A 132,587-nucleotide genomic window follows, 5' to 3' on the forward strand; every position below is an offset into this window, starting at 1 on the left:
CATCTTCCATGCTGTATTGGAGGCCAAAAAATCCCCTAGCCACATCAAAGATTTTGCTGGACTTCACAGGAGAAGCTGGTTTTTCTTCTCCAAAGCCATAGAATCTTAGCCCTTCTTCCATGGATTCTTCACTACTGGTTTTTATTGTGGTTAAATTTCTCCAAGCTGCAACACTCAATTGAGTGCTCACCGAGTGACTTGAACCAACACTTCTTTGGTAGGAAGAACTTGGGTGATTTGATGCACTGTCATCAGGGGGCAAGGTTGTCTCTAATGAGTTTCCCTAACCTCAAGTGCATGAGAAGATGATTTAACAGGCTAAATCACTACTCCAACCATTATGCTTGGTTTTCTGTTGAGCTGACTCTTCTCGTTCGTAAATTAGCAAATCTCCGTGAAGTAGTAGACTACAATTCACGTCATGAACTAGCAATTTGTGTTTCATATCGTGAACTGTGTTTCACGTTGTGAACTGTGTTTCACGCCGAGAACTGTTTTTGTTGCATGCTTTGAAATTTTAGTTTAGAATTACGTTAATCCGAGTCGTAGAGACTCCTATAGTGCAAATATGGTCCTCTCTTAACTCTACTCTCCATGAAATAACAGACTATAGCTCACGTTCGTGAAGTAGTAGTCTGTGTTTCACGTCATGAACTAGAATATGGTTCATGCCGTAAACTATTTCCCTGCTCTTTCATGAGATAAGATTTTCCGTTTCTTTGTGTTATACGTGTCAGTATAAGGCGCCCTAACTTTAGTGAGGTAATCCTGAAAGTTTCAGCGTTGATGGTAGATAGTGTTTCACGTCGTGAACTCCGTTTCTCACCGCCGTGAACTGCATTCCTACACTTTCACGTGTTTAACAATCGAGCCAACATAATGACGTTTTGATTGAATTAGAGTGTGATTTCCCTGCCCAAAAGATCCAAAAAGGTTGTGCCTAGCAAAATTGGAATGCAATGCAAGTCACCAACACAACCAATGGCTCCTTGTTTTTATAATTTTCGTGATTTTTTAGAAAAAACAGAACAAAGTGTGTCACCACTGCTAGCTCACGGTAGCGAAATTGGTGATGAAAACAACCAAATTGAAAGGAAATCCCAATGTAGCTTTCCTCTAGGCAATACCAAGTACTCACACACACTTCCAAACACACAATTTTCCTCAACTACTCTAATTTCTTCTTTTCCACACAAACCTTATCTACACAGTTTTTCACAATGCATCTTCAAAATGCAAAGACAATAGTGAATCTTGCATAATGGAAGTTGGAGCTCTAAGAGGATGGAAGAAATAATGGTTGTTTCTTTGGCAGTGGCGCCAAAAATGTTATGGGCTACCGCACCTCCCAAGAGGGAACTCCACACATCCACAATTGAAAGAAGCAATAGACAACAACTATCGTCAGGTACTTACCAATACTTCAAGAGTCACTCACACCATAATGCAAGCAATCTTCCTCTCACTGTCCCACACACATGCATAGAAGAGGAACATGCACTAGAGTACACTTTCTCTGTCTTTGTCTCTTTCTCTCACACACACACACAAGACAAAGCAAGAGCTCTCATAGCACAAAGGGGGTTTGTGTGTTTCCATTATGAGAAATTACCTTTCATAAATCAATCTAAGATTTCATTATACATGTAATCATCGTCATTTCTCTCTCTTGAGCATTCTCTGTCTCTGTCTCTCTCACACTCTCTCTCTCTCTCTCTCTCACACACACACACACACACACACCCCTTTGCACCCAAGTCTATGCAGCAGGAGCACCACGAGGGGCAAAGACTTCTCGAATGTAGGAGAACGAGGAAGAAACGGTGGGGAGTGAGAGTTAGCCATGCAAAAGACTACGTGTCACTGAAACCTTAGTCCAAATAAAGAACTAAAACCACATTCTGGCTGGAGGAGGAGTTGAGAAGTTCAATGGTACCTGGTGTAAAGAGACCCCCAACGCAACAAACAAGTTAGGTTTTTTTTTTTTTTTCCCCAGAATGAGTTAGGGTTTTTGTGTAAGACAGGCGGAGGTTTTACTGTAGTACCCCGAATCCTAACGCCTCACGCTGCAGGCTACTCTTTGTAAACCATGGATTCGAACAAGAAGAGGAAGCTTGAGGATGCAGAAGAGGAAGAGGTAGAAGAAGAAGAGGTGGAGGAAGAAGAAGAAGAAGAGGAAGATCAGGAAGAAGAAGAAGAACAGAAGAATGGCGAAGCAGGGAAGGGGGCGGTCTCTGCAGGTGACGTGCGAGCCCTAATCGAGCCATTTTCGAAGGAGCAGATCATCGACCTTCTCCAGGAGGCGGCTAGGGCTGATCCGAAGGTTTTGGCCAAGATCAGGAAGCTTGCAGACAAGGATCCCGCCCACAGGAAGCTGTTCGTCCGGGGCCTGGGCTGGGATATTACGGCGGACGCCCTCAAGGCCGTCTTCTCCCAGTATGGCGACGTCAACGAATGTTCCGTCATCAAAGACAAGCAAACAGGTAAGAGTAAGGGCTACGGCTTTGTCACTTTCACACACATGGACGCAGCTCGCCGTGCCCTCAAAGATCCCAGTAAGAAAATAGAGGGCCGCGTGACGGTGGCCCAATTGGCCTCCGTTGGCCCTTCCCTTCCCTCCAATGACCATTCTGGCCGCAAAATCTATGTGGGCAATGTCCCCCATGACCTCTCCGCTGATAAGCTCCTCTCTGTGTTCTCTCAGTATGGTGACATTGAAGAAGGCCCCCTTGGGTTTGATAAACAAACAGGTAAATCCAAAGGTTATGCCCTCTTTATCTACAAATCTGCTGATTCTGCCAAAAAAGCCCTTAAAGAGCCTGCCAAAACCGTTGATGGCCATCAAGTTAATTGTAAAATGGCCACTTCTGATGGCGGCCAGAAGGCCAAGCTTGATGCATCAGATTTACCTTTGGCCCAGGCTGGGGGTATTGTTGGGGCAGCCCCACATTTGCCCTACTCCGCACTTTCTGGATTGCTCCCATTGAATCAAGGGATCTTGGGTCAGCATTCCCTTACCCCTGCCGTCCTTGCGGCACAAGGGCTGCTCACAGGCTTAAACCCAAACACCGGCCTTGCTAGTTTCAATCCATCGCTCCATCCTTCTGTTGCCCACCAGCTCGCCTTCAGCTCATCCTTAAATTCTTCACTCAACCCGACTTTGAACTCATCTCTTCCACCTTCATTAAATGCTTCCCTCTCACAGGGAGGTTCTCAGAGTCTGTCGCAGGCGTCTCTTGCCTCATATGGGCTGCATGGTCTTGGCATGTATGGATCTCAGATTGCAGGTTTTGGTGGCGCAAGTGCGACTTCTCTGTATGGTGCACCGGCAAGCTCAGTGAGCTCTCAGACTGGCATTCTGCAGGGGACGGGACAAGGCTATCCATCTTCTCAACTTGGACAAGGCTCTACTGCTCGCTCGCAGTCTCTTTCTGGCTACTATGGCAACTGAGTAAGTCTACGATGTGTTTCTTGGCTGCATTGTCTTGTGTCTCATGTGCGTGATGGTATGTGCACGTTGCCATATGTTGTTTGGGTGTGGAATCAAAAGCGACACATGTTTGTGATGGTACGGTTGTTTTAGTGCACAAATAACTTGCCATATATGGCTATACAACTAGTTAATTGTTTTATAGGTCGTGAAAATGTTCACTTGGATTATATTTGCTTGAATAAAATTCTAGGTGCAGGTTATTGAGTCAGTAATTTTTGCAGCTGTATTGGACACTTCTACGAAGATGATAGTTCTGATTTTTCCTTCAACAATACTGCGCATTGCTTGCTTCCTCCAAGGCAGACATAATGTTAGGCTTTCAGCCTATTTTGAGACGTCTTTCCTGACTGCAGTACACTTTTGGATTTGCAGTTGTGAGATGCACAGCCTCTTTGTTTTTGGCCACTGAAAGCTTTCTTACATGGACTGGATGTTATCTGCTGGCCCCAGGCCTCATTTTCTGTTGTTGCAAGATTACGCAGCTCCTTTAGGAACAATGGTTTTGATTACTTCTCGAAACAGTGCCCAAGAAGGCTATGCCCTACTTCTTGGCTTTCTTTTCTTTTCGCATCTAAATTGTTGTGGTAGGTCCACGACAAGTCCTTATAAAGGGTTTGTTTCTAAGTGGTGATGGGAGCTTCTACATTTGGACTAGCTGTATTTCTATTGGCATTTGCTGCCTATTCTGGAGAGCGGTTGATCCTTTCAGACACATAATTGATCTTTCTGAAGCCTTTATTTCGAGTTGTGGTTTATGTTTCGTGTCTGATTTTTGACGCTCTTTCGAGATTGTTTTTTGCATTTTCCTATTCAACCTTCTTTCCAGGAGGATCTCGTTGTTCGTTTGTATTGGATTTCTTCTTACTGCTGGGCACTTCTCAGTCTTCTTCTGGATGGAGTCTTTTTCGTGGATTTTTCCATTAAACAGTTTCTTTGGCTTTTCTATTTTGGTGCAATTGGTGCAGGTGCTTTGTTCTCGATGTGATTAAGAGAGTGGGTTACCAATGGACCTTGCTTTTGTTGCAGACTAGGCCTTAATGCACTTTTAGCCTCTGGGTCTTTGGTAACAATGCCAAGAGAAAGGATATAAAAGGAATGTGTTTAGTGCATTTGACATGGCTTTTAGACATGTGTGGTGTTTTAACAGTCTGTTTGACAGGGATGTGGTGCCTGCGCTTGCACATACGTGCAGTCATGCTTTGGTTCTTGGGGTTCTGAAGGTTTTCTTTTCAGGAGTTTGCAGTTTGCATTTGGTTTGTGGTATAGAAAGTTTAGAGACCGATTGAGGTGCTATGATCTTTTACATAGCACCAGTGTTCACGTGGCAGTATAGTGTGTGTACATATTTTGCCTCTCAAGTTCTTGGTTCTAGCTGGACCTTTTAAAGCTTGGTAACTTAGGTACTCAGATGCATTGTCAGCCCTAGCACGACATTTGAAATGTGACAAGTAGGTGCCTTCCGTGTCATGCCAGTTTTGTGTGCTTGTAGAGACAAGATAGCTGGATAGAAGTAAAACTTGGTTTCAGCTGCATCTTTCCAACTTGGTGCCTCTATATCAAGCCTTAATATACTTTGCTCAATCCATTTTCAGCACTAGCAGGACCTCTGAAGTGTGACAAGTTGGTGCCTTTCGTGTCATGCCAGTCTTGCCTGCTTGTAGACAATTTAGCTGGCCGCTAGAAATAAAAGTCTCTTTTGAAACATGTCAACGATTTTCTAGCACGGCACATGACTGGTGGGGCAAAAGGAAGTAAAGAGGAAGCTTTTGTTTAACTGACTTAAGGCAGTCTTGTCAGAGACTAGTTTGCTTGGATACTTGATCGAGGGCAGTGGTTTTGTCAAAGGAACAGTCTACTGGATTACTGCCCAAAGATTTGACTGACGGCAGTAGTACTGTCCAAGTACTGATGTGGCTAGTGTTCTTTTGCCATGTGAAATGACCTTCACATGTGGCTAGTGTTCTTTTGCCATGTGGCTAGTGTTCTTTTGCCATGTGAAATGACCTTCACACATCCTCATTATCTTCACTCTGTTAGAATCATGACAATGGGTAACCATCCATGGTTTGGAAGTTCTTATGGGGGATGTGCATAAAATGAGGGGGCCCTTTTCTCATGTACTTCACAGTAAGACTACCCCAAAAAATTGCAAAAACTTGTTACACCTTGATTTAGATATCTCTGTGCAAATGTTAATAAAATTTGTTTTCTTTCTTCCTCCCCCCCCTCTTGCCCCAAAAAACACCCTAGAAAATTTTCATTGGACCCCAAGTTCACTTTCTGGATACTTGTAGACTTAGTCCTTCAGTGTCAAAATTTGGACTCTGCTTGCTGCAGAGCGTTTTTCCAAGCAATGTAAAGACAGTTGAAATAATGCAAGAGCCTACCACTTCTGTATTTGCCAAGCTTTTGAATGTCATATTACAGCTTCTTCAGTTCAGTAGTGCCATGCCCTACTGGGAGTTTTTGACACATCTGCTCTTCTGCCATTTTAAGCTCCATAGATGAAATGAGGTGAATTTTGTGCACATTGTCAAGCTGGCAAAATATTTTTTAGTTTTTGGGCATAATGAACAAATTATACATGTCTGTTGGCTCAATTGCCACAGGCTGTCGTGTACATGTTTTTCCAATTTGAAGTGATGAAAGTAAATGGAAAAGATGTATGTGTAATACTTGGAGAAGTAGGTAATTGGAAGAAAGTGCCTTGACTTTATTGTATGTATATGTGGCATTTGCATTTTAGAACATGTGTAAAACCATGCCAAGATCAAGACTTGTCCTTGCAAGATGTACCTTTTTATACCTTGTTCACACATGTACTTTAAGAAATGTAAGCCACCATATAGATGTCTACTTGGATGGATTTATGAAAACATCTTACTTGGATGGAGGTATGAAAACATCTCAAGGGAACTTCTCACAACAAAACCCCTCTTTACTTCTCTTTGAATCAATGAGCCTACCCATCGTGGTCCTCATAATGCAAAAGTTAGCTGAATACATACCAAGCTTCAACATGTGCCCGTGGCCTAAGATTGCATGAGAAGTGAGTTGCAAGGCTTTCCAGACTAACATAGATTAGGGTGAATGAAGAGAACAATTATGGTTTGCTACATGGGATGTCCCACACCTTATTTAATTCCTCCTAATTTGCTTCTCTATGAATGTTTGTCTACTATATTGGAAAGGTAAAATGAATCCAAGTACTAGCACAACACTTATATCATTCGACAATCATAGAAAGAAGTTTATTGCCCCACCATGTGAGAACTAGTTGTTCCGGTACGATGAGTGATTATGATTCTAGTGGAAAACATGAACTGAAGGCTAAGAGATGAAAAAGATGGTTTAGTCAAGGGAATTATGCATCTACATCAAATGATGAGGACAGAGGAGCATGTCTTTGCCATGTAACATATGGTTGGTGTTATGATTGAAGAGCCGTTTGATGATAAGTGGTACATTGACTTAGGATGCTCTAACTATATGACTTCACATGAAGAGTAGTTTGTAAGCAAAGAAGTCAAGATTTTGTTCGTTGCGTCCACTCAAGATGATTTTGGGCATCTTGCTACTTATCTAGGTGATGTCCATGTTGTGTTTCCAAACAATGAAGTGCTCGCGTGATGCTTTATGTGTGCTATGGATTACTAAGAATCTTGTGTGAGTTGGTCAAATTGTTGAAAGGAATTTATAGGTCGTTTTCAATCTAGTTGCTTGTATGATTCAAGAGTACAACAAGGTTGCAAATTTTTCACCAGAGGTAAGTAAGAACATAGAATGTTTGTTTTGGATGCTGTATCTAAGAAAGAGGGGTGTTCTAATGCAAAGAGCACTAGTTTTCAAGACATTGTGGCGCCTTTCGTGTGCAATAATCATCAATTAGATTAACATAGTATAGCATTCATACTTCATTGACTTCCGAGCAAATTTGGCTCACACATGCATCACAAATAGTAGACATATCCTTATCTTTGAAGTCAAGTAGACCTTCTACCAAATCTTTGGTAGACATCTCTTTGAGCCTTCTCACAACATTACGTAGTCTCTTATATGAATTAATTTTCATAAGCACACATGCGAAGCTTTCAGAAAGCTTGTTGAATTCAAAGCATTGGTGGAGAACTAGTGTAACTACACGAACAAAGCCTTGAGAAGTGATGGAGGTGGTGAGTACATGCCTTGGAAATTTGATAAGAGTCTCATGGAAGCAACTAACAATCATATATTCTCTTGAATGGTGTTCGAGAAAGAAGGAATTGGCACATTGGCGAGATTGCTAGAGCCATCTAGACAGAGAAGTCTATGTTTGATCATTATTGGACAGAAGCTTGCATTTATGCTATGTTTTTAATTAATAGGTTTCTAACTCCACTGGTGCATGATGTCACACGAGAAGAGAAGTTCACTCATAGAAAGCACAATGTTTACAAAGGGTAATAGAAATCGTAGGATGGTTACTTTGGACTTTAACACGCTTGAGGTGAAGGCAACCATGCTTGCACATGGGATAGGTGTTACTGTAGATATTGATGTATGGCACAAGTGTATTGGTCATGTGAATATATAACGGCTAAAGTCTATGTTGGCCCAAAATATTATTGTAAGTTTGATAAAGTTTAAGGTTGATGATATACACAAAGTTTACAAAGGGTAATAGAAATGGTAGGATGGTTACTTTGGACGTTAACACGCTTGAGGTGAAGGCAACCATGCTTGCACATGGGATAGGTGTTATTGTAGATATTGACATATGGCACAAGCGCTTTGGTCATGTGAATATATAACGGCTAAAGTCTATGTAGACCTAAAATATTATTGTAAGTTTGTTGAAGTTTAAGGTTGATGATATACATGCTAGCTTGGTAAGTAGGCCAAACATGCTTTATTACATGAAAAGCATGTCAGTGCAAGGCTATTGTATATTATACATTCTAAGGTATGGGGATTGTCCAAGACTGCAAACAATTGCAGATTGTAGGTACTATGCTACAATCGTCGAATGATCACAATAGGAAAAGTTTGGATTTACTTGATGAAGGAGAAAAGTGAGGTGTTTGCTCACTTTCAAAGATTTAAATCCTTGGTCGAGAAGGAAAAAAATATGTAGATCAAATACCTAAGATCAAATGGTTGGAAAAAATATTTATTCAATGAGTCAGTGATTTCTTAAGAAAGCACGGAATCAAGAGGCAATTCACATGATGCAGGTACACTCTGTAATAGAATGATATTGCAAAAAGAAAAAATAAGCACATTGCAAAGGTTGCTCGTGCTTTGATGTCTGAGAAGAATGTCATATTATTTTTGGGCTGAAGCAACAACATCAATTATTGTTTGCATTATGAACATGACCTCACTACAACTGTTCATGGCATGATGCTTAAACATAAGTTTACAGTCGTTAAACTAGATGTGTCTCACATGAAAGTGTTTGGATATGTATTGCTTATGTTCATGTTCTTGATAAAGTGAGAACCAAGTTGGATCCAAAGGCTTAGAAATGCATCTTCATTGGTTATGCTTTGGAGCAGAAAGGTTATAGATGCTATACTCTTACCACTTGAAAGTGTTTGGATGTATTGCTTATGTGCATGTTCTTGATAAAGTGAGAACCAAGTTGGATCCAAAGGCATAGAAATGTATCTTCATTGGTTATGCTTTAGAGTAAAAAGGTTATAAATGCTATCTATACTCCTACCACTTGTGAGATGTGAGTAAACAAAGATGTTGTCTTTGATGAGGTGTGTAGTTGGTATACACCAGTGAAGGCAACCAAAGAGACATATGTAAGAAGTAATGCTACTATCCCACATGTAGAGCAGTAATTACTTAGTGAACCTGGAGAGTCCTCTAGCACTAGATCTAGTGTCAGTCTAGGTCCACTAGATCTAGTGTCAGTCTATGAACACGTAGGTTAAGGATAGATGCAAGGAATGTAGATGTATCTCATGGTACTACAGGTACTAGTACACATATATCACACAAAGGGAAGGAAAAGGTAGATCAATTGTTTATGTGTGATCTGTCAGTAGGTCACGCTTATGTGGATGGTGACTCTAGTGGCTTTGAGCTAAGCCTTGATGAGGATCTTGGCATTCCATTAGTGGTTACTCTTGGTGTTGGTACAAATGTATCACACAAAGGGAAGGAAAAGGTAGATCAATTGTTTATGTGTGATCTGTTAGTACTCACTCTTATGTGGATGGTGACTCTAGTGGCTTTGAGCTAAGCCTTGATGAGGAGCTTGGCATTCCATCATCAGTGTGTTACTCTTGGTGCACGGAGAACCAGGGTTGTTTTGAGGTGTACGTAGGACTCTGCTCGGATTAGATATTCTGAGAAGAAGAAAGCTTTGCACTTGAGAAATGTTTGATTCCCCCCCATTCACATTATCAAAAGTTGTATATATACACAAAACGGCTTTGCTCGATCGCCCAATTTAAGTGGGTGCCCATTGCTTATCTCTACTCATATATACAAGGCTTATGGCTAGCTTTTGCTACATCATTGGGACCCACAACCATCCATAATGTGAAATAGTCTTAGGCTAGAGGTGGGGATTTCAAATGTACATAATATGTGAACACCTTCAACATCCCAAGTCTCGTCCTCCAGTTATAGCAATCATCTTAGGTAACCCCTGAGAAGAATGTGGGAGAGGAGCTCCTTGCAAGCAAACGCACAGGGACAAGAGTAAACCAGCACACAAGAAAGTACTCTCCTACTATAACATATATTGGTCAGTCTATAGTGTAAACTACTTTTATGATGTGTATGCTTGTGTGATTGATTAAAGTGTGTTGAGTGTGCATGCTTCATAGCTTGAGTGAGGAGAGTGGAGATGAGAGTAGTTCAAGCTTTCCAGATTAACCATTGCCTTTTGTAAGGATTCCCTTACAAGATTGAGAGTAGAGGGAAGGGCTTAAACAAGAGGGATTGACACACCTCGGCCTCTTTTACCTCTCCTATTGGGATTTTCACGATCCAAGGTAATTGATTTGGCCACCATCACTATGATTCCTTGCACAAGAGGACAAGAAGGTTCATGTTAAGAACCTTCTTGCCCTTTTGCAAGGAATCATAGTGATAGTGGACAAACCGCTTAAACTTGATTGTGGAAGTACCAATAGGAGAGGTGAAAGGCTAATCGGTGTGTCAATCGCTCTTGTTTTGAGCCCTTACTCTACTCTCAATTCTCTACGGTAATCATTCCAAACAATAATGATTAAGCTAGACATCTTGAACCACTCTCCTCTCCACTCTAGCTTAAGAACTCCCTCACTTAAGCTACACCAAGATGCGCACTTAACCACAATCCAAGAAATCATACAAGCATGCACATCACAAGTAAGAACCATGTAAGAGAACAAGAGAAATATTTGTCTATCTCTAACTCTTGGCGGCCTAACTTAAGTGGGTGCCCGTTGTCTATCTCTACTCATATATACAAGGCTTATGGATGGCTTTTGTTACATCATTGGGGTCCATGGTCATACAAAGTGTGAAATGCTCTTAGGCTAGAGGTGGGGAATTCAGATGTACAGAATGTGTGAAAAACCTCCCCTACCTAGACCTCATTCCGTCCTCAGAGGCTATAAATGACAGGCTCCATCCGTAATAGCATCTTTGGGTTTATCTTCATGATGGCCTCATCATGTGAAAATGTTGCACCGCCTTTAATCACTGTGGATAGGTTTTCCATTATTGTGAGTGAACACAAAGTTATAGCCCGAGAGAGGATGCACTCAAATGAGATCATCTGTTCGAAGGCTCGTAACTCGTAAGGCTTCTAAGAATTGGATGCAGGCGAACAACCCGTATATTTGCTTGAGAGTGGGCTCAATGTTGATGTTCAGAAGGCGAGGCCTTGCACATGGGATTCATCATGCTTGTGCCAAGGTATGTGGCCTTTCTCTTCATTGAAATCCTGTATGTAAAAACTTAATGGATGCTTGGATTTTGATGTTGGGGACTTCTTAATAGGAAGTGATAAATTGTATAATCTACCCACACATCCAATCCTCAGTTGGGATCATGATAAAAGATGGGGATTCAAATTTTGGGAATTTAGGTAGCAAAGGATTGATCTTGTTTTTACTTTGTACTCTTCCACCTCATGCACCTACCAAAGGCATGTGCATGGGATTAATCCTTTGGTTTGCACAATATGTTGCCCAACAATATGGGTTCGTAAGGGTAACAGAGCTGCCATCTTGGTTGGTTCTTCATCTCAGCAGCATTGAAAACTCTATCATCGATCAGCCTCCTATATCCACCTCTTTCTTGGTTGGTTCTTCATTTCAACACTATTGAAGGCCTTATTATCAACCAATCTCTTGTATCCACCTCTTTCTTCTACTAGGATACTTTTTAGCCACTTCTTGAAAGGTTGTTCTAGGCATAGCCTCATCAATTGGGGCCTTGAGTCTATGTATACTATGGATTGGCTCTCTGCGCACGGAAGGTTCTTTGCCGTACCATAAATGGTACCATCATAATCATGGATAGCTAGTAGGTGCGAGAGGTTCCTTGTTTGGGATGTCCTCTGGCATCCTCCTTTCTTCTGCTTCATATATTAGATTAGGGGGGTTGAAAGATCCTGGTAGGGCGTCTCACACTCATTGTAGTATGGCTCTTCTAGCATCCTTTCTTCTACTTCAAAGAATAGGCAAGGGGAGTAGAAAGATCTTGGTAGCAGTCTTGCATCCTTTCTTCTACTTCAAAGAATAGGCAAGGGGAGTAGAAAGATCTTGGTAGCAGTCTTGCATTGTAGAGGCCTCATCTTCTTCTTGGCAGCTTTGCGGTGGTTCATCAAAGGCATCGGCATTAAGGTCAGGGAAGTCCGCACCTTAGGGCTCCTCTCCTTGTTCCTTTTTAGTTCTCTCGGATGTCTCGGCATCTTTCGGTTGTTCTTCAATGATTGTCGGAGGGCGGCTCTCCTTGTTCCCTTCTTTTGTTTATGAGAATTACTCTTGTTCAATGGGAATTATATTTCTTATTTTATATTGGGGACACCTGTGTGTGCCATGCTTGGTTGGTACGTGTAATTTGATATTATGGTTGCCTATATTCTCATGACGATGTTGGGATTAATTGATGTGTTCAATTAATTATTCAACTAACGTGGATTGTGTCCATGAGTATAGGTACCAAGATGTGCGAGCGTACCGATTGAGATGTCACACTATACGAGGATACCGATTGTGGTGTCGTATGGATGGTGGATTGAGTAGTGGCATGAAGATGGAGATCATTTGCTAATTATGTATTAGAATTTCATTAATCATTCATAGCCTTTCATGTGGCTAGGTGATTTTATGTCATCTATAGCGTTTCATGTTGCTAGGCTATTTTATGTGGCTAGGTTATTTTATGTGCGAGTGTTTCATGTGGCTAGGTTATTTTAGGTGCGAGTGTGCATAAAATTATTTTGTGTGTAAAGGCCCATTAGTATTTATGATTAGGAAAACGTTTTGATATGTACAAACCTTAGGAACCTTGATATGGTTATTAATATGTAAAGCAAAGCCCAAAATTGGGAAAGCAAACCCAAAATTGTATGCATAACTATTATTAGCTCCTTGGAATATTTTTATTGAATACAATTCTCTAAATACTCAAGTCGTGGAAGGGGGAGCTACTTGCTGGAGGGGGGAGATTGCACCGAGTATTGGTCTTTTATGTGGTGAAGTACTTTCTATTCTATCTCTTGTTGCTATTTTATTTTATGCACAATCTAGTTAATTTGTATTCAATTGTATGGTTATATTTTTGTGTTATTTGAGTTTTGTATTATTCTTCATCAAGTATTTAAAGATCTTGTGACAGTGGTATCATGGTATCAGAGCTTGGGATACTTGGAATTGAATAGGGAGAAAATCATTAAAACCCAAAGGGTAGAGTAGTGAAAGAGTGGAGAACCCATGGATAAAAGCATGGGAATTTTCTGAGCCCTTGGCCGGGATCAAGGTAGGTGTAGGACTGAATGTTATCTTTTTAATCAAAACCACTTTTGTGAAACCAAAACCACTCTTCTTCTTCCCCCAAAACCACCTTTAAGAATCTTAATCCTCTCTAGTCCATATGTATGGATGGAAACAACAAGATGAGGAGATGAAGATCCTATTCTCAAAATTGCTAAGCCCAAATTCCATAATCAATGGTGGAAAATTGCCCATAAATCCATGGAGGGAAAAAGTGCATATTTTGCAGGGAAAAGAAAATAAAAAAATAGTGGATTAAAAGCTTTAATCAAAGGGGAAAATTAAGTATTGGGATTATATATATATATATTTTCTTCCCTCTTTGGCCTACGGTGACGGGCGATGCCATGGGTACGAATTTTCTCCTTTCGTTTTTCTATCAGCGTTGCGCGCTGCTAAACCCATGGGGGGAAAGGCTTGTTTGAAAGCTGTTAAGCTTTAGTTAAAGCTTAATGTGTGTATATGTATATGTATATGTATATATATATATATATATATATAAAGCCCTATTATAAGCTTTGTTACAAGCTTATAAGCTTATAAGCTTTAGTGAAGCTTTGATTTAAAGCTTATTTTAAAAGCTAAAGTCCTTGTTGTTATGAGACTTATAAAAGCTTTAAAATAAAGCTTTTATATACTTTCTGAGAGGATTCACAAATGTTTGAGATTTCCACTCTCATGGACTTAAACATTGAAGTTTATAGAATCCTTTAGAAAAACTTTCCGTTTTGAACCCTTTCGAATTTCTTTTGTATTGGGAAATTAAAACTTTGTTCTTATACAAAATTAGTAGAAGTGTGCATAGACTTATATTAAAATTATTTAGAGACCATAGTTTCTTATAGATACATGCACATATTTATGCATAAAATTTTAGACCCTATTAGTGTAGGTTTTTATTTCTTAAAAGGTGATATTTTAATATAACCTTAGTTAGGTTTAGAAGAATTCATAAATAAATAACCTTAATAGGGTTATGTTTACAAGTTGAAATTATATTTATAGTCTTAGTTTAAAGTTTTCAAATACAAGGTTGGAGTCATTTAAAGATGAGTCATTCAAAGATACTTCATAACTTAGTTATATATATATAGGCCTTATATATGTATATAAACTCATGCTCTCTCTTATGGCTCCTACAAGGAGACTTTTATTTAAAAGCTTCTAAAAAGACTTAATTCAAATTTTAGTTCAGCTTTAGTTTTCTTTAAGCCAAAGCTTCAGTTTGAGCTTCCTTCTCTATTATCTTCGTAAAAACTTAAATATTAAACCTTTAATATAGCTATATAGTTTGTTCTCTTAAGTAGCCTAAGACTAAACCTTGGATATATTGAAGCGTTATATCATAAAGCTTACAATATAAGATTTTCAACCCTTATCGTAAACTACAAACTTCAAATACCTACTCTCACCTTCACACCTTGCTAAAAGGTTTGGAAGAAGAAAAAGAAAATAAAATATAGTCTTACTTTAAAGCTTAAAGCGTGATTTCCTATGGAGAACTTTTGATTAGAAGGTTTTAGATTGAAAGCTTAAAATCAAGTCTTGTTCTAAGTTTTAAAAATAGGCAAGACCAAATTCAAATTTTATCCTTTCTTTATTCTATCATCTTTGGGTGTTATACAACCACCCTTAAATTTTGACCAAATCAAGCCAAATTAGTTAGAGCTTAAAGCATAGCATAAAAAAAGAATTTAACTTAAATTTATGTTTCTTATTTAGTCAAGTTTCATATTCAATCTTTTGAACTTTTCTAGGTTATGTGATTGAAACATTTATGAGAACATTACCTTGATTTTTCGACAATATACTTTTGATCACAAGTAAATTTGCTAAGAATTTGATAGGAAGCTTTTATTACCTTGTCTTGGAGTTTATATCGATAATGGCTAATACATCTTCGATCCGGACAATTCTTTTGGCCCAAACACATCTGGACCTCACATTTATCTCTTAGTGGAGAAGCTCATCAACCATGAATCTCCTCCTTGGACTTTCCTTGTTGGATGGGGACCTCTTATCTTATATGGACACGTGGAATCGCTTGGGATTCGGCTACAAAAGTTATGGACTTTGACATCACAGCTGCCCCCGTGACCCATAACGCTTTCCCAAATGCCTTATCCAATGTCACGTGTATCCCGCACTTGATGCCACGTAGACATATCTGTACAGAAGGTGGACCTGGGATGGTGAATTGGTCCCATGTGAGCCTAGTCGAGTCAGCCAGGGATCCATCTCAGTTGTCCGAGGCCAGGTGTGCATTGTCTTACACATGAGTAAGGTTAGGTGTGCACTGTCCTCCTGCACATGAAACAGTGCCAGTCTCGGTGCGCTGCTGTGAGTCTCCCTCTGGAATGATGTCAGTGATTCTGTGTATCTGGTATGGTATCGGATGCCACATCATTGAGTAGTTAGTTAGGGTTTGCGTTTAGAACAAGGGGTCAGCCCATAGGGCTACCCTGGGTCTTTGTGTGGGCATGGGGGTAGTGTGGAACCACCCCCATGAGGGCCAGGAAGGCCCTGGCTGAACCCACCAGCCATGGAGGGGCTATAGGACAGCCCTAGTAGGGACAGGCTAAAGGCAGACATGCAAGAGATGCAGCCTTCGTATGGCTGTAGGGCAGGTATGGGGTAGCCCATACAGGCTACCCAGCTCTCAAGATGTTTGCAAAAGCACTGTCCAGCCATCCAGAATCAAGCGCATGATGCCCAGCCAATTAGGGAAAATAACGCAGCATTTTATGTGATTTTTTTCCAGCATTAAATGCTGAAAAACTCAATCGTGGGACATTTTATGCTGGCCGTCTGGTTTAGAACTGGCCAACTGCTCTAGATGGAGTAGTATAAGAGGAGCTCCCTCTCCTTGCACACTCAAAATTAGCCCAAACCCTTCTAGCCCAACATAGTCAACACGCTTGAGCCCATCAAGAAAAATCTGCAAATCGCCAGCGCAAGCTCCCGTTTTTCGCTGATTAGTGGGTGCCGTTTTTTTGCAGCAAATCAAAGATCTCTACTTCATCTAATCAAATTGGTCTAATTTCTCATAGCTCCAGGGGTTTTCAAGCATGCTCTATAAGCTGGTGAAGTCAGAAATTGATTTGATCAAGTCTACAGTGAGATCCAAGCTCTTCATCAAATCTGCAGGTGACTTTGGTAAAACAGAGATTAAGCATTCAATATTTGGTCAAATCTCGTGTTTCTTGGCTTAATTCTCTACTAGACAAATTGCTATTGATGGCCTTGAAAGGTTTTGAGCTCATTTGAAGTCTAAGGCCCTAGATCTGGGCTCCCCGCATACTCTGTTTTTTACACACAAAACAGAGGATTAATTTGCTAATCAGTGATTAATCAGTGCTAATCACTATATTTTGGTACAATTGAGGGTTCAAATTAGCCATTAGGTATCTGATATAGATCCCTATAACTCAGATTGTAATTCGGAGTTGGTTTGATACTCCAACCATTCCGTACAAATTGGTTACCCTTGATTTAATGTAATTTCTGGTAAAATTATGCTGATAAAATTATGGTAATCATCATTTTGCATTTAACCCTTGGTTAATGCCTGTAAATCACATTCAAATTCAAGATTATTCACAGCCAGAGTTGCATTTGGGAATGTGCATAAGAATGAATGCTATATGCATTATGTATTGGGCACGTTACATCAGTGTAAAAATGGGATCAGATACTGCTCTTGTCCAGAATAAGGCAAGAGGTAAGACCTCCCACATAGATTTGGGTTTGCATTGCATAATGACACAAGATAAACATTAAAAGCCCAAAAGAATTGTCGACAAAACATTTAAACATGTTGCTCACATGGAGCAAGAACTGACGGACAAGCTCATAGCCCCAGCCATGAAAGAAGAAGAACATCTCTTTCCAAGAGAAAGATCCACACCGAGAAGAAGATCTAGAGGAAGCATTGAAGGAAGACATGGACACGAGAAGAGAAGCTGCCACAACAAGAAATTGAAAGAAGAGAAAGACATGGACACGTGAAGAGAAGCTGCCACGACGACAAGAAGAGAAAGACATGGACGCATGAAGAGAAGCTGCCCCACGACAAGAAGACTCAAGACAAGAGAAGATGTGAGGCTCCAAAGAGTGAGGAGCCATGTGAAAATCTGAGAGAGAGAGAGAGAGAGAGAGAGAGAGAGAGAGAGAGAGAGAGAGAGAGAGAGAGAGACCCCACAACCCAATGTAACCTTTCCCAAAGTAAAACCACCTCTGAGCCAGCGATGATGTGGTAGATGTATGTGTGAGCACTTTAGTCAAGGTCGCCGGCGGCGGGCACTTGTAGTAGCCTTGGACACATAAAGAGAGAGAGTGTCAAGGACTATAAGTTTAGGGACTTGAGGCACTGGTCGCGGACTATCAAGTAAGAGAGAAACTTGGTACAGGGTCCAGGTGTGCTAAGTTCACTTGAGGGGAGGTGTACTAGACACTGGTCGTGGACTATCAAGTAAGAGGGAAACTTGGTATAGGGTTTAGGTGTGCTAGGAGTATTCACTTGAGGGGAGGTGTTGAAATATACAAGTGAATAGGGTGTGTGCGAGAATAAGCTCTTGGCTAGAGGCTGTAAAAGAGAATTTGTAAATGTGAGAGAACTTGTGAAATATACAAGTGAATAGGGTGTGTGCGGGAACAAGCTCTTGGCTAGAGGCTGTAAAAGAGAATCTGTAAATGTGAGAGAACCTGTGAAAAGGTGAGAAGAATCTACTGGGAGAGAATAAAGGGTAGCATGAGAAGATTTAGGAGGTGTGGAGATATTCTGGGAGAGGTGGAGAGAATCAAGCAAAAGAGGTGGAGTGAATCAAGGAGAAATTAGTGGGATTAGATGCTTAGATGTAAACTCTATAAATTGAGGCATTGGCCTAATGAGAATTTGTTGGTTTTTGATTATCCATGCCTACATTAAGCTATTAGTCACTAATCACATCTTAATCTAATCACTTTGTTAATGATGTTGATTCTAGTATTTGATCCACCATAGCTCATCACATTGCTGTAATTTTAACACCACACAGATAGTGGATGGTCAAATTGCGTTCCGGAAAGGAAGTGCATTTTTCTACTATGGCGAGCTTCGACGACGAGAGACCAAGAACCATGGGACCAGAGTGCACCAGGCAGCCCCAGCTAGGGCACCAGGCTTGAGTGTTACAGACATGTTCCAGTAGATGATGCAAGCAATCGTAGAACAGACAACCAAGTTGTGGACGAGCAGAAGGTGCAGATCTCTTGAAGAGCATACCCGTTCTCCAGCATTGCGTTTTCCATCTCCTCCTTCCTCTCCTTCCGTATCCTAGATTCCAGATCCTCGACATAGGGACCCTCTCGCGGGGTCACAGCCGCCGTAGCCTGAGCTCTTTGCTTGAGTTGCAGATGCGTGCATTGGAGATCTGACAACGAGAAGACGAAGCCATGTGACGCGTGGAACATGAGCGTTACCTCAAAGCTTTGGATGCCAGATTGACATCGATGGTGCCCTCAAATCATTTTCCCGAGAAAATGAACTTCAGTAAGTATAATGGTAAACTTGATCCCATAACTCTTTATTCATGGTTGCATCAATTTGAAGCTTACTTTGCCGCAGTTAGAAAAACAGATAATGATAGAGTGATGTTAGCCAGTTGGTACTTGGAAGGTGAGGCCATTCCTTGGTAGACTCAGTGGGTTCATGCCCACATCAGATTAGGTATGGCGGGACGAGTTTGTCCGCGACCTTAAGCAGCAGTTTCTACCGCCCCACTACCTTGAGCGACTCCAAGACGAGTTCATGTTAGAACATGCAACCAATCCTTCAGTTTGCCAATAGAATTTTGACCTTATGTTTGCAATTAGATTTATCTGATTCATACAAGAAAGGGTAGTTTTTGTATGGCCTTGACACGTAAATCCAATGGGAGGTGCGTATGTTTAGGCCAGCCACCTTTGAAGACGTACTCTCGCTTGCGTAGAGTGCAGAAATGAAACATAATGGTGGCAAGCCCAAGACTTCCCAGCCGGCTTCTCCCAGGGCTACCACCTCGGGGGTGGCAAAGGCCAGAACCAGATGGGGTCTTCCCCAGGACGACAGAGCCCAGGAGCCTCTCGCTACAAGAACTTGAACAATGCATCTAAGCTTACTCCAGAGACCAGAAAGCGGAGGCAGGCAAGACAGGTGGCAAGTTGAGTGCTGAGGAGCTTTCTCAGTGTAGTACAAGAAGGAGGGTAGATGTTTCTTTTGTCATACAAAGGGACATACTTCTCAGGATTTTCCTAAGAAGCCTCCAAAGCCCGCCATTGTTGCCTCCACTGCTTTCGTGGTTGGTGAGCTCAACTCCCACACATAGACCCTAGTGGCTACCCCGAATTCTTCAAACCCAGGTGCTTCAGTTGGAGCAATTATTAGTCGGGAGCTCGAAGATAAGCAGAAGGGCGCCCATGACCAGGTTGATGAGCGCAACGAATTGCTCAAGTACTTTGGCTACATAGGTGGCCATAGAGTCATTGTCTTGTTTGACAATGGTAGCATGGAGGATGTGGTCACACGGAGCAGGCCGCTCGGCGTGCCCGTTTCGATTTGACTTCGGTGGACAAACAGGTTGAGGGTTTTAGCATAGGCATGACAACGAGTGTCAAGTATGAAGCTCTAGGTGCTAAGTTAGTTATTCAGGGCATAGAATTTGTGCGTGATTTTATGGGTTCCCCTCTTGTAGGAGCAGATATAATTTTGGGTATTCAGTGGTTTCACAAGTTTCTTCTAGATGTCAAGTGGGACAAGCACACGTTCCAGATCAATCGGAATGTGTCAAACGCCCCAGTGTACCATTAAGTGTGAGCCTAGAATTTCAAACTTTTCGCTCTCACCTGCAAGCTAAGCGAGCAGTCATCAGGAAAGGCACACAGAGTGCGATGATTTACATCCAGGCAGCCCCCAGACGGTGGCGAGTGCTTCCGAGAAGTACTCGGCTCTCCATGAAAAGTTCCAGAAGATTTTTCTTCGAGACAGCCTCCCTCCCCAGCTCCCCCCGTCCAGAGACTAGAGGACCACAAGATTGACCTCCTCCCAGGCTTGGAACCTCCTAGCAAGTTTCCGTATCGCCTTTCCAAAGCAATGGAATCAGAGCTGGACCTCCAACTCCAGGAATTGTTGCAATCTGGCTTCATCCGCCGCCCCAGCGTGTCGCCATTTGCAGCACCGATCTTATTTGTCCTCATCAAGAAGAAAGATGGGTCTTCCCGTTTGTGTGTCGATTATCGTGCACTCAACAAGCTGACTATCAAGAGCAGATTCTCGATGCCTCAAATTGATTATATTCTCAAGAGGCTGAATGGAGCAAAGGTGTTCTCGAAACTTGATCTAAAGAGTGGATACCACCACCAGGTACGGATTGTGGAGGGAGACATCCCCAAATCCCCAAGACAGCCTTCCGTAGGAATGGGCCCACTATGAATTTATGGTCATGCCATTTGGCTTGACGAACACCCCAGCTACATTTAACCGCATGATGATGCGTGTTTTCTGGGATTTGATTGGAAAGTGTGTGTTCATATTTGTGGACAACATACTCGTATTTTCAGCTACGGTTGAGCAGCATGACATTGATGTGGAGAAAGTCCTTAAGTTGCTGGAAAGTAACGAGCTCTACGTCAATGAAAAGAAGTCAGAATTTTATCTGTTCCAGGTGCATTACTTGGGATACATAATTAGTGCTAAAGGCATTTGACTTGATCCGGCTAAAGTGGCCGAGATTGTCAACTGGGAAGTACCTTAGACAGCCTATGACATCAGATCATTTGTGGGTATATGCCAGGCATATTCCACCCACATCGATAAGTCTTCTCACCTCTCGGCAGATCTCACCGATCTACCGCTAAAGGGAGTGAAGACAAGAAGGCAAAAGATTCGAATGACTCCACGAGCGTTGGAGGCATTCAAGAACCTCAAGGTGGCTTTATAAAAAAAAGTGCCTTGTTTAGCACTTGCCTCGTGGGATGAACCATTTCAGGTGACACCGATGCGAGTAACATCGCAATTGGAGGTGTATTGTAACAGAATGGTCATCCAGTAGCTTACATGTCTCGTAAGTTATTGCCCGCAGAGAAAAACTAAGTCTATGATCGTGAACTCCTAACAGTTATACAGGCCTTGAAACATTAGAAACATTTTTTGTATGGCCATGACTTTGAGGTTCGCATTGACCACCATATCAGGCATTACGCTGGATTCAGACAATGCCAAGTGCACAGTGGAGTGATTGACAACACCGATGGAGTCAGATATTCCAGCAATTTGGTGGTATGATTGAGTACCTTCCAGGAAAGGCCAATCCAGTGGTGTTGATGCTTTGAGCAGGAAGGGACAAGTGACTCTACGATTCAAACCACTAGACTTGATCTTGTTGGTATAGGACTAGATGACATGAAGCACACGTACGTGGATTTTGAGGAATTCGGTACATAGTGGAAACAGGCATTGGATGCCACAGGACCATGCCACTTTTTGATACGCGATGGTTGGCTTTTCTACAAAGGCTGACTGTGTGTCATGAAGTCGTTCAGGGTAGCTCTTCTCCATGATGCCCATGACGCCATTACAGGTGGTCATAGGGGCATGAATTCGACTCTGGAAAAATTGGAACGGCAATATTATTGGCCAAAGAGATGAGGCGAGATGTGTTCATGCATGTACAACGCTGTGATATTTGTCAAAAGGTGAAAGCTCCTCGTGGAAAGAAGATAGGGTTGTTACAACCCTTGCCAATTCTGGAGGGTCCTTTCCAAGACATTTCAATGGACTTTTGTTGAGAGGTAGCGATTACGGTTGTGCAATGCTACATTGATATGGGTGATGGATGATGGGTGAGTTGTGGAACACCTCGATTAAGAGGGGGTGTTGAGAGATGGGTGAGTTGTAGAACACCTCGATTAAGAGGGGGTGTTGAGAAATATAATCGTGGTGATGTGTGTATGTGGGAAAGCACCCTAGAGGTGCAAGATATTGTGGTGAGATAGGAATGCCACATGTAATATTGCATGGTGTGTGAGAGTTGACCAAAAGAAGTGGAGAAGGAGTTGCCACATGGATGATGACATGTAAAGTGGGATAAGGCTAGAGCCTATATCATTGTATGGTTCATTGTGATATGCAATACAAGGGAATAGTGTTGAGTGTGCAATCTCTCTCTCTCATGGAGTTTTTAGTGTGGTTTAATCCACCTTAATCTTATGCTTAATCTATGTCCTTCACCATGATCAATCCCATTTCTAGATTGTTAACATTTGTCACAAATCTGCCTCCTCCCAGTCCGAGTAAGCGTAATAAGCAGTGCTTAACTATTGTTGATAGATTTAGCAAATTTGTTATGCTTATTCCTTGCAGGGCCAATGTGACCGCCGAGGATGTTGCCCAGTTGTTCATTCGGCATTGGTACCTGATTGGCGGGATTCCTAGAACCATAGTGTCAGACCGAGATGCCAAGTTTACTAGTCATTTTTGGAGGGCATTGTTTGATAACTTTGGTACTAAGTTGAGTTTTTCCAGTGCTGCATTCCACCCCATAGACGGACAGCCAGACAGAGATATACAACCAGTTGGCCTTTGATTTGCTGAAGTGTTATGTCCACGATCAGCAAGGTAAGTGGGAATCATATTTGCATTTAGTTCAAGCTATTTTGAATGATTCTTTTTCTTCAACTATTGGGTGGCAGGACTCCATATGAGGCAGCATTTGGAAGACCTTTCCAGTCATTGTTGACCAGGACCTCGTCTTCAGTACCTGAACGAACAGAGTGACGGAGTCTTACCAGGAGATTTTAGAGTCAGTAAAAGATAGATTGGCTAAAGCGCAAGAGGCCTACACTCGACAGGCCAATAGAGACCGAAGGGATATATCGTTTTTGGAAGGGGATTGGGTTTATCTTCGGATTATGAAGCAAAGATTGAAACAGGTGGGCAAGCAATGCCCAAAGTTGTCTTTCAGGATCTTCGGACCTTTTCCCGCCAGGCAAAAGATTAATGAGGTGTCTATGCAGTTAAAGCTACCTCTGAGTTGGACTATGCACGCTGCGTTTCACGTCAGTTGGTTAAAGCCATATGCAGGTCCTATCCCTTCAAAAGTCAAAGATGAAGCGGAACCAGATATTGTTGATGAAGCAGAAGTTATGGTTCCAGAACAGATCCTTCTACACCATTTTAAGCATGGCTCAGGCCAAAGACTACGACAATTCCTCATAAAGTTTCAGGACACCGAAGGACCCATGAAGCGGTATGACTCGACAAAGAGATTTTCGAAGACTATCCCGCGTTATTGACGGATTATTTAGAGGCTATGCAGCTTCCATCAAGTTAAGCATAAGGGGATGTCATGTGTATCCCGCACTTGGATGCCACGTAAACATATCTGTAGAGAAAGTGCAAGACCTGGGATGGTGAACTGGTCCCATGTGAGCCCAATCTGGGAGGACGAGTCAGCCAAGGATCCATCTCAGTTGTTCGAGGTCAGGTGTGCATTGTCCTACAACACAGGAGTCTAAGGTCAGGTGTGCACTGTCCTCCTGCACATGAAACCGTGCGAGTCCACGCTGTGAGTCTCCCTCTGGAATCATGTTAGTGATTCTGTGTATCTGGTATGGTACCGGATGCCAGATCACTGAGTAGTTAGTTAGGGTTTGCGTTTAGAGAACAAGGGGCCAACCCATAGGGCTACCCCGGGTCTTTGTGTTGTGGGCATGGGGATAGTGTGGAACCATCCCCATGAGTGCCAGGAAGGCCCTGGGCTGAACCCACCAGCCATGGAGGGGCTGTAAGAGAGCCCTAGGGGGGGCAGGCTAAAGGTAGACATACAAGAGATGCAGCCTTTGTATGGCTGTAGGGCAGGTATGGGGAAGCCCATATAGGCTGCCCAGTCCTCAAGATGTTTGCAAAAGCACTATCCAGCCATCCATAATCAAGCGCATGATGCCCAACCAATTAGGGAAAAAAAGCAGCATTTTATGTGATTTTTTTCAGTATTAAATGCTAAAAAACTCAGTCGTGGGACATTTTATGCTGGCTGCTTGGTTTAGGACTAGTTGACTGCTCTAGATGGAGTAGTATAAATAGGAGAGTCCATAATCCCATTTGTTCATCTCATTTCTCACCAAGAGCTCAAGCATAAAGGGGCTAGACAAGCCAAGAAGGTGCTAAGGGGTGAAGGACTGCAGGTCAAGGGTAGGGAATTCCCAGCCAAGAAAAGTCAAGGATTTCTATATTTTCTTTTCAGATTCACATCATTCTAATAAAGCAAATACACCATCCGTGGGGGGGCTCTACAGAGGGAGGGTATTTGGGACCCAATACTGTGTCCTCTCCATCTCTCTCTCTCTCTCTCTCTCTCTCTCTCTCTCTCTCTCTCTCTCTCTCTCTCTCTCTCTCTCTCTCTCTCTCTCTCTCTCTCTCTCTCTCTCTCTTTTCTGCACATCTTCATTGTGCGTTAATTCCGTCGTCGATAAGAGTGCTGATTTCTGAGCATTGAAGTTACCAATTCTTCTCCGAAGCTTCCGCCTGTTACATCCAAATTACACATTTTATTCTTCTTTAATATGCTATTTGAAATACGCATCCACATCCCTAATTACTTAGCATCATTTCTGATAATAGCTATTACCCACCTTATGAAACAATTTTTCCCGTCACCTATTCAGATTGTATGAACAGGGCTCTTGGCACCCTTGGCCCTAGCTGAAAAATGTATACAAGTTTTGTTTGTTTAACTAGTTTGAATTACAGACTCTAGGAGATATGTTTCATTCTTTATCAATCAAGATTGTTAAATTGCTGCTAGTTTTTCATTATATTCATGTTTATATTTGTGTTTAAATTTTGGATACAATTGAAAACTCAAGTTTGTATATTGTTTATTTACAATCTCATACCCACTCAAAAACCTTCCGAATGAGACAAAAAATAGTTGTAAAATACTACACCAACCAAACTATAAATTCTCATAGATTATTTATTCTAAAAATTAAGAAGTTTTCACTACTACCAAATTTTTGGTGTCTATAGCATTATGTCTTGGCGATCTTCTCACAACCCTTATCCATCTTCAGAACTCCTACGTCTCATGGCATAGTGTAGTCGTCTAGCATATTTATCCAAACAGAATGGCACTCTATTTCAATATTTACTGCAAATCTTCAACATTCAACAACATGATGAATGGACGAAGATTTGGACATGTGATCATGAAGAATGCTTTGTCTTGATACCAATTGGTAATACTATAATTTTTGCTTCGAACATCCATTTTTGTCGCATCATGGAGCAAAAAAACATCATTCATGGATATAGCATAGAGGGTAACTCATCTATATCTGATGAGGAATTTATCACTCAACTTCTTTACCTTAAAATTAAGTTACCACCTAAGAAAATAATTGTACATGATCACATCCACATTATTAGAGGACTGTAAAGTTATTATTGAACTTGTTATAGTTACTGTTTTTATCCATTTCAAATTCCATTTTTTTAATAGCAAACAATTTCTCAACTCAAGCTAACTTTCTCCAACTTCTATATCAATAACCATAGTTTATTTTTATGATGTCAAGTACTACTTCAATTGTTGTTTCTGGTATTAGGGCAATAGCAAGTTTTTATTTGTAACTTTAATTATATTTTTTAATAATTCATTTTAAATTAAGAAGTTTATGTTTCCCATGCATAGAAAAGCATAAAGACTCACATATCTTTGGAGTGTTAAAATTGTTTTTGCCAGATGATTTCAACAACATTATAACAATAAGATATGTATTCTCGACCAATTTTTCTCATAAAAAATATTTGTTATTTCTTTAGTTTCAACAACTATGATAGATTTATCGCAATGCCCCCCACAATTTAAGAACAGATTGACTCTCTTTGTGTGTTCTTATATAAAGAACGTGAACTTCCAGAGAAATTTCAAATGAATTTTCTGAAATGACTAAGCAGGAACAATAAAAGAAAAATAACAAAAGTGAACGAAATCAAGAAAATAGACACCTATAGCTCCATTAATAACAAAAAGTACAAGAAGTCTTGTCATTATATGTTACAGATGTCATCAAAAAGGATATTACGCTAAAGACTGTCCGATGAAAAACAAGAACAAGATTTTATCTACATCCATAGTGAAACGACAAAGATCTCAAGTAAGAGAGTATCACCATCAATATTCTATCAAAAAGATGGAAGTATGTATATATTCACTTCTTTTTGTAAACTTTTCGCATTTGTTTTATATATCTTTAAGTATTTCTACAATATTTTTTTTAACAACTTAAGAACCAAATTAGTAAACCATAGATTAAACATTAAGATTAGTTCAATTTTTGTAACTTAAATAAAATTTAAGATAAAGAAAATTTATGTCAGAATTTAAGTTTCAGAGGGAACTCTCCACTCTATCTCAAACTTCTATTTTAAAGGAGTGATATGTGGAATTAATCTGGTGGTATGGGACATTAGATTCATGTCGTATACTTACACTAGATACATTTATGTCTTCTATCTTTTACCATATGTGGAATGCGCCTTTGTGGAATGAGACACTTAGACTCCTTTCACATATGTTCATTTGATTGGTTCATTACATATTTGCATTATGTGTTGATCTAGTTTTCCATACCAATCTCATGAAGCCATCCTGTCATGGATTAACGCAACTAAGGACAGTTGCAACCCCAACAAGAGGGAATGTTATGAGAATTACTCTTGCTTTAATGGGAATTATATCTCTTATTTTATATCGGGGATGCTCGTGTGTGCCGTGCATGTTGGTACATGTAATTTGATATTATGGTTACCTATATTCTCATGACAATGTTGTGATAAATTTATGTGTTCAATTAATTTTTTAACTAATGTGGATTATGTCTATGAGTATAGGTACCACGATGTGCGAGGGTATCGATTCAGGTGTCGCACTATACGAGGGTATCGATTGAGGTGTCGTATGACATGAGATGTGCGAGGGAACGGATTGAGGTGTTGCACTATACAAGGGTACCGATTGTGGTGTCGCATGGATGGTGGATTGAGTGGTGGCATGAAGATGGAGATCATTTGCTCATCATGTATTAGAATTTCATTAATCATTCATAGCCTTTCATGTGGCTAGGTTATTTTATGTCATCTATAGCCTTTCATGTGGCTAGGTTATTTTATGTGCAAGTGTGCACAAGACTATTTTATGTGTAAAGGCCCATTAGTATTTATCATAGAGTAAAGATTTTGATATGTACAAACCTTAGGAACCTTGATAAGGTTATTAATATGTAAAGCAAAGCCCAAAAGTAGGAAAGCAAGCCCAAAATTGTACGCACAACTATTATTAGCTCCTTGGCTATTTTTATTGAATACAATTCTCTAAAATACTCAAATCATGGAAGTGGGAGCTACACACTGGAGAGGGGAGATTGCACCCAGTATTGGTCTCTTGTGTGGTGAAGTACTTTCTATTCTATCTCTTGCTGCTATTTTATTTTATGCATAATCTAGTCACTTTGTATTCAATTGTATGGTTATATTTTTGTGTTATTTGAGTTTTGTATTATTCTTCATCAAGTATTTAAAGATCACGTGACATCTTCAATTCTTTGCCTTCATCCCCAATGTCTTTTCTTGAGCCTTTGAGGTCCTTTCCTCCTGACTTGTGATACTTATCAAAGTAAAATTTCTTGTTAAGTTCATCAATAAAGTCTAGGGTCTCATACCCTTCCATCCTCTTGTGTGAAGGTGTGTTAACCCATTTCTAGGGTTAATAAGAGCTACTGCCATTATCTTATATCAAGGAGTCAAGGTAGACACACCAAAAGGTCATACATTCAAGATATATTAAATAACATCTAGGGCCTCATACCCTTCCATCCTTTTGTAGAAGGTGTGTTAACCCATTTCTAAATTTAACAAGAGCTACTTCCATTATCTTACATCATCAAGGAGTCAAGGTAGACACACTAAAAGATCATACATTCAAGACATGAAGCAACGGTGTCCAAATCTACAACTTGGATGGGCAGCCATAATGGTATGACAGAATACTTATGGTGATTTCTGCCTCAAGAGTGTGTGGTAGCGAGTTAGGATGAAGTCCCAAGTGATATACTTCATGGATATATTATGAGAGTAGTCATTATGATAGCATTAGGCCTCTTATAAGCCTAAAGCACCCGGTCACATGAGCCCACAGTTTAAGTGACTGTGAACACTTATGGCCATGTATATAAGTGAAAATCTCTCATAATACAAAGAACTCTCCCATTGTGCAATTGAGTGTGGCTCTTGCTAATCCTCTTGCTAATCTCTCTCTAATGCATGCTAGTGAGTGTGAGTGAAGTGAGGTAAGTGGAGGGATGAGTGAACGTAGTGCAATGCGGCGGGGTGACAATGCACATGCGAGCACGGGATACACGAGAATTGCTACTCAAGGTGTGGTGGAGCTTGGAGACCTCAAGAGTTATGAGCGCAGCCATTGAAAAGATCCCCACGATAGTTATGGTTCACCAGGTAATCTTCTTGTTGGATGTGTTGCGACGAGGGTTTGGGCGAGCCATAACATTTTTGGCACCATTGCCAGGGAGCCATCCCTTGGCCTTTTTCGTCGTATTTCTCTAATCTATGCATTACGCATTTCCCATTGTCTTTAGTAATGGTTTACTGTGAAAAAGATGTGGTTTTGATGGTGATTTGATGAGGAATAGGTGTCTTTTTTTGTTTTTGTAAAGAATGCTTTTTTATTCAATTTTTAACTTAAATGATTGTTTTTATTTAGGTTGATCTCTAATCATATTTTTACACAACTAATTAGTGACTAATGAGCATTTAATATCAAGATGCCCAATGAGTTGTCAACTTGTCAATTTTGGGGGTCATTTATAAGGGTGTAAGGGAGTGTCATAAAACTGTTGACTTTTTTTTATTCCCACTTATCTTTTTGGAAAAATGCCCATATCTCCCCAATTTAAAATTTTAAAAATATTCCCTCATAATAAGAAAAGTCCAATCTCTCTCTAGACTCCAAAAAAAGTCCATTTCACGACGTGAAAAGATCCATGAAAAAAAAACTTCACAATGTGAAAAGGTCCCTCCATTTCACGGCGTGAAAAGGTTTGCGGTGAAAAAAAAACTTCATAGCGTGAAAAGGTCCCTCCATTTCACGGTGTGAAAAGATCCGTGAAAAAAAAACTTTAGGACATGAAAAGTTCCCTCCATTTCATAGTGTGAAAAAATCCCTCCACTTTGACGTGAAAAGGTCCCTCCATTTCACGACGTGAAAAGGTTAGGTAAAAAAAACTTCACAGCGTGAAAAGGTCCCTCCATTTCACGGCATGAAAAGGTCCATTAAGCTTTAAAAAAAAACTTCACGGCGTGAAAAGGTCCCTCTATTTCATGGCGTGAAAAGGTTCGTGGAGGTTTTTTTTTTTAAAAAGAGTATAAAAAATAGCCCTGTTTGGAGGCTCGTATCTCCTAAACTGTGAGACCAATGAAGACATTCTAGTGCTCATCAGAAAGCGCTAATCAAGCTCTTCAAAATTGGTTTGAGCATTCAAGGGAAAAATCCATTGTTTTGGCCTTCGGATAAAAATCTTGGACTCACGATGTGAGCCGTGGGAAAAAACTAAATGATGCTCAATTGAAGAGATGTTTCATGATGGGCACAAAGAATAACAGCTTACACAACTTGATCATTGTATCCAATCCAAAAACATTCGATCAATGTTATAAAGAAGCAATACATTTAGATGACAACATGATGGAGGATGATCATGATATGAGATGTTCCTCATCTAAACCAAGTGAAGCAAAGGTTAAAGAAAATTTGATCTCGAAATTGTCATTCCTTGAATTCTACACAACCTTACTTAAAAGCTTTGAACCAAAATCTCCAACAGAGAATAAGCTCCCTCAAGAAAAAACATCCTTGATGCCTCTCAAAGTGGTGGACCTAATGTCTTGTGCTCATTGCCACCACTACCACCCCAATCCCCAATGTGCATACCCTAAGCTTGTCTTTCAATTCTGCAAACATTGCAAAGCTTTGGGTCATGATACATCTCAATGTCCTGATTCACCTACAGTCAAATAAATACTATAACCGCCCTTGCCTCAAACAGAAATAGTGAAAAGGGCAGAAATTGCTCAGGAAGTAGTTAAGCAAACACTTCAGTGTTTCTATTGTCATGGACCACACAAAGTGGCAGATTGCACCGTTTGGAATACTTCCATACCCACGGTTCACTAACACTTTGCAACCCATATGTGAACGATGTGACATCGATCACATATTCCAAGATTGCCCAAGGCAGGTTTCTTCATTGCAACTTGTCTCGCAGAATACAACTGTTAACATCTTGAGTGTGCAAAACGGGCAATTGTCCATGGTATCCTTGAATATGCTTACATGCTTGCAAACCAAGGCACGAGAAATAGTAAAAAAGAATGCAAAAGAACACACTTCGAAATGGGTAAAAGAGCATGTTTTCAAACAGAAACCAAAAGAAAATGCAAAACCTTGTAAACCCAAGAAAAACAAGGGCCAAAAAACTGTTGAAAACCAAGGTTGAAATAAAGGACAAGGGAAAGGAACTTGTGGCAGTCCTAACCCCAAAAGAGCCAAAAGCTCCACATGATGTAGATGCATCCACCTCAAATGCTACCCTTGAATCCACAAAATCCACATGTGTGAAACATGAAACAAAAGCCCAAAAGCCTAAGTTCGTTCTTGTTGCATGAGCAAATATAATGAAAACCTGATGATCCAAGGAAAGTCAGAAGATGAAACAAGTTCTAGTACATCCCTTAGTGAGGATGAAAAAAGTTCTGACTTGTCACACTCAGTGCACCTCACAGTCCAATTAAGAAACTAGCACCTGAATTGTGGAACTTGAATTCCATGCAACCCCATATTCCCTTGAATATGATGTCATGTTTGGTGGCACTTGGGCCCGTGACTCGTAGTATTCACTTGACGAATCCATGAAAATAGTTGCCTTGAACACTCTTGCAGGCATTGTGAAATTTCTCCTACAGGAGGAAGAGACCTTGGAGGAGTTGGAACTCCCAACATATCTTTACTCAAAATATCCTAAGAGTTATGGTTGGATTTGAACTTTACAATACAATCAAAACAATCCAAGCAGAGCTTTATCCACCACAACAAGAACACAATCTCATGACCCTCGAGTTATGGGATTTGTTAGGTTAACCCCAACACTCAAGGCTCATCCTGAAAGAATTTCATTCACAAAAGACATGAACATGCCATGTTTGGGGTACTTTGAACAAACAATGTATATAGAATCTAATCCCCTTACTTGCAAGTTTTTTGTGGTTGAGTATGTGTTGGAAGCAGATTTGATCTTGGGGCATAAATGTACAATTGCTGCCCAAGCACCACTTTGCTTTGCTAGCAATAGGGTCATCATGATGGTCAACGACAAAAAGTCAACAATACCATACTTCAAGGAAGTGGCTCCAACACTGATGGATCTATATGATGCTAAGCGCAAAAAGCTACAAGCCTCTTCCTCAAAGGCCTCTCTAGTTAAAGACCTACCATCATCTACATCAATGACCAACTCTGACAAATCATCCACCCCTTAACCTCACCAACAAAGTCCAATGCCAAAACCTCGCAATCAACAACTATTCTTGACGAAGTCCCCAAAGTTCAACCATCTATCTCTAAAAAGAAACTCAAAGGAAAAGCCTTGACCTCGACAACTCTTCATCGACCAACCTCACCAAGGGAGAAAGCTGCATGCTCAAAAGCCTCAACATCAGTAGTTAGCCACCTTTCCACAAGAGACTCAAGCCTCATCATCAACAACACCCATGAATCTCAAACCTACAGCCTCAGCATCATTAACCAATGTGAAGGAGGATACTAAATCTTCCACATCATCCAGAAAGAAAACTCCACTATGACAACCAAAATCAAGGTATCTTAATGGTTTCAAAATGTGGGTGGAAAAGCAACTACTTGTAGCTCAAGGCTACTACGAAGGTGTCAATCCAATTTGGGTGCCTCGACAATCAAAGCCTCTTCCTCAATGCAAAACTCAAAGGCCAAAGAAGAGTAAAAGTACTCCGTAATGTCATCCACAAAAGCCTATGCGAGTTCCTCAAAGAACTCTAGCCATTTAAAAGGTGTGGGTACTACAAAGATTAGTGCAAGCTCAAGGTACTACCAAGGCAATAAAAAATATGGGATTCCTAAGCACATCAAGAAGTCACCTAAGCCTACACAAAGAAAGAAACCTCAACACTAAGAGTATCAGCCACCACCAATTCATAATGTTCATCAAAGATGGGTGCCTGTGCACATGCTTCAAGAACAAGGATATTATAATGGAAATCCCATCATATGGCTAAGATCGAACAAAATAAAGAAAGCGTCACCATTGAATTCAATTCCAAAAACTTCACCTAAAGTTCAACAAGAATGGAAGCCCAAGAAACACCGAGCAAGCGAGTCAACCCCTCTCACGCATACAACACATACATAAGAGTTTGTGTGTTCAGTCAACACCATTGGCAACTAACCTGAAGATGTACCTATCGCCTCGACAACACTTGAGCTACAAATTCAAGAATCAATCCCCACGTCTACCAAAATAAAGACTTATGAGAACATCAAGGACAAACTCACAATGCTCTTTGCATCCCACTGGATGAGAAGCATGAGTGCATAAGCTACGTGGTAGACATAAGAACCTATTCTCAAAAAAACAAGAGTAGCCACAAGAAACTTTTGCTCGCAAGGTGGTAACAAAAAAATAAAAAACAAAAAACAAGAAGAAGAAGAAGAAGAAGAAAAACAAAACAAAAAGAGAGAAAAAAAGACAAAAACACAAGGGAGTCACACAAATGGCCCACCTAAAAATGGTAGAATATCACAAGAAACTCCCAATCATCTTCAATAGCTAATACATTTTTGTTACGCTTATAGCTTACTATTCTTTTGGCTAAGTTAATGTAGTAGCTGCTCCATGAGTACATATCCATACTCATGCATTAGAGGACATTGGCACAAAAGCCTCATCATCAATGGTACAACCCATCGCCTAGAATATTCCTTCAAATTGCAAATCTCTCCAAATGAAAACTAGAGCCTTCATAACATATTGATCTCTATTTCTTAGTGAAGATGTCTATATTAGCCTCCCAAGTGGCCATGATTCTTTCACGCCTCACCAACAAGTGACTACTTCAACAAAAGCAGCATCTCAATAAGAGTCTATGTGCCTCATTTAATGTACTTCATGTTTATTTTCTTCATAGAGTACTTAAATATATATAAAATCATAAAAAAACTGAAAAGATGCAGGGGGGAAGAGAGCTTGAGCTCTTGCAAGCACACACACACTCACAAAACCCTAATAGAGAACACATAAGGTGAGAGGCTGAAAATCTTCTTCTTCTTCACTCAACACTCAACACACCATATACAAGATAAGAGTACACACAATATGAAAGGTACTCAACCAAATACATACAAGGGTTCTCTATAGTGTGAACCCAACTAAATGAGCTGGTGCTATAACTATGCCAGTCTCTAGAATGGCTGTCACACAGCCTGTCATCCCACTGGCCGCATATCACCCAAGATCTCACCAACCATGCCAGTGGTGTAAGTGTGGGGCCTATCCCCCTAGGCGAATCATCAGTGTCCACCGCCTCACTAGACGAGCTCGATATCTCAACACTCCCCCTCGAGCTCAAATCCATCTCATGTACACCAAGTGAAGCTCTGAATCTGTGGAGCTTCTCTGTACCCAATGCATTGGTGAACATGTCAGCTACTTGATCCTGTGTGCTGACATAAACAAGGTCAAGGTCTCCTGCCCCCACGACCTTCTCTTTGACAAAATGGTAGTGGACCTCTATATGCTTCGTGCGAGCATGAAAAACTGGGTTCCTGGCCAACTGTATACTGCTAATGTTGTCACAGAAAATGACAACTTGTCTATCCCCACTGATAGACCCAAATGCAAAGTAGCTTTCTCAACCAAGCTACCTCACATGCTGCCATCGCAGCTCCTCTGTACTGGATAGAGCAACCGTAGGCTGCTTCTTGCTACTCCAAGTCAGCCGATTAGTATGAATTGCAAGAGATACTGGACCTATCCTTATGCGGGTCAACTACCGAGACAAATGCAGCCTCCCAGGGTGGCAACTGAGGATGATAGGAGGATTTAAAAATAGACAAAAGAGGGCAGCCTTGGTCAGAGGAGGAGTGGCTGCCATGGTACTCTGGAGGTGGGGAAACAAAGGGCTACTCTCATAAGCCAAACGAAGATTGATGCAAGTAGAGAAGAACCCCAGAAGCAAAGGAGGTGCAAGGAGATGGGTAGAAAGAGAGGGTCAGTAGATTGTGGGGTGAAGTTGTTCAAGCGCAGCCACCCCAGGCTCTGTCGGGAGCCTGGGGTGGCTGGAGCAACAGGGGCAAGGGAGGCATCATGACCGGTTAAACCAGTCTCCTCCCCTACCTCCACCTCCACGTCGCCCTCTCCCTCACCATCACCGCCGCCACCAACATAGCCGCCACCTCCAACATAGTTGCAACCTTCTCCACCGCCTCCAGCGCCACCACCTCCATCTCGGCCGCCTCTGCCTCCAACGTTGTCGCGGTCTCTCAATTGACCTGGACAATGCCTCCCTTGCCCCCGTTGCTCTAGCCACCCCAGGCTCTCGGGCACAGCCTGGGGTGGCTGGAGCAACGGGGGGCATCATGACCAGTTAAACCGATCTCCTCCTCCACCTCCACCTCCACCTCACCCTCTCCCTCACCATCACCACTGCCACCAACATAGCCACAATCTTCTCCACCACCACCTCCAACATAGCCACCGGCTCTCAATTTAACAGAAAAAGAACAGCAGAGAGAACAGTACCTCTTTTCACAAATGCGTTTGCCTGCAGAGTTGAGAGTACCCTAAAATATGTGTACCATATATGTGTGTGTGTGGCCTAAAATATATATAGCCTAAAGATAGATACATACATATACACACACATATATGGCTAAAAATGTATTAAGCTATAGATAGACACACACACACACACACACATTTTTCAATGGTTCAATATATGTGTGGCATACTTTTTTAAAACTTTTCTATTATTTATGTTATTGAAATTGTGTGTGTGTGAGAGAGAGAGAGAGAGACACACACACACACACACACACAGAGAGAGAGAGAGAGAGAGAGAGAGAATATGTGATGCACAACAAAGAGAAAACTCATGCTCTTTTAAAACTTTTTTAAACATTTAGGCTCAAAAGAGAGAGAGAATATAGTTTAGTCTAGGTATTTATATATTGATGTATATATATATATATTTTAGTCGAGGTATTTATTAGGTTACACACACACACACACACACATTAAGCTATATGTATTTTAATAAATGTGTGCTTAATGTGTGTGTGTGTGTGTGTGTGTGTGTGTGTAGCCTAATAGATATATAGTCTAATATATCTATATATCCTAAAATAGATAAAAGGCTAGTCTCTTTGTAAATACACACACACACACACTAAAATATATATATCCTAATAGATTCTTAGCCTAAAATATATACAATATAATATATAAATATAGACATGTGTGTGTGTGTGTATTTACAAAGAGACTAGCCTTTTATAAAAATAATACTTACCAATAAATGTATATATTTGTATATATTTTTTATATATTTGTAGATACATATATATTTGTATATTTTTTATTAAAAAAAATTATCGTGACCATTCTCAATCGTGATTTCTCCACCTTGTTTTATCATTTCAACCGCCTTCATTCTCAATCGTGATTGCTCCACCTTGTATTATCATTTCAACCGCCTTCATTCTCAATCGTGATTGCTCCACCTAGATACCTGATCTTCTATTTTTGTTTCATAAAGTCCCACTTGTTCCTTCATTTTTATATTTTCATTTCACATTTTCGTCTCTCCTGTCCTTTCTGCATCTTCGTATTGATTTCCCTATGAACGCACTGTCACCTTTGAGTGGGAGCTTGATGGCTGCAGCAAAAAATCTCAAACTTTATTACTTCTCCACCAGACCACGCTTGTTAGTCATGGATATCTACAAGGGTTTCTGCCTTCATCACACGCCCTTTCTAGAGTGAAAGCTACTAGGACCAATGGAAGCCTGCAGGAAATCATCGCTCATTATGATATGGAGGGAAATAAAAACTACCTCGTAGATATTACTCAAAGTTAAACATATATGCTACAATGTAGTCCTCTCTGTGCAACTGATAGTCCTCTCTGTGCAACTGATAGTCTTGATTCTAGTGCTAATTACATTGCCCAAGATGTCCGACATTTGGAGACTTCAGTGGGGATAAAGAATTAGGGACACAAAACACCCATGTTCATATCTCAAGCTCCTCCTCTGAGAGTGACTTGAATGGCTCAGTAACTGTTTTGCAACCAGGTGAAGGCACGAGCAATCCAAAAGGTTCAAAGCACAATATCTCTGAAGATGAATGTATTGCTTCAGAGAGTATACTTTCAGTTCTTCGTAAGAAGGAGGAACCTTCTCTTCTACATTCATTGTTGGAAAAAGTTACTCGAGTCATCCAAGTCCAGGAGGTGCCAAGACATTGTGATGGTGATTCCATCCTAGAGTTTCCACCAACATATGGCAAAATAGGAAATATGGATGGAATGGAGCAAAAATATGATGGTCACCTATGGACACGTCCAGTAATATCAAACATGTCTGTAAGTTGTATCGTGTGTATTAGCTATTGTGTTGGTACTTTCGAGTGCCATAGGCTCAATTGTCCTTTTTACTTGAACAATAAAAGGTATAACAACACCTTCTTTCATGGACATCTGACAAAAAAGATTGCAGTTGGACTTCTGACAGAGGATGAGAAAACTAAATAGTTTGTCACTTTTGTCGCAACTACACACTGTGTGCAAGTGTGTAGATGTGTTGTGTATTACGTAATGCCTTGTGACACAACTATTACAAGAATGATGCTCCACACTGGGCTGCATGAACATCTAGTTCAGCCAGGAACTTCAAGGTCAATGTTGGAGCGCGTGAAAATGTTTGTTTCTCAAGTGTTGAAAGCCCAGAGAAGTGCAGGTCCTCGAAAAATACAGATGGATATTGTGAAGGATATGTTGTTTTCCTCCATGATGAATCAAAATGATGAGCTACCTACAAGTATTGGGCTCTATAATTTTTTGGAGGATTTGAGTCCTCTTGTAGAAAACCAAAGGTGTGTATTCATTATGTAACTTAATTATATTTGGATGTATTTTTCTACATTCGGTCCTCTCTTTATTGTGAAATTATGTTTTTTAGGTTTAGACGAATTGTATCCCAGGAGAGAAAAAAATTGATGCCGGCAAGAGAGGGCTTTGATAGCATCCTTCTTAGACAGAGAAGATCTCGCTATTCATTTATACAAGGTAGCAGTTTCCCAGGACAAGGTGGCCCTGATGACAAATGTTATGTCTAGCATCATCAGTGGACTTGGTGAATCGCATGCGGTGTGATAGTGGAGGTGACTTGTCAAAGTCCTGGGTCTTGTTTGATCACAGTCATCGAGTTTTTAGTTGGTCAACAATGGCTTGTCATGTTTACGACCCAAGGTGAGACTACGCACTTCAATTTTTTCCTTTCTTTCATTTACCTTGAATGATAAATGATTGAAAAAAATTCTCTCCAAAATCTTATAGTGTTTAAGAGCTGTTGACAATTGCCACATACGAAATGAAGGAGGAGGACACAAAAAGCCAAGTACTATTTTGGGAAATGCTGAATAGCACAATGGAGCAATGCGATTATGCACCCACACACTTCTATGGGTTTATGTGCTGATGAAGCAGGGTCAAATTGGTGTGCAGTTAGGAACGTTTTCAATGGGGGTCCGCACAACATTATGGAGGACAAGGAGCGAACGTGCTTATTCCATTGGAAACAAAGTTTGATGAAGCATGCTAAACAATGTGTGAAGGCAGAAAGTCGACAACACCATATTGACTTGTGTGAAGAATGGAGATTGGCAACCAATAAGGAGTCAGCTTTCTTAAAAAGTAAAGAGATTCGTGAGTGGTGGAGAAATGGACGTGTTCATGAGGGAAAACTATCAGTAATGGATACGTGGATGAGTTGGCGGGAAGTACGAATAGCACATTGGGGCAACCTCAAGGGTGAGAAATTTTATGAAGAAATGATATGTTGTATGGATGTATTTGCATTGGAGTCAATTTTGTGAATTTATGTATGAAACCTCTTGTGTGTAGGTGGTCTTAAGCTTGGTGGATTTAGCACAAACCCCTCGAACAAACTTATCTAAAAGTGTACATGGGAGTTGGCTTGCTGGTGAAGGATACAAGGAAAAGGTTAGCTTGTATGATGCATGCATTTCAGATATGGCAAACGCTTTACTACAAAGTGCAAAGCAATATACATATCAGATGGGGAAGCACAAAGGGAAGGTCAAGACCGACACCACCACAAGTGGCTCGCATGGTCCATGAAACTAGCTAATACTCCTATGTATGAGGAATCAAGGCCTCTACATGGAGATAAGGAGACTATTCAACGGAAGAGGGTGAGGACAACAGAAGAGGGTGAGGACAACGGAAGTAGACCAATGCTCACATCGTCTAGGTTATGTCATGCAGAGCAGACATCGTCAAAACCGGGGAACAGCAAGAAGAGTAAGTTTTGGAGATAGATCTAGAACAAACAGTGCAGCAAGTCACGCTTCAAGGGGAGGACCAAAAAGTCCAATGACTGGAGGAAACAAAGATGTCAGACATGAAGAGCCTAAACAACATTATGGCACAATGAGCAAAGGACAAATGCATGTAAAGAAAGAGGCCGTTGGACGCATAATGTGGGCCATTAGACGAACCCCATTGAACTCAAAAGTCAAATGTTTGGGAGGTATTGATGGAAGACTTAAGTGCAACTCATACATACAGGGAAGCTCTAGCTCTATTGGAGTTGTTGCCCCTAGCTTCTACTCAGAGCGACGACATCCTAGTCCGGGAGGGCCAAAGGCTCAAATGATGTGGTTTTGTCCTTTAGATGTTTCACACACAATGTTTCACACACATGGCATGTAGATCCAAACATAATATACAAGCCATCATACCCATATATGTGGAAAGTGGATGTTGGGACCCACATAACCAGCCAAGATGTAGAGAAATTAGTAAAGGCAGGGTTCAAGTTAGATGTTACTCATGAAGAACCTTTTGTGTCAGGGGTGGGAGAAACGTCCACACAAGCAGCGGGCAACAAAGAAAGTGACAAGAGGCCACATGATGCTACACAGAATACAAAGAGATCAACCAAGTGGCAACATTGGATTTCCAAAGAAGCAGAAAAGAGGATTGGTAGTGCCGAGGCCATGACAGCGACAGTCCTTAATGAGAGTGCAATGCAGCCGTCCCCCTACTCTATTTTTCATTTGGCCTGTGAGAGTGGAGAGGACTATTTTATACACATCAAGGTACAACCTTGGTGTACACATCCTGATTTCATGCAAAGAGAATCTAGAGGAAAGTCTTACGTTGCATATAAGCATATCTATTTTGTCTTCTTGCGAGTTTTGGGATTACATAAGAATGAGGATATGGTAATGCATCAACCGACACTATCACCAGAGGAAGTGGGCAATATACTATCACGTCCTCGAAGCAAGGATGTTTGTGCCTATACTTAAGCTTTAATCAAGCCTCTCATGTTCGTGCCTACTTAAGCTTGTAAGGAAATGTGAAGTCAATCTTTTTGTAAGAAAATTTAAACCCAATAGTTTTGTCTTACTTTGGGATGGAGTATACTATCACGTACTCTAAAGTCTTATTGTAGGTAACTTGCGACGCTATGGTAAAGGAGTTGTACCAACCATATATCTTCTTGTAAGGAAATATGAACTCAATCTTTTTGTAAGAAAATATGAGCCGGGTATACTTGTTTTTACTTGTGTTGAAATAAATATTGGAAGAAAGGTACAAAGATAGGTATGTTTGTGCCTATATTTAAATTTCTTTGACATAAAATGTGTGTTTATATGTAGGAAGGTTGGTAGGTAGGTAGGTAGGTATGTATATGTATGCATGCATGTATATGTTTGGGAGTATACATGCATGTATGTATGTATGTATTATACAAATGTGTGTATATATGTATGTATGTATATATGTAGGAAGGTAGGTAGGTAGGTAGGTAGGTGTGTTTGAGAATATGCATGTATATATGTATGTATGTATGTGAATGTATTTATTTCTCTTTCATAAATACTTACTATATAAAAGCTCACCAAAATGTATCATTTTTCTTACAAGCTTGCATAAAACTATCTTATCTCCAAAAAGCCCACCAAATAAAGCTCGCAAAAAAATCAAACCCCTTGTTTGGTAGTAATGCTCTTTAAGCATTGTCCATGCTTTGGAGATTTAATTACATGTTGTGTTTCCATTGTGTGTGGATCAATCTAAAGATAACGACATATACAAGATAAATTAATTTAATTAAAATAAAAAATTAACATAATTAATAAGGAAACAACATATATAGAAATACTTACGCAATCTCTTGCTAGCCATAAAATGATGTAGCCTTTGGTTTGATTTAATGTGGAGACATTACCATCTTTGAGAGAAAAAGGAAGCGATACTTCTCCTACTTCGACATCTTCTCAATCAACACATCAATATACTCAGACAATAAAGGAACTCCATGCACGATATATCGACATTAGACTTTATATGCAGCAACACAATGCCAACAGCTACTTTCGTATCGTTGAACGTTAAAAACATCGTGTCCCTTTTTCGAATTGAGGAGGCACCATATTGAGGGGAAGAGTAAGGAAAAAAAAAAAGAAAGAGATGAGAAACAAGAGGGAGAAGAGTTAGAGAAAGATAAATAAAATAGAAGGGAAGGAGATTGAAAGAGAAAGGAAAGAGGACAGGTAGAGAAAGTGAACAATAATAGGGAGATCAAGAAGAGAGAGGCAAGGAAAAGATATAAAAAAAGAAAGAGAGAGACAAATAAAAATTATAAAGGGAGAATAAAGAAATTAAGCAAGATAAACTTTTGGGGTTTAGAAAAAAAAAAGAGAAGAAAAGTGAGAGAAGAAAAAGTTACTTATATAGACAAAAGAAAGAAAAGAGAGAGAAAAAAAAGAGGAAGAGCGTTAGCCACAGAGAGAGAGAGAGAGAGAGAGAGAGAGAGAGAGAGAGAGAGAGAGAGAGAGAGAGAGAGAGAGAGAATCAGGGAAGGGATTTCGAGGGCACGCAAGAGGGGAAGGGAAGGCAAGAAGGCGGAGTGAGAGAGGAAGGGCAAGAGAGAGGCAAGAAGAAGGGAGGTGAGAGAGAGGGGGAAGCCCTTACGCAGTAAGGACGATCCACATGGGTCGTCCTTAGTAAGGGCAGTCGTCGGCACCCTTAGTGAGGGATGCCCTTACTAAGGGTGACCTTAGTGAGGGATGCCCTTACTAAGGGTGACCTTAGTAAGGGCATCGCCCTTAATGAGGGGGGCCCTTACCTGGTCACCCTTAGTAAGGTCGCTCTCACTAAGGGGGCGATCTTAGTAAGGTCGCCCTTTTTGTAAGGGCGCTTTTAATCCTATTAAGGTCACCCTTATTAGGATAACCTTAATCCTATTAAGGTCACCCTTATTAAGGATAACCTTAATCTTATTAAGGTCTTCTTTAGTGAGGGCGACCTTAATGATCTTCTTTTTTAATTTTTAATTTAACTTTAACTAATTAAAATTATTTAAATAAAATATGAATAAATTAAATAATTAAATAATTATTATTATAATTAAAATAATATATATATGGGAGTTTATTGTGTAAACATTTAATATCAAATATTTTCAATAAAAATAAAATTTGGACACTATTTATAATGATTGAAGAATGTTTTTATGATTGACAGAAATAATATATATTTATATATATGAAAAATGTATATATATTTTTGAATATTTTTAACATGTAAGGATTTAGTGTTTAAAACTCTCTTTTTTTAATAGTTCATTGTGCATTTATGGGTTATTTTGAATTGTGTTTTCTGAGACACATAGTACTTTACAAATAGAGATCTCTTTCTCTTCTATCTTCTTTTAGTCTGTGTTCTTGTTTTATTGAGATGGTAGAGAGTGATCCTATTGTTAACAACCGTGCAAGGACATTTTTATATATCTAAACTTGATGATTATGTTGGAATGTTATCCATTTTTCAATTGAAGGCACCCGCTATTCCTATAGCTACACAAGGTGGTCAACACAATGCATAGGGATTTGTAACTACAGCTAACGTGAAAGAAATTATGGAGAATGACATACATGAATAAATGTAAGCTATACATAGAACACCTCTACACAACAAGGTCACATGCCAAGGATGGTTAGGTGCCCAAGTGAGGCACATACCATCCTTGAATGATACCTTGAAGGGTTAGGGACACTAGGTTGCAAAACTCTAGTTCTGACACTACCTCATAACAATTGAGTTATAGAATTTCCTTATGAAACTTAATTGGAAATGTTCTCTACAAAGATTATCATGAGAGATTCTCAACCAAGGTTGGTTTGGTGACATTTCACTCGTAGGATAAGGCAAGCATCATTTTCAAGGGAGTGAAACCTTCTCACTTATGACATTTCACCTATAGGATAAGGCAAGTATCATTTCCAAGGTAGTGAAACTCAATTGTGAAAGTTTGGCTGAAAGATTTCACCTTGTTGTGAAACTTTGACCCATGAAACTATGTGGTGTAAAACTTTGTTGATGAAACATTTTCTAAGGATTTGGTAGGGTAACAAGTGTCCAAGAAAATACACAAATATTTTCAAGTTTTTTTACTTAAACTATGAATAAGATTAAGGTTAATTGACTCTTTGTGACGTCAAGTGTGTTTTTTGAGGGAGCTTGGTGGAAGGAGCTTTGGAGGGAGCTTTTACTGGCAACTCTTTTCTCTTAAAAATGTGGACATTCTCTCTCAGACCCTCCACTACTACCTCCAGCCTAGCCCACCACTACCTCCAGCCTAGCCCACCACTACCTCCTATAACCTACACCACCACCTCTCAACCCAGCCCACTTTCTCCCCTTGAGCCGCCCAGCTTAGCTCCTCCCTTCTCTCTCTCTCTCTCTCTCTCTCTCTCTCTCTCTCTCTCTCTCTATCTATCTATCTATCTATATATATATTTATATATATCTCTCAATCTCCCACCCTCCTTCCTCTCTCTCTCTCTCTTTTCCCTTATCCACCCTCCCTCTCACTCTCTCTCCTTCCTTCTACCCCCTCTCTCTCTCTCCCAACCTCTTCCCTTTCTCTCTCCCTCTCCCACCCTCTTCCCTCTCTCCTTCCTTGCCCTCTCCTCCCTCTTTCTCTCCTTCCTTTCCCTCTCCCTATCACTCTCCCACTCTCCTCTTTTACTCCCTCTCACTCTCACATCCTCCCTCTCTCTTTCTCCTTATCTTACTTCTCTCTCTCTCTCTCTCTCTCTCTCTCTCTCTCTCTCTCTCTCTCTCCCCCACATGCCAATGCATGTATGAGTCAATATAGTACATTGTATTGCATGGCATGGCATAGCATTAGGATGTTATTACATATGTATTTGATTGCATGGTAATACGTGTTGCATGTGATTTCATGTTATTGCATGCACTTATGGAGTATTGCACGTCATTGCATGCCTATGCATATCAATGCATGTCATTGGATGCCTTTGCATAATGTGACATGTCATTGTATGCCTTTTCATGTGACTTCATGTCATTACTTCGTGTTATAAAAAATAATGAACAATGAAATATTGAAAAGGATAATAGGATAATATTATAGCCAATCGGCAGCAAAAGATAATTTTATTCCCCACCAAAAGAAATTACATCATGATCACATACTGTTTCCTAAAAACAACAAACAGTATAAATTTGATAAGGTGAATAATAAAATTGACAAGGTGAATTATAGTTAAAAGAAAACTTTATTCTAGAAAGGTTGTTACATTATCCTTACATATGGTTTACTAAAAGATAACATGACACCCTCACGTAACTACATGAGGGTTCCTATAACTAAGTACTTGTAAGGGCTATAACCTTAAATATTATTTACTAAAGATAACATGGCATATCTACATAAGGGTTCTTACACCTATGTGCTTTTACGGGCTACTCTATTCTTCAACTCCTTTTGGAGGGGCTCCTCCTTTTCTTCACCAATCTAGCCATAACTCTGCCAAGTGCCAATGGTGGTTCCAAGCTTCATATTCCACACATATAGATCTTTGGAATTGATGGGCTCATTTGCTAAAAGCTTGCTCCAAATATTACGGGCCTCTTGTAATTTTGAGGTGTTCTTGCACATCTCCACCCAACTTCTTGCACAAATCCTTGCAAATAGCTCCAAGGGTATCCTTGAGAGTAGAGTTGGGGTGAAGACATGATGAGTCAGACAAAGATATAGAATAATGAGGGAGAAGGTGAGGGTAGGTGAGGTAGAGAATGATGGTGAGAGAGAGTGAAGGAAAGAAGGATACATAGGGAGGGAGAGAATGATAGTGACAGAGAGGGAGGCAATGAGATATGGGAGTCAAGGTTAGAGTAAGAGCCAGGGGATCATATATATAAATAAATTATGCTAAAAGAAAAAAGTGATTTGCATGGATATTTCTTAAATTTAGAAAATTAATTGCATGGATAAGTGCTTTGTGTAAGAAAAGTAATTGAATGAATAAATCCTATATTTAAGAAAATTGATTCCAATATTAAAAATATATAAAATGATGTTGACATCAACATTAAAAAAACCTAAAAATAATAAATGAAGATATTCCAACCACCATCGACATACAACCATATCGATTGTCCTACTAAGACATTAAAAAAATGAAAAGTAAATAGACCTTCATAGAGAGTTGATAGAACCATGATATAAAGGACATTTAATACTAGCAAAATCAAGGACATTTTCAAAACAATAGTACAATGTCATCAACCTAAAGGTCCTTTTCAGATTGTTCTCCTACTGCTGTTCATTAGGTCCTTCTTTTTTAGAGTGGGTTGATGTATAAACATATTATGGCTCGCATCTAACCCAAAAATATGCAAATATAAAATAAAGGTGCTTTCATGCGTAATATAGTCTACCAACCCCTAACCTGATTTGAAAATTGGGACATGTGCATGATGGATTCTTTCCCGTAGTCACCTTGTATTTTTCACTACGTAGTAGTGATTCCTCGGTCTCAATTACAAATGCTTCCATCTGCTCGGCTTTAATGACCAAATTATGCTCGAAGACCGTATCTATATTTGGAATTCCCAAATCTATTCTCTTAGCCACCATATCCAATATGTCACTTCTATACTTTGTTGACCAATGGGCTACATCATTTGCTTCTTGGTGTAGTCACTTTTGCAACACAAATCCACTGGCCTCCAATGCTCAGATCTCATCCACAATAAGGTTTTTACCGTATCTAACTGGCCATACTAGGGGTCTAGCATGTGATTAATAGATAGTATTACATAGTCTCCATGTATGCTCCACGTTGTTATTACAAAACCACATGAACTGATGTCTCTGGCCCCTGGACCACTCTCTCATACCATAAAACGTTGGAGTTGACTTCCTCTTTACCACAAAAATAATATTTACCATCATAATCCCATTCTAATCTCCTCGACACCAAAAGCAATAAAAAAAAATTCTCCTACTGGAACTTCAAACTAGCAAACTCACATTCCCACCATTCCCTAAACTTCCTCTTTACTAGTTTCTTTACTCACTCTTGATGCTAGTCTCTACTACTCACAAGCTCCATTCCTTTCCCATCCCTAGTTCCATTCCACTTAAGAAAGCGCTATATGCTAATTTTCTCAAGTATGCCTAAAACTTCAACCTCAGAACCATGGTGGCTATTTAGTCACAAAACCCACATTAAGTACAAAGCTAATGGACTCCCAAACTCCATGGAACATGATTTTTTTAATAACATATACCACAATAGCCATGAGAACTAACAATAAGAACATATACCACAATAGCCATGAGAACTCCATGGAACATGATTTTTTTTAATAACATATACTACAATAGATAGCCATGAGAACTAACAATAAGAAGGAAAGAAGGAGAATAGTTCTCAATATAATTTATGCATGTAAGTGAATTATATACAAAGTGAGAGGAATAGTTACACACTTTTCACATATGGTCTTAGTCTACTTTGTTCTCACACATTCTTTTATTCTCTATCAACTCTATCAATAGACAGCAAAAAGTATGAGCCTAGGCATATTTATAGATGGCATCTAAGTGTGGCAAACCTATCCATTACATATTTGTTGAAGCAACCCATGATGTAAATATGACTTTGTAGCTTGCCAAGATGGTTAAGGAAGGCTACTTGGTTAACATGTTATTAGGGTTAATACATGGACAACCAATTTGGGCTGACATAGACATACCATTTGAAGATTATTGGCAATCAAAGGGAACCCAACATGGACACCTAATATTTTTTAAGGCTAGCCAATATATGGGAGCTCTATTTTCTGGCATCCAAAATTAAGATTCTAAGAAATTTAAAAAATAATAATCTTATCTTCCACCCATGACCTTCGTATGCCACTTTTATGCTCTTACATATACTCTTTTATGCCACTTTTATGCTCTTACATATACTCGTTTCAGCCCTACAACCTTTGCTATGCCAATATGCAATTTGACTTCTCTATCTCTCCCTTCTCATTCTTCACAAGATCACTTTTATGCTCTTACATATACTCTTTCAGCCCTACAACCTTTGCTATGCCAATATGCAATTTGACTTCTCTATCTCTCCCTTCTCATTCTTCACAAGATCACTTTTATTCGCAATCACCCAATTCTCAATGTAATGCTCAAAATAAAGCTCATGCTTTCTACTCAAGGCTAGGACTGAATTTCAAATTCCCTATCTATGTCATTTGCTTATCTTCACAAACAATATCTCTACCTCCTTTTCTATTCTTCTAGAACAACATTAAGTCTTTTTTTGCTACTAGCTACACAACATTTCATCTTCCCTTTTAATGCTATTCTTCTAGAACAACATTAAGTCTTTTTTTTGCTACTAGCTACACAACATTTCATCTTCCCTTTTCTATTCTTCTAGAACAACATTAAGTCTTTTTTTTGCTACTAGCTACACAACATTTCATCTTCCCTTTTAATGCTATTCTTCTAGAACAACATTAAGTCTTTTTTGCTACTAGCTACACAACATTTCATCTTCCCTTTTAATGTGATTTCTTTTGGGGAAGACAAAGGAAAAATTAGTTGGGGCTATGAAATCTTGTATAAATTAGTGAGGTGCACATTTCAACCAACATCATTTATTCTCAAAATGGATGCAAGAGAACACCTATTAAAATGTATTTACAAAAGGTAAAACCTTCAATTAGCTATACTATTTTAAGAACAAGGCTAAATTATTAACACTTTTCAAAGGCTAAATTATTAACACTTTTCAAAGGCTATAGCTTTATTATTCATTCAACTAATTATAGAGAAGAATTTTATTTTATGTCGGCTACTTGTGAGATCCCTGTCCCCATCGTGCAACGGATTCGGGGGTGCTAGCAGCGGAAGTAGCACTTCATGCGTGGGATAGGGTCCCACACTCGGGGCCTCGCCCACGGATATCCGAACTAGAGACTAATCCATCGGTTTTTCCAAAACTAAACCCGGAAAACTTCCTTTGCCCGGAAAGCACAGGCGATTCCACCAGGATAACTTTTTCCTAACGTAGTCAAAAGCCTTAACTAGCTGAACTGATCTGACCGAACTCATAAGTTCCATAGTCAGATCAAGGGACAGATTGCACTTGGATCATAGAGACCAACGCTTTTTTCCTCATCGAGAGACACAGCCGTTGATCCTTTTTCCATAGAACAATTTTTGTCCGGGATTTACTTCATCTATCGAACTAAACAGAAATTGAGTCTCGATTTAAGGATCCATCAGTCCAGCCTAACTCCATCCAGTCCCATGGGTTAGCCAACCGCCCAACCACTGTAGTGATGGGATCCAATTAGGAATTTGGTTAGGTTTTGTCCCGGGTATACCAGGGAAAAGAGTTCCCAGGCCCCCTAGCCGGAAGTTCATGCAAACATAAAACTAGTCACACCACTTACACACCCAATATGAAATTGCCTTTTTCTCAGCATCAGCTAACTTTAAAACAATCCTTTAATGAAACCATTATGTCACTGATGACAATCCTCAAAATCTCTGGTTAAATCCATATTTCCAATCATACATTCATCGGTGCACTTATGGCATCATTGGCAACCAAAACGCTCACCACCTGTTCACTCAGGGGCCTTTTCAATAGTTCCTAGCTCTTATTACCGACAATATTTTCACATATAAAAATCAAGATGGAATCCTCGTTGAAAATCAGCAAGATCAATCAACAGATCCATATAAGAGAGCCATGGACTCATCCGTTGAGGACCAGCAAGGTCAATCAACCAGATCCATGCTCGGTTTCAGAAAACAACTCTTACTCCTTGTTCCAGTATCTTCCACGATGCACGTGTGGGTATCTTCGGCGACCCAGAGCCCGAGCACCATATGGTCAGCACCCTCTAGGATCCTTCGCAGGTCACCTAGCGCTTCACTCATAGGCCGCTTCCTTGGTCCCTCATCCACCGTACCAGAAGCTCACCATTTAAATCGAACCGAGGCTGGTCAAGACCTCGACCGACCTTGCTACGCGAGACGTCCTCCATTGACTTAGCAGTTGCAACTTTATTAGTTAGGTCTCCACGACCTTAATCACAAGATGGTCAAAATGCTTCCCCAGCATTCTTGACATAAAACAGTCATTTACAAACAGGTCACAAATACAGTTTCTATATTGAACTCTCGTCTTTCCATATTATTCCACATTAATCCATATTATTTAATCCAATTCCAATTCATATGTGTATCCATTCTTGACCAGATACATCATTTTCTATCCCATCATATAGGATTCATTCACTTCACATAACATCCATTCCTATCTTTCTTAATTTACATTACGTCTCCTCACATCCATTTCTCATTATATCTCATTCGTTCAGATCTTATATTATTCATTCTCATTCTGATTCACATGACATCTCATCTCATCCATTCGCTCATATCGACTTCATATCCATTCACATTCATATTTGCATTCATTATTCCACACACACATCCACATTCGTACATCCACATTCACATCTACATTTATACATCCATTTTCACATCCACATTCATACATCCACATCCAAATCCACATTCATACATCCACATCCACATCTACATTCATACATCTGTTGAAATATACAAGTGAATAGGGTGTGTGTGGGAACAAGCTCTTGGATAGAGGCTGTAAAAGAGAAGATGTAATTGTGAAAGAACCTGTGAAAAGGTGAGAAGAATCTACTGGGAGAGAATAAAGGGTAGCATGAGAGAATTTAGGAGTGTGGAGTTATTCTGGGAGATATTCAGAGAAAAGAGAAGAGGTGGAGAGAATCAGGCAAGAGGTGGAGATAATCAGGCAAGAGGTGGAGATATTCTGGGAGTAAATCATGGAGAAATCAATGGGATTTGATGCTTGATGTAAACTCTATAAATTGAGGCATAGTCCTAATGAGAATTTGCTGGTTTTTGAGTATCCATGCCTACATTAATCTATTTGCTAATTATTCACTAATTACGTCTTAATTACTTTATTAATGATGTTAATTCTAGTATTTGATCCACCATAGCTCATCATTATGCTCAAATTTCAACATGGTATCAGAGCCATGCCTATAATCAATTAGGTTTCTGAGCCTATTAGTTAATTAATTAGGATTAGTAAATAATTAGCAAATAATCAAATTTTTAGTTAGTTTTTCACTTCCCCCAGCCAGTGGAGGACTCCATTCAGCTTGCACACTCACAATTAGGGCACAAGCTTCTAGCATATGGTAGGTAACATCCTTGGCTTCAAGCTCATCAAGAAAACGCAACAAACCGCCGGCGCATTCAGGAGAATTCCACGTTTTTTTCAGCATAATTTTTTTTTAGTAAACTGCAGATTTCTCCTTCATCAAATCACATTTTCATGCATCCACATCCACATTCCATATCTACATCCATATCCACATTCACATTCACATACATCCATATTCACATTCACATATCCACATTCACATTCACATATATCCATATTCACATCCACATTCCATATCTACATCCATATTCACATTCACATTCTCATCCATACATCCATATCCACATTCCACATCTACATCATTTCTTTCACATACATATAACTACATCTATTCTTTCACATACATACATCTCCATCTATTCCTCGTTTATTTTCATCTAATTGATTCGTTTCACATCCTCATATCTATTTATAGAATACAAGAGAATTCTTATTTTCGATATAAGATTTCTTTACGCATTTATTTATGCATAAATTCCAATTTAAGGAGACTAACACTTTCAAAATAAAAATCAATCTTTTATGCATCTTCCTATGCATAAATTCATTTTAAATGAGAATGACACTTTTGAATAGAAAGTCAAATCTTTAATGCATCTTCCTATGCATAAAATCAAAATTGACGAAAATAACTCTTTTGAACTAAAAATAGATTTCTTTATGCATCTTTCCATGCATAAATCCAATTTAGTAGGAATTACACTTTTAGAATAAAAGAATTTTTCTTATGCATCCTATTTATGCCTAAAATCAATTATGATAAAAGTAACACTTTTACAATAAAATAATAATCTTTTATGCATACCTCTATGCATGAAAATCAATTATGATAAAAGTAACACTTTTACAATAAAATAATAATCTTTTATGCATACCTCTATGCATGAAAATCAATTATGATAAAAGTAACACTTTTACAATTAAAAAAAAATCTTTTATGCATACCTCTATGCATGAAAATCAATTATGATAAAAGTAACACTTTTACAATAAAATAATAATCTTTTATGCATACCTCTATGCATGAAAATCAAATATGATAAAAGTAACACTTTTACAATAAAATAATAATCTTTTATGCATACCTCTATGCATGAAAATCAATTATGATAAAAGTAACACTTTTACAATAAAATAATAATCTTTTATGCATACCTCTATGCATGAAAATCAATTATGATAAAAGTAACACTTTTACAATAAAATAATAATCTTTTATGCATACCTCTATGCATGAAAATCAAATATGATAAAAGTAACACTTTTACAATAAAATAATAATCTTTTATGCTTAAAAATCCATTTTGATGAAAGTAACACTTTCATAATAAAAAAAATTATTTCTTTATGCATAAAAATCTATTTTGATGAAAGTAACACTTTCATAATAAAAGAAAATTATTCCTTTATGCATAAGAATAATAATAATCAATATGCATCTTCTATGTATGAAAATGACACTTTTAGAGTATAGAATTGATAGGAATTACTCTTTTAGTATAATAAAAGATAATTCTTATTTCCAAAAATTTTGCCATAACCTCCTTTGTATGGCTGACCATTTTTTTAAATTTTCCTACTTAATTTTGTCTTAAAAATTAACTCTAATTGATTTAAAGTAATCTATACTAATCAAAATTCACCTATAAAAGAGAAAACATTATAAAAAGTTTAATTCTAATAATTTTTGCTTAACTAGGATAAAGAAGGGTTGATTCTAAGAAGAGAGAGGGGAAAAGCCTTTCGATCAAGGCATAACATCCATTTATCACTTCAAACAATCATAAACATTAGAAAAACATAAAATCAATAAAGAAAAATACAAGAATCTCTACTTACATAATTTCTTGGAGCTTTCCTTTGGCTTGATGGTTTGAGGGTTCAACTCTTGTTTGTAACAAGAGTGGCCACCAATCTTTGGAAGAGGGAAATGTCAAAAACTAGTGAATTATTAATAAATTCGCAGTTCTTGGCTTGGGAGGAGCAGAGTAACAGTGCATAAAACACTATTAAGTTTCAAAAAAGGGGAGGGCATCTATTTATAGGAAAAAGTGAGCCTCTAACCAAGCCAACTGATTCTAGAATTTTCCAGATCAGTTTGGTCAATTTTTGACCATTTTTGGGTCAGTTTTGGTCACTTTTTGGATCTAGTTGAAACAGGAGAGAGGAGAGATGAAAATATCTCATTATTTGGGAGTTTAAAACTCATTCAAGCATGTGAAATAGGCTCCCTCTTCATGAGAGGAATTCCCCCATGCAGAGGTGTCAAAAATGCATCATTTCACCTAAATATCTCTCTTTTTTAACTATTAACCTTGTCCTTAGTCAACTCTTCATCTTATGTGAGTATTTACTCATTCTTGGGGGATTTTCCTTTTATTCTTCTATTTATCTCCTCCCTACATTTGGATGAATCTTATTGGTCCATAGGAACCTTAATTTAAAATTTTGAAAAAATCTGCACCCCCAGGATAATGCCTCTTGAACAGATTATACTTAATTTCTAATGCACCTTCTGAAAATCTTTTTGAACTTCTGTTTCAGGGGAACTTATTTTAATAAGATGAGGTATTTTTCTATCCAAAAATATTTAAAACCTGAATATTATCTCTCTAGAATATTTTCTCTCTCTAGGCCAAAACAGGTAGAAACAAGATCTTTTATATTTCTAAAGAGGGGAATGAATTACAGGGGAAGATACTGGACATCATGAGGGTTGGGGGAGGAATCTTACATTCTACCCCACTTAAAAAACGTGAGATGTCCTCATCTCGCACCAGCAGGTGGAGTATGATCTTTTTCATCTTCTTCTTCTTCTTCAATCACTTCCAACGTTACTGCTTTGGAAGTGGACAGCCGATTTGGGAACAACTCTGTTTGACTTCCCCTATTCTGAGGTGGAGGTCTTGCATTACTTTGGGTTGAAACTGCAGGTTGGATAGGGGGTCTACCTCTGGGACTTTCCTGATTTTGGCGGATAGAACCGTGATTACTCTGGACGGAAGGGGCTCGAGTCTGGAATCTTGATCCCTGATATTCTTGCCCTGAAAACCTTGATCCAAAAGGAGTTGGGCAATCCATGCTGCGATGTCCAAATCCTTGACAGTTATAGCATTTCACTCTCTTGCTCAAGGGTGGAACTTCTGAAGTTGAATTCCAGGGGATTGAGTTTCGGGAAAAGGACATTTCTTCTATTTTGGAACTTCCCATATCCTGGGTTTGACCGTGATATCTCTTAGGTGGAGGAAGGTTGGAATCACCTTCTGGAAATAAAAATCTTTTGAAAGGCGATGGTGCTAGCTTTGGCCGGACTTTGACATCAAAGGCTTTGGCAAAATCCTTCGCCATCTGAACTGCTTCGGCCATGGAAATAGGTTTGGCATTCTTGACTAAGTATCTAATGGCTCGTTCATTCCCCGAATGAACCTGGCCATCAGTTGCTCTTCATCCAATTGAGGGGAATATTTAAGGAGAAGGGCAAAAGCCTGATGGTACTCTTCAATTTTTTGGGTTTCCTGTTTTAGTTCCAAGAACTCATTCATCTTAATTTCAAGAAAGCCTGGGGAGACAAAACCTCTTTCTGAGGTAAGCCTTGAGATCGGTCCAAGTTTGGGTATTTCGGTCGAGACGGTTTGTCTCGCAATGGTTTCTCCATGCCACTCTAGCTGTCTCCACTATCTTTAGCCTTGTAAGAGCCATTTCGCTCTTCTCATTGTACTCGGTGACATCGAAGTATTCTTCCATTGATTCGATCCACTTCTCCACAGTCTCGCCCAAGTTTTCCCCTTCACCCTTGAAAGGTCCAGGTTGCGAACTATGAAGAGTTTTACGAACATCCAGGTCGAGCTCTTCTTCATCGAGTTGGGGGTTAACATTTCTACCACGACGACCTCGGGCCATGTTCTTATCAATATGAAAATTCTTGTTAAGTCTCTTTATTTATGATTCAATCCGAATTTTGATTCAACTAATTCCGGGGTTCTCTAAATAGGTCGGCTCCCCACAGAATCAAGGGATAAAGATACTCATATAGAACGCATTATCAGATAACAAATCATTCAAAATATCTCATTGATATCTTTATCACAATAATGGTCCATTAGACTAAATTTTTCCATATGAACAGTCCTCCATGGGGATTTCAAATTTTCAGATTTTTAATTTATCATCCCTTAACTTGATCCATTGATCAAAAGTTAACAGCAGCAATCTGCCAGCTCAATCCACTAATCTCATAGTGATTGGCTGAAGTCATTAACGTCATTCTAGCTACGAACATTATCATAAGGACTCATCCCATTCATCCTCATTGCGGTTTCGCTCAGCTTATTACATTTCAACCAATTTTCAGGGATCATCATTTTTCAATCAGAATCCAAATCAACTCATCAATTCTCAACCAGAATTTAAAAATCATATCAACCACATTCAAATTCATCAACTGGATAGCATTAATGCTTATAATTTCAAGTCTTAGATTTACTCGTATATACAGCCAGTAAAGAGCTGCAGTTATACCCTCGGTATATACGGGTAGTCATGGTTCTTGGAACTATAAGGTAAATACCATCATGTCTAGGCCTCAAGCAAGTCAAGGATTCCATACAATTGCGGTACTTCTGTCTGAAGACCCAATTACCAATTTACGAATTTTAGTTTAAATATCAAATTGTATGAATTTTATCACACAATTACAACCTTTTAGTGCCTCTTGATAAATTTTTGACATAATTGGCTTCTCGGCGGTTGATCCTCATTACCCAAATAGCTCTGATACCAACTGTGAGATCTATGTTCCCACCGTGCAACGGATTCGGGGGTGCTAGCAGCAGCGGAAGTAGCACTTCTTGTGCGGGGTAGGGTCCCACACTCGAGGCCTCGCCCACGGATATCCGGACTAGAGACTAATCCATCGGTTTTTCCAAAACCGAACCCGGAAAACTTCCTTTGCCCAGAAAGCACAGGCGATTCCACCAGGATAACTTTTTCCTAGCGTAGTCAAAAGCCTTAACTAACTGAACTGATCTGACCGAACTCGTAAGTTCCATAGTCAGATCAAGGGGCAGATTGCACTTGGATCATAGAGACCAACGCTTTTTTCCTCATCGAGAGGCACAGCCGTTGATCCTTTTTCCATAGAACAATTTTTGTCTGGGATTTACTTCATCTATCGAACTAAACAGAAATTGAGTCTTGATTTAAGGATCCATCAGTCTAGCCTAACCCCATCCAGTCCCATGGGTTAGCCAACCGCCCAACCACTGTAGTGATGGGATCCAATTAGGAATTTGGTTAGGTTTTGTCCCAGGTACCAGGGAAAAGAGTTCCCAGGCTCCCTAGCTGAAAGTTCATGCAAACATTAAACTAGTCACACCACTTACACACCCAATATGAAATTGCCTTTTTCTCAGCATCAGCTAACTTTAAAACAATCCTTTAATGAAACCATTATGTCATTGATGACAATCCTCAAAATCTCTGGTTGAATCCATATTTCTAATTATACATTCATCGGTGCACTTATGGCATCATTGGCAACCAGAACGCTCACCACCTGTTCACTCAGGGGCCTTTTCAATAGTTCCTAGCTCATATTACCGATAATATTTTCACATATAAAAATCAAGATGGAATCCTCGTTGTTGAAGATCAGCAAGATCAATCAACAGATCCATATAAGAGAGCCATGGACTCCCAGCAAGGTCAATCAACCCTGGATCCATGCCCGGTTTCAGAAAACAACTCTTACTCCTTGTTCCAATATCTTCCACCACGATGCACGTGTGGGTATCTTTGGCGACCTAGAGCCCGAGCACCGTATGGTCCTCTAGGATCCTTTGCAGGTCACCTAGCGCTTCACTCATAGGCCGTTTCCTTGGTCCCTCATCCACCGTACCGGAAGCTCACCATTTAAATCGAACCTAGGCTGGTCAAGACCTCAATCAACCTTGCTAAGCGAGACGTCCTCCATTGACTCTCCATCAGCAGTTGCAACTTTATCAGTTAGGTCTCCACGACCTTAATCACAAGATGGTCAAAATGCTTTCCCAGCATTCTTGACATAAAGCAGTCATTTACAAACAGGTCACAAATACAGTTTCTATATTGAACTCTCGTCTTTCCATATTATTCCACATTAATCCATATTATTTAATCCAATTCCAATTCATATGTGTATCCATTCTTGACCAGATACATCATTTTCTATCCCATCACATAGGATTCATTCACTTCACATAACATCCATTCCTATCTTTCTTAATTTACATTACGTCTCCTCACATCCATTTCTCATTATATCTCATTCGTTCAGATCTTATATTATTCATTCTCATTCTGATTCACATGACATCTCATCTCATCCATTCGCTCATATCGACTTCATATCCATTCACATTCATATTTGCATTCATTATTCCACACACACATCCACATTCGTACATCCACATTCACATCTACATTTATACATCCATTTTCACATCCACATTCATACATCCACATCCAAATCCACATTCATACATCCACATCCACATCTACATTCATACATCCACATTCACATTCACATCCATACATCCATATCCACATTCCACATCCTCATTCACATTCACATATATCCACATCCACATTCCACATCTACATCCATATCCCCATTCACACATCCACATTCATATTCACATACATCCACATTCACATTCCATATCTACATCCATATCCCCATTCACACATCCACATTCACATTCACATTCACATCCAGACATCCATATCCACATTCCACATCCTTATTCACATTTACGTACATCCACATCCACATTCCATTCACATCCAGACATCCATATCCACATTCCACATCCTTATTCACATTTACATACATCCACATCCACATTCACATACATCCACATTCATATTCACATTCTCATCCCATACATCCATATTCACATTCCACATCTACATCATTTCTTTCACATACATATAACTACATCTATTCTTTCACATACGTACATCTCCATCTATTCCTCGTTCATTTTCATCTAATTGATCCTCATATCTATTTATAGAATACAAGAGAATTCTTATTTTCGATATAAGATTTCTTTACGCATTTATTTTTGCATAAATTCCAATTTAAGGAGATTAACACTTTCAAAATAAAAATCAATCTTTTATGCATCTTCCTATGCATAAATTCATTTTAAATGAGAATGATACTTTTGAATAGAAAATCAAATCTTTAATGCATCTTCCTATGCATAAAATCAAAATTGACGAAAATAACTCTTTTGAACTAAAAATAGATTTCTTTATGCATCTTTCCATGCATTAATCCAATTTAGTAGGAATTACACTTTTAGAATAAAAGAATTTTTCTTATGCATCCTATTTATGCATAAAATCAAATATGATAAAAGTAACACTTTTATAATAAATAATAATCTTTTATGCATACCTCTATGCATGAAAATTAATTATGATAAAAGTAACACTTTTACAATAAAATAATAATCTTTTATGCATACCTCTATGCATGAAAATCAATTATGATAAAAGTAACACTTTTACAATAAAATAATAATCTTTTATGCATACCTCTATGCATGAAAATCAATTATGATAAAAGTAACACTTTTACAATAAAATAATAATCTTTTATGCATACCTCTATGCATGAAAATCAAATATGATAAAAGTTACACTTTTACAATAAAATAATAATCTTTTATACATACCTCTATGCATGAAAATCAATTATGATAAAAGTAACATTTTTACAATAAAATAATAATCTTTTATGCATACCTCTATGCATGAAAATCAATTATGATAAAAGTAACACTTTTACAATAAAATAATAATCTTTTATGCATACCTCTATGCATGAAAATCAATTATGATAAAAGTAACACTTTTACAATAAAAAAATAATCTTTTATGCATACCTCTATGCATGAAAATCAAATATGATAAAAGTAACACTTTTACAATAAAATAATAATCTTTTATGCCTGAAAATCCATTTTGATGAAAGTAACACTTTCATAATAAAAGAAAATTATTTCTTTATGCATAAAAATCTATTTTGATGAAAGTAACACTTTCATAATAAAAGAAAATTATTCCTTTAGGCATAAGAATAATAATAATCAATATGCATCTTCTATGCATGAAAATGACACTTTTAGAGTATAGAATTGATAGGAATTACTCTTTTAGCATAATAAAAGATAATTCTTATTTCTAAAAATTTTGCCATAACCTCCTTTGTATGGCTGACCATTTTTTCAATTTTTTCTACTTAATTTTGTCTTAAAAATTAACTCTAATTGATTTAAAGTAATCTATACTAATCAAAATTCACTTATAAAAGAGAAAATATTATAAAAAGTTTAATTCCAACAATTTTCACTTAACTAGGATAAAGAAGGGTTGATTCTAAGAAGAGAGAGGGAAAAAGCCTTTCGATCAAGGAATAACATCCATTTATCACTTCAAACAATCATAAACATTAGAAAAACATAAAATCAATAAAGAAAAATACAAGAATCTCTACTTACATAATTTCTTGGAGCTTTTCTTTAGCTTGATGGTTTGAGGGTTCAACTCTTGTTTCTAACAAGAGTGGCCACTAATCTTTGGAAGAGAGAAATATCAAAAACTAGTGAATTATTAATAAATTCACAGTTCTTGGCTTGGGAGGAGCAGAGTTACAGTGCAGAAAACACTATTAAGTTTCAACAAAGGGAAGGGCTTCTATTTATAGAAAAAAGTGAGTCTCTAACCAAGCCAACTGATTCTAGAATTTTCCAGATCAGTTTGGTCATTTTTTTGACCATTTTTGGGTTAGTTTTGGTCACTTTTTGGATCTAGTTGAAACAGGAGAGAGGAGAGATGAAAATATCTCATTATTTGGGAGTTTAAAACTCATTCAAGCATGTGAAATAGGCGCCCTCTTCATGAGGGGAATTCCCCCATGCAGAGGTGTCAAAAATGCATCATTTCACCTAAATATCTCTCTTTTTTAACTATTTTTCAAAAATATAAAGTGCAATGATTTTTAGCTTTTTACAAGAGCAATAGGAAATGTAGTTACAAGAGAAAATCCTCCCATAGATGAGGACAAAACTCATGTTTTTGCAAATTAGAAGCATTCTAGAATATTGGCTAAATTTTATGTCTTATAATCTCAAAAGATTTTGAGGCCATGAAGACACTTTATGAGACGTTATGGACTCTTTAGAATAATTAAAGTCATTAGTTAGATTGCTTGCATGCTAGAAGTGCTATTAAGGGTGAGAATTCATCCAATCTTTCATATCAATCAATTGAAAGAAGTGTTGGGGTTTGGAGATAGTTTAGCTGGAGATTAAGAACTCACTTGATTAGAAGACTTTAGTTTGATAGGGTTTAAAAAATCGTGTGAATACATCCCTTGGGACCTAAATTATTAGTGAGAACATGTGAACATATAAATCATGTTATTAGAAAAATATTCTTTCAACCTTTAATGGTGATCTATCTTTATTTAATGATTAGCTATTATATTGGCGCTTATTACATTTTAACTGATAACTAATAATTTTTAAAAATTATGGTTTGATTAACTATTATATTGATGCATAATTGATAAGTGATAATTTTTAAAAATTATATGTATATATATATATCGATTAAGTTGAAGAAACTTCTATAATCTTGTTGATCTTTTTTTTTTGGTATGGACCTTAATCCAATTTTGTTAATCACTTTTTATGGTATGGACCTTAAATTTAATTCTTGTTTATCATTCTTTTTTGGTATGGACCTTAAATCTAATTTTGTTGATCAATTTTTTGGTATGGACCATAAATCTAATTTTGTTGATCACTTTTTTTTGTTATGGACCTTAAATCTAATTTTGTTGATCACTTGTTTGGTCTAGACCTTAAATCTAGTTTTGTTGAGCACTATTTTTAGTCTAGATCTTAAATCTAATTTTGTTGATCACTTTTATGAATGATGAGGAGAGTTTATAATGTTGCATTACCTTACTCTTTCACAAATGCATTTACCAAATCAAATATGGTCTAAATCTAATTTTGTTGATCACTTTTTTTAATCTAGATCTTAAGTTTATTATTATTTTTGATCTAGACCTTAATTCTAATTTTGTTGATCACGTTTATGGATGATGAGGAGATGTCCCTAATCTTTCATATAGGCATTTACCAAATCAAATTTTGGTAACACGTTAAGAAGACTTAAGAACTTACATGCACACTATCATAAGTAAATAATACATTGACAGAAACACTCTTCAAATAAGATGCTAAGACTAACACGAGAGATTTTAGAAAAGAAGATTTCAACTTTACTATAATTTCTTTCCCTAGCTTGCTTTATTATGTGCATAATAGTCACACCATTATACCCAAAATGTAGTTACCATGTTCTAACTTCCTTTTATTTATCTTTGTCTACTTTATTGAGATATCCTTAGTTTTTACCCATTCCTCTATATCATAATTGAGATATCTTTAGTTTTTACCCATTCCTCATCATAATTGAGATATCTTTAGTTTTTACCCATTCCTCTATATCATCTTCTCTATGAGAAAAATACCATGGAGAGTGGAAAGGAAGGGCATTATCATTTCGACAATGAAACTTCTTGCATGCTATAACAAATTGATATTATCAACTAACTCATATTATTTTTCATCTAAAAAACTACATCATGCTCATGTGTTAAATCTAAAAATATGAGGACTTATGGTTTTAACTTGTTTAATTGTACATTCTAACATCAACTCATCTTCAACTATTTAAGAAAATTAATTGGCTTGTTGTGACCATCCCTAATGGTTAGCCATATGTTGAGGTGACAACAAAGGTATGGCCACCTTTGAGGATCCCTTAAGGGAATTGAGGTGCTAATCTAGTCCTTACAAGCTCATCCAAGCAAGTGGATCCATGCAAGTGGTCTCTAGCCTATGTAAGCTCCCACGACTTCCTCATAAGAATTGCACTTGCAATAGTTTGTTCCATGTATGAATTGCAATATTTTGAGAATATTTGCCTCTACAATATCTTTGTCAAGTCAATAGTAAGTGTCAAGGATAACTAAGTTTTGCAAAAATTATGTGATTGTGCCAATTTTGGTGGGTCTTCACATTCTTCTCACCTTATGCATGCATTGTACAAAAGTTCTTACATGTTCCAGAGGGGTTTCTCACTTTGCTTGATATGCTTAAAGAGCAACAATATGTAGGAACCATGGGTACTTACTTTGCTGAGATACTAGACCTCAAGACAACATGGATCGGATTAGTCGTCATGGAGCATGATGGCAAACACACGCAAAGCGTTTGCAATTATGGAGAGGTCCCATAGGCCATAGATTGTAAGGAATCTAATCTCATCAATAAACCTACATGCAACACAATTCAACAATCATATGATAGCACAAGGTGCCTATTCAAGTTAGAGAGGGGGTGCATGGGAATACATAAATTTAACTTATGCGTGTAAAGTGCATGGTCCCATACGTTAGGAAGGTGACGTCTAACGCGTGCATGCATGCTGGTGACTCAGATGGAGAGGGAATGGGCACAAGAGGTGGTAGAGAGCTCTGGCGGTTAGGGAGATTGGGAGCTAGAGGACCCTGAAGAAATAAAGCATTTGCGCGAAGTAGAAGATAGGGAGAGGGAGGGAAAGAGGAAACTACATGACTGAATTGCAGTGAGGCTCAACGCCCAGACATAGAAGTTACAACCGAATGCACGTAAGATATGCATGAGAGTCTCCCTAGAGTTGATTAGGAGTCAGCAGGTAGGTCTCTTGTCAATGTGTAGCATGATTGTATTCTATTTTGGCAAGCCTCCATCCAAAATTGATCTAGGCAAGAATATATCTTTCATGATAAGGTAGTCTCTCAGGTGTTCTATCTAGGCAAAGGGTTTTTCAATGTATTGTTCACTAAAGGTCAAGCAGTCTCTGAGTGATTTTCAAAAGCGCCACTGTTCATGAGGCATAGGCTTGTACATGCTATTCCTTTTGACTCCCTTTTTTATGTGAATAAAAGTTTGCAAGAAGCTTGTGTTGTCTAGGTAGAAATAGTGGGCTTGCCCCCTTGGCTTAGACTGGCGTCGGGTGAACTTACATATGCACTTGGATTGGTACTGTATCTTCCAAAAGATGAAGTAGGAGGCCGCTAGGCAAATAGCATGCGTGTAACATGGAATACCATGATGGAAACCCCTAAAACTCTAGAGGTGGACTTGGCGAACTGGGAAAGCTAGAGTTGAGTCTAAAGTTTGTTGGCCCGTTTTTAGGAGCTTGTTTTAGGTGTGGTGGCTTTGGGCATATAGCCAAAAGAAGTGCATCGAGGGGGTGCATGCAAAACTTGTAAATGAGGAGAGGAAGATAGGAGAAGCTTGTGGGGATAGTATTGCTAAAGATAGAGAGAGGCAAGCATAGAGGTATTAAAAGAAGGGAAAGGGAAAGAAGTTCTAGCTAGTGAGGGGGGGGGATCAGGTTGAGGGAGCTTGGATAAAAACTAAGGGGAAAGCTAATCTAAGGCAAGCAAAGGAAGAGGCGAGAAAGGCCCATAACAAATTGGTTGTGAGAGAAACTAGAGGGAGTAAGTCCCAAGCAATCTGAGCCCTCTGGTATACTCAAATCTTTTTAGCCCTTTGGAAGATATGGATAGTGGGATATCTTCTGTACAAAGGTTCAATTGGAAGGTGGAAGAGGCTTGGAAGGAGATTCAAAACGATAATGCAGACAAAGGTGATGATGAGGAGGTGGACATGGTTCCAGAAACAACCTTAACATGAGTAAGTCTCAATGGAAGTTAGAGGTTGTACATGGAATGTAAAAGGGATTAAGGATAGGAAAAAGATCTGTGCTTTTTGGAGATTAGTCAAGGATTGGGGGCTTTCCATTATGGCTATCCAATAGCATAATTTGTTTGGACTAAAATCCTTTAGGAAGGATAGGTATAAAGACTGGATTGTGCTATATGAGGGAGTGAATGGGGCGTATAGTGGAGTGATGACTATTATTAAAAATAATTTAAACCCTAAAATAGTTGCTAATCATCCTAATGGTAGGATTTCATTGGTTGAGATTCAAGTTAATGGGGAAAGGATGTGGGTGGTGAATATCTATGCGGCTTACAATCATAAGGTTAGAAGTGGAATGTGGGAATGGATTACTAATCTGAATATTCATGGCCATTGTATCCTTTTGGGAGATTTTAATATGGTTGAAAAACAACTGGATAGGTGTGGGGGGAGCACCATTTTGATGGGTCAAGAGAAGAGGAGATGGGAAGAACTGAGAGGAAAGATGGGATTGACTGGTGGGTGGAACATGGGTAATTGGGGGTCTGACCTTGGGGACACCTAGTTCAGCCTGCAATATTTTGGTTCATCCTCCAGGATTGATAGAGTCTTTCTTAATCAATAAGGAATCTAGGTCCCTCACACTTTGAAGATGCTAGTTGATTCTAGCACTGCTCTCTCCGATCATATGCCTTTGAAATGGGAATGGCACATGACGGATTGGGAGGAGGTTAATCTGAGTAAATTTCCTACCAAGAAATTGAGAGTCAACAATTTGCTACTTAAGGATGAGCTTTTTATTTGTAATACTAAGGAGGCCATTGGGAGACTTAAAAAGAGAGGGACTTATAAAGGATCATGGAGATCCTTTGCTAATGAGATTCAAGGTATCATTAGGGGGATTGGGAAATTGAGAGCTAAAGAAAGAAGACAAGAAAGGAGGAGTTGGAGTGAAGTGATGGAATCTCTGCAGAAGAAGAGACAAGTAGGAAAACTCACTGAAAAAGAAACTAATATGTATCTTAGATGCCAGACAGGCCTGACATGTGAGGATGAAAAATGTGCTAGGAAAGAGGAAAGCAAGCTAAAATGGAAAACCTTTAGTAACAAAAGAAAACATTATAAACATCTCTTCAAGCTGGCACAGTAGGGGAGAAAAACAATAAGGAAGTGGTGGGAAGGATTATAGAGAAAAATGGGCAAGGATTGGGGGGGGAATTGATCTGATAGCCTGAAAGAAGATTGTTCATGCAGAAGGTTTCAAGCTGAGAATATGATGTTAGGACTGGTTAATCATAGAGTGGATACAGATAAGGATAAGTGGCTTGAGAGAGAGGTGGATGCAGAGGAATGTTGGGTGGCCCTTGTAAAGCTGGGGAGAGAGAAGTCTCCAAGGTGGGATGGCTTATCTGTTGAAATTTTTATTGCCTTTTGGCCATCCTTAAAGGACTTGGTATGGAAAGTATGCAAAGAGGCTTTTAACTATAGTAACTTGGATAAGGATCTGAAAGAGGGGATGGTGAAACTTATCCCAAACAAGAAGCATGCAATAGGTTCAATCACTGGAGACCCATCACTTTGTTGACTGTTATATATAAAATCCTAGCCAAAGTCACTGCCTTGAGGATTACCCCTGTTCTTCAAGAAATTATATCTAAGAGTCAATATGGCTTCATAAAAGGCAAGTCAATATATGACAATATTTATGCAGCCATGCTAGGGAGGGATGTGGCCTTGAAAACCCATCAGAAGTGCATACTGCTACAACTTGACTTAGAGAAGGCCTATGACAGGTTTCATTAGTCATTTGTAGCTAGGGTAATGGAGAGGCTAGGTTTTGGATTGTTGAATGGGAGAGTGGCGGGGGGTTTTGAAGTTAATAGATATGTGAGGCAGGGCTGCCCTCTTGCCCCCTTACTATTTGATATTGCATCTCATCCTCTGATAGTGGCTTTGGAAGATGCCTAATCAAAAGGTAGGGTGATTGGACTTAAATTGAGAAATGGTGATGAGCAGTTGGTGATACAATGCTATGCTGATGACTTATTACTTTTCTTGAAAGTAGATAATGAAAATTTGAGACAAGCTTTGTCTATTATTCAAGAATTTGCAAAAGCCTCTGGATCCAGGTGTATACACAAGTCTAAGATAATAAGCCTGTCTGAGAATAATAATTTTGACTTGGAGAAATGGGGATGTGAGGTTATTAAGAGGGGACAGATTATTAGACACCTAGGGGTTTCCTTTGGGGTAGAGGTTACAAATAAATAATTCACTAACTGGGCTTTAGATAGGTTTAGCTTGAAGATGAAGAAATGGGAGGGCATTAGAGTTCCCTTTCATGATAGGGTAGCAATCTGCAATACAGTGCTAAATGCCTACATCATGTTCTTGTGTCCTATGTTAGATTTTGGTAAATGTCACTGGAAGAATATTGTGGGCCCTATAAGGGATTTTGTTGTGGAGGAATGGGAAAGCTAATAAAAAAACTTTAGCTTGGCTTGCCTGGGACAAACTATGTTTACCTAAGAGTGAAGGAGGTATTGGTATTCTGCACCTACCCTCTCAGACCATAGCAAGGATTGCTTTGCTCCTCCCTAAGTGTCTTTAGCAAGAGGAGACATGGACTGAGCTGGTAAGGGAGCTAGTGGAAGACTCTCATATCCAGTCAAAAGGTAGGTGGTAAGGACTAGGATGGAAGGATAAGTTGCTCTCTTCTGCCCCCCTAAAAGGAGACATGGACTGAGTTGGTAAGGGAGCTAGTGGAAGACTCTCATATCCAGTCAAAAGGTAGGTGGTAAGGACTAGGATGGAAGGATAAGTTGCTCTCTTCTGCCCCCCTAAAAGTCATAGACTCATCCCTCTGCAAGATGTTATGCAACAAATGGAAGGAGGCTTTGGGACTGATGATCTGGGATGGATGTTGTACATCATTAGGGAACTTTTTCTTAAGTCTGGGGATATGGTGGACTAAGTTTAATCCTCTCTTAGCCCTCCAGGACATCAGCTCTGGGACTGAGCTTTGGGACTGATGATTTGGGATGGATGTTGTACATCATTAGGGAACTTTTTGTTAAGTCTGGGGATATGGTGGACTCATAAGTTTAATCCTCTCTTAGCCCTCTAGGACATCAGCTCTGCTAAGAAATTGAATAACAAAGGGCTAAGAAGGCTGGTAGATTGTTGGGATTGTTCAGCAATGGGGTGGAAAGAATTTGAGCAGCTCGAAGAGGAGTTTGGACTTTCTTCAAGGGAAGGACAATTAGTTAGGTAGGTATTGGATGAGGTACATAAGGGCTCGACATCCATAGCTTTTGATGAATCCTGCTGGGTCAAGGATTGGGTTTGGTATAATGGTGTAAAATAAGATAAAGAGGCAACCAGAGACTTGTACAAGGAGTTAAGGAAAAGTGAGGTGAATGTAGATTATTCTAATAAATTTTGGAGAGAGTAAAATGGAGTCCTAATAGTTGGAGGAGAAGATGGAAAGCAATACGAGAGGCAGTATCTCTGTAAAGTCTCAGGTTTTCCTGTGGAGGATATGCATGTGGGCCTTACCCATTGGGATCAAGCTGCTTTAGAGAGAGTGGATGCTGTCCTAGATGCAAGACTGCTCTGGAAGATGGGAAACACGCCTTTTGGGGTTGCCTTGCCATTAGAGGGGCATGGGGCAGAATTGGGAAATGGGTCTTTAACAATATAGGAATCCGAGGCCGATGGGGGGACTGGATTTTTGGGAGATGGGCAGCTAGTGATGGGATTGACTTGATCTTCAACATAATCAAGTTTTGCTACTTGTGGGAGATATGGAATACCAAAAACTACACAGTCTTCCAGAAAGAAACCATTCTTGGGGTGGATGTGACTGAGTTGATGCATAAATGTATATACATGTCTTGGTATGTATACTATGTGAACAAGCTGAATAAGGATGAGATGGCACAACTAATTCAGGCCCTGCAAATTGGCATAGCTTGACCTTTATATCTGCCAGGGTGACTCTCATGCATACTAGGTAAACCTAACAGGTTCTTTTTATGTTTCAGGGTTATACAGGGGCTGGATGTGAAAACAAAACATTGAAGTTTGGGACAAAAACAAAGAGGTGGTATCTAAAAGAGAAGCAAGGTGTCTACACCTATGTTGCTTTTATTGAGAATCCTGTGGGAACTAGGCCAGCAGTAAAAGTGTGGACGAAAAAGGGTGATGTATTGGAGAAACAGACTCCCAAAGGGTGCACAACTGAAGCTATGATTGAAGCATGTATGCAACTGGGATATCGAATTTCCTGGGGGGCAGTCCTCTTTTGTGTTGGAAGATGAAAGGTAAAATTTAATATGTAGTCTACTTAACATGGTTTTGTAAAGCCATAGATTTTGTGTGGATATGAGCGAATTATATATATACATAAGCCAAGGAGCTATGTTTTTGAAAATTTGGTGTTCTTACCTCAGGGGTGAGGGGGCTGCGCATGGCCAGCCTGCACCTATGGGTAGGTGGATGATGTACGCTCAGCAGTATCTGCAGACACTGCGTGCTCATCGTGGGAGGTGGGCTTCTTCACTTGCCTTTGATGGGAGGACCTTCTCAACCTCGTCCAGCAGTAGATTTCTCCCCGTTCTCAGAAACCGTTCTCCATTCCCTTCCAGCGCTAGAGTCCAGGTAAGCTTGATGGTTTTCCCTCAATTAGGAGCTTTGCCGTTTGATTCATCACGCAAAGTAAAATTTTCTTCAAAGAAGAGAGGGAAAAAAAAACACTATATCTCTGCACCCATGCTCCAGCCAGGGTTTCAATTTGGCAGCCTGGTCTGTTGCCAATAGGGCTAGAATGTTATTTTCCCCCTTTGTGTGTCTCTGTGTGGCAAGGGGGGGGGGGATTAGGTTGTAGATCTAGAGTACCTTTTTGTACCATATGAATATACTGAATTTCCAGCTATCTCTCTTTCTCTCTCTACTCTCCCTTCTATCTGCGTTTTTGCATCAGCATGTTCTAAGTGGTGTTTAGGGCTGAAAGAAGACTCCTAGAGCTTCCGCGTGTTACACTTCTCTAGTATACATGCAGTTCCCCCCATGTGCTTCTAGCCAGAGGAGGCTTGTGGGCGGGAGAGGGGGCTGATTGCAGGTGCATGGGAACCGTGATTCGGAGTTCCAAGCATTCGACATCTGGCAGGACATGGTTATCTTTGGTGTAGCAGAAATTATGAACTAGATCTATTCCGAGTTCATTGTTCGAGGTGTCTGGGACGTGATGTATTTTCCATCCACTGTTGGGATTATGGGCATAGTGTGTCCAGCAGCTCATCATCTATTCTTGGAGTTCCCCAGACACTTGTGTGGGAATTCGTAGCCAAGTAAAGTTCCTTGCTGTTCGTGGTGGCATTTTGTTTTGAGGAAACAGGTTGGCGGGTGCTCTCTCTGAGGTGATTCCAGTATTCGCGGTGCTGGAGGGTCCATGGTTGCATCTTTATCAACTTATCTTCTTCAGACTCTTGCACACTATGAGCTGTAGAGGGGGTGTTAGAATTTGTGCATCTCAGTGTTATGAGGTTACCCTATTTATTAGGCATTTTGTCCATTTTCTCTTGTGTAGTGAGTCGTGAGCAGGTCGGCTTGTTTCCAGAGGCAGTTGGCCGGGTCACATCTCCACTATATAAGGCTGGTCCTCATATTCACTTGTAATCATCCAATCCCTTGCACATTGTTCCACACTTCTGCTAGCTATTGCCATTGTAAAGCTGGTTGCTATTATAAAAGGTGATCTTGTCCACTCTCTCCATCTCCTTTGCTCTCTCTCTCTCTCTCTCTCTCTCTCTCTTTATGCTTCCGCCTGGGCATTCTCCAACAGGTACATCACTGTTTCATGCCGGCCGAAGGTAATTGAGATCTTGCGAGATTGAGTCAAGTGAAGAGTAGCGGTATTACCCGTGGAAATGAGGGAGGGGTGAGTGCTTCCGGTGTTGTCTAGATTGTTGTGGTGGACGAACTGGTTTTCTCCTTGCTCTTACCATTTTTCTTCTTCTTCAGGCAATCCTTCCCAATATGCCCGGTATTGTTTCATGCTAGCCTAAGGTAATTGAGATCTTGCCAGATGGAGTCAAGTGAAGAGTAGCAGTGTTACTTGTGGGAATGGTAGGGGGGGGGTGAGTGTTGCCAGTGTTGTCTAGACTTGTGGTTTGGACGAATTGGTTTTCTCCTTGCTCTTTTTGCTTCTTCTTCGGGCAATCCTTCCCAATATGCTGGGTGGAGGCAGTAAAAACACTTACCGCTTGCTAGCTTGGTGCGATGTTCTTGGCGAGGCACCGTGGCTTCCCTTGTTGGCTTGTCCTTACCATTCTTGGCCTTGGATTGTCCACCTTTGTTTTTGCTCTTCTCTCGAGTCCCAGACTTCAAACTCTCCTTTGTCTCTAGGGTCATAGTTGTCGGAATGCACAACGGAAAATGAGGCGACTACTACTGTGAGAAACAAAACGCAGAAGTGTAGAGAGAGAAGCTGTATAAACTCTGCTATATACACAAAGATCCGGTACAAAACCTGGTGTGGGGGCAAGGGTGGTATATATACCACCTTGGGATGCTAGTCAGCTAGGCTAAAACAGGCCGACAGCATCAGGACGTCTCCATGACTGGAAATACCAGTCGGCCAGCAACAGGTGAAGTCGGCTAGAAGTAGACAGCCCCCACAACCAAAAAAACAGGGATAAAACATGGAAAAAATGGAGAGAACTCCTGGGCGGGCACACCCACAATAGAGGCCCTCACTGAGTAATATGGTACAGACAGGAGATGATCGCTAACACCCCCTCTCAGCTCCCGGATGTGGAACCAACCCCAGTGAGCATCGTGTCCTAAACGTGACTAACCCTTTGACATGGCATGATAATAGGCATTGGGATTCGTTCTCATTTTTTGCAGTTTCCGGAAGGTTTCAGGGAATGCCTTTTTGATAGCTATGGTTTTGACTGCAGCTTTGTTGATTTACCATTTGATGTGGCCTTTTGCTTCGGGTCTTTTATGTGTCACCAAATACTCTAACTTAGTCTTTCAAAACAGGCTTGCATATGTTGATGTTGCCTATGTGTATTTCTATGGGTTTTTTTATTCGATGCATTGTCCACTGATGTGCAGCTATCACAGAAGAAGCTCATTGCGGCTCTTCCAGATGACCAGCCTCTTGTTAAAAAACACACTCAAGCCTCCACTACATTGTTAACAAAAGAAGGAGTTTCAAGAGAGAAAGAAAGTAGGCTTATCCTGATTGATGGGAAGGCTGTCGTGTACCGGGCTTACTACAAACTCATGAGTAAACCCATCTTGTCAACCTGAATTTGCTACGAAGCATGCAAATTGTTGCTTTTCAAAGAACATTGTAACTGATCTCTATGTTTGTGTGTTTTTCAATGTCATGTGCTATTTTATTTTTAAATGAAGCCAAACTCCAACATGGGACCTTCAATGATACATCTGGTGAGGGTGATTGGGTATTGACAGTTTTTACCGCACTGTCAACGGTTAGTCTTCATCTTCCTGGTTCCAAGACAATTTTTTGTTCAGAAAACAATCATAAATATCTCCACGCCTTGGCTCTTAAACTTGTTTCAAGGTACCATCAGTGGTATTGGGCTTTGTACACCCACGTGGCATTTTGGTGGCATATTTATAAGACTCCAAGCACGATTCTGTTGATGGAGTTTTATCCTTACCTCTCAGCCCCCATCTGGTGTCCCTACACTTCTAAAAGAGTCTTTGATAGCAAGCATAGTTGACAAGGTTCTTGAAGTTTTACGTTGTCATTCTATCGTAGGATGGCTGTGTGGGCTTTGTAAGTTTAGTTGTTGCTTGGGAAGGTGTAAACGCCTCCTCTCTCTTTCTTCTTTCTTTTGAAAGAATGGGTGAACATACAGTGCGAGATGATCCTCAGTCTGCACAATGAGAAAATTGAGGCTGGGAACCGAGCACATCGTGTGGATCTCCTTTGTCAGGATGTCAAAAGACTGGAGCTTTTTTTGACTGGTTTGCTGAGTTCTGGCTGCCTTTGTGAGCCGGATCTGTTTTCTGAAGTTGGGTTTTACTGGAGATGAATGGGCCCATTTTTGATCCCCTTTTGACCAGTTGGCTGGTCATCTTGTTTGTCAGTTTTTTTGTAGGACTCCTCTTAATGTTTTTAAGGCCTGTCCTTTTGTGGCCTGCCTTCCAGCCCTTGGTCATTATTGGGGTGCCAAGCTTTGGGTCTGTTTGACTGTCCAAACTAGCTGAAAACTTGTTGTTGGTCCTAGCTGAAAGTTATTAATTTGCAAAACTAAAGGGAATTTTGTCTTTCCCATACAGTTTTACATGCACAAGCTGTAGAGGAGCAATGGGTGCAAGTTTTGCTTGTGGTGTGAATGCGTGGCAATGCTGCTCGCCCATCATGCAGCTTCTCAAATATTGGGCACCTCATGAAGGTGCTGCCACTCAAATACATAAACCTGTTATACTAGACCCCAGGTGGGTGTGAGCTGAAGGAAATGTACCTTTTAAGCTAGATGTAGTCCTAATCAGGAACAACTGAAAGGTTCAGGAGCCTTCGAAGATAATACTCAGATGTTGTCTGCAGTCACTGAGACAGCAAAGATTCATCTGCAATGGTACCTTCACCATGTTGAGTTCATGATTGGCCCAATCCAAGGGCTGTTACTGTTCTTGGCTTGCCTTGGTAAACCCATGCATTGACTACAGTAAGAGCATTATGGAGATTGAGCAAAGAGGTCAAAAGGTCAAATTTAATATAGGGCAATCAGGAGATAACAAGCCCAGAAGCTCTGATTTTTTTGGTTTTCTGGAAATATAAACTGTTGCAAAAATTTTTTTTGGGGGGTTCTGAATTAATTCATTTTATCAAAAGAATATTCGAAATTTGGGGCAATTTTATCATCATCTTGTTGAGAATTTTGACATGGATTCTTTTATGTGTTGATGATAACAGGTATTGAAAATCTTTGAGCTGATGCCATCGCACATAGCTGTATATACTCTCTCTCTCTCTTTCTTCAAGATTCACCATTAGGTTAGGTTTTGTTTGTTTGTTTTTTTTTTTTTGGGGTTTTAAAAAGATGCTTCTATTAGTTACCAAGAAAACAACCAAAATGGCTAAGTACAAATTTGTCCCCAAAGGGGAACAGTCAAGATGAACAAAGGGGAGGATGAACTTCTTCTCCGGCTGGCTGCTCTAGGAGGAGAAGGCTATCTCATACAATGGGGAGAGGGGGAAAATAACCACACAGGTGGTCTATAATGCCAAGTAGGCTTGCCACTACCACTATCTGTAAGAAAGGGACCGTGCCGCGAGATCTTGAGGAAGGCCTCCCGATGCTTCCTCACGCGGTTTGAGCCGCCTTGAAGCTGTCCCCACTGACCACAAAGGGTATGAATGATATCGAGCCAGATGCTCCAGATAAACTCCGTTGGTGGGGTGAGGGTGCCTTCGATGGCTTCGTTGCATAGAGCTCTCCATATATGCCACGCGGATACTACTGCAAATCTCCCATCTCTGGCAAGATCTGTTAGAAGTCATCTCTTGTCTAGATTTATACACCAGGGCCTTTGTTGTGGGTGTGCCCGCCCTTATGAGGTGTTTTCCCATTTTTCCCCACTCTCCGTATTTTTTCCCTATTTTTCCCATTTTTTCTGAGGCTTGGGAGGGCTGCTAGAGGGTGCCAAGAGCAGTACAGTGCTGGCCGACTGGGTGTTTATCAGTCGTGGGCACTCTTGCTGTTGGCCGACTGGTTTTCATCAGTCGTGGGCACCAGATTGCTGGCCGACTGCATTTATGCAGTCGTGGACCTTTTTATCAGTCGTGGGCTTTTCTTTATGTTGGCCGACTGCCCTCTAGGGAGGTATATATAGGTCCTCAGCCCCCATACCTCATTTGTATCATTCCTCGGGATCTTCTTGTGTATATAGAGCAGAGTTACACGCCTACATCTCTCTCTCTCTTGTGCTGTTTTTCTGCCTGCGTTTTTGCTCGTGTTCCCAGATTTGGTCATCATCTCCGCTGCATATTCTGACATGGTATCAGAGCCCTAGGCTCTAGATAGGTCTTGGGATTTGTGTGAGCAAGAGGGGGACTGTTTTTGTGGCTGATTGGTGGACTGTTTTGGGCTGATCGGGAAGAGGAGAAGCAAGAGGAAGGCGGGCTGATTTGCTGGACAGCCACTTGCAGGTATCAGTTCTTCTTTGTTCCCACCCACCCACCCTTTTCAGAGTACATCCCCGCTATGGCAGATCTGTTTGAGATGGTCGAGAGACATGTGAAGATCCCGACACTCCCCACGTTCCCGGTGGACCGTCAGTTGGACGGGAGCAACTACGGCATATGGAAGGTGATGATGGAATCCGTTTTGGAGTCTTACGACCTTGCCGATTTTGTCGTTGTTGGTGTTCCACGGCCGGAAGTAGAGGAAGGGGAGTTACTGTCAATTCGAAAGGACCGGGAGGCCCAGACACAGATGTGGGATCGTGTCAACGCCAGGGTCCGTTCGTTTATTTTCCTCAACTGCACACCACAGGTAATCAATCATGTCAAGCATATGACGCTGGCCAGAGGTATATGGCAGCATTTGGCCTCACTTTACAACAGGGTATCGCCCATGAAGAGGATTTCCTTGGAAGTACAGATGCGGGTTATGAGCCCTGCAAAGTCGTCGACGATGCGGGAGCATATTAACAAGCTGCAGGCTCTTCAGCAGGAAGTTCTTCCGGTTGGGAAGGAGATATCGTCAGAGGACATGGCCATCACGTTGCTGTCACATCTGCCCTCTTTTCGTACTCAGCATTTTACTCGTTGATGATTACCAGTGGCAGGCTCAGCACCATCACGCGGGAGGAGCTTGTGCCCATGGCCTTGGACCAGGAGGAACGATTCACGAACCCTCCTCAGGGTGGAGGTTCGGAGGCCTTTACTGGCCAACGGTCGAAAGGCCGTAACTCGGGCAAAGGGAAGGCTTCATCGGAGAAGTCTTCTGAGAAGAAGTCCGATGCTGACCGCGAGAAACTGAAGGCAGAGAGGACCTGTAATGATTGTGGCGAGAAACGCCACTACTGGAGGCAGTGTCCCAAGCGGAAGACCGAGAAGGGTGAAGATTCCTTAGCAGCAATCATGAAGACTCCGGCTTTTGTGCACCTGGAGATGCTGGACACCGATGTTTCATTTTCTTCAGGCAGGGAGCAGATTGGAGGACTCTCCGCAACGGATACTCGGGAGTGGATTCTCGATAGTGGTGCTTCCAGGCACATGACTCCTTCCCGTTCCTGTTTACAGGATCTCTGCAGGCTTTCTGGTCATATTCTTACTGGGGATACGTCCACTATCCCAGTTCACAGTGAGGGCAGGATGGAGATAGTTCCCGATGGCAGAGGGGGGAAGCATTCCTCCCTGGTATTGTATGTTCCGGCACTGGGTTTTCATCTGTTGTCAGTGCATCAGGTTTGCAAGACTGGCGTACGGGTGGAGTTTGATGAGCATTTTGTTGCTCTCCAGGACAAAGCAACAGGCCAAGTGGTTTGGGAAGGCGGAGTGGAGAATGGAGTTTATAGGCTTTCAGCACTCTCTCTCCCAGGTCCTCAGGATTGTGATGAGTGGCAGTCTGGTGATGGCCACTCAAGTGTGGATACGCTGCAGGTACAGGCTTTCTGGGACCAAATGGTGGATAGCTTACCAGTAGATAGCAACAGTTGGCAGGAACTTTCCAGTACTGATGTTGGTAGTTCTTGTGTTTGTGAGTCAGAGGAAGCTGAACAGGTCACTTATGCTCTGATGTCTCGTAGTGTTCGGGACATAGAACCTCCAGTAGATGAGGATGTTCTTTCCACGGGGACCTTTCGGAAAGCCAGGCAGGTGGCAGGTGCTTACTTGCAGAAGGAGGTGGTTTCTCCAGGCTTTGTGGTTCCGGATTCAGAGGGGGTGGTTGACAGGTTTCATCAGGTTTCCAGGACTTGTTTGTGCACCGTAACAGGTGTTGGTCCTTGTGAGCAGTGTGATGTCTCTATTACTCAGAAGCTGTATGGTTCATTGATCTGGTTGATGGACACCAGATTGGACGGGAGCTTCCTGATGAGGCAGTTGAGCTCTTGGTTGCAGATGTCTCTTTGGGAGGCAGGACTGTGTTTCCTGTGGTTTCTGCGGCATGCGAAGGATCATGGACTCTTGTACACAGGAGGGGGATTGTTGGATGGAGTCCGACTCCACGGTTGGAGTGACTCGGTTTGGGGAGGAGATCCGGACACGAGGAGATCTACTTATGGCCCAGGAGCAGTTTTACGGAGCAGGAGGAGGTTACATTGCAGGTTTGGGCTTCCACTGGAGGAACCCATGGTCATCGAGAGGCACTTTGTTCGTGAACAGATCGTTGCTGATGACATCTTTCTGGAGTTCTGTTCGACGGAGGACAGTACGGTGGACCTCTTCACGAAGTCGCTCTCTCAGGATTTGCTTAGGCGGCACCCCAGCTCCCAGTGGTTGGTTTCACAGCCAGGAGCTGAGAGGGGGTGTTAGAAGTCATCTCCTGTCTAGATTTATACACCAGGGCCTTTGTTGTGGGTGTGCCCGCCCTTATGAGGTGTTTTCCCATTTTTCCCCACTCCGTATTTTTCCCCTATTTTTCCCATTTTTTTTGAGGCTTGGGAGGGCTGCCAGAGGGTGCCAAGAGCAGTACAGTGCTGGCCGATTGGGTGTTTATCAGTCGTGGGCACTCTTGCTGCTGGCCGACTGGTTTTCATCAGTCGTGGGCACCAGATTGCTGGCCGACTGCATTTATGCAGTCGTGGACCTTTTTATCAGTCGTGGGCTTTTCTTTATGCTGGCCGACTGCCCTCTAGGGAGGTATATATAGGTCCTCAGCCCCCATACCTCATTTGTATCATTCCTCGGGATCTTCTTGTGTATATAGAGCAGAGTTACACGCCTACATCTCTCTCTCTCTTGTGCTGTTTTTCTACCTGCGTTTTTGCTCTTGTGTTCCCAGATTTGGTCATCATCTCCATTGCATATTCTGACAAGAACCTGGTGTCAAAACAATCAGTAGGCGGAGTTGGAATTGGCACGGTGGAAATATGAAGGTGAGAGACCTTATGGGCTAGTCCCCCACCTTCCTCCTCATACGACATGATGATCGTGGCCTCAGAGGCCCAAGCGATGGCGCCCCACTCAATCTTGCGGTCCAGCCGTGCAGTGTAAGCAAAGAAGGGGGTACTAGGCGACTCCTCTGTGTTCTTTGGATCCTGCCATGTCCACTCTCCCGAGTTCCAATAGAGACTTCTAATACGCCGGCCCTCGCACATCCATAGCTGCCATAGTCTCTCTTTGGCTACCTTGGCCAGTGGAGGGTCAATGTGCCACTCATGCGCGTGAAACCCAATCACCCTTACCCTCTGCAAGGTGCATCCCCTGGGGTCCTCTAAGGGGTCTCTGATCTCTATGGTCTGCCATGAAGCCCATAGAGAAGGTGAGTAGAGTGGAGTACTCGTCCGCGCCATGAACTACCAGGGTATACTGTGCCTGGTGAACACTCCCAGCCACCAGTGCGGAGGGGAAGGATCTAGTATCGGGGCTAGCCAATCCAGAGGGTGGAAGAGTCCATGTCGAGGCTAAGGCGGTCTTTGCCCTGGATCCCAAGAAGGCCTCTCCCTTGAGCCTCTAGGGGTAGCTATCTGAATCTCCAAGTGACCTGGCGGGCCCCGTACTCAAGGCTCCCCATGATACGTGTGCGAGCCTCGAGCATGTGACTACTAGGCAGCTGGACAGCTGGACCAAAGGATTCCAGATTAGAGGCTGTCGAAGCCGCTCCTCGGAGCTGATTTGTAGGGCCTGCCTGAGATGATCCCAAGCATTCAAGAGACTGGCTGCAAATCTATCCTCAAATGCTGGGCTACAGCCCCATGTCCGCATCTTTGTGAAGATCCATCTCGTGCTCTGAGGCCAAGGGCTCCCAGGGTTAGAGTGCGGGCGGAGATCCTAGCTAGGAGGAAGTCTTTCCATGGCTCACTGCTTGGAAGAAGACCGTGAACCATCAACTTGCCCAACAAGGTATGGCTTTGAATGGAGGGGTGGATGATGCCCAAGTCCCCTCGGCGTCGCGGCTGAACGATCACTCTCCAGGCCACCTTGGCCTTGGCTTGTCTCCCATCATTGCTAGCCCATAGGAAGTCCCGGATCAAACATTGAACCTGACCCATACATGCCCCGAAGAATGACCAGTAGGAGGTAATGTACCCCATGGTGACAAGAATAACCTGGTTCGCCACCACTACCCGGCCAGCTAGGGAAAGCTTGGCCGAACTCCAATATAATAGTGTCTTCCGAATGCTCAGAAGAAGGGAGGTGAGCTGTTGCTCAGGGGAGATCAATGCCAACCTGGCATCCAAGATAACAAACTGGAGTTCCTCTCGGGATCCATTGAAAAGCCTCAACTGGACACCGAGTTGGGACATGCGATGAGCCAACCCAAAATCCACACGACTTGTGCAGTTGATATGTGGTGGGGGTGATGGAGGGCAGCTAAACAGGAGAGGGAGGCGGAGGTAAATGTTAAGAGGGAGGGGCGTTGCACACTGGCGATGGTTGGGGGGGGGGGAGATGCGCACAGGCGAAGAAGGGGGGAGAGGGGTGGGGAGAGCAGAGGGCTAGGCGATGGGGGCAAAAGAAAGGGGCCCGGTGAAGGGGGACTGCAGGTGCGCAGGGGCGAAGCAGGAGCTCCAGCTCGAGTCGAGAGTCAAACTCTCATCACCAAATATGATGAATGAATTATTCTAGATTATTTTTTTGTGAACAAATACCAGAGAAAATTAAATCTTTACTCGCAACACCTCTTGTTAATTTAGAAAGTAGAATTCTGCTTTTCCACCCCTCTGTAGGGTGTAATCTGTATGTGGTCAAACTTACACCCTTTCCCCCTCCGTCCTTCTTCCCTTTCTTCTCCCAACTGCCACCTTTACCATCACCATCATCATTGTGTCCACATTGATTTTCAAGTTACAAGTCCTTTTCGTCCTCTTCTGCTTTTCTTACTATGTTACTTTTGTTTGTCTGCATTTTTTCCAGGTTGTATTCGATCACGAAGGTAGGCCTAAATTTACAAAACTTGTCCTTTGTAATGTGCAAAAACTGTAAATTTCTTAAGGTGATGCTTGCTAGGAATCACGCATTTTGTAATATATTATGGTTTGACTTTTCAATTGCATAAATGCTGTTTCTAGCAAGGATGGTTCATATTTTCCTTCCTTAACAATATAGTACGTTTAATTCCAGAGATTCTATCTGTAGCTCAAATAAAGCATGCCTGCATTTCTCAACGGAGCAATGTTTGTAGTGTGGAGGTGAACGCAAACTATTTCAATTTATAGATAGTCAAGGCCAGTGCTGTTGGTGGTCTCTGCATATGTGTAACCAAAACTTATGCTGTGATGATAGACATTAATTTGTGTCTCACCAAGTAAGTGTTGTGTGTTCATGGTCTTTGTATAAGGTCGCATGCTTTTTGTTTTCATGTCTCACTAAATGAGTGCTTGTGGATTTATTTGGACATGGCATTGTTGCCCTCTCCTCTCAACCTTTTTAAATATAGTGCTTCTTGGGTGAAGATGATTATCTTTTGTTTAACCCACTAGCATTGCTTGGCTCTCTTTCTTCTAAACCACAGTGATGTTTTTGTGAATTAGGAGCTGTTTGCTTTGCCTGAATGAAGATACCATGTTTTTTAGGGTTTTAAGATTGGGCATCTTTTTCCTTCAATTAGTTAAAGAAAAAACAGCCGCAAAGGGCTAAGCACAACCACAACGGGCTAGATACAAACTCGCCTCATATAAGGGCGGGAGACAAATGATCAAAGGGGGAAGAGATGCTTCTTCTCCGGCTGGCCGCTCTGTGAGGAGAAGGCTATCTCATACACGGGAAGGGGGGGGGGAACAACCATACAGGTGGTCTGTAATGCCAAATGGGGTCACCGCCTCTATCTGTGAGGAAAGGGCCAGGCCTCCAAAGTCTCAAGAAGGCTTCCTGCCGCTTCCGCATGCGGTTAGAACCTCCCTGCAGCTTCCCCCACTGACCACGGAGGGTGTGAACGATATCAAGCCATATGCTCTTGATGGTCTCAGCCATAGTTACCAGGGGACGGGGACGAGGACGGGGACGGGGGTGGGGACGGCACTCAAAATTGTTAATTTTAGAGGAGTAAAGAATCAAGATTAATCAATCAATAACAACAAGCTTTCTAACTCCAAAAGTTATGAATCATGATACACATTACATTTAAAATTAAATTACGCTACGAGGTGCAAGAGTCAAGAGTCAAGACTTGCAAAGTCGGAAAAGAAAGACTTTAAAGTTGATAACATTAAATAGATATACTCAAAAGATGTTGGGGCCTAGGCGATACAAAATATAAGTCACTCGCTCTCATACTCTGCGCTCCCAATAAGAGAGGTGCTAGCCTCATGATCATGAGTGCGTGAAGTGTGGATGGGGGTTGTGTCATCCGATGAAGGCTCATGATGAGAACCATCTGTCCCACCCTCCTGTGCAATAGTTGTAGCTGCCTCCTCTTGTTCCATCTCTCACTGTGTAAAAGTATCGGCATTGCATCTTGCACTCTTGCCAAGCATGCGCAAGTTTGCGCTAATGAAGACAAGATCATTAGCGCTTTCCACTCCAAGCCAATTTCTTTTCTTTGATGAAATGTGACTGTAGGAGGACCATAATTGCTCTAGGCAAGAAGAGCTAACGGACTGGCTCAAGATCCGGATCGCCAACTGTTGTAGCTCTGGTCCATCTGATCCGAAGTCCTCCCACCATAATGCTGCACCAACCTTGAATCTATCCTGCTGCGCATCTGCACATCCATATGAGCCTTGAATGCCCTGTAATTAGAGAGCTGGTCTCTAATTTTGCGCCTGATTTCTGCATCTGGCGTGAGGCGATCCAAGATGAGTCTCCAACCGTTGCTCACCTCTTTATCACCCTCCTGCCCTTTTCCCTGAAATTCTAGGTCCACCATAAAAGCAGCTGCATGTAAAGGAGAGGAATATGAGCTCCATCTCGCCACACAAAGCGAGTGGATCTCCTCATATCTATCTACGTCTGGCTCAAGCTTCTCAAGACTCTCTATCAGCTGGTCCATGGCTTCATATACTTTGCCGATGCATGGCTGCATAGCATCAACAATCCTGAGCAAGTGGACAATGGGATGCACCATGGCGTCAGTGCGCTTGAGGTCCTCCCAAAAATCAGCATCGTCGACCTTTTTCTTGCATGAAATTCCTACCTGTGTACGTGCAAAAGATGAGGAGCAAAACTCATCATTGATGAATAGTTGCCGCACGGCACCCTGACAATCCTTCAAGCGATGCAACATAAGAAAGTTGTATGCAAAGCGATGTTGGGGTAAAGGCACTATGCCCACCCTTATAGTGTGTACAAGCCCATAAGTTATAGTACATAGTACACTTAGTACTTTTAATGTACTAAGTGCACTATGTGTACTAGTGCAATATACATGTGTGATAGGGGAGTCACACACTCACACTTGGTGAGTTGACTTATCCCCACAACTCTCTCTCTCTCTCCCTTGCTTCTCTGTGTATGTCTCCCACATAACCTAACCCTAATTCTCCCCATCAACTGGTATCAGAGCCGTTAGTGATCCCTCCCTTCCTCTTCTCCTTGATGGTAGCAAGGAGTCAGGCGCAGCAAGGCAGCGCAACAGGCAGCAATCAGGCACGTAGTTCTTCTCTTCACAACTTTGTGGGCGTGAACGAAGGCAGCATAAGCGGGCTTCCATCAACCTAGGCGAAGGCGTCAACAAACGAGGTACAGGCAGGTGAGCGAAGGCCTAGCGCTGGGCGTCGGCTGGCGCTAGGCGAAACTGGAGTGAAAATACGCAAGCGAAGGCACACGAGCGAAGTAGCGCTAGATTCGTAGCGTAAGGCGCTAAGCGAAGACGTCCATCGAATACAAGCGCGTAGCAAGTGGAGGGGGCGAAGGCGAATCAACTGGTGTTGTTCGCACCAATCCTCAGCCCGTTAGTAGCCCGACTAATGTTGCCGCTTTCTACCGACTGTAGCCTGTGAGACTATCGTCAGCGTGCTTCTCTGCCCGTACCCAAGAGCTTTCTTGCGCTTGCGCTTCACGCCCAGCGCTACACGATTTCAGTCGACTTCAGGCGTGTAGAAGGCGCACGGAGAAGCAAAGCCCGTACCTTTTGCATTCTTCGCCTTATGAAGCCTTAGTCGGTGCCCTTCGAATCTCTGTGCAGCCGTAGGGAACAGGGAAGCTTCCACATGAGCCCAGCCATCCGTACATCGTACAACTGCAGCAGCAACTGCATCTGCATCAACATCAAGATTTCTGCAGAGCTGCACCAATTTTAGCACACCCCCCTTTCCTGCAACAAAATTCAGAAATTACAAGGTATTTGCCTCAATTTTCTTTTGGGATTTGCAATTGAGCAAGTACAATCAACAATTGAGCAGGTACAGGTGCCCAATTGCTCAATTTTTGAGCAAAATTGGCAAAATTGGGTGACATTGGTCACAATCAGGATAAATTTGCAGGAAATTGGTCAAATCAGGATCAATTTGCAGGAAATTGGATGTCGAAATTTGGGGCTTTTGATGTAATTGTGCAATTAAGCACTCATACATGCTGTATGATGTGAAAAATTGCACATTTGGGCAAAATTGCAGCAAATTGCAGTGCAAATCAAGGGGCTTTTGTGCCGATTTGGTTGATTTGCATGCAGGCAATCGCGTTTGATGCTGTGGATAATGTGTTGATGCCTTACAAGCACTCAATGTGCCTGTAAATCAAGGGGCTTTCATGTATTTGATGTATATGTGGCCAGGGGGAAGCATCGTGAACATTCAGGATGCCTTCATGTGCGCCAATGTACCATGTATGATCAGAAATTGATCTTAAATCAAGGGGCTTTTCAAGTTTGTATGCTTGTTGAGCTTGGCAAAGCAGCAGGCAAGACATTTATGCCTTGAATCCTCAAAAATCAGCTTGCAGTCAAGGGGCTTTTGCCCAATTTCTGTTCGGAACTGTTGTATGCAATGTACAGGACTGTAAAAGTCTGATTTTCACTCATTTGGACAGCCAGGAGAGCATTTATTGCTATTGTACCTGCTGGTACAGATTTGGCACAGCTTTGTGCAAGTTTTGGCATGGCTGTACATTGTTTTGAGTGACCAAAAGGTTCAATTTCAGCTGCTGTACTTGCCGGTACAGGTTTGGTACATCATTTGTGAGCAATTGGTACTGTTGTACAGTACTTTGGAAGGGCAAAAGAGCACATTTAAGGTGCTGTCCAAAATCTGCAGCAACCAGATTTAGGTGTTTTCATCACATAAAGTGGGATTAAAGTTGCATTTGTGCTTCTGCAGTGGGAGATAAACTTTGGGAAAAAAACTGTGAGCACTTTGTGTGCTTTTGGTGCAGTGTTTGCACATTTGCAGGGAGTCAGGCATTGACAGGTTGCATTTTGCTATGGCAACCACAGGTGAGAGCTCTTCATTGCTTCACATCAAGAAGCTTGAAGGCTCGCAAAATTATGATATTTGGCAAACCCAGTGCTACAATGTGTTGCTTCAGAAAAAGCAGCACAAGCCTATCAAAGAAAGGGGTGTGATGCCCGCTTCTCTTACTGCTGAAGAGTGGGAAGATATGGATGAGCTGGCAAGATCTACTATCATGTTGTCTGTGTCAGACTCATTACTTTTCAGCATTCGTGAAGAGAAGACAGCTTGGGGAATGTGGCAGAGATTGCAGGACTTGTATGCCCAACAAAGTGCCTCAAGCAAAGTGTATTGGTTGAAGAAACTCATAGGTCTTCAGATGAAGGAAGGGGCGTCTATGACAGCCCATCTAAATGAGTTTAATGGTATAGTCAGCCAAGTTATAAATCAAAAGTTGGCAATGGACGATGAGTTCAAAGCCACTTTTTTGTTATGCACTTTGCCAGAAAGTTGGGACACATTCAGGACAGCCACTAGCAATTCGCATGCTATGCTGTCATATGCAGATGTTGAGGGTGCTCTTCTTCAAGAAGAGATGAACAGGAAAAACAACTCTGTTGGAAAGTCAAATGCAATGAATGCACGTGGGAGATCCCAGCAAAGGGGGAAAAGCCAAGAAAGGGGAAGTAGCAAGTCTCGCTCCAAAAAGGATTTGGAATGCCATTATTGTGGCAAGAAGGGACACATTAAAAAGCAATGCTACAAATGGAAAATGATCAAAAAGAAAAGGGAAAAGGCAAAGACAAAGAGAAGGATGAAGCCAAAGGGCAAAAGTGGAGTCAAGATTGAAGAAATCAATGTGTCACATGCAGGTGGCAGTGAGGATGAGGTCCTATTTACTTCTTCACTTGATGCCCATTCACTTCTTACAGGTGGTCATGGTATGCACTCATGGATCATTGATTCAGGTGCCTCCTTTCATGTCACAGGTTGCAGAGACTTGTTTGTCAGGTATACTGCTGGCAATGAAGGAGTGGTTTATTTGGGTGATAACCATGCATGCAAGATTCTTGGCAGAGGTGATGTGAGGCTTGTATTTTCAGATGGCTCATAGCTTATGCTCCATGATGTCAGGCATGTGCCTGAGATCAAGAAGAATCTGCTTTCTACTGGACAGCTTGATGATGCTGATTATGTTACCACATTTGGTAGTGGAAAGTGGAAAATTAGTAAGGGCTCACTGGTTGTTGCCAGAGGCTCTAAGGTGGACACTCTTTATTTTATGCATGCAGGTGTTTGTCACCATGCTAATGTAAATGCAACCGAGCTGCCGGAAATCTCTATGTGGCATAGCCGGTTGGGACACATGAGTGTCAAAGGAATGGAGCAATTGTCTCGTTTGGGTTACTTGCCTTCTCTAAAGTTTTCAAGTTTTCAGTTTTGTGAGCATTGTATATATGGTAGGCAACTACAGTGCCCCCACAAGAAAGCTCTTGGACAGAAAGATGCTCGGTTAGAGCTTGTGCATACAAATGTATGTGAGATGCCTCAGCTTTCTTTGGGAGGGGCAAAATACTTTGTGTCTTTTATAGATGATGCCACACGCAAGGTGTGGGTCTATCCTCTTCGTTTGAAGAGTGATACATTCTCAGTGTTTCAGAAGTTTGTTGCTCTTGTTGAGAATCAAACTGGCAAAACACTGAAGGCTTTGCGTTCCGACAATGGTGGAGAGTATATGTCCAAACAGTTTCAGGACTTTTGTGATGCTAAAGGCATCAAGAGGGAGCTCTCTACTCCTTATGATCCTCCACAAAACGGGACAGCAGAGAGGATGAACAGGACCATACAGGAGAAGGTCCGTTCTATGTTGTCACATGCTGCATTACCTCATGGTTTTTGGGCTGAAGCTGTTATGACAGCCGTTCACCTTATAAACAGGTCACCTAACACGAGGCTTGGTGGGAAAGTGCCAGAAGAAGTATGGACAGGGAAGCCTCCGTCATACAAGCACTTGAGAGTGTTTGGTTGCGTTGCGTACGTGCACATACGCAGGGAAATGCGCACCAAACTTGATCCTAAGTCTCACAAATGCATATTCCTAGGATATGGTGACAGAGGTGAAATGGGGTATAGACTTTGGGATCCCATAAATAGAAAGATTATACGCAGCAATGATGTCATTTTTTATGAAACATGCATGTATAAGGAGCCTGCAAGGCAACAGGAGCCTGGCAGAGTCATCTTTGATGATGATGGACATCATGGACAACAACAAAGGGCTGTAAATCAGCCATTACAGCAGCAAAACCAGCCCTTAAATGGTGCTGAAAATGGTCCAAATGGACAGCCAGAGATGGCAGAAGATATCCCTATGGATATACCACAGTTGGAGGAGATACCGGGCATGATATTTCAGCCTTATGGCATGGAACAGGAGCCACCAATGGGTGATATGCAGGCTGGACAGCAACCTGCAAATGATGGTCATTGGGTACGGAGGTCCACTAGACCCTCCAGAGCCCCTGACAGGTTTGTTCCAGGGGTTGACTACTTGATGCTCACTGACTGTGGGGAGCCCTCATGTTACAAGGAGGCTTTACAGAGGGCAGACAAGGCTCTTTGGGAGCGTGCCATGAAGTCAGAGATGGATTCTCTGCACAAAAATGGAACATGGAAGTTGGTGCCTTTGCCTGCAGGCAAGAAGGTTTTGCCATGCAAGTGGGTTTACAGGCTCAAAGTTGCACCAGATGCAAAGCCAAGATACAAAGCCAGGTTAGTGGCTAAGGGCTTCAAGCAGGAATATGGTGTGGACTTTGATGAGATCTTCTCTCTAGTGGTCAAAATGACCACACTTAGAGCTGTGTTAGCTTTGGTTGCGCATGATGATCTGGACTTGATTCAGATGGATGTGAAGACTGCTTTTCTTCACGGTGATCTCCATGAGGAGATATATATGCAGCAGCCAGAGGGTTATGCAGTGAGTGGAAAGGAAAAGCTTGTATGCAAGTTGAAAAAGAGTCTTTATGGGCTCAAACAGGCACCAAGAGAATGGTATCATAAATTTGATACATTCATGAAATCCCAGAAATTCAGGAGAAGTGACATAGATCACTGCTTGTACACCAAGAAAGCTTTGGATGGCAGTCTATTGATCCTCATCTTGTATGTTGATGATATGTTGATTGCCGGGAAATCTCGTAAAGAGATGGATGCCTTGAAGAAGAGGCTGCATGAAACCTTTGATATGAAGGATTTGGGTGATGCAAATCACATCTTGGGTATGCGGATACTTCGGGACAGAAATCAGCATGTGTTGTATTTGTCTCAGAAGGAATACATTGGCAAAGTTTTGCAGAGGTTCAATATGGACGGGGGGAAGAAGACTAGTACTCCTTTGCCTCCATATGTGAAACTCAGTGCTATGGACAGCCCACAGTCAGATAGAGACAGGGCTGATATGGCCAAGATTCCGTATGCTTCAGCTTGTGGCAGTCTCATGTATGCCATGGTTGCTACTAGGCCGGACATTGCATTTGCAGTGGGAGTGGTTTCTAGATACATGGCCAACCCTGGTAAGAAGCATTGGGAAGCAGTGAAAGGTGTCATGAGATACCTGAAGGGCACACAGGATATGTGCATATGTTTTGGCAAACAGGATGCATTAGTGCATGGTTATATGGATTCGGATTATGCCGGTCATCCAGATAACCGGAAGTCTACTACCGGTTATGTGTTTACATTCACAGGAGGTGCTGTGTCATGGATATCCAGGATGCAGAAGTGCACAGCCTTATCTACTACAGAGGCCGAGTATATTGCAGCCACAGAGGCTTGCAAGGAGGCATTATGGCTATCTCGGTTAGTGGTTGATTTGGGTTATACAGGGGATATTCCATTGTTGCATTGTGACAGTCAGAGTGCCATCCAGTTGGCAAAGAACCCTGTCTTTCATGCAAAGACGAAGCATGTGGATGTGAAGTATCACTTCATCAGAGAGGTGATAGAGAACAAGCAAATTCAGCTTGTTAAGATTCACACGGATGACAACCCGGCTGATCTGTTGACAAAGAGTTTGCCTCCGGAGCGGTTTGCTCGTTGCAGACGCTTGATGGGCATTGGATGAGGCCAGTTTCAGCCTTGATATGGCCTTGTATATTATCATGTACATGCTGATTTCTTCTTTTCCTTTACTTAAGGGCACTTTGCCTTTAAGTGGGAGGTTGTTGGGGTAAAGGCACTATGCCCACCCTTATAGTGTGTACAAGCCCATAAGTTATAGTACATAGTACACTTAGTACTTTTAATGTACTAAGTGCACTATGTGTACTAGTGCAATATACATGTGTGATAGGGGAGTCACACACTCACACTTGGTGAGTTGACTTATCCCCACAACTCTCTCTCTCTCTCCCTTGCTTCTCTGTGTATGTCTCCCACATAACCTAACCCTAATTCTCCCCATCAAGCGAGTGTCCGAGTACTTGAGAAGGACCTTTGTGGACCTCTTCCCAAACTCGGATCGAAGGTATGTGTGATTGTTGTTGATGAAGGTCACAATTTAGATGCATCATCAATCACCGATTCAATCCATGACAATTTCCCAATATCTTTCAAAAGATTATTGAGACAATGTGCGATGCAAAAAGAGACGGTGATTTGAGGATACATACTCTCAAGAATAGCTCCCGTTGCCCTATTTGTCGCCTCACCATCCGTGACGAAACCGATCGCACATTCGGGGCCGATAATCTCGACAGCACTACTCCACTCAGCAGCAAGTACATCCGCACTCTTTCCCGTCCCTGAAGCATCATGTGAGGAGACAAAGTACATCTCCCCCCGTGAGTATGCCACAAGGCCATGGATAGACCTTTTCCGCATGTCACTCCATCTGTCTGCAATCAAAGAGACTCCATTGCAAGCCCATTGTCTCTTTGTGTTTGCCGCCGCTTGCTCAACAAGGCGTTTCTCCTTGTCAAGCATAGTGGTCCGCAAGGTTTCGGAGGATGGAGGTGTGTAGTGAGGACCGTACTCGCCAATCTTCTTCACCATCTTTTTGAAGTAGTCGGACCTATTTATCATTTCAAAAAAAAAGAGGGTAAGTAATTAGAATGGCAAAATGGTGACCCGTGAATCGTGACTCGTGAGACATGATGATGAAATCATGTGAGTGAAATACGTACCGTGCCACACGAAAAGCAATGTGGTCATGAAAAAAGAAGCAGGCCACCGCGGCATCAACCTCCTCCTTCTTTTTGGGATCCCAACTCCCCTCAAGAGTACTTTGCCGACGAGAGAGAGAGGGTGGACTAGGTTGCGGCATTGAGAAGGCGGCTTGTGTGAAGCCTCGAGTAGTGCCACGAGGAGGACGTGGTAGAGGGGTAGATGAAGATGCACCACCACCCGATGTAGAACCTGATGTTTGGGTTGGAGTGACATAAGTGTTGGGATCCACTCCACGCACCCTTTGGCTTGCACTCAAAGCTTGATGGGCGGCAAGCTTTGCAAGAAGCTCCTTTCTTATCTCCGGTGTGACCCGCTCACAAAATTTCACCTCATGACCGGGCTCATGCAACAAATGGGCCCTCACCCTATTGGCCCCACCCACACGCTTATATGGGCAAAGCTTGCATGTCCATGGACGTGCACCCCCCGCATGAGTAGGAGGCTCGAAGTTGACCTCATCCCACCATGACCACCCATCCGTTCTACTCCTACCGCCCGCACGAGAAGAGGATGCCATGAATAATTAGTAACTTAGTAGTAGTCTAGTAGAAGAGGGTGGAGAGAGCTTAGAGGGTAGAGTAGGAGAAGAGGTAGAGGGAAGATTGAAGTAGTCTAGTAGAAGAGGGTGGAGAGAGCTTAGAGGGTAGAGTAGGAGAAGAGGTAGAGGGAAGATTGAAGTAGTCTAGTAGGAGAGGGTGGAGAGGAAGGTGGTGGAGTAGGAGAGGGAGATAGTGGAGAGGAAAGCTTGAGTAGGAGATGGTGGAGAGGAACTCAAGTCTTGGAAGTTGGAAGGCTTGAGTAGAAGAGGAGTAGCTTGCAGCCCATTATATACCATATGGCAGCTCTCTCTCTCTCTCTCTCTCTCTCTCTAACTCTCAAACGGCCAGCCGCCAACGGCTAGTAGCCGTTACCCCAAAAAAAAACGGCTGGAATTTGTAGCCGTTGCGCCGTTGTAGACGTCCCCCCATCCCCGGCTGACAACGTCCCCCCGTCCTCCCGGGCGGGGACGCCCGTCCCCTGGTCACGTCCCGTCCGTTCCGTCCCCCAGGCCGTCCCGCCGCCGTTACGCAACTGCCGTTAGTCGGGACGGCGTTCCCACGTCCCATGTGGGCGTCCCGCCGTCCCCCTGTCACTATGGTCTCAGCCGGCGGAGTGTGGGTACCCTCGATGGCCTTGCTGCATCTAGCACGCCAGATGTGCCAGGTTGCTATGCTACTGCAAATCTCCCATCTCTGGCATGAGGTGGTCGCAAGTCACCTGTCGGTGGGGCTGTGACTGGTATTGCTTCAATACGATGGTGGGAGACCTGAAGGGCTAGTCCTCCCTGATCCTCCTCATAAGTCCTGATCACTCTAGCCTCGGTGGCCCAAGCGACAATACCCCAAGTGATGATCCGGGTCGATGCCCTGTCCATAGCGAAGATGCGGAGAATCCGCTGCCAAATCTGTTGAGCCTTCAGGCAATCCCAAAGGCAATGTCTGAGACTCCTGGGGGTGGCCGCAGCTCGGGCAAGCTGCTGACCAACCTCTCTGACTGCCAGCCAAGTACCGACTACTAGACTCCTGTGTGCCATTAGCCAAATAAAGAGAGTGATCTTCCTCGGTTGAAAGCTGTCCCAAAGCCTCTTCCAGAAATCTGAAAGGAAGCGCTGTGATAGGCCCTGAGACTGCCCGTGTGTTGCTACTGCCGGTGTGTCATCTATCTCAGGCATCTGGACCTTGCGGCCAAGCCGCGCTGTTTATGCAAAGAAGGGGGCATCCAGAGTCTCCTCCTGATATGCGGGATCATGCCAAGTCCACTCTCCAGGGTCCCACTACAACCATGTGAGAGGTCGGCTCTCGCAAATCCATAGCCGCCATAGTCTCTCCCTAGCTACCTTGGCCGGTGCTGGATCGATGTGCCATTCCCATGTCTGAAAACCGATCACCCTCACCCTCTGCAAGGTGTAGCCTCTAAAATCCTCCAAGGGGTGCTCTGATCTCCGTAGTTTGCCATGGGATCCAATAGAAAAAGTGAGCAGACCACTGTCCTCATCTGCTCCATGGACGAGGATATCGTGTCTGGTAAAAACACGCCTAGCCACACCGGGGGGGTCGGGTCTAGAATAGGAGTCTGCCACTCCCGAGGAATAGCCGAGTTGATGTCGATGCTGAGCCTGTCTCTACCCTAGATCCCTGTCAGGCCCCTCTCCTACTCCTCCTGATGTGCAATCTAATCTCCGAGAGACCTGGCTGGTCCCATGCTCAAGGTGCCCCAGGATACATGCAATCAGGCCCCTAGCATGTGGCCACTGGGTAAATGGATCAGGGGTTCGAGACCAAAGGCTGCCGAAGCTGCCAGTCTCCTGGGGCGGAGAGAAAACTACTCATGGCCTCGGTGACAAATAGGAAGAGGTACAACGCCAGAGGACAACCCTGTTGAACCGAGCGGAAAAGGGGGAATCTGTCGCCTTGTGCTCCCTGAATGAGAACCTAGCTGAGTGATGCTGAATAAAGTCCTGAGACTCCACGAATACACTCCATGGGGAATCCCATCCGGCTCATTATGCCCCCCAGAAAGCTCCAGTCCACCTTTTCCATCCGTCTCATTGTGCCCTCCAGAAAGCTCCAGTCCACCTTGTCATAAGCTTTCTCAAAGTCTAGGAGTAGCACAATGAGGTCGTGTCGTCACATCCTCGCCGGAGTTGTCGACTCCCAAAAGGTAAAGATGTTGTCCAGAATGCTCCGATCCTGAACAAAACCAGTCTAAATGTCGTGGATCAAGTCTGGGAGAGAAGGCTGAAGTCGCCTGTTTGCTGGTGGCCTTGGCCAAAATCTTATAGGCCGTCCCTAGAAGGGTGATGGGTCTCCACTGTCGGATCTCCAATCTATCACCACCCTCCTTGGGAATCAGATGTATCAAGCCCTCTGTGAGCCTCTCTGGCATGGCACCTGTGAGTATAATCTCATTGAAGGTAGCGCGAAGGCCACCTTCCATGAGGTCCCAATGGCGAAGAAAGAAAGAGACATGAAGCCCATCCGCCCCCGGGCATTTGCCCCTGGGTAATGCTGTCACCGGTAACCGCCTCCGCAAGCTCCTCTGAAGTGAAAGGGGTCAATAAGAAAGACCGAAGGGAGGGGGGAACCACCCCTTGCGTGTGCCTCTAGACTCTCGCATGCATCAATCACTTGGGGGGATAATGGGCACTAGTGAGAAGAGATCGGAAGAAATCCGTGGCGATGGCTCTCACATGTGGGGGATCAGAAACAATAGCTCCATCTTGGCCACGTAGCTTGCGAATACTGTCTCTCCTCTTGTGGGGGCCCAGCTATCTCAAAGAAATCTCCAATAACTCTTATCACCAGTCTGAGTCCAGAATGAAGCCCTGGCATGGTATCTATACTCCACCCTCCTCTCCTCAATGGACTGAATCTCTGTGCGGGTGGCAGTGTCACGATTGTGACTAACTCTCTTAATCTCTCCCTAATTACTCCTTAATCCCTCATTAACTGTAAAGACACCCGTGAAGGGTCACACCCTTACACATGGGTCACTATCAAAGGACATCTCTATTCATTAAAAGACACCCCTAAGTCCAAAGGACATAACCATTGATTCAAGAGCCACACCCCTTCCCAGGGATGTGCCTCTTCAGTTGTACCCTTTTAGCCTCTATTTAAGAAAGGCCCTTGTTTCAATGCAATCACTCAGTCTTTTCCTGCAGTATTTGTCTTATGTTCATTAATTAAGTCTTAATCATGTTAATAAAGCTATAAAAGCTTTATAGTGGTATCAGAGCAAACTTTTTCCGCACTGTGACATGCCCAAACCCTAACCCTAACCCTAAAATTAGCCCTAACCCTAACCCTAACCCTAAAATCAGTCCGCCCAAACCCTAAAATTGGGTGTAGCCAATGTTGAATGGAAGAGCAGGAGAGAATGCCCCATCAAATTCAGCCCCCAACTCCCAATTTTTCCTGATTAAGTTTGGGCCAGCCATATACAGGACACTCTTGAATAAGGCAAGACAAAACAAACAAAAGCCTTCAATCAGGAGGCTTACCTTTTAGTCGGTATCCTTTCATGGACAGGCACCCCTCCCATGAGCAGTCGCATCCCTTCGTGGATATCCCTCCAGTCCGTTGCCCGTTGATGAGCGCATGACGACTTGCTGATTTTTTAAATTAAAAACGGGGCATACCCACATCATTAACACACCCAAAGGTTATGCCTCCTAGGCCTTAATTGCCACGTGTACACCACATAAAAAAAAAAAACCAAAACTAACCTTACGGGCCCCTACGAATCGGCGCCACCTGCGTGAGCAGTTTCAGCTTGCGCCTGCCGCCACCCTGCACACGGTTCTATGCTCGCAAGCCTGCAGCCGTCCCTCTTCTCCATGGATTCAGCAACAATACCCCCCCTTCATCGTTGGCTTCCTGTTGTCTACTCCCGTGCTTGGACCAGCCACTTGCAGTTGTTGCTTTCTGTTGGAGTGCCGGCCACCATCTCTTTGGTGCTTCTTCTACAGCAACAACATTCATACTGGCAACCTCCTTCAGGTGTGATTTTTCCATTTTCTTGGGCATAAAAAATCTCACATAATGTGGAGTATTAGAATATCAGAAACCCGCTACTTCATTCTTTTGCGGGCTCTCCACTCATCCGGGGCCAATATCACTTTTTACGGGTTCAAGAGCACCTCCCAGATCACGTGGACCACATTACCCTCTTCTCCGACGGCTTATGGCACCTCCCAGATCACGTGGACACACATTACCCTCTTCTCTGACGACTTATGGCAGAGGAAACCTATGATTTCAGTTATTTACAGGATACACCCTCCCAGTCCATAGTGCCCTGTCCTACCCGTGTTTCTCCACCGGTCTCAGCTCCTGTTCCAGTGAGTGTGTCCCCCTCTTTACAGCCCACTCATTACCGTGTACAGATCGCCACACCGACTTCTCACCTCCGAGAGTTCGACATGTGGGTGATCCGTGTTCGTACTTGTGCACAAGATCTGTATCATTACTGTTTTATACTCAGGCGTCATCCTTATCTGGGCGCTATCCTTTTTCATGAATATTGCACCTATTCTGAGAACGTTTATCCAGCTTCGTTCACGGTACGCCCTTCTACACATGAGTATACATCTTTGACACCAGTAGCTGCCCCTACCCCTGTACCTTCTTCTCCAGTAGCAGACTCTCATGCGAGCCTCGCCCCACTATACTGGATGGTCCATAGCCGCTTCACCAATACGTAGCCTCTCCTTACGGGATTTCCAGATGCCGCACCCTCCAGCCGATGGTTCTTACTAGAGCCCAACGGCGTCATCAACAGCAAAAAACCCCAGAGCCTCGTCACCCTGAAGCCTCTACATCAGCATCTTCTATCATGGTAGAACCTGTTGATATACTGGCTCCTCTAGAATGGCAGCCAGCTTTGTAGCAACTTCAACAGCAGTTCCAACAGCAACTCCAGGAGTCTATGGCATCCTTGGCTTCACAGATCTAGCAGCTCCACATGGATCGCCACTCCTACACGAGTTCCATACCAACAGCAGATGTTTCAGCAACAGTACCAGCGGACATAGACGTCATTCCTTCCGAGGTAGAAGGCGACGACCTTAAAACTCTTTATCGTCTTTTACAAGACAATAAAACAAAGAAATTGGAAATTAAACCCCCTGAATCTTATGGTCATCAGCGCAATAAGCGCATCTTAGACCAATAACTGCGGTTATACTTTGAAACCATGACTCTTTCTGATTCCAAAAAGGTGATTTTTGCGGTATCCCTCCTCAAAGACACAGCTTTATTGTGGTGGCAAAACGACGACAACACATCGGAAAATCGGTTACAACGTGGGAAAAATTCGAGCGGGTCCTCCGTAAGCAGTTCATACCTGCCAATGCGGATTTCCAAGCCCGTACTTGCTTACGCCATATGGACCAAACTGGTTCCTTGGCCTCTTATATCTCCCAGTTCACCAACTTGATACTGGAGATTGACTCCTTGTCCCGAGCGGACGAACTTCATGCCTTCGTTGAAGGTCTTAACCCCACACTGCGTGCCGATGTTCAGAAATATAATCCTGTCGATCTTGCCAATGCCATACGTTACGCCGAGCGCGTTGCAGACATTAATTCTCGAAATTCGGCCTCTTCCGGTCGAGCTAATGCCTTTCAGAAAGCCAATGGATCTCGTATGAACCGAGATAGTTGCAGAGAATCTTTTGGTACTTCTATCTCCCGGCCTAATCTCCAATGGAATAATTCTCAACACCCTCGCTGATCAGAAGGATCGTCCTCTTTTTAGTCCCGATGTCGTCAGTCCTTCCAACCACGCAGTTCGGATCGTGGACGGGACCAAGGACGTGACCAATCTAGCAATCCTCATCCTTCCATTGTTCCTTCTGGACGGGATCAACAAAAGACAAGATTGTGCACAATTTGCAATGGACCTCATCGTTGGTTTGAGTACCCCAAAAGACCAACCCATCGACAGAATTCTAATGCTGAACCCTCCACTTCCGGAGAGAAACCCCCGGTTGCTGACAAAGGAAAGCGTGCAGTTAATCACCATGCTATTGCACATGCTTCGGTGATCACTGCTACTGCCACAACTCAAGCTGCCTCTTCACCGTTACCCCAGCGGTCTACTCAGGTTTTGTTTCTTCAAGGTTCTATTTCCAGTCACCCTATTCATGTGCTCATTGACAGTGGGTGTTCTCATAACTTTGTGGGAACCACCTTGACCCAGAGATTGAAGATTCGGACTTCTCAAAGTGCTGTTATTTATAAGGTAGAGCTTGCCGATGGTTCTGTATCCTTGTGTGACACCGTTGCCAAACACCTCTCCTTTCGAATTCAGCACTATTGTGAAATTGGATTTCCAAGTGATGACTTTGGCACATTATGATATGATCCTTGGTCAAGAATGGTTGTATCAATATGATCCCCTGATCAGTTTCCGGAACCATTCCATACAATTTGCTCAGAATGATATGCTCGTGGCACTCGAAGGCATCAGAGATCAACCTTCTACACCAACCCTTTCAGCTCTTCAAGCAAAACGGTGGGTCCGCAAGAGTGGTTGTTCCTCATCACTTTTAATGGTCTATTCAGCCAAAGATCCTCCCGAGGACATAGATACGAAGGTGATGTACCTCAGGCAACCTTTCTTTGCTCCATACTTGGATCTTTTTCCTCAGGAGCTTCTTGCGGTTCTCCTACCTCGGCGACCAGTCGACCATGCTATTGATCTCCTTCCTGGCAGTGCTCCACCTACTCGTGCTCCATATTGAGTTTCTTTTATGGAATCTCAAGAGATACAGCGACAACTTACTGAACTTTTGGAGAAAGGACATATCCGACCAAGCAAAAGCCCTTTTGGAGATCCAGTACTTTTAGTGAAAAAGAAGGATAAGTCTATGCGCCTTTGCATCGACTATCGTGCCCTTAATAAGTTGACTATCAAGAATAAGTATTCTCTTCCGCGCATTGATGAATTATTTGATCAGTTGCTCCATGCAAAGGTCTTCTCCAAAATTGATCTTAAGTCTGGATATCATCAAATTCGCATTCATGAAGGTGATGAATATAAGACAGCTTTTCGCACAAAATATGGTCATTACGAGTACCTGGTCATGCCATTTGGGTTAACCAATGCCCCTACAACATTTATGAGTCTGATGAATGATCTTTTTTGTCCTTTTCTGGACAAGTTCATTATTATCTATCTTGATGACATCCTGGTGTTCAGTCGTAATATGGAAGAACGCAAGGCACATCTTAAGATCGTTTTCCAGGTGCTTCGTGACAATGCTCTTTACATTAATCTAGGCAAAAGTGATTTCTTCAAAACATTCTTGGAGTATCTTGGACATGTTGTTTCAGCAGACGGTATTTCTGTGGATCCGAAGAAAATACATGTTATTGTCAATTGGCCAACTCCCACAAACATCCATGATGTTCGTTCTTTCTTGGGACTTGCCAATTTCTATCACACAAAGGTTCATCGATTTTCAGAAATAGCTACTTCTCTCACATAACTTTTAAAGTCCGCTCCTGCATTGAAGCCGCAACACAAGCTTTTGAAAATTTAAAGACAGCTTTGATAACTACTCCTGTCAAGGCTATTCTTGACCCTACTCTCCCCTTGATGTTTATACGGATGCTTTTGATATTGCCACTGGTGCCGTCTTGATGCAACAAGGACGTGCTACTGCATTTGATAGTCATAAGCACTCTGCAATTTAAGTAAGATACCCAGTACATGACAAGGAATTTTTGGCCACTGTTCATGCCTATCGTGCATGGAAACATTATCTCCTTGGTGCGGATTCAATGGTGAAAACAGATCATCATTCTTTGAAATACATCTTCACGCAGCCAGTTATGAATGCTAGGCAACCGCGTTGGGTCGAATTCTTAGCCAATTTTCATATGACAATTGAGTATGTTCCTGGTCTTACCAAAGTGGTTGCGGATGCCCTTAGTCGTATGCCGCTAGCTTCGGTCTTGGCTATTTCTACAGTTGAAATGGATATATCTTAAAGTTTCAAGGACCGTTATTCAAAGGATCATGATTTTGGAAATGCATTTCGAATTCTTAATTCTCAAAATGCATCTCCTTCTGAATTGAAGATTTATGGAGCATATACAATAGTGGATGGTTTATTATATTATCACGATCGTATTTGTGTACCTCATGATACTCATGTTCGAAAAGTATTGGTGAAAAAACATCACGAGGTCACTTATGCTGCACACCCAGGCATCAACAAGACATATCGTCTTTTGACAGCTAAATGAAGCAAGATGTTATTAAATTTGTCACAGCATGTCTTTCGTGCCAAAGTATGAAAGCTAGCAGACAAGTTTCAGCTGGTCTTCTTCAACCACTTCCAGTTCCCAATGAATGCTAGGAAAGTATTAGTCTGGATTTTATAACTTCATTGCCATGTTCTTCTAAAGGCAATACACAGATTCTTGTGGTGGTTGACAGATTTTCTAAAATGGCACATTTCATTCCATGTAAGAAAGCAGCCCAGGTGTCGGATATTGTAATACTATTCATACAGTATATCTTCAAACTTCTTGGATTGCCAAAATCTATAGTATCTGATCGAGATCCAAAGTTTACAGAACATTTTTGGACTTCGATATTCAAGTCTCATGGTACAAATTTATTCTTTAGCTTTGCTTATCATCCACAGATAGATGGACAAACGGAACGAGTAAATCAGATTCTGGAAGAAATGTTGCGTCATTATGTTTAGTCTCGATTAGCTTCATGGGAAGAATATTTACCTTTGGTGGAATTTCCTTATAATAATTCTTATCATTCAGCTATTGGAATGACACCTTTTCAAGCAGCTTATGGCCATACTCCCCTGGTTCCTGCCAACTTTGTTCTTCAACATAAAGTGGCGTTAGCAGACCAACTCATTCAAGAAATGCAAGATATTATATTACAGATTAAGGATAAGATGGTCAGTGTTCAAGAGCAATATCAACGCATAGCTAATAAGCATCGTCGTCACATTGAGTTTCAAGAAGGAGACTTGGTATTATTATATATTGCCCCTCATCGATACAAGATAGTGAAATCAGTCTTTCCAAAGCTTCGCCCAAGATATTATGGACCCTTTCGTATTATTAAGAAGAACTCATCTCTCAGTTATAAGTTGGAGTTACCGCTTTCTTGGGGTAGAATTCATCCAACTTTCCATATTTCTTGGCTCAAGAAGTTTGTGGACGGTGATTTCCCAGTTTTAGATATCTTGGATTATGTTCTAGAAATCGAAGATGAACACATACTCTTAATTCCAGAGACAATTCTTGATGTTAGACCGAAAGAAACACGACATAAGCTCACTACAGGATTTTTGCTTAAATGGAGAGATCTTGATGATTCTGACTCTACTTGGCAAAGTGATGAAGACTTACAGGAATATCCAAAACTTTTTCGGGAATTCTTTTAAAGACAACCATCTCTTCTTAGCCGGAGTCTTATTTTAAGTGGGAGGGAATGTCATGATTGTGACTAACTCTCTTAATCTCTCCCTAATTACTCCGTAGTCCCTCATTAACTGTAAAGACACCTGTGAAGGGTCACACCCTTACACATGGGTCACTATCAAAGGACATGTCTATTCATTAAAAGACACACCCCTAAGTTCAAAGGACATAACCATTGATTCAAGAGCCACAGCCCTTCCCAGGGATGTGCCTCTTCAGTTGTACCCTTTCGGCCTCTATTTAAGAAAGGCCCATGTCTCAATGCAATCACTCAGTCTTTTCCTGCAGTATTTGTCTTATGTTCATTAATTAAGTCTTAATCATGTTAATAAAGCTATAAAAGCTTTACAGGTAGCAATCTGACTCTCAATCCACGGGCTGTTTGGAGAACTCTCCTGAAGACGTTGTAAAGAGGCTAGGCCCCTCCTCAGACTCCTCTCCTACTCCCGAAATCCCTCCAATCTACTCTGGGCTGCATCTTGTAAGCAAAAATTGAAGTGCACGCCGCAAAGCTTGAGGAAAAGTCTAGTCCCGCCTGTATCTGCCCTATCCAGCTCCAGATCTCGGGGTCCTGAATGAGGCTGTTTGGAATCCTGAAGCTCGCATGCATGTCATGCCTCCATGGGTCCTCTAGGGATAGAATAACTGGGGCATGATCTGAAAATGTAGTGCCTGCCAGAATACCAACCATGCCTCCACGGTTGCAAGCCCACTCGTTGACATAAAAACTGTCCAGCTGAGAGAGGTTGGGGTCAGTGCTCCGCCTATCCGATCAAGAGAAGCTAAGACTCCCAGGGCTATGCCCAAACTTTGGAAGATGCCAAGGTCCTGTTCCCTATGATCAGTATCATCTCCTCCTAGACAGAGTACTCCGCTCGTGAGACTGTGGCCGTGCCACCTCCAAGTCTGTCCTGTGCATATTGAAGTCACCATCCATGCATCAAAAATCAGCGTGGGGCAGGGCCTGTCGGACAGTGCTCCAAAAGATGGCTCTACCTGCAGCAGCATTTGGGGCAGGGCGTGTCGGACAGTGCTCCAAAAGATAGCTCTACCTGCAGCAGCATTTGGGGCATAAATGTTGAGGAAGCCAACGCTATCCTCACCAATCAGAATGGTAACCCATTGAGCACGTCCTGGAACTATGACTCCTGATCTTGTCACAGACGGCAGAAGCTGCTCACTGACAGAGAGAGACACTCCTCCCTGCGTCCCTGAAGGGCTGAAGGATGGAGACCAAAAAGTATGATTCCTGCCTAGTAGAATCTTCCCGTGGCGGCGGGTGCGCCCAGGACGCCTCGTCCCTGAAAGCACTGAGGCCCCCCTAAACCCTGAATGTTCCATGAGACAATCCTCATATCAATCTGTGTGTGAGGTGGAACTATCGGAACTGCCCTCCACTTGAATAGTCTTGGGCGCGGGTATAGATGGGGAAGTCACTATTTGTCCTGGTGCGAAGTCGCGCCAAGTGGGCGTGGATTCTGCCCTCCATGTACTGCCACTCTGCCCGAGCACGAGTGTGCATACTCCGTGCTCCATTGATCACAATGAAGGTATCTGTAAGAAGGGGGGAGAGGTACTGCGATAGAGGTATGCATGAACACAAAAACCAGCACCTCGAGGCTTGAGGTCATGACTCACCATCTCCCCTCCCTGGTCTCTGTGGGTTGATCCACCAAGCACCGTCTTGGCCAGAGGCCATAGATAAGTAAGAACGTCGATGATGCGGAGATCCTAAAGATGCTGCGATAGCTCAACTGCCTGGCCCTGAATGGTAGCGGCCACTGACTTTGGATCCCACTCTGTCCCTGAGGCTGCACTCAAGGGGAACAGGTGGGAGAGCCCTAACCGGTGAGGCCGCGATGGTCATCTCCATTGGCTCTGAGAAACGATGAATCATGCGACGAACGGAACTCGCCGGTTGTCTCCTCTCTGGATCAGGGGCTGCAGGTGGCTGACAGGAATGCTCTGGAGAGGCGAAAGGGGGGGGGGGAGATGGTAGGCACAAAAGAAGAGGATTGGGCATCTTGCCTTTGTATTGCAGGTGTTAAAGTCCGATGGGGCTCATATTTGTGTTTTGCAAGGATCTCAAGTCAAAGGCGCTGTCCCCATTTCCTTTTGCATCAGTTCGTTGCAACCCTTAGGGGCTCACAAAAAAAAACCTTGTTCTTTCTTGGTGTCTCTAGCCAATGCAACTCACCCTAAATTTGAGCCTTTATTAGGTGATTAAACTCGATAGTCATGCTCACGAGGATCAACATTCTTGTAAACTCATAAATGTTTTCTTATGGTCTCTGGGTTTTAACTCAGGACCTCTGTTATGTGGCTAAAGAATTGGCTTGACTGTGACTTCTATCACCCTATGGACAGGTTTGACTTTTCGTCACACTCTATTTTCTGACTACAAGATGAATCGCAGTCCTACGCCTGATACAGTCGTTCAGTCTCTACGATACATCAAACCAGCCCTCATTGGCATGGGCATAAAAACTATTGAGGTAGAAACATTATCTGGACATTCTTTTTTGCTTCTGTGCAAGGAATGATATGAAGCTGATGCTTTGCTTTTTTTGGCAGGTGCCTGGTGTGGAGGCTGATGATGTTATAGGGACACTGGCTGTTAGTGCGGTTAATTCTGGAACTAAGGTTTGACAAAGCTTTATTTGGACATTTTCTCCTGCTGTCTGAGTTCCTTAAGTTGTTGACAGGCTATGGCATCTCACAAAGTGTTGATCAGTCATAAATTGTTGCGTCTGCTCATGAATCATAGATCTTTTTTTCTTTTTTCAGGGGGGAAGAAATGGGGGAGGGGGGAGTCACCCTTGCTGGCGATGTATCATTCCCGTGGGCCTGTTTCTTTTCTTTTTTTCTTTTTTTTGGGGGGGGGGTAAGTTCACCCCTGCTGGCAATGCCAGCCTCCAGCAGGTATGGACGCCTTCCTGGTGGCCTGGTGGCCGGACATTTGGGATGCACAATTGGGTGGTTGTCTCAGCTGCCTCAGAAAGGGCCTGCGTTGAATTTTGGGTCAGATTGCTGTGATAAGGGGGTTTTAGAGGAGGTTTTTTGCATGCATATGTCAAATCAATGGTAGAAAGAAGGTGACCAAATACCACATTGAGAAGGTGTAATATGACCTCCTCTATGGATAAAGATGCCTATTGGATTTTTTTTTCCCCTCATAATTTGAATTTTGAGGAGTGTTGAAATTCAAGGTGTCTCACGATGGGTTCTTCTTGCAGGTTCGTGTGCTATCTCCAGATAAAGATTTCTTCCAGCTCATTTCCTCTTCATTGCGCCTCTTACGATTTGTTCCCCGTGGCTCAGGGTGAGCTTTTGTTTCTGATACGTATCTAGCCTGTGCTCAGTAGTTTAGATCTTGTGGCATCCTTCTGGATACAGTAATATGGATAAGAACAGCTGTTCCTATTCCTGTAATTTTCTACCTTGTTTGCATCAAGTGTGTACATCCCTTTGTGAAAGCACATTATTAATGGGTGCAAGCATGTCATCATCTTTTTATTTGGGGAGTCAGGATTCTTTGAAGGTAGACAAGTCAAGTTTTGCTTTAGTTCTACTTATGTGCTTTTGCTAAAACAGCAAATCTTAATGCATAGGATTGTCTCTTTTGGGCTCGAGGACTTTCAGGCAAGATTTGGGAGTTTGGAGCCATCACAATTTGTGGATATACTAGCTTTGATGGGAGATAAGGTAGACAACATTCCAGGTGTGTTTCAGTGATATACAAAGCTTCAAATATAATCCTTAGAATCTTGGTTCTTTTCCTGAGTGGCACGCATAAGTGGGTCTGAGTTTGAACCCTGACACCTTTTTAGAATATTATACAACATATGAGACATTTTTTTCAATGTTGACTATTAGATGCCTGTTTTTCGAAACCGTAGGAAGATCATAATGGCATATAATTCTAGTAACGGGCTGGCACTTTAAATTCTTTTAAAACAGTCCGTCTGGCCTCTAGGTTCCTTGAACCCTGCTCTAATAGTATAACACACACGACTTGTGAGCGTTGTCAGATCAAATGATCAATAGTGCCTGCATATGAAATGTGTGCACACTGGTGATGGCCTGTGTGTATCTGGCCCTTCAGATCCGCCAAGCTATCAAGCTCCCAGTATGCATAGTTCATAATTAAAGCAATTATACTCTGCAAGGGGGGGTTCATGCCCGAAAGGGGAAGGCTGGGCTTCTGTCTCACCTGGACCACTGGGTATAGCCACTCAAAGGAGTGAAAATACTCACCATGCATGGAATTATTTGACATTTAGTCAATATCACCTTTTGAGTGGCTGGAAGCAATTGTCTCAGACCAGACCTAAGTGTATGCCATGTTTTGATAGCAGAGGCTAATAAACGGGAGAGGGCATCCTCATATTTGCCTTTGTGAAAATCACTTCATATGCATGCTGGATGTGCGTTGCAATAGCTGATAAATGAAGAGATTCTTCAGGGCTGAGTCCCTTGAAGAAGATTGCACGTGGTTAGTTTTGATAAAAGCACCTTGCTCTTCATATCTGCATCAATAATCCCCAACCCTCTATGCTTTGGGAGTATGACAGTAAGCAAAACAAGCAGTGGATTTACATCCCTGACCAAAGTTAGTTTCGGATCCACACTTGACTGAGAGCAGCAAAAGCAAGAGGTAATGTACCAAGCTGTTGTAACTCGTGAGGAGCACTTAGCTTCACAACAGGCATCTTGGATGCCAAATCAAGTTGAACATAACTTCAGTATAGGACCTCTGAATGCTCTCCGAAACATTGTGTAGGAGTGATAGCATAAGAAATCTACAGTCGTGTCTGTACATACATATGTATGTGATATGAAAGACGGCTAGCCCATCTGGAGCCAAACTTCAGTGAAGAGTTTTTGCAGTATTTTTTTTCAGAATATTGTGTAGACAAAGGTTAGTTTGCTTAGATAAGGGTTGGATAAGCTGAGCAGCAGCAATTGAGAGATTCCCTGAGAGTGGAGAACATGCATGGGCACGAGGCCCAGAGTGGGTGCGTGCATTTTACCTAGGTCAGTGCAGGCACTCAGCATGGACTGATCAGGTAAGGCCTAAATTTCACATGCATCATACCTCATATGCATCGCCATGACTAATGAGCAAGCATGGAAAAGATAATCAAGTTGAATGGGATATTATGAGTGAAATTTTTGTAGAGAATAAAAAAAGCAGGGCGTTTTTTTTTCTGTTTCTTTTTTGAAAAACAGACACGTGTGCTTTCCCTTACTAGAACGCTCTCTTCTCCTGTGCTGTAGGTGTAGCAGGAATTGGAGAAAAAACTGCTGTCAAACTCATCAAACTCTACGGTATTATGTTCCTACAACTCCAACCTGCAAGTTCATACTCTCTTTGGAAAAAGGCATGCCTAACGTAACTCTTGAAGTTGCATTTGAGTGATTGAATCCATTACTGGTTACTTATTACATTGCAGTAGTAGCGTACATGCAGAATTTTTTTTTCCCATTAAGGAGATTCTTCTGAAGTTGCAAGGTTTTGGTATCCACCCGGAGGCGGCTTGGTCTTCCTGCCCGAAAGGGCCACAACTTGTGGCCACACAATACCAATGGGCCCCTGTGGGGATTTGAACTCAGGACCTTTCCTCTCCGAGTCACAAGCCCTCACCTCTGGGCTACGTGCCTGTTGGCGGACATGCAGATTTCTTTTGAAGTATTTGTCCTGGAGTAAGGACTGTTGATGCACGTCGCCTGTTCCTGCTTGTGATAGGGCCGTCACCTCTTCTTGCGGAAGGCTGTCGCCTGTTTCTGCAGTGAGCTGTCGCCTCTTCTTGCTGACGTCACCTGTTCCTGCATTTTCTGCTGGCTGTCGCCTTTTCCTTTGTTCCCTTCCTGCCTGCTGGCTGTCGCCTGTTCCTTTGTTCCCTTCCTGCCTGCTGGCTGTTGCCTGTTTCTTGTTCCTAGCTGCCTTTGTTCTACTCAGCCTCCAAGGCTTGTGTGTGTGTGTGTGTGTGTGTGTGAAAAGGCCAAAATGACCTATGAGACCAAAAGGTTACATCATATCCATGAGGTACATCATCCTGGGTACAAAATAGTAATAAAGAAAGATGAAAAAAATCTAGAACTATAAAATCTGATCTAGGTACATGAGGAGAGAGCTCTCATATCACCCTAATACATCCCTCATGGGCCGTTTTGACATGGTGCTCAAGGTGGTAAAACTGAGCTAGCGCGAGAAGGTCCTACGATGATGGGAGATGATGGCCCAGATGCTCCTGTGGTGGCGTGGCTGTGAGCGAGGGCCATGGGGTCTGGGGCGTCGAGCTCTGCATAACTCAATGGCTCTGTTGAGTGTCACACCTCTCAGCTGAGCTCCTGCACTAGCCTGTGGTCCGGGTATGATGGGTGGATCGGCCTTGGGAGTGCTGGTATGGAGGAAGTCGGTGAGAGCTCTTTGTCCATGATCCTGGAAAGTGGTCCAAACCCAGCTCGGAAGAGGCAGTGGAACCACACCCCCCCCCCTCTCCGAATCTCATAGTATACAGGGCATCGGCATATGTAATGATCCTCTGTCTCGGGCTCTATGTGACAAAGCTGGCATATCCTATCCTCTGGTGCGGCCGTCTGGGCCCATATCTAGCAGTCTCCACTCTTAGTTGGTGGGACGAGGTGCGGATCTGGCCAATCGCACATCTCACCCCAAAAGATAGGTGTGTGTCCATGTAGCGTGGGCGGATGATGAAACCATCCTTTGTCAGGCATAGGAGGTGATCTCTGTAGAAGGCCATCTTCATCCCCAGTAGACAACTAGGTGAACTCCATGTCCTCTGAGTATCCAATCTAACAATGTCCTTCCTAATAACCCTGTTCCGCTCTGTGCGGCTGAGAGCAAATGACCGGGCCTCTATGCTGTACTGGAACGGGGGGGAGTGCCTCCATCTGCATACTGTGCATGCCAAACCAAGTGCCTACTTGTGCATACCAGCACTCTGTATCTCCCTCAAGTGTCAGCTGTCTCGAGGACTCCAGGGCTAGCCGGGGGTATCTATCTAGTGGAAGCTCCCATAGCCTGTGCCAGTATGTCAATGTTTGGAATAGAGCGTCTCACTATCAGTGCAACCCCCATCTCTGCCCGCACAATCTCATGTGGCACTGATGCTTACTCCTAATCATGCGCGAGATCATCACCACTAGGGGCCTCTCCATCGGCTTCCACCCATCATATACCTCCTCTGTATCTGTCTCGGCCGGCTCTCTCCTCTGTCTCCTCTTGTGGTATAAGCTGGGACCCAGATGGGGGTACCATACACTAGTGCAAGTGTAACTAGAGTATCAAATAGCCAAAGCTTCGTCCTCGGCTCCTGAAACTGTATCTGTGAGCATTGCCTCTCTAGTAAGCCAAGGGTTGCATATCCCCTCATCAATCTAGCTTCGGCCGCCTTCCGCATCGAGAACCGAGGTCCAGCAAAAGTGATCCCAAGGTATACATATGAGGTAACATACTCCACAGCCACAGGCTCTCCATTGTATGTAAATTGTACTGCAGATCTACTTATCCACTGTGAGGAGGTGTTAAAGATCACGACCTTGGTCTTTCTAAGGTTCACAGCGAGGTCGTGGTCCTCGCAAAAGGCCCGTAATGCATCCAAATGCCTCTGCAGCCCCTCTGGTGAATCAGAAATAAGAACAATATCATCTGCATACAAGAGGATTGGTATCAAGACTCCTGCTAAATGTGCTCCTGGTCCTCCCTGTCTATCTATGTAATCCGAGATCTTGTTAATGTATAGACCAAATAGAGTAGGAGACAAGGGGCAGCCCTGCTTCACCCCGATAGTGCTGTGTATGATCTCTGAGTCACCTCTTGGAGCCCGTACTCTGCCTGTGACTACCTCATAGAGTGTAATGATCCCCCAAAGCATCTCTGCTGGCACTCCCATATCCTGCAGTGTCCTCATCAGTCTGGCCCGTGGGATGGTATCAAAAGCTTTGCATAAATCTACAAAGCAGCAATATATCCGATGCCCGTGAGCTCTCCACTCCTCAATTATCCCCCGTAGTGTAAAGATATGATCTACTGTGGAGTGCCCTCTCCTGAAGCCTGCCTGCCCCGGTGCTCTGAGTCTCTATTCCTTGGACCATCTACTAAGCTCATGCTCCAAAATTGAACCATAAATCTTGGCCAAGGTGTGACCAATCATGATAGTCCTGTAGTTGCTGGGGGTCCATGGGGTCACTTGCTTTCAAGATAGGTACAATAGTATTCGATGACCAGCCGGCGGGGAAGCCCTCACATAGAGCCCTGTTAAACATGTGAACGAGTAAAGGGGCTAGCGTGTCCCTAGCATGAGAGAAATGCTCGGTGAGGAGTCCATCATGATCCTGTGCTCTCCCAGTTTGCATCCTGTCAATAGCATCTCTCACCATGCTCAGGTGAAAGAAGGAAGAGTCTGGGGGACGAGGTTCGGGTGGATGGGGAAGAGGTGGCTACTTGGGGGCATGGTAGAGAGAGGTGGCATAGGTGTGCCAGGTGCCGAGTGAAGTAATCGGAGTTGGCAGGCAGGCGATGATCCTGGAGGACCCTCCAGGCCTCCTTACAGTCCCTCCCAAGGAATAGCTGGTATAGCTCCTGCTCAAGCCTAGTTAGGTAGGCTCTGTTCTTTCTCCGTGTGAGACGTCGAAAGATCATTTGCGTCTGCTGGTGAGTGGTGGATCCTAGCGTGTCACGTGCATCCCGCACTTGGATGCCACGTAGACATTCTGTACAGTAGGTGCAGGACCTGGGATGGTGAACTGGTCCCATGTGAGCCCAGTCCGGGACGAGTCAGCCAGGGATCCATCTCAGTCGTCCGAGGTCAGGTGTGCATCGTCCTGCACATGAGTCCAAGGTCAGGTGTGCATTGTCCTGCACATGAAGCAGTGCCAGTCCGCGCTGTGAGTCTCCCTCTGGAATGATGTCAGATGTGCTGTGTATCTGGTTTGCAACTGGATGCCAGGCCTCTGTAGGCATGTAGTTTGCGTGTAGAGATGGGGCCAGCCCATAGGGCTACCCCAGTGCAAGGATTTGCAGCTTGCATACTTAGTCTGGGCATGGGGGAGGTGTAGAACCACCCCCAAGGGGCCAGGAGGGCCCAAGCCTTGCCCACCAGCCAAGGCAAGGGCTGGGAGGGGCTGTCGGCCAGATGTACTACTGCTGGACAGGCAGTCGTCTGGGTCCAAAGCCCTAAACAGCAGGCGGCCAGGTGTAGCGAACTGTCCCACACCTCTGCGCAGCATGCCCAGCAGCCAGGGTGCTGCCCAGAAGCATGCGCAGGCTGGACAGGGTCTAATATAGTGTGAAAACAGCATTATTTAAAGTGTGTGAGTATTTTATTAAAATACTCAGTCGTGGGCTGTCCTGAAGCCAGCCGACTGCATGAAGGGAGGGGTATAAAAGCCCAGCCAAGATCTCATTCATCTCATCTCATAATTCACCAAGAGCATCAAGCATTCAAGGGCCAGGACAGCCAAGGGTTTTGCTAAAGCTAAGGGGTGAAGGACTGAAGGTCAAGGGCAGGTTTTCCAGCCAAGAAAAGGTCAAGTACTTTGTATTTGTTTCAGATTTACATCATTCTAATAAAGCAAATACACCATCCGTGGTGGGGGCCCTACAGAGGGTAATTGGGACCCAATACTGTGTCCTTCTCCATCTCCCCCTTCTCTCTCTATTTTTCTGCACATCGTCTTTCAGTTTGTGCGTTAATTCCGTCGCGAAAAGAGTGCTGTTTTCTGAGTTTTGAAGTACCGATCCTTCTCCGAAGCTTCCGCATATTACAGTGGTATCAGAGCTCACTTCAAGGACGAAGATTCAGCAAAGAAAACCAGAAAATTTTTTCGCTCGTGTCGTTGGTTTTGACGCCGGTGGACTACCCCTTTCGGAGTGACTCCTGTCCCTCGAAGGACGGTTGGTTTTTAGCCTCCGGAAGCCTCCGGAAGTCTCCCACACAGATAGTGGATGGTCAGATTGCGTTCCGGAAAGGAACTGCATTTTCCCGCTATGGCGAACTTCGGCGACGAGAGAGAACCAGAACCATGGGACCAGAGTGCACCAGGCAGCCCAGCTAGGGCACCCGGCTTGAGTGTACAAGACATGTTCCAACAGATGATGCGAGCAATCGCAGACCGGACAACCAAGTTGGATGAGCAGAAGGCGCGGATTTTGGCTCTGGAGGAGCGTTCTCGCTCTCCAGCGTCGTGTTTTCCATCTCCTCCTCCCTCTCCTTCCGTACCTCAGATACCAGATCCTCGTCACAGGGACCCTCTCGAGGGGTCACAGCCGCAGCCAAGCTCCTTGCTTGAGATGCAGTTGCGCGCATTGGAGATTCGACAACGAGAAGACGAAGCCATGCGACGAGTGGAACACGAGCGTTACCTCCGAGCCTTGGACGCCAGATTGACACCGGCGGCGCCCTCGAATCATTTTCCCGAGAAAATGAACTTCAGTAAGTATAATGGTAAACTCGATCCCACTACTCTGTATTCATGGTTACATCAATTTGAAGCTTACTTTGCCGCAGTTAGCAAATCAGATATTGACAAAGTGATCTTAGCCAGTTGGTATTTGGAAGGTGAGGCCATTCCTTGGTGGACTCAGTGGGCTCATGCCCACACCAGATCAGGTATGGCAGCTTATGGGTGGGACGAGTTCGTCCGTGACCTTAAGCAGCGGTTTTTACCGCCCCACTACCTTGAGCGACTCGAAGACGAGTTCAGGGGTGCGCGTCAGAATGCGCAACCAGTCCTTCAGTTTGCCAATAGAATTTCGACCTTGTGTCTACAATTAGGCTTATCTGATGCGGACAAGAAAGGGCAGTTTTTGTATGGCCTGGACACGCACATCCAATGGGAGGTGCGTATGTTTAGACCAGCCACCTTTGAGGATGCACTCTCGCTTGCGCAGAGTGCAGAAATGAAACACAATGGTGGCAAGCCCAAGACTTCCCAGCCGGCTTCTCCCAAGGCTAACGCCTCGGGGGGCAAAAGCCAGAACCAGACGGGGTCTTCCCCAGGACAGAGCCCGGGAGCCTCTGGCTCCAAGAACTCGAACAATGCGTCTAAGCTTACTCCAGACCAGAAAGCGGAGGCAGGCAAGACAGGTGGCAAGTTGAGTGCTGAGGAGCTTGCTCAGTACAAGAAGGAGGGTAGATGTTACTTTTGTCACACAAAAGGACATACTTCTCGGGATTGTCTGAAGAAGCCTCCAAAGGCCGCCGCCGCCTCCACAGCTTCCGTGGTGAGCACAGCTCCCACACAGACCCCAGTGGCTATCCCTAGTTCTTCCACCCTCGGTGCTTCAGTTGGAGCAATTATTAGCCGGGAGCTCGAAGATAAGCAGAAGGGCGTCCATGACCAGGAGTATGAGCGCAACGAATTGCTCAAGTCCTTTGGCTACATAGGTGGCCAGAGAGTCGTTGTCTTGTTTGACAGCGGCAGCACGGAGGATGTGATCACGGAAGAGGCCGCTAGGCGTGCCCGTTTCGAGCTAACTCCGGTGGACAAACAAGTTGAGGGTTTTAGCACAGGTATGACTACGAGCGTCAAGTATGAAGCTCTAGGTGCTAAATTAGTGATTCAGGGCATAGAGTTTGTGCGTGACTTTATGGTTGCCCCTCTTGTAGGAGCAGACATAATTTTGGGTATCCAGTGGTTTCACAAGTTCCTTCCTGATGTCAAGTGGGACAAGCACACGTTCCAGATTGATCGGAATGTGTCAAACACCCCGGTGACCATTAAGTGTGAGCCAGGTATTCCAAACTTTCCGCTCATAAGCCACTTGCAGGCTAAGCGAGCAGTCAGGAAAGGCGCACAGTCTGCGATGATTTACATCCAGACAGCCCAGACGGTGGCCAGTGCTTCCGAGAAGTACTCGGTTCTCCATGAAAAGTTCCAGAAGATTTTTCTTCGGGACAGTCTCCCTCCCCAGCTTCCCCCGTCCAGACCGGAGGATCACAAGATTGACCTCCTCCCCGGCTCGGAACCCCCGAGCAAGTTTCCGTATCGCCTTTCGAAGGCAATGGAATCGGAGTTGGACCGCCAACTCCAAGAATTGTTGCAAGCTGGCTTCATCCGCCCCAGCGTGTCGCCATTTGCAGCACCGATCTTATTTGTCAAGAAGAAAGATGGGTCTTCTCGGTTGTGTGTCGATTATCGTGCACTCAACAAGCTGACTATCAAGAGCAGATTCCCGATGCCTCGAATTGACTATATTCTTGAGAGGCTGAATGGAGCTAAGGTGTTCTCTAAATTGGATTTAAAGAGTGGGTACCACCAGGTTCGGATTGTTGAGGGGGACATCCCCAAGACAGCTTTCCGTACAGAACGGGCCCACTATGAATTTGTGGTCATGCCATTTGGTTTGACGAACGCCCCAGCTACCTTTAACCGCATGATGATGCGTATTTTCCGGGAGTTGATCGGAGTGTGTGTGTTCATATTTCTGGACGACATACTCATATTTTCAGCTACAGTTGAGCAGCATGACATTGATGTGGAGAAAGTCCTTAAGTTGCTAGAAAGCAACGAGCTGTATGTCAATGAAAAGAAGTCAGAATTTTATCTGTTCCAGGTACATTACTTGGGATATATAATCAGTGCCGAAGGCATTCGACTTGATCCGGCTAAAGTGGCCGAGATTGTTAACTGGGAAGTACCTCAGACTGCTTATGACATTAGATCATTTGTGGGTATATGCCAGGCATATTCCACCCACATTGATAAGTTTTCTGATCTCTCGGCAGACCTCACCGATCTGCTCAAGGGAGTAAAAACAAGGAGGCAAAAGATTCGAATGACTCCACGAGCGTTGGAGGCATTCCAGAACCTCAAGGTGGCTTTGTCAGAAGCACCTTGTCTAGCCCTTGCCTCGTGGGACGAACCATTTCAGGTGATCACCGATGCGAGTAACATCGCAATTGGAGGTGTATTGCAACAGAATGGTCATCCAGTAGCTTACATGTCTCGTAAGTTACTGCCTGCCGAAAAGAATTACTCAGTCTACGATCGTGAACTCCTAGCAGTCATTCAGGCCTTGAAACATTGGAAACATTTCCTGTATGGCCGTGACTTCGAGGTTCGCACTGACCATCAGGCATTGCGCTGGATTCAGACGATGCCAAGTGCACAGTGGAGTGATCGACAACACCGCTGGAGTCAGATATTCCAGCAGTTCGGTGGTATGATTGAGTACCTTCCAGGAAAGGCCAATCCAGTGGCCGATGCTTTGAGCAGGAAGGGACAAGTATCTGCGATTCAGACCACTAGACTGGACCTTGTTGGTACTGGACTAGAAGACATGAAGCACACGTACGCGGATTCCGAGGAATTCGGTACGCAGTGGGAACAGGCATTGGATGCCACAGGACCATGCCATTTTCTGATACGCGATGGATGGCTTTATTACAAAGGCCGACTGTGTGTCATGAAATCATTCCGGGCAGCTCTTCTCCATGATGCCCATGACGCCATTACAGGTGGTCATAGGGGCATGAATTCGACTTTGGAGAAATTAGAACGGCAATACTATTGGCCAAAGATGAGGCGTGATGTGTTTACCTATGTACAACGCTGTGACATTTGTCAAAAGGTGAAAGCTCCTCGTGGAAAGAAGATAGGGTTGTTACAGCCTTTGCCAATTCTTGAGGGTCCTTTCCAAGACATTTCGATGGACTTTGTCACAAATCTGCCTCCCAGTCCGAGTAAGCGTAATACACAGTGTTTGACTATTGTTGACAGGTTCAGCAAATTTGTGATGCTTATTCCTTGCAGGGCCAATGTGACCGCCGAGGATGTTGCCCAGCTATTTATTCGGCATTGGTACCCGATTGGTGGGATTCCTAGGACCATAGTGTCAGACCGAGATGCCAAGTTTACCAGTCATTTTTGGAGGGCATTGTTTGATAATTTTGGTACTAAGTTGAATTTTTCCAGTGCATTCCACCCACAGACAGATGGCCAGACAGAGATATACAACCAGTTGGCCTTTGATGTGCTGAAGTGTTATGTCCACGATCAGCAAGGTAAGTGGGAATCGTTTTTGCCTTTAGTTCAAGCTGTTCTGAATGACTCTTTTTCTTCAGCTATTGGCAGGACTCCATATGAGGCAGCGTTTGGAAGGCCTTTCCAGTCGTTGTTAACCAGGACTTCGTCTTCAGTACCGGAGGCGAACAGAGTGACGGAGTCTTACCAGGAGATCCTAGAGTCCGTTAAAGACAGATTGGCTAAAGCGCAAGAGGCCTACACTCGACAGGCCAATAAAGACCGAAGGGACATGAAGTTTTCGGAAGGAGATTGGGTATATCTTCGGATTATGAAGCAAAGATTAAAGCAGGTGGGCAAGCGATGCCCAAAGTTGTCTTTCAGGAGCTTCGGACCATTCCCCATCCGGAAAAAGATTAATGAGGTGTCTATGCAATTAAAGCTACCTCCGAGTTGGACTATGCACGATGTATTTCATGTCAGTTGGTTAAAGCCATATGCAGGTCCACCCCCTTCAGAGGTCAAAGACGAAGCGGAACCAGACATCATTGATGAAGCAGAAGTAATGGTTCCAGAACAGATCCTTCTGCACCGTTTCAAGCATGGCTCAGGCCGAAGACTACGACAGTTTCTCACGAAGTTTCAGGACCGAGGAACTCATGAAGCGGTATGGCTCGACAAAGAATTTTTCGGCATTATTGACGGATTATTTGGAGGCTATGCAGCTTCCGTCAACTTAAGCAGAAGGAGATGTCACGTGCATCCCGCACTTGGATGCCACGTAGACATTCTGTACAGTAGGTGCAGGACCTGGGATGGTGAACTGGTCCCATGTGAGCCCAGTCCGGGACGAGTCAGCCAGGGATCCATCTCAGTCGTCCGAGGTCAGGTGTGCATCGTCCTGCACATGAGTCCAAGGTCAGGTGTGCATTGTCCTGCACATGAAGCAGTGCCAGTCCGCGCTGTGAGTCTCCCTCTGGAATGAGGTCAGATGTGCTGTGTATCTGGTTTGCAACTGGATGCCAGGCCTCTGTAGGCATGTAGTTTGCATGTAGAGATGGGGCCAGCCCATAGGGCTACCCCAGTGCAAGGATTTGCAGCTTGCATACTTAGTCTGGGCATGGGGGAGGTGTAGAACCACCCCCAAGGGGCCAGGAGGGCCCAAGCCTTGCCCACCAGCCAAGGCAAGGGCTGGGAGGGGCTGTCGGCCAGATGTACTACTGCTGGACAGGCAGTCGTCTGGGTCCAAAGCCCTAAACAGTAGGCGGCCAGGTGTAGGGAACTGTCCCACACCTCTGCGCAGCATGCCCAGCAGCCAGGGTGCTGCCCAGAAGCATGCGCAGGCTGGACAGGGTCTAATATAGTGTGAAAACAGCATTATTTAAAGTGTGTGAGTATTTTATTAAAATACTCAGTCGTGGGCTGTCCTGAAGCCAGCCGACTGCATGAAGGGAGGGGTATAAAAGCCCAGCCAAGATCTCATTCATCTCATCTCATAATTCACCAAGAGCATCAAGCATTCAAGGGCCAGGACAGCCAAGGGTTTTGCTAAAGCTAAGGGGTGAAGGACTGAAGGTCAAGGGCAGGTTTTCCAGCCAAGAAAAGGTCAAGTACTTTGTATTTGTTTCAGATTTACATCATTCTAAAAAAGCAAATACACCATCCGTGGTGGGGGCCCTACAGAGGGTAATTGGGACCCAATACTGTGTCCTTCTCCATCTCCCCCTTCTCTCTCTATTTTTCTACACATCGTCTTTCAGTTTGTGCGTTAATTCCGTCGCGAAAAGAGTGTTGTTTTCTGAGTTTTGAAGTACCGATCCTTCTCCGAAGCTTCCGCATATTACATAGCGCCACCTCCCGTTGTAGACGGGCTCGGGTATCACGACATTCCTTGTCGTACTAGCTATTCTGTGGGACAGTCCCTCCTGGTGATGTAGGGGTGGCTCTAGAGTGCGGGAAGGCGGCTGCAGTGGATGTATGGAGGGTGGCTGAGAGGTGTGTGGCGAGCTCATCAAGTGGGATGTGGGGGTCGAGGTCGGAGAGGATGTGGTAGATGTGATCAGAATAGATGGAAGAGGTCTCTCTAGTCACTAGTGAAGTGGTATCTTGGGCGGTGATGGGGCAAAGCAGGTGGTTGGGTGGTGTATCGGCATGTGAGGGAGAAGGCCAGGTATGCAATGGTCGGTTGCAACACCGATTGGGCGAGGCGGGATGGTAAACTTCGGAATGAGTGGGATCAGAGAGAGGGATCCCATTAGATAGTCCACTGTACTGGCTCCATGTCCGAAGGGGTAGGAGGTGAAGGAGTTGGATCTAGGCCATCTAGCCAGGCCATTATAAATGGCTAGCCTATGAGCCCCGCCGAAGGCTAAGAGATACTCTCCATAGTCTGTGCGGGCTGCTGTATCCTGTGATGTCCGCTCCAGATCCGTACCCACCGTGTCAATCTCCTGGTACATGGGATCGTCTGTCTCAAAGAAGGGTACCTGTGTACATGCGGTGCGGGCATTGAAGTCTCCAGCCAAGAGGATGTCCCCTAGACTGGAAAACTTCATAATGTCATCATAAAGGGGCAGGTACAGGGACTCTCCATGATGGGTGGCATATTTAGAAGTGGAGGGTGCAAAGTAGCACACTGCAAGGTAGATGTCCCGGGCCCTCTCTGTCTGGATCCTCACCCACAAAAACCGTGCAGTCTCATCCCGCCCAACCACCTGTATCACATGCTGAAGCTCCTCCCTGTATAGTAAAGCCACCCCTCTTGACCCCCGGGTACCCCTTGCTATGCGTGGGTGTGGGCGGTGAACAGACTCCCATCTGTATCCTCTCACCTCTGGAAGCCGACTCCCCTAGCACTGATGTGTCTGTGTATAAGACTAAGTCTCTCCCTCTAAATGTCTCCCGAACAGACCTGCATTTGTCCTCAAGGCGCCATTGCAGTTCCAAACCACAATCTCTAGCTTGGTCTCATAGGTCTCGCACCGTCATTGGGCACGTCACTCAGTGATGATCACCCTCCCATCTCTGTACACTGCCCATTTCCCTGCCTTCCGTGCATCCAAGATGCGTGGCATGCACTCCCTCCTGTGTGCCACCTCTGCTAGTGTGAGATTGTCTTCGAGGCAAGTCTTTTCTTCTTTTAGTGCCCGCCTTTTGGTAAGGAATGCTTGCCTCGCCTCCAACCCTGCAAACTTGAGGATGAGTGCGCGTTCCTTGGTGGTGTCTTTGCCCACCCTCCATGCCTCGACGAAGGGGGTATCAAGGATTTCCAGCTTTCTGCATAGTGCTATGGTGTCCTCTTTCGGTGAGGCTCCTTCCTTCCATCCCACCACTCTCACATTCAATGCCCTAATCTTCCTTCTTTTCTCCTCTTCGAGTGTGTCATTGATGATGGTGGGTCCCATTGCTTCTTGGCAACCTCAATCCAGCTGCCCGCTTCTTCCACTTGTTTCTGTGTCTTCTTAATCATCTTGGCCCATGTGGTTGCCTCGTTTGCCTTCTTCTCCTCTTGTTCCTGGAGGGTCTTCATTTGCTTTCTAAGTGTATTCAGCTCATCATTGAGGGATAGTTGAAATTCTCCTTATTCGAATTGAGTACGTGCCCTCAAGGTCTCTCGTGAGAGAGAGAGAGAGAGAGAGAGAGAGAGTAAGTAATTTTTTCCCTGCTCTGTTTTCGATATGGATTCACAGCAGCAACATGCAGGTCTACTCCCATCGTGGAGATAAGGTTCCGGAGTGACTGGATCCCAGGAGAATCAAAGAATCAGTAATTGTGAACCATGATAACCCTGATGTGTGGTACCTGTTTGATGTATGGCATAATGATTTCGAGAAAAATCAGATCCACTGTGAAGTACAGAGTTTCTGTGCAGACTGTACTGCCGAACATTACCAAGATTGGCTCGGATGTTGGGCACTGTCATATGTCCCCCATGTATATTGGGTAGCAGAAATAGATTTTGTATCTTATGGGATATAGATAAACCCACCCCACCATCCATCGTAGTGGAGGTTGATGATGTATTTGCATGAGCATGCTACATTTGTCATAAGTTTGGACATTTGGTCTCTGATTGTCCTACTCTTACATTGCGGCCTCCAGCTGATTCTATTCCTCCGGCTCGGATGTGGAAACATCAATAGGGTAGGCAAAGCCTACTCCAGCTAAATCAACAAATACAATGACTGTTGGTTACACAGGTATGCAATAAGAACAAGAACAGGGCAGCCAGCTCATATGCCTGCTAGAACTGAACATATTGTGAAAAATGTTGCAAATATGGATAAGAATGTGATAGATGCGGAGGGTTGGCAGACCCCAAACCCCAAAAAGGTTATTTATGTCAGACCACGACATATATAGTCCAAAATGTGGACCGAATCATCTACCTCTCAGAGTAAAGCTTGCTCGATGGGAGAAGTTGATACAGGAAAGCTTTGGGTTGCAGTAGTTCAAGATGGAATGCAAACTTTACAGAATATGCGGCAAAATATGCAAGGAGACATCTATATGGCTTGCATCTCTCAATAAAATGATCATGAAGGGACCTCTCAAAATCACATATGCTCGTTTCTTGCAGGTGAGTGAGAGAGCGGTTAATCCTTTGAGCATCACGCCCGAGGATTTGACTAGACGCTACCTCTCGCTTGAGACGAGCACGTGTGGTGCGGCGCTTGTCATCATAGCAACCATTCTGGGGTATGGTACCCGTCCGAGGCTTAGCATTGGAGCGGGGGGTGTAATGACAGCTGGCTATGGCTGCAGAATTTATGGTGTCGGGGAGTTGGGAGGTGAGGGTGGCAAGGGGAACTGATGGGTCCATATCTACCAAACCGCGATCAATGTTGTTGGCATATATGTGGTCACATTCGTGTGTGAAGTGGATTTTGGTACAGCGGGAGGTGGGTGGCGGTGTGCTGGGTGGTGTACAGGCAATGGAGAAGGAGAGATGGGTGTGGTCGGTTCCAAGAGGGCATGTGGGGATGGTGAACTCGGAGATGAGTGAAGCAAGCTCAGGGGGTCCCATAATATAATCCACCGTGCTCGATCCTTCCACTATATGGAAAGCTTGTCAGTCCGCTGGATAGGGGCCATTGTGCCATCCCGTTATAAATAGAGAGAGAGAGAGAGAGAGAGAGAGAGAGAGAGAGACATCTTCAAATGACACAGAGGGTCTATGAGACCAAAAAGGTGTACAATTGGTCATACAGTGATACCATCCTCCTCGAAAATAGAAAAAACTGTGTGAAACTGGCTATAGAAGAAAAAGTATCCATGTGATGCTACATGGTGACACTGTCTGTGGTCATACAGTGATACCATTCTGCAAACCTGCCATAACATCTCCCCTCTGTGATGAGAGAGAGAATCTGCTATTAACCTTTGGAGAAATGTAGTAACCCAGTATGGTAGTATATCTATGAAGATCTTTTCACTTTGGGAAAGAAGACATTGGTATGTGTTTTGATACCAGAATATAAACTGTTGCTGTCAGGTTCTTTGGAGAAGCTGGTTGAAGAGCGTAATCATGTCAAAGGAAAGAGAGCTCTAAGTGTAATAAACCAACTCATGTCTTTTAAAGATATTTTGTTTCAAGCTTTTATACTTCCTGTGCACTAGGAGTGGCAAGAAATATTTGTGCAATTATGTAACAGGGTTGGCCCTAATGGTGATCTTAATTACTAGCAAGAGAATGCTTTGCTAAATTTATCACATGCAAATGCTGTTCGTCGGTTGCACCACCCGCTTGCCTGCTAGGGTATCTTGCACCACAAGGGCTTTGCAATGCTTTGCTGGAATCAGACGAGGACTTTCGCCTACTCCAAGGCTCAGTGAAAAACAATCAGCAAGCACACAAATGCTTACCATGGAGGGATTTTGTACTTGATGATCAGGGTTTATCCACTTGAATCAACGTATACGTGCTGGAGCACACTGTGACTGGCTTGGCTAATCTCACACCACCAATCACGGTTGGATGCCCTAGTTTCTTCAGCCACCTGAGTCTTCAGATGGCTACAGGAGAATCTGTTCTGTCTGAATCAGAAGACACTATTATGGTCCCCAACCACATTCCTGTTGCTGAATGCTCACACGTGCGCTTAGTGGCTGCCCCCACATGCCCTCACAGAGTTCCCAAACATGTGTCCAATGCTGTCTTGCAGGCCCACACTTGTGCTGGTGCTAATCCTCATGTGTTTGTGTCTTCCCTGAACGACCTATGTGTTGCTATGTACATCAATCCTTTATTTATTTATTTATTATTATTATTTTTTGCGCGCGGGAGGGGGGGGGGCTGTTCTCTTTAGCAGTAGTACTTATAGATTAATTTTTAAGTTGGATAATTCCATGCAGGGATTACTGGCAGACAATGGTGAAGTATTTCTTCGTAAACGCCTGGTGAGTTCTTTTAACTGAGGCTGTGATGAAACTTTGTAAATATTCAATGTCTGGGCAAGAAAAAGATCCTTAGGTAAAAAAAATGAAAAATACGTCAATTGAAACCTGATCACAAGCCCTTTGTTGATCAAAATGGAGGGGCTGTCTCCATTGCTGGGTTGTCTCTTCTATGCATGTTAAATGCTTAGTTGGTGATCAACTGTCTAACCAGGCCCATTGCCTTACTGATACTCAGCTATAGCTAAGTAACTTCACCAAGTGCCTGCCTTGATTGACATGCACAGCATGTGGGAGCTACACAGGTAACTTTGCTGTGTGCTGGCCCCTCGGAGACCAGTGGCTATTAGAATTTGAACATCTTGGCAAAGATGCCAAGTTTAAGAGAAAAAATCTCTTCCATTTTGGTTCTCTTAAAGCCAAAAAAACGGCGGCAGAAAATCCAACTAGGAATTTATGACATGGTACAGAACATCAACATAACTTGTAAACTCTATGTGGCTCCATTGTAGCTGTGGGAGATCCACTACCTAATTTTAAAGACAGTAGTTGTTCTAAAGACCCTGTCAGATGACAGAAGTGAGGTGAAGGGATACGTACTGCTGTAAGACGGTCCTTTGTCTTGGAGGAGGATTGTCTCTGGGTATGATGTCCTGAGTGGTCTTCTGAGCTAAGCTTCATAGCCTTGACACTTGGTGCATGCCATCCTTATCGTATGAGGACATTAATGTTGGTCATAAGAAGCATGTGCTTCAGGAGAGTTTAGCACATGATGATGAGTCCTTATTATCTTTGTAATCAAAATACGTATCTGTTGTAACAGGTGATGTTAAGGACAGATTTACCACATTACATGGTACCCTTTAGTTTGGGGGACTTCCTGTATAAGAAACCTCAGGTTCGTTTTCTTGATACTACCATTGAGTTATGCAGTCTGCATGTTTGCCTAAGGCTGTCCTCATGGTATGGTAGGACTTTAAAGCTCAGTTTTTTCAAATGCTAGGTGGGACTTCTTTCCAGATTAGGTATGTTTGTCAGGTCCAGAAGCTGAATTTTGTATATGCTGTAGGATGGAGGTGAGCGGTACTTCAATCTGTTGAAAGCTATGGGCTCTTTTGTAGAGGGACCTTTTGTTGTTGATCTTGAGAACCGCACGCAAGAGGTTTGGCTCAATTATTAAAGCTTTGACTGGGTTGGCTATACAGGGGCTTTGTACATACCATATCTGTCCATGCCTATATTGCTCCATTTTTTGATGCATCTCCCTCTCTCCATGACAGTATTTCTCATGGGGACATTGTACTACTGTTTGGTCTCATAGATCCTTTGGGTCTTTTGAAGATGTTAATATAATTTTCTTCTCTCTCTTCCTTTGGCAGTTAGTCTTTTACTTTTTTCATGTTGTCTTGACATCCAGTTTACTCATGGATCACATGTAACAGCTTTTTGGTCCTCCTTCTATTAGTTATAATCAAAGTTCAAACTGCCATAGGCTACATGAACAAGCTCAGAACCCTCAAATGAGGTGGAGACAATTTGGGGGAGGGTAGTCCCTCCTCGGCTGGCTGCTCTCAGAGGGAACTATCACATACAACAGGGGTGAGGTTGAAGCCAAACAGGCGGCTACGCATGCGATCTGAACCTCCCTGGAGCTTCCTCCACTGGCTGCGGAGGTTGTGAATGATATCAGTCCAAATAGCGCTGATGGACTTGGCATGGGGGGGGGGGGGGGATGCCACCTCAGTGGTGTTGCTGCCAACAGGCCTGCCATATGTGCTATGTAGCTATGCTGCTGATGATCTCCCATCTTTGACATGTGCATAGAGACCAGGCCTCAGCTGATAGGTCGGGAGTGGGAATTGTGTCAATCCTACTGAAACCGGCCTCTGGTAGAAACCAAAGTGCGGTAGACTAGCAGTCACCCAATCCAATTGTAGTCCAGACAATTAATCGAATAAACAGGAGCTAGAGTGCTCTAAAACAAAAAGGAGAACGACACTTGTTGGCCCCAAAGCTTGGCGCCCCTTTCGGTATTTCTTTATTCAATTTCAATGGAAAGATTTAGATGATTACAACATGGCCATCCATGGCTCGTATGTCTGCAAGTCCAATCTGCCAACCCTCAGGACCTCTTAGCATAGAGGTTACACAGCCTTGTGTCCCAAGAACACCACACTGTGATCACCTCTAATCTACTAAGTCTGTATATCCATGAGGCCTTGAATATGCATCTGATTGAACCATGCACATAGCCATAAACTCAGCCATGAAAACCAGTCCACAAACTCATCCAAAACAGCCCACAAACTTGTTTTCACCCTCTGAACTGCCAAACCCTTCCTCTCAGAAAGGGCTAGAGAGAACCACTCTAGAGCAGTCTTGAGCCAGTGAAAAGAGAGACTTCGTATGAGTCCCACTTGCTCACAAAGAAAGAGAAACTTACAGTCTTGATGTCGGTTTCCACAAGGAAGAAAAGACTTGAGGAAAAGCCCCGAACTATCTTGTCCTCTTGTTTTGCGGCCAGAAGAAGGAGAAAACTTGTGAGAGAACCTGCTGTCCAGCCTTGTGTTCCCTTCTCATAATTCACACTTCCCAACTAACAACCATCTTCTTGCCAAAAGCAAAAGAGAGAGAAAGAGGTGAACCTGTAGGTGCCTGTTTGCTCTGCAGCCAGTAGCCGACCAGCACTTCAAAAACTAAGGAGAGGGAGAGAGAGAGAGAGAGAGAGAGAGAGAGAAAGTCCTGAATCTCTGTTCTGTAGCACAGCCAGCAATCAGCCTGTTTCAAACTCTTAAAAGCGTGCATGGAAGAGTATTTTACTGCCACTGTAGCCTCAGCAAAACAGCCCGCCTGCAGCCCTTCCAAGAAGCCTCCAATGACCAGCAGCGCAGGTTATCTGTAGCTGCCTTTCCCACGCCTAGATATCAGAGCTGCCCACCTACTGTCTCTCCAAAAGCAAGAGTAAGAGAGGCGCAGCCTGCAGCCTGTATATGCGTTTCTTTTTCAGAAAATCCCCCATGCCTGCAATCAGCCTCATGACTTGTATGCGCCTTCTTTTTAGAAAATTCCTCACGCATGCAGTCCACGCAACCTGCCGCCTTACTCTTTCCAAAAGCAAGAGAGAGAAAAAAGAGAGAGGCGTGTACTTCCAAAAGTGGAGTAGCCCCTTCTCTCCATAAATATCCTAGGGCCCATTTAAGTTTATTAAAACCTTCCTAGGGGCCACTTATGCCTAGGGGCCACCCAAGGTTATAAACATTAAAATATTAAATCCCTTGGTCCCCCTTCACACTTGGGGATGTCCACACATGTTACCATTTGTCCGGGCACCCAAGTATGAACAATTAAACTTTTATCTTGCTCACTGACCACCATGCTCACACTTACGCTGCACCCATTTTCACAGGGTCATGACACCTACAGTGCGATAGTTTGAGAGCCTACCCTTCCACTGCCTTCTCATAATGGAGGGGAGGGTCAGTCTTTGTCACCCAGGCAACTCAACTGCTTCCCATGTGATGATACGAGGTGTGGATCTCCAGGTCGTACTTGGTGCTGTTTGGGACAATCTCTGTTATGAGAATATATTTTAAGTGCTCTTTAAGAATATTATTTTCCCCTCTTGAGTAATTTGGGGACGCCTAGGTTACTCTTGCGTCATGTCGGCTAGGTTAATATCGTGGGTGACACCACTATAAATATTAATACGTGCGGTATATGACGTATGCTTGGGGTCATCTATGATTATTTCAGTTAGGTTTGTGCGGCAGGGTGATTCCTGGGGTACATACGCCTGGTAGTCATGAGTTGGTTATGGTTTGTGCCTGTTTAATATTTGTGGGATTAATTTAATTATTAATTGGGCTTATATTTTCAAGAGAAGAAGATTACGAGGATTGATGAATAATGTCGAGGAGAATGTTTCTTATGTGCATCACATTTATTTTTACAAGCGTAGTTTATAATCTTAGTAGTTGATTTTTCCATTTTGATACATTGAGAAAAATACATTTATAATGTTGAATTTATTAAAGCCTAAAGGCTTTACCCTAGCCCCAATTTTTAGGACACTCTATTTTTGTTGTGGAAGAGTGTCGTGCTCTCTAAAAGCACACTTTGTATATTTTTGGGGGCTATGGCCTATTTTTGCAAGAAAGCTAATAAAAATACTCTTGTGTGGGGGAAGGCCACGCACAAGGGGGGGGAAGATTGCACCCAGTCTTGTGTTGATGGTGATGTTTTTCTCTCTTGCCTTATGTTTTGTTATATGCTTTAATTCAAGTACTTGTTTTAATATTTGATATATTTTATGAGTTTTTGATTATTCTCTTCAAGAAGATTAAATGGTCCCGTTTCAGTGGTATCAGAGCTTTGGTGCAATTTAATTTTCTTGAAGGCGGTCAAAAGAGGTGAAAGAGACAAAAACAGAGGTGATTTTGGTACTTTTTCTTGAATTTAAATTAAAGAAGAACACGTTTAGGGATTTTTGTTTATGTATGGATGAAATAAAGCTTGTTTTTAACCATTGGGTAATCAGTCTCCATCAATCTATTGCCCAAAGGATAAACTAGGTAGAAAACCATTAGTGGGTTTCCCAAAACCATAAAATCACCTTCCTCTTCACTAATCCTCTTCTTAATCTGTCTGTACGGATTGAAAGAGCAAGCAAAGGAGCATGGAGGGTCATAGCATGATTGCTAAACTAATAAGACTGTCTGAATTCTATAATCAAGGGTGGGAGGTGATGGATTTTTCTTAATTTCTCTCAATTAGAAAAAGCGCACTAGTCTGTGAGAAATGAGTAAAAGCCATATATATATATATATATATATATAATTTTCAATTAGTCTTTCTCTCTCTCTCTCTCTCTCTCTCTCTCTCTCTCTCTCTCTCTCTCCCTCCTTTATACCCGGGCGGCAGCGCTTCTCTCTCCATCCGATCTCTCTCCATCCTGTCGTCGGCGGCGAGCGTTGCGAATTCAGGGGGGGGAGGATTTTTTTTTAGACCCGATTTGCTTATTGAGGCTTAAAACTTTGTTATTACAAAGCTTATATTAGCTAAAAGCTTTAATAAGCTTATTAATTAGCATAAAAGCTTCATAGATTTTTTTTAAATATATATATATATATTTTTAGGCTTTTGACTAAGCTTTAAAAGCTTTCAAATAAGCTTAAAGCTTTATAAATGAGATCAATAAAATGTTTTACAAAAGAAAATATTTTTTTTAATTATTCCCATCATATTTTATGGAAAAGGATTCCATATACATATAGTTAGTTTGGATTTCTTCAACAGATTTTTAAAACTTACCTCAAGAGAAATTTTGAGAGTTGTCAAATTCTTGTGAATAATGTTGCTTTCTAAATCCTCATGAAGTACGAATAATATAAACAGCTTGTTAGTGAAGATATTATTAAAATGTTGCTTTAACCTACGGTTAGTTTTTTCATTTTAAAGAGTGTATGGATTATTTCTTGAAAAATTATGCATTTGTGTATTGAGCTAACTTGGCAGGACTCACATCTAGCTCGACGTTCCATATGAGATAAGAAACTCTATCTTTTCTCTTGTTTTAAATTTTTCCTATTCCTTTTAATTATCAAGAAATGAGTGAATATCCGCACCACCGTCGTACTATTCAGGAACAGCTTGATTCTTTCCATATTCTTTTGAATCAAGAATGAGAGCATCATCGGGACAACTTTCAAAGAAAGATTGAACGACATTTGTCTAGAATGAACAAATATATTAAAAAGAAAGTTAAAATTGTGGAAGCATCTAACATGCATAGCTCGACCAATGACATCGTATCCAAGCTGTCTATTGTCAAGTGTTTCAGGTGTAAGATGAAGGGACATTATGCTAAATCTTGCCCAACTAAAAAGAAGAACCAAATTGCACCAAATGACACCAGAGGTTAACGCACTCGACACATTAACCAAAGGTGGAGGTATGTGTTAAAAATTATTTATTGTATACAATTTCTTGTTTGTTTTTGTATCTGTTTTCTAAATATTCTTTCCTTCTAGACCTAGTTAGAAAACTTTAGCTCCTGAAAAGAATTTTAGACGTCCTGACCTAACTAGAAAGATCGAGACAAGATTAGCAAAAGTTATCTTCAAGATCTAGTTGCCCAAATTCAAGTAAAAATGATTGCTAGACATTTCATAGAAGATTAAGACCAATTTGAAGATTCAAAAAAACAAGCAAGTTTCTCCAGTCTTTGATTCAAGTTATCAATTGCTTCACTATCGAATTTAGTGATGATGAGGAAAGTAAAGAAATAGCTCTCAAGTAACTAGAAACCAAGCTTAAGTTGTATACCAATCACAATTACGAAGTTTATACCAATTCAAGTAAAGGCTTAGATTAAAAATACTTGAATGGATGAAAATTGAGAGATTAGTCTTTAATTAATCATAATTGTAATTCTTGAATAAATCTTATTCTTAAGGGATTTAAATCTTGTGGTTGACTTAGAGCAATTCTTGGTCTAGAAAGAATCGTGTACTTGGATAGATCTTAAACTAGAACACTTGAAAGATTCATTACTAGTATATCAAGTTCTTGCTATCAACTAGGGCGCAAGATGTCTATTTTTCTTCAAGTTCTAATTTCAAGTTTAAGATTAAGCTTAAGATCAAGATCTCCTTTAGATTTCATTGTTTACAAGTAAGATTCACAAATTGAAGAATTATTCAAAGATTATAATTTTTGAATTTAGTTAGATAATTACAAGATTAAGATTAAGATCAAAAACAAATCTCGAGAATTCATTAAGATTAAGATCAAAAACAAATCCCGAGAATTTAGGTAAACAATTACAAGATTAAGATTAAGATAAAAAATAAATCTCGAGAATTCATCAAGATTAAGATCAAAAACAAATCCCGAGAATTTAGTTAGACAATTACAAGATTAAGATCAAGAACAAATCCCTAGAATTTATCAAGTTATTGACAGTAATGTAAGTGATTATTTTTCAATCTTAAGTTGATAAGAATTTTCATTTCGACCTAATTCATTTTTTTTGAAATAAGACTTGTAGAATAATTTTGAGGATAGAGAAAAGTTATGTCAGAATGAAAGTTTCAGAGGGAATTAGCTACTCTGTCTCAAACTTCTGTTCTTAAGGTAGTGTCGTGTGGAATTAATCTATGGTATGGGACATTAGATTGGTTTCACATGGCTACACCAGACGTATCTATGTCTTCTATCTTTCACCAACGAGTGTTTGTATGTGGAAGGTACCTCTGTGGTATGGGACACTTAGATCCCTTTTACATGCGTTCACTTATTTGGTTTTATTTTCAGAAATTGTTTGATGTGATGATCTTGTCCTCCACTTGTGCCATGAAGCCATCCACTCATTGATTGCGCAACTGAGGACAGTTGATTCCCAACAGGGGGGACTCTTATGATCCATGTTAATCAAATATCTTTTGACATTCAAAAACCATCCTCAAGAAGATGCAAAATGGATGTCCGAGAAATTTTTCCGAGCTTATCCTGAAATCCTTCGTTCTTTTCAAACCCAGCAAACCTGCAATTAAGGGCAATTGCAAACTCAAGCAAGAGGGATGTTATGAGAATATATTTTAAGTCCTCTTTAAGAATATTATTTTTTCCTCTTGAGTAATTTGGGGACGCCTAGGTTACTCTTACGTCATGCCGGCTAGGTTAATATCGTGGGTGACACCACTATAAATATTAATACGTGTGGTATATGACGTATGTTTGGGACCGTCTATGATTATTTCAGTTAGGTTTGTGCGGCAGGGTGATTCCTGGGATACATACGCATGGTAGTCATGAGTTGGTTATGGTTTGTGCCTGTTTAATATTTGTGAGATTAATTTAATTATTAATTGGGCTTATATTTTCAGAAGAAGAAGATTACGAGGATTGATGAATAATGTCGAGGAGAATGTTTCTTATGTGCATCACATTTATTTTTACAAGCGTAGTTTATAATCTTAGTAGTTGATTTTTTCATTTTGATACATTGAGAAAAATACATTTATAATGTTGAATTTATTAAAGCCTAAAGACTTTACCCTAGTTCCAATTTTTAGGACACTCTATTTTTGTTATGGAAGAGTGTCGTGCTCTCTAAAAGCACACTTTGTATATTTTTGGGAGCTATGGCCTATTTTTGCAAGAAAGCTAATAAAAATACTCGTGTGGGGGAAGGCCACGCACAAGGGGGGGGGGGAAGATTGCACCCAGTCTTGTGTTGATGGTGATGTTTTTCTCTCTTGCCTTATGTTTTGTTATATGCTTTAATTCAAGTAGTTGTTTTAATATTTGATATATTTTATGAGTTTTTGATTATTCTCTTCAAGAAGATTAAATGGTCTCGTTTCAATCTCAAAGGCAGTGCCTCTGTGTGATGCCAGGTGGTGGCTGTATCGCACACAATGTGCCTGCTTGCCACCGATAGCCAGCCAAGTGCCGACAACAAGGCTACAGTGGACTAACTGCCAGAGGAAGATTGTGATTTTTCTTGGCCGAAAGCTGTCCCACAGTTCCTTCCAAAAATCCCCTAGGAAACGGTGTGAGATGCCTTGGGAGGCCCAATGGTCTGCTGCTGTGGGGGTGCCATCTATCTCATGCATCTTAATCTTGCGACCTATCCTCGGTGTGTGTAATGGAAGAAAGGGATGGAAGAAAGGGGTGGTTGGCCTCTCCAGGGCTGAAGGAGTCCTGACTCCTGTCAATCCCACTAAACACACATCAACAGTCGGCTTTCCCAGAGCCAAAGCCGCCAAGAGCTATCGCAGGCCACCTTGGCTGGATGTGGGTCGATGTGCTATTGATGATCATGAAAACCCCCGCTGAAGTGAGCCACCACTGAATTTTTTTGCAGGGGAAAGGGCCAGTTGGTCCTGAGGACCAAGTGAAAAGATGAGCGTTAGTCCCCCATCTGAACCAAGGACTGTTAGGGGGATATCATCGCCAGTCCTCACAAGGATCAGGGACAGAGACCAGATTACCCTTGACATTGATTCAGCCATCCCTCCTGACTGGCAAACCCCCCCTTCAAGATCCCACCCCCACTCTGTGGCTCAGAGCCTAACTCATCTCTCTTGTGTCTCTGGCGACGGGGGGGGGAGGGGGCGGGCGTGGGGGGGCTGCGTTCCTTAACCTAGCCTACTTTTCCAAATGCTGAGCTGGACCCCAAGCAATGTGAGATTGAGCACCTAGGGGGTGGCTCTCTGGGGTCTGTTTCTGGAGGCGCTGAGGGAAGCAAGAACCTTGAGCTGATCACTTAAAGACCAAGGTTGAGGTCTGCTGCAGCTGAGCCTGCCAACCTCGGGATCGGATGAAGCTCTCTAGGATACGGATACTCTGCTTCCTCTGTCATCGCCATGGATTCTCTAAGTGTAGGAGAACTGGGGCGTGGTCTGAGAGTGCTGCCTGCAAGAATACCAATCATGCCTCCGCCACTACAAGCCCACTTGTCCACGTAGAATTTATCAATATGGGAAAGGTTTAGTCCTTGCATCCTCCTGTCGGATCTAGAGAGGCGTCCAGGGTGCGACCGAGGTGCCAGGTGTCGTGTCCTCTCATGGTGAGAATCAACTCCTCTTAGGGCGGAGTACTCTGCTCCAGATATAGTATCCAGCCCTCCTTCCCGTTTGTCCTTCGGATCCTCTGACATGTTGAAGTCCCCACCTAAACTCCAGAAATCTGCCTGTGGGAGCTCTCGTCGCACTTGTATCCAAAACTCTGTCCGCTCTACCACCCTGTTGAGGACCTAAAGATTGAGGAAATCCACCCGGTCTTCCCCAACCCCTTTAAAATAACTAGAAGAGACCCAAGATCATGGGCTAGGCTTGTAGAGCACCGTTCTTTTAGTTTCTCCAAGCTTGGTCCTCTCCCTATGTGATTGCCTTGAGAGTAAGAGACTGCCTTTGTGCTTTGCAAAATTGCATTTTCCATATTGGGCTGGGTTTGTTCTTTTAGTTTCTCCAAGCTCGGTCCTCTCCCTATGTGATTGCCTTGAGGAGATTGCCTTTGTGCTTTGCAAAATTGCATTTTCCATGTTGGTAGTACATGCATCATAAAGAGAAATCTGGCGTCTATATCCTTCTCCTGTCAGCCAACTTTCATGCTTGCTTTTTGCTAGGTTTGTTCTTGGGGTGTTTGGACTATCATTCTTTAGCATGTTTCTAGTAAAATGTGATGTATTTGACACCTTGTGGTTCTTTAAACGCAGGAAAAGTTCATTCACACACTTCAAACTATCTAGGCAATGGCTTATGCGACATACTCAAGGGAAAGAAATATTTAGAGGTTTAAGGCTTTGACTACCAAAGGGGGGATCATACTTATGCTCCATGGAGTCCATTTCTAAAGGTGTTCCCAATGGTGGTGGGAACTCAAATGCAATATCACCCTTATATTGCCCAGGGATCTCCATGGCCTTGATAATCTCTTTAACATTCAACAAAATCTTTGTTAATGTGTTTCCTTTCTTCATACTCCAAAGGTATTCCAAAATGCTCCTACTGTCTCCTCTTGTAACATTGGATGAGCCTAATGCATCGGTTTTGTTGTTATCTTGAAAGAGGCTGCATAAATCTATCATATTAGTCTGAGTGGGAAGTTCTTTGGGCAGGCTGTCTTAGATGGTTATTGGTTGTGGGTTTTGAGTTCAACGAAGCATCAACTATTGCGGAGTAATTGGCTAAAAGAGGTCCTTAAGTATATAGAACTTCTCTCCCTTCATGATTAGAGGTTGCCTCCAGAGGGATATGCAACTCTCGAGACCTAATATTTACTATGGCTTGGAATCCATGGAATGAGTGAGGAACTACTTATTCTTGTAAAAACTTTGCACTCACGAGAACTCGTCAATTGTTGAAACTTAGATTCTTTTTAGAAGATGGGAATGTGATTGTAGAGCTCATTGTAAAGAGGAACAAAAAAGAAGTGTACAAGAATAAGAAAGAAGGACACAATAGGTACCAAGTACACAAGTCATGAATGGTGATTAATATCCTTAAATAAGTTGGTCATTTTTAATTTGATCGTTTTTTTAAAATAATTATTATTTATAAAAAAAATATTAATTTTAAAAAATATTAATTTAAAAAAAGAAAAGTCTTGTGATATATATATATATTTAAAAATTAGCATCTTTATGTTCTCTCCCTTCTTCTCTCTCCATCTCTCCTCTCTCTCTCTCTCTCTCTCTCCCTTCCTCCTCTTTCTCTCCTCTCCTCTCTTCTCTCTCCCTTTCTCCTCTCTCCGTCTCTCTTTGCTCTCTCCTCTTCTCTCTCTCTCTCTCTTCTCTCAAGCTGCATCTTCTAGCATGTAATCTGCAACTTGTAATCATTGTGGTATAGATCATTAGTGGATCAAATTTTTCTCAATGAAAGTTATACTTACAAATCAAAAAAATAGTCATACCGTTAAACCTCTCAACATTATTGGAGTGGTGGTCAAACTCAATGCTTACGGAACTCAAGTAACATTGCTGTGTTCTCAATAAATAACTAATAGGTTACAAGATGAATATCGAGAAGCATAATCAATATTAAGTTATAAAAAACTCGACAAGTACATTGAAAAAGTTAGCATTATGAAGTAGCGTCAACATTATTACTATATTAAAGAAGTTGGCATTATGAAGTAGGACCATCATTATGATTACATTCAATACTTAGGAAACACACTCATTAGGTTTTGTGACGCGCAACCATTGATTGGGTTGAATTCTTAATTAATTGCTTATTCTCTTCGTTGATAACACTGTAAGCAATTGCGCTTGATATTCTGAGTTCAAACATATCTATTGTTGTAAGGTTTTGATTATTTGTTTCAATTGTCACATTAAGCTATAAAAAACTTAGCTAGTACGTTGAAAAAGTTGGCATTATGAAGTAGCGTTAACATTATTACTACATTAAAGAAGCTGGTATTATGAAGTAGCACCATCATTATTACTACATTCAATACTTAGAAAACACACCCATTAGGTTTTGTGACGCGCAACCATTGTTGGGTCGAATTCTTAATTAGTTCCTCATTCTCTTCGTTAATGACTTTGTGAGCAATTGCGCTTGATATTCTGAGCTCAAACATATCTATTGTTACAAGGTTTTGATTATTTGCTTTAATTGCCATAATAAGCTCCATGAAATCTCTCTAGCTTGATACAAGTCCGGATCGTTAGTCTTTCTTGTACATTTCGTTGCCATGTATTCTTGCAAGATGGTTCACTCCATGGTTAGCTCCTCTAGTGATGGTGTGGCCATGACAAAAGCAGATGTGACAAACTATAGAGATTGAGATATCTAGAGAGAGGGGGAGGCGTGAGTACACGTACAGGATTGAGGGGGGGGACGTGAAGGCACGTTGAGGGAGGAGAGGGCGGCGCAAGGGCGAGTTGAGGGAGGAGAGGGAGACGCAAGGATGAGTTGGGCGAGAAGAGGGGCACCAGAGTGAGGAGAGGAGGCCGTGTTGGATAGCCCTCTTGTGGGATTATTGTCGTGGCCTGCATGCCACAGGCCATGCCACCTGGCGTGTGGCATGCAGGCCATGCCACTTGCGTTGTGGCACATGCCACGCAGCATTGCAATGTGTAATTCCCAACCTTGGGCATTACACGTGGCATGCTAACGTGGACTGCGTAGTCCACCATGTTGGCATGCCATGTGTAATGCTCGAGGTTGGGCATTACACGATGGACTGTGTAGGTCCACGTGGCAGTCGCCATGTGTAATGTGCGTGATTGAGCATTACACATGGCACCAATGATTTGACACCATGTGTAATGCTTTGCTACGTGCATTATACGTGGCGATTACCACGTGTAATGCTTTTCCATGTGGTGGTTGCGTAGTCCACGATGGCCAGCCACATGTAATGCTCGAGATCAGGCATTACACGTGGAAATGCCATGTGGCATGTGGTTGTCCAACGGCTTTAAAGCTGTTGGACGACAGACAGTGGAGGAGGGCTCACAAAACCCTTTATGAGCCTTCTGCCTAAGCGTCACTCCTCTCCTCGCCCAAGCCTCCTCTCCTCTCTCAACTCGCCTCCTTGTCCTCTCTCAACGTGCCCTTGCGCCCCCCTCTTCTCTCTCAACTTGCCCCCCTGTCCCCTCTCAACGCGCCCTCGCGTCTCCCTCTCCTCTCTCAAATCGCCCTCGTGTCCCCCTCTCCTCCCTTAACTCGCCCCTCTCTCCTCCCTCAACACGCTCTCACGTTGCGCCCTCACGCCCCCCTCTCCTCCCTCAATGTGCCCTCACGTCCCCAACACATTAATCGATCAATTGGAGTATCTGTTAGCGTATAAGGAGCAAGGAATGATGGATTAAAGGTTCTCTACACTACAACAACACATTCCACCAGAACCCAAGTTGATTCAATAATTTAAATTCTTGAGATATTCTTCTTGTGATTAATCTAAATGGCATAATAATTACTAAATATTGAGAAATTCTGTGCATACTTAATGCAATGCTAATTTACAGAGTATCATCACATCTTATTTGAAAGAATGGATATCTTGGATCAGTTAATCATGATTTAGGAACTAATTTAAGCACTTTTCTTATTTGGTTTGCATATCAATAAACAAAGGACGTATATTAATTACTAATCATATTTAAACTAAAAAAAAGAAAGAATATGGTTGAGAAAGCTTATGTTGAATTTTTCAAGGCGGCATCGTCTGACTTTCAAGCCAAAATGTCTCCCCAGACTCATTTGCAATTGAAGGGGTTCACCAGAAATCAAGATGAGATTGTACTATTGTAAGACGTGGGTATATCAGAAGTGGCCACATCAAGCGAGGTAACAAATACCTCTCAATTGCAATTGACTCTAGGGGTTGGTTCTTCACCGGCGACAATCGTGCGGCCAATAGTAGTGTCACGATTGTTGAAAAAGAGGAGTCTATAAAAGAGGAGTTACAACCAATAGGTTGATCAATACATCTCCATGAATTAGGCGGAGGACCACTTGGTCTCAAAAATCATAACCACCTTCCTAGAGTGCCACTTTGTCGCCTCCTTGCAAACCCGACAATCTATATGAAAATGAGGATTTCATCGAGGGGTTAATCAAAGGCATGGAGGAGAGCACACACCAATCGAGGCAGCATTCATTGTCTTTGAG

The 132,587-nt window shown here is 42.5% G+C and overlaps 2 protein-coding genes across 5 annotated transcripts; both read left to right on the forward strand.

Annotated features, from left to right (window-relative positions):
* Window positions 1-1,953: 1,953 nt before the first annotated feature.
* Window positions 1,954-5,890, forward strand: LOC147608256 (UBP1-associated protein 2C-like). Of its 2 annotated transcripts, none has more exons than XM_086789478.1 (2): window positions 1,954-3,451; window positions 3,715-5,890. In XM_086789478.1, exon 1 carries the CDS (start codon window positions 2,090-2,092, stop codon window positions 3,449-3,451), a length of 1,362 nt encoding a protein of 453 aa, XP_086645604.1. In that variant the 5' UTR covers window positions 1,954-2,089; the 3' UTR covers window positions 3,715-5,890. The 2 variants fall into 2 exon arrangements, with proteins under 2 accessions (XP_086645604.1, XP_086645605.1); XM_086789479.1 differs by having other exon boundaries at window positions 1,958-3,451; window positions 5,086-5,890.
* Window positions 5,891-67,756: 61,866 nt separating this feature from the next.
* LOC147608257 (uncharacterized) lies at window positions 67,757-119,821 on the forward strand. Of its 3 annotated transcripts, none has more exons than XM_086788948.1 (14): window positions 67,757-68,015; window positions 70,479-70,653; window positions 70,782-70,861; window positions 72,316-72,354; window positions 78,427-78,445; window positions 100,435-100,562; window positions 100,642-100,710; window positions 101,304-101,389; window positions 101,679-101,788; window positions 103,348-103,398; window positions 117,554-117,612; window positions 118,414-118,458; window positions 119,279-119,353; window positions 119,525-119,821. In XM_086788948.1, the coding sequence occupies exons 1-14, from the start codon at window positions 67,776-67,778 to the stop codon at window positions 119,633-119,635; spliced, it is 1,287 nt and encodes a 428-aa protein (XP_086645074.1). In that variant the 5' UTR covers window positions 67,757-67,775; the 3' UTR covers window positions 119,636-119,821. The 3 variants fall into 3 exon arrangements, with proteins under 3 accessions (XP_086645074.1, XP_086645075.1, XP_086645076.1); XM_086788949.1 differs by having other exon boundaries at window positions 103,357-103,398; XM_086788950.1 differs by lacking the exons at window positions 70,479-70,653; window positions 70,782-70,861.
* Window positions 119,822-132,587: the final 12,766 nt, after the last annotated feature.

The sequence above is a fragment of the Cibotium barometz genome, chromosome 53 (genome assembly GCF_041138505.1).
Source record: "Cibotium barometz isolate CiBa-2024 chromosome 53, ASM4113850v1, whole genome shotgun sequence".
Taxonomy (NCBI): Eukaryota; Viridiplantae; Streptophyta; class Polypodiopsida; order Cyatheales; family Cibotiaceae; genus Cibotium; species Cibotium barometz.

Bases quoted from the DNA above. Each gene is read 5' to 3' on its own strand.
- LOC147608257 (XM_086788948.1), top strand. From the start codon at position 67,776: ATGTTTTTGAAAATTTGGTGTTCTTACCTCAGGGGTGAGGGGGCTGCG. The intron at 101,390-101,678 runs GTGAGCTTTTGT...CTTAATGCATAG, and splicing joins TTTGTTCCCCGTGGCTCAGG to GATTGTCTCTTTTGGGCTCG. The intron at 118,459-119,278 runs GTGAGTTCTTTT...CTGTTGTAACAG, and splicing joins TATTTCTTCGTAAACGCCTG to GTGATGTTAAGGACAGATTT.
- LOC147608256 (XM_086789478.1), top strand. From the start codon at position 2,090: ATGGATTCGAACAAGAAGAGGAAGCTTGAGGATGCAGAAGAGGAAGAG.